We start from the raw sequence: 144,179 nt of genomic DNA, 5'->3' as shown, positions 1-144,179 counted from the left end.
ATTCTTCCAATATTTTCTGGAAGAGAGGTACTTTTCAATAATGCCATTCTGTAGACCAACATGTTAGAGAAAGTGCTTATGAGTATTCTTCTTTTCCTCAAATGAGTGTTTCTTAAGAATAAAAAGGCACAAAAGTGTGAGAGCAAGATAGATCTCAGATTTTAATGTAATTAATGGCTAATTTCAATAAAGTTTATATAGAAATAAAATAAGCTCAGATTTTTTATAAGTTGTCTCTACTACCTTTTATCCATTTATTAAATTCTGAAAAAAAAATTTACTTGGATCTGCAAGATTCTAATCTCTCTCCTTCAGTTTACCCATAGCAAGCTGGCTGCATGTCAGGAGTGAACTATCTCCACCTATATTGTCTGTGCAGTAAGCCGTGTCCGTCACTGTCTCCCTCTCTTAACTGTATGTTACCTATTTTCATCTTGAGCATCTTTAGTCTGGTCCCTGATCTGATGGTAGAATTGAACTCCATGTTCTCTCCCACCATTTATAACCCTAAACATTGATTTTCCTATGTTTCTATTTTTCATTTTATTTTTCCTCTTGACCCCTGAAATCTGATCATTATCTGAAATTCAGTCTATAGCTATTAGTCATCTCTCCACAGACTTTTTTTTAGAGCCCTCTTTCACTCTCAAGATTTCAATTCCTCAATTTTAGTCCCAGCTGCTAGCTGGGTATTACTATTATGTTATGGCCTCATCTGGAATACAACCCATCATCTTGCTCTCTAAGCTGACTCTTCTCATTCTTCATTATTTCATTACTGAGTTCTAACAGTTCTTTCACAGAGTATCCAAAATCCATCTGTCCGTTTCACTTTGCAGTTACCTTTCTTAGGCTATGGCCTTATGACATTGGTTTCTCCCTACCTGGTATCTCTCAGAAGAAGAGCTAAGATAGGCTTGCATATTGGTAGTTTACATGGGCAGTGATACCAAGAAGCAGGATTTAGAGGCTGATGGAGTGGGACAGTAAAGGAGGGAGAGCCTGTCCAAAGACTGCCTACTGAATTGGCCACCACTCTGGCCAACTGACGTCAGGTCTCACCAAGATCTTCTAACGAGCCTTATGAAATGCATCTCTGAAAAATCCACCTGGGAGACGAGAGGAGGAAATATCCACTCATAAGATCCTGTCCCCCACTGATTAAAGATGGCTGTACCGGCAATATGTCCTCTGCACTTCCTGATTGCACGTGCATGAGACTGCACTTCTACTGGCCTTTGAGGAGCTCTGGGCAGGAAGCAATAAATAAATGTTTTTAGCTTCCGTGAGTTTTGTCCAGTTGCACCTATAAGACGTGGCACAAAGGGGACTGAGTGGCTTATGAAAGGCGTATGATGTATCTTATTTAATTTGCTGTGTATGTCTCTTGTCTCTTCAACAAGACTCTGTCTCAATGGCATACATTCATTTATCAACAACTACTGCCACTCCATACAGGCTTTTCCCCCAGTATTGATGCCAAAGCACTGTCACACACACAGAACAGTGTTTTTAAAGTTTGTATTTTGAATTGTTTTTTAACAATGTTACTATGTTCCTATTATCTGGTTTTCTTAAGACCATTGCACATTTATGTAGGAAGTCTGGCTAGTTTAGCAACATAGCCACTGGCTAAAGAAGGTTATCTAAAATTGGAACAGTGGACTCATTAACCCTCACAGTCCAGCCAACTAACCTAGTAATTTAAGGTTAGTGTTTGTAACATCTTATTTTTACATCCTACAGCTTAGAGAGAGATTTTTTGCATTCTCTATTCATGTATTCCATCAAGATGGGTTGGAACACTTTAGCAGTGGTGTATAAGACCAAGCTATAATGATCTCAAACTATGCTTGTTCCTACACATCAATAGTGTTGATTCATAAAACGTTCCAGTGAGAAAACAAATTCACCTTCTTTATCCTCTGAGTACCATATAACGTCCACAGCACTTATCATTGTCTTTAGTTACTTGTCAGTGGTTTTCAAATGTTGAAGGTAAAAGTCAGTAGAATACCTCTCCTAGAGGAATTCTGGGGAGTTCTTTGGACCTGAAATAAAATCCTTAACGTTTTTAAGGGAGAAAAGCTCAAGAATTTGAAAAAATGCATACACTCACTTAACAATATTCATCGAGCACGCTATTGTAAAAAAGCACTACAGTAGTCCCCCCCTTATCCACCACTTTGCTTCTCACAGTTCCAGTTACCTGCAGGCAACTATCGCCTGAAAATACTAAATGGAAAATTCCAGAAATAAATAATGTATACATTTTAAATCATGCGCCATTCAAAGTGGCATGATGAAATCGCAAGCTATCCTTCTCCACTGCATCTGGGATGTGAATCATCACTTTGAGTAGCACATCCCACCCATTAGTCACTTAAAGACCTTCTGGGTAGCAGTCTCGCAGGGTTTGTGTTCTAGTAACTCTCATTTTACTTAATGATGGTCCCCAAAGAGCAAGATGAGGCTGACAATTCAGATATTCTCTCACTTTGCCTGATTTATAAATTAAAGTTTATCATAGGTATGTGTGTACAGAAAAGTAGCCTGGTATCATAGGTAGGGTGTGGCACTGTCCGTGGTGTCAGGCTTCCACAGGGGGTCTTGGGACATATCGGCCATGCCTTCTATGGATATGACAGAATATTGTGTAAGATCATGTTTATCACTTCAAAAACTAGTGTTTATTGCTCTACTTATAAAAAATTACATATACTCTCTGCAAAATAAACAAGTAAAAACACAGGAACAGTATAGCACCTATAATCATACCACTCGAAGATAAACACTGCTAACCTGTTACGGATATCTCTAGTGCTTCCATGTTTGAGTCCTGTTTAAAAATGCTTTCATGGGAACAAATTGAAGGTGAAAAGATGCAAATGCAAGAATCTCTTTTCAAGTAGACTCCATGTTTTCCAGTCACCAGGATTATGTCCTACTCTCCATGGTATCTACCCCAAGGGCTGACACATACTATGCGCTAATGAAATTGTTTAGGGGGCAGTTCCTGAGTCTCATTAAAAACTAAACCAAAACAAAACATATTATTAAGCTCATTTCCCCAGAGTGTCTGCTGTTAAGTGAGACACTTAGAAGGCTGAGTCACATTAACTCCTTCTGATCACGAAGGGATATTCATGAACTTTAAACAGAGTTTCTCTATATTCATCAAAAGATGGTAAGTTCTGGATTTTAATTAGGAATGGAATTTGGTGGCACAGGAAAGAAAAATCTGCTAGTTGTTGAAAATTGGGAGATTGGTATCAATCGAAGCACGTGTAAGGATGGTGTAATTGTCTCAACACTCCTTCATATCACCACAACAGGAGGAGTAACACAAAGATTAATTTATCATATCAGGGACTCATTTTCACATAAGATAAAAGGTGAATATACTGGTAAAATTATCATTTTAGTATTTATGCCAGAAGACTGAAAACAAAGCCTATTATTTTCCTTTTGTTTGGGAATTACATAGTACTTGACTTCAGAAAAATTTGCTTTCCAGCAGTTATTCGTAGGCTGGATATGAACAATTAGCTTTTTTTTATATGGAATATTTTCTCTTCTACACTAGTATTGAAAGGAAGATTCTGATACATCTATGGAGAAAAGAAATCATCTTTGCACCCTCAGGAGAAAAAATAAGTATTTCCAATCTCTTCCAAAAGATGAGGGACTTCCCTGGTGGTCCAGCTGCTGAGAATCTGCCTCGCAGCGCAGGGGATGCAGGTTTGATCCCCTGATTGGGGAACTAGGATCCCACAGGCCGCAGAGCAACTAAGGCTGTGCCGCAACTGCTGAGCCTGAGTGCTGTAATGAGGGATCCCTTGTGACTTAGCAAAGATCCTGTGTGCTGCAGCTAAGACCAGACACAGCCAAATAAATACATAAGTATTTTAAAAATACATATTTTTTAGATATTTTTTTTTAAAGTGAAGATGAGTCCATGTTTGTAAAACCAAATTCTTTTTGCCCTTAAGGAAATGAAACTAGCTTGTCTTCTGATAATAGTTTTTCTATAGTTTTGCTGAGGTTATTGATATTAACCTCATAGTTTTACAATGCAGTTAAGAGTTTATGAAAGGAGAGAGGATATCCTTTGAGTTGAGACTTTAAAAAAAAAAGTAATAGGTCTGACACAGGAGGCCAGGAGGGGATGGATAATGGTACCATTAGAATTAGTTCTGTGTGACTACCTGATGCTTGTGATAACAGAATTCAACCTTGGTCCTATGTCCCTGGCACTAGCTTGTTTAGCTGAAATTCTGCTTTGGTCCTGGTTCTCATTCTGCTCCAATACTCCCAAGAGAAATAAGAATCATATCCAGCCTGTGCCAGGCTCCTTTACTGAGGTTTGGTATCACCTCTTCCCTTAAAAACGGCAGGTCAAAAAGGAAGCCCATTGTTTAGGGACAAACCATGCAGATGGTATTTCTGGTTTGTCTCCCAAGGTCAGCTAGCTGCTTTACCTAGAATCCACATTAAACAGTTTTTACATCAAATCTTCTATACCAAGATGGTAGATTATCAGTCGCTGAGAAGTCAGGCCTCTTCCTAACTTCTCTGCCTTCTGAATAATCTGTTTTATCCCAGTCCTGAGAAGGCCAAATTGTTCAGTTAACAGGACAGGTTTTCAGACTACCCGTTGGTTAGCTGGAGAAAATAATATGATATGGGATGAAGGGTCAATAGCAAATATAAGAAACTAAAAGTAAACAATATCTTTAAGATCCCATCAAGAAGGAAAATTATATGCAAAATAGCTTCAATCACTAATTAGTAGTAGTTTTCAATTAGAGGCACTTCTAAGTTGACTTTTTCAAAATATCTTAAAATTAGGGAGTTAGAGTTACCAAGTTATTTGAATTGTATTGTAAATCACTGGGAAAATTCAGTCTAATTGACTGTAAAACTCCTCAATTATCTTGGTAATTTAGAAAAATTAGTGCTTCCAATCCTGATTTACCCAAATAAGTATACTTATTGACCTGAACTACTATCTTTTTATTGTAAGTAACATTCTGGTTTGAATTGGCAATCTTTTAAGTGACATTTTAAGGCTTAACCTCTTTATTAGGAGAAAGAAAAGAAAGAGAACTTTTTAAATCCCTTGCTTTGTAATAGTTGCTAATAAACCAGAAAAAAAATCCACAACCACAAAAACTGAGTCTAAAGTTGAGTTTATTCTGACATTTCATAGACAAAATTCTAATTTTCTAGTATGAAAAGATCTAATCAAATGCAAACATAGTTGATCTTAAAAGAAGTTAATGATTTATGTAATCAAAAATACTGAAATTATTTGTTTATAATCAAATTTCCCAGCACTGCCAAACTATCTTTTTTCTTATGAATTTTGTCAGGCTGTTCAGTCAACTAAATGGATATAGGGCTTTCCAGGTAGCACTAGTGGTAAAGAACCTGCCTGCCAATGCAGAAAATGTAAGAAACACAGGTTTGATGCCTGGGTCGGGCAGATCCCCTAGAGGAGGAAATGGCAACCCAATCCAGTATTCTTGCCTGGAGAATCCCACAGACAGAGGAGCCTGGCAGACTTCAGTTCAAAGGGTTGCAAAGAGTCAAACACAACTGGGTGACTGAGCACACAGGCACAGAATCCCTGAGGGGTTCTTAACTCTAGAATTCACTCCCCCTGGTGGTCTAACAAATTGTAAACTTACTAGCCTTCAGGGAATGGCATTAAATACTTTCTCCTTGACAACTATGAACACAAAACTAAATAATACTTTCATGTCAAATGACCAACTATAGTTAATTTAAAGGAATTTTCATAAATAAGGTACAATATTTATTTTTAGAAACTAGTAAATAATTCTAGTTAATATACTTATGAAGTGAAATGAAGTGAAAGTTGCTTACTTGTGTCCGACTCTTTGCGATCCCATATACTATACAGTCCATGGAATTCTCCAGGCCAGAATACTGGAGTGGGTAACCTATCCCTTCACCAGGGTATCTTCCTAACCAGGGATCAAACCCAGGTCTCCCACATTACAGGCGGATTCTTTACCAGCTAAGCCACGAGGGAATTATGTATATTCACAAGGGAATTGTGAGCCACAAGGGAATTGTGGTATACTTATATTAATTGTTTAATATCATAATAAATAAAACTTTTATTGACAAATAAAATAGCAACTATCAATTTACAGTAGTAATAAGCCTGTTTATACTCCATTGCATTTGTATAGAGAACACCTAACATAATTCTATTGTCATAATGCTTTCCCAAGCAAAGTGAACCAAATATTTATTTGGTGAATTTAGGTAGCAGAAGAGAACATTTGCAATTTATATGTTTCAAGCCAATTTGAGGAGAGATTACATACCTCCTTCAAGCAATACAACCTAATTTCCAAATCTTCTAACCTATCCTAAACTTAATGAGAATCTTTGTTCCATAGACTTTGTATGAAAGTTCAGAACATTATCAAATGGCAAAGAGATGATTCTACACTATGCATTCTAAATGCATTTTTCCAACTAACTCATGGGGTGCTATAAATGCTAAGCATTTATAAACAGTCGATGACATGAGAGGATTACAAAAACAAAGATAACATTTTTCTGTTTCTCCTCTGAGGGCCAAAAAGCCAAATGAAATGAGAAACATACAGGTCAAAAACAAAACCCTCAAAAACTCCACCTTGATCGACATCCCAGAACATCCATGGGAAACCAGGTAGAAGGTAGGAAAGATAGGGACAGATTTTAGCAGATGTTAATATTTTTGAGTTATCCAATTATTTAGGACAATTGCAATTAATTCCAAGGCAAGTTTAGTACTCAAGAAGAAATTGATTTGGAAAAGGTAGGTTGTGAGTTTAATTGAATATGAGCAAAAATGAATGAATCCATAATTAAACATCTATATAAGAAATGCTTATCTAGGAATTAAGCAAACTATCTGAGACCTATTAAATGGTTCTGTCTTCCCATAATTTCTCATCTGCTGCTGTTGTCAAGACAGAAAGACTAATTCTCAAATGTTGATAATAACAGCAAATATTTTGGGGTGCAAAGAACTTCAGCAAATTAACCTGTTATTCTCACAGTAACCTATTGAGACCTATTCAGACTCCTGGAGTTAGTAAGAAGATAATTTTAAACTAAAGACATTTGAGATTTAACAGATGCAGAAAGAAGCCTATTCAGAGCTTCTCTTATCAAAAAAAAGGCAGAAATTTCTGGAAGAGAGGTAGCCATAAATCCCCTGTCCATGGGGAGCTTTACTGCCCAGAAAAAAGATGGAGAAGACCACCTGCATCAACAAACTTTGTCACAAACTTCCTTACTTCCCCTTTGTCCCCCTAAAAGCCCATTTGTTCTTCCCATAAAGCCTCTTCTCCCCCTCCCCATCCTTATTAACGGTTGGGAAAATCTCATTTTTCTTTATGCTCCCATGTACATAGTTGATTAAAAGCTGTCTTTTCCCTTGGTAATCTGACTTTTGTCACTTTAATTCAAATGTCCCCAATTATCAAACCCAGGAGGGTAGAGGAAATGTTTCCCTCTGACAAATCCTGTAATGTAAGTAACTTCATCTTCATTGTAGACATCAGAAAACTTAAGGCTCAGGGAGATAAGGAAACTTGTTGAAGTCTGCTGAGCTAAAGGAATCAAGATTTTAAATACAAGATTATTGCTTCAGAGTACATATGCTAGTTATCATTTCATTTAATTATTCTTATTGGGTCCAAAGGCTCTACCAACCTAAACAAACTGTCAATAAAAACAATTCTTCCAAAACCCTACCATTGATGTCTTAATTCTGAGTGTTTCAGTATTTACCAGGAGGGACATTATTTGGATGACTGCAAATTTACTCAAATTATGTGGTAAAAATAAAGTACATAAAACAATTATCTTAATTTTACTTCCTTCACAAGTTTCTAAAATTGGTATGCTTAATTCACGGGAAGAAATTCTTTACATACAATTGGAAAACTGACTCAAGGTGAAAAAATCTAGCAAGAGCAAGACTCTATTGATCATACGTTACAAGGAGGAAATTGAACGGACAATACACAGGACCTAGAGCAGTCAGAAACCAATGTCTCTGAGGCCCTAGACATGCCCCAACTTTGCAAAGATGAGGAATCTGCCCTAGGGCAGCCATTACTAACAGCCATAAAGAAAGGCAGCTAGCCTGGTCACAGAGAATAAACAGTGGCTCAGAGAATGAAGATTAAAGGAGGTATAACCTGGGGATGTCCCTGGGTTGGGAAAATCCCCTGGAAAAGGAAATGGCAACCCACTCCAGTATATTCTTGCCTGGAAAAACCCACGGACAGAGAAACCTGGTGGGCTATAGTCCACGGAGTTGCAAATACTTAGTGACTTAGTGACTAAACAATAACAAACCTGGGGATGGGAGTCAAAAGGAAGTAGGAAGCCCTGCATCATAGAGCAAATCCCCATTCTATTTATTTTACATATGGCAATGTATATGTTTCAATGCTGTTATCTCAGAGGTGCAAAGGCAGAAAGAAAGTTCCTGCGATGGACACAGAAAAGCAAGTAGCCTGCAAAGCACTGAAGCCGATAGCACCACAGAGCTAATTATGTTACAACAAGCCAGAATAAATATTACTACCTTCCTCCAGCAAAAACTATTGGGATGAACATGGATAGAGTTCCAGGATATTTTTAAGAAAAATAATCAAGTAACAAAACACTATGTACAATCTGACACTGTTTCTGTTTTTAAAAATCCATAAAGCTTCCGAAGAAGACATATAGGTGGCCAATAGACACATGAAAAGATTCTCAACAACACTAGTTAGTAGAGAAATGCAAATCAAAACTGCAACTATACCACCTCACACCAATCAAAATGTCTTAAAATAGCAAATGTTGAAGATGTTGTGGAGAAAAGGGAACCCTCCTACACTGTTGGTTGGAATGTAAGTTGGTGCAGCCACTATGGAAAACAGTATGGGGTTCCTCAGAAAACTAAAAATAGAATTACCATATGATCCAGCAATCCCACTCCTGGGCATGTATCCAGGCAAAACTTTAACTTGAAAAGATACGTGCATTCCTATTTTCACAGCAGTGCTATTCACAATAGCCAAAACATGGAAAACTAAAAGCCCATCAACAGATGAATGGATAAAGAAAATGTGGCACATATATACAATGGAATATTATTCAGCCATAAAAGAGCAAAACAATGCATTTTCAGCAACATGGATGCAGTTAGAGATTATCATACTAAGTAAAGTAAGTCAGAAAGAGAAAGACAAATGACATTTGACATCACTTACATGTGGAATCTAAAATATGGCACAAATGAACCTGTCTACAAAACACACTCACAGACATAGAGATCAGACGTGTGGTTGCCAAGGGGGCTGGGAGGAGGGGGAAGGGTGGACTGGCAGTTTGGTGTTGGTAGATGCAAACTATTACATTTAGAATGGATAAACAACAAGGTCCTACTCTTTAACACAGGGAACTGTATCCAATCTCCTGGGATAAACCATAATGGAAAGGAATATAAAAAAGAATATATATATGTAAATATGTGGGTGTGGGTGTGTGTATAACCGAGTCAGTTTGCTGTATGACAGAGATTGGCAAAACATTTTAAATGAACTATACTTCAATTTTAAAAAATCTATAAAGCGGTATATATTTCCCAAGCATACATATGAATATCCATCTGTAAAGGCATAATAAAAAGACTGGAAAACTACTGTGGAAATAAACAAATGAGAGTAATCAAAGGATATTTATGCAGGGCTTGCTATATTGAGGGAGTCAGTCACCATCACTAATGCTTGGCAGAGGCTGAAAGACAGGCAGGGGAGTGGTAAAAAGAAGTGCTATAGTGGGAAACAGGAAGGCTTTGGGTATTCTGCGATTGGAAATTGTTGGCATGGAAAGCTAGAGACTGGCTAGCCAGAAGCAGGGGTATCTTAAGTGATTGCTTTAGGGAGCATGTTTTGCTCTCTCTGGTTGGTCCGGAGTTGGAAACTGGCAATCATTGACCTAACTTGCTGAGCTTGTGGTTTGACTTACCAGCCTGGGTACTACAGAGAGTGTGTGTCAGTGTTCTGTTGATATATGTGGTCTGGCTCTTGTTCATTCGTATATTCAGTCCCTCATTATGCACTAAACTGATATTTTTAGTTACCATTAGCAAGGTGGGAAAGGGGTATGGTCATAAAAGTCTAAATTCCTTATCTGTAATATTTTACTTTTTTTATTAAAAAAATTACTTATTTTTATCTGCATAATTTTTTTAAATCCTGAAGCAAAATGGCAGAAGGACAGTAGTTGTCATTTCTAATGTTTACAACAGCATCGAAAGATTGATGCTTTTGAACTGGGGTGCTAGAGAAAACTCTTGAGAGTCCCTTGGACAGCAAGGAGATCAACCCAGTCACTACTTAAGGAAATCAATCTTGAATATTCATTGGAAGGACTAGTGCTGAAGCTGAAGCTCCAATACTTTGGCCATCTGATGCAAAGAACTGACTCATTGGAAAAGACTGAAGCTGGGAAAGATTGAGGGCAAGAGGACGAAGGGGCAATAGAGGATGAGATGGTTGAATGGCATCACTGACTCAGTGGACATGAGTCTGAGCAAACTCCAGGAGACAGTGAAGGACAGAGAGTCCTGGCATGCTGCCATCCACGGGGTTGCACAGAGTCAGACACTGCTGAGTGGCTGAATCAACAACAGCAGTGCAAGATGGAGCCTATTGCTGTTGTACTGTTGAGAATACTAAGGCACTAGGAAGTTAACTTGCCCAAGATCATACAGTTGATAAATAGCAGAATTTAATTCCACATATATCTGATCCTAAAAGCTACTTTCCATTATGCCATTCTGCTGTTTATGAAAGTAGTTATTCTATCATTAAAAGAGAGAATGGTCATTTAAACCAGCTAGAAAGGGTAAGCATAAGACACGTTGGATTAACACAATATTAGCATCTATGAGTATATTAGACTCTGTCTACCAATATGATATTAGAACTAAGAAATTATTGCTATTCTTTTTAAATTGAATTTATAAGCCTATCATATAACAGTCCTGAATGAATTAATACAAGTCTGATCCTTTGTATTTCCAGAAAGTTAGCTTTGGCTTTTGAAAGAGATAGCATCTAAAAATGCAGTTATGGGAGAGGAGCCAAGATGGCGGAGGAATAGGACGGGGAGACCAGTTTCTCCCCTACAAATTCATCCAAAGAACAATTGAACGCTGAGCAAACTTCACAAAACAACTTCTGGTCGCTAGCTGAGGACATCAGGCTCCCAGGAAAGCAGCCCATTGTCTTTTAAAGGAGGTAGGACAAAATATAAGATAAAAAGAGAGACAAAAGAGCTAGGGACGGAGACCCCTCCCGGGAAGGGAGTCTTAATAGAGGAAGTTTCCAAACACCAGGAAACCCTCGCACTGGCGGGTCTGGGGGAAGTTTTCGAATCTCGGAGGGCAACCTAACTGGGAGGAAAAATAAATAAAACCCACAGATTACGTGCCTAAAAGCAACTCCCAGCAGAAAAGTACCCCAGATGCCCGCATCCGCCACCAGCAAGTGGGGGCCGGACAGAGAGGAGCGGGCGGCATTGCTTAGGGTAAGGACCGGGCCTGAGTGCCCTGAGGGCAATTGGAGGGAGCTTTTGTGAAATAGCAACTTAAACTGTGGGACAGCAAAGGAGAGAGAGAGTTAACCGGCCCAAACACACTGCCGGCCATTCGCAGAACAAAGGGTCTGAGCAAGTCCAGAGAAGAGCTAGCCAGCTGCGGACCGGCCCAGCCCTGCCAGAGGCAGGAGGCAGGGGGGAGAGGAAAGGGGCAAACTCAGCCCCAGAGGCAGCATCCCCTACCGCACTGCAAACAGGCCTCCAGTTTCTAACCAAAGACTTCCTGAGATTCTGGATGGTCGACATCTACCAGGAGGGTCGCGGCTAAACTCAAGGCGCACGCACCCGACCTGCGCGGGCGGAAACTGAGGCTGGGACCGCGGAGGAGAGAAGGCGCGCCGCACCCGGGGAGAGTGCGCCCATCAAGCTCCTGGCTGCCTGAGCTGCTCCGGCTGGGGAAGGTGCAAAACGCAGGCGCAACCGAGTACGTGCTTTTGTGGAATACCCGAAAACTGGAACCACACGCAACACAGGGCACGCTCCATATAGAACAGCCGGGAGCCTGAGCAGTGTAGACGGGGAAAGCAGCGCCCCTCCCTCCCAGCAGCGCACTGAACTAGTGAACCTGAACGGGAGACCACCTCCGCCCGCCTGTGTCAGAGTGGAAATTAGGCACTGAAGAGACCGGCAAACAGAAGCCAAATAAACAAAGGGAACCACTTCAGAAGGGACCAGTGCAACAGATTAAAATCCCTGTAGACAACACCTACTATGCCGGAAGGGGCCTATAGATATCAACAAGTGTAAGCTGGAACGAGGAGCTATCTGAAACTGAACCAAACCCACACTGACCACAACAGCTCCAGAGAAATTCCTAGATATATTTTTACTTTTTTTTTTTAATTAAAAAAAATGTTTTTTCTTTTCTTTTCTTTTTTATTTTTTTCTCTTTTCTTTTAAAATTCCCTATTACTCCCCCATTACTCCTTAACTTTCATTTTCATAGATTTTTACGATTTTTTTAATTAGGAAAAAATTTTTATTCTTGTTTTTTTCTTTTCCTTTTTTTCCCTTTCTCTTATTTTCTTTTAAAGTCCTCTATTACTCCTCTACTACTCCTTAATTTTAATTTTCATTTCACTATAACCTTGCAAAAACAAAAAAAAGAGAAGCCCTATTTTTAAACAGAACTTCATATATATTTCTAAAATTTTTTGTGTTTTTGTTTTTAATATTGTATTTTTTAGAGTCTAACCTCTACTCTAGATTTTTAATCTTTGTTTTTCAGTATGTGATATAAACTTTGGACATTTAAGAATCCAATATTCAGTTCCCATTTTTACTCAGGAGTGTGTTGATTATTCTCTCCCAATCTTGACTCTCCGTTTTCTACCTCAGAACACCTCTCTTTCCTCCTTTCCCCTTCCCTTCCCAGTCCAATTCTGTGGGTGTCTGGGCTACGGAGAACACTTTGGGAACAGACAACTGCGTAGATCTGTCTCTCTCCTCGAGTCCCCCTTTTTCTCCTCCTTCCCATCTCTATCTCCCTCCTCCCTCTCCTCTTTTTCATGTAACTCTGTGAACCTCTCTGGTTGTCCCTCACGGTGGAGAATCTTTTCACCATTAACCTAGAAGTTTTATTATCAGTGCTGTATAGTTGGAGAAGTCTTGAGACTACTGGAAGAATAAAACTGAAATCGAGAGGCAGGAGACTTAAGGCCAAAACCTGAGAACACCAGAAAACTCCTGACTACACGGAACATTAAGTAATAAGAGACCATCCAAAAGCCTCCATACCTACACTGAAACCAACCACCACCCAAGAGCCAATAAATTTCAGAGCAAGACATACCATGCAGATTCTCCAGCAACGCAGGAACGTAGCCCTGAGCGTCAACATACAGGCTGCCCAAAGTCACACCTAACACATAGACCCATCTCAAACTCATTACTGGACACTCCATTGCACTCCAGAGAGAAGAAATCCAGTTCCACGTACCAGAACACTGATGCAAGCTTCCCTAATCAGGAAACCTTGACAAGTCAACCGTCCAACCCCACCCACTGGGTGAAACCTCCACAATAAAAAGGAACCACAGACCTCCAGAATACAGAAAGCCCACTCCAGACACAGCAATATAAACAAGATGAAAAGGCAGAGAAATACCAACAGGTAAAGGAACATGAAAAATGCCCACCAAGTCAAACAAAAGAGGAGGAGATAGGGAATCTACCTGAAAAAGAATTTAGAATAATGATAATAAAAATGATCCAAAATCTTGAAAACAAAATGGAGTTACAGATAAATAGCCTGGAGACAAAGATTGAGAAGATGCAAGAAATGTTTAATAAGGACCTAGAAGAAATAGTCAATTAAAAATAAATAGTGCAATAAATGAGATCAAAAACACTCTGGAGGGAACCAAGAGTAGAATAATGGAGACAGAAGATAGGATAAGTGAGGTAGAAGATAAAATGGTGGAAATAAATGAAGCAGAGAGGAAAAAAGAAAAAAAGAATCAAAAGAAATGAGGACAACCTCAGGGACCTCTGGGACAATGTGAAATGCCCCAACATTTGAATCATAGGAGTCCCAGAAAAGAAGACAAAAAGAAAGGCCATGAGAAAATACTCGAGGAGACAATAGCTGAAAACTTCCCTAAAATGGGGAAGGAAATAGCCACCCAAGTCCAAGAAACCCAGAGAGTCCCAAACAGGATAAACCCAAGGCGAAACACCCCAAGACACATATTAATTAAATTAACAAAAATCAAACACAAAGAACAAATATTAAAAACAGCAAGGGAGAAACAACAAATAACACACAAAGGGATTCCCATAAGGATAACAGCTGATCTATCAATAGAAACCATCCAGGCCAGAAGGGAATGGCAGGACATACTTAAAGTAATGAAAGAGAATAACCTACAACCTAGATTACTGTACCCAGCAAGGATCTCATTCAGATATGAAGGAGAATTCAAAAGCTTTACAGACAAGCAAAAGCGGAGAGAATTCAGCACCACCAAACCAGCTCTTCAACAAATGCTAAAGGATCCTTTCTAGACAGGAAATACAGAAAGGCTGTATAAACGTGAACCCAAAACAACAAAGTAAATGGCAACGGGACCATACCTATCAATAATTACCTTAAATGTAAATAGGTTGAATGCCCCAACCAAAAGACAAAGACTGGCTGAATGGATACAAAAATAAGACCCCTATATATGCTGTCTACAAGAGACCCACCTCAAAACAAGGGACACATACAGACTAACAGTGAAGGGCTGGAAAAAAATATTTCATGCAAACGGAGACCAAAAGAAAGCAGGAGTCGCAATACTCATATCAGATAAAATAGACTTTCAAATAAAGGCTGTGAAAAGAGACAAAGAGGGACACTACATAATGATCAAAGGATCAATCCAAGAAGAAGATACAACAATTATATATGCACCCAACATAGGAGCACTACAATATGTAAGGCAAATGCTAACAAGTATGAAAGAGGAAATTAATAGTAACACAATAATAGTGGGAGACTTTAATACCCCACTCACAACTATGGATAGATCAACTAAACAGAAAATTAACAAGGAAACACAAACTTCAAATGACACAATGGACCAGCTAGACCTAATTGATATCTATAGGACATTTCACCCCAAAACAATCAACTTCACCTTTTTCTCAAGTGCACACGGAACCTTCTCCAGAATAGATCACATCCTGGGTCGTAAATCTAGCCTTGGTAAATTCAAAAAAATTAAAATCATTCCAGTCATCTTTTCTGACCACAGTGCAGTAAGATTAGATCTCAATTACAGGAAAAAAACTATTAAAAAGTCAAACATATGGAGGCTAAATAACACGCTTCTGAATAACCAACAAATCATAGAAGAAATCAAAAAAGAAATCAAAATATGCATAGAAATGAATGAAAATGAAAACACAACAACCCAAAACCTATGGGACACTGTAAAAGCAGTGCTAAGGGGAAGGTTCATAGCATTACAGGCTTACCTCAAGAAACAAGAAAAAAGTCAAATAAATAACCTAACTCTACACCTAAAGCAACTAGAGAAGGAAGAAATGAAGAACCCTAGGGTTAGTAGAAGGAAAGAAATCTTAAAAATTAGGGCAGAAATAAATGCAAAAGAAACTAAAGAGACCATAGCAAAAATCAACAAAGCTAAAAGCTGGCTTTTTGAAAAAATAAACAAAATTGACAAACCATTAGCAAGACTCATTAAGAAACAAAGAGAGAAGAACCAAATTAGCAAAATTAGAAACGAAAATGGAGAGATCACAACAGACAACACTGAAATACAAAGCATCATAGGAGACTACTACCAGCAGCTCTATGCCAACAAAATGGACAACTTGGAAGAAATGGATAAATTCTTAGAAAAGTATAATTTTCCAAAACTGAACCAGAAAGAAATAGAAGATCTTAACAGACACATTACAAGTAAGGGAATCGAAACTGTAATCAGAAATCTTCCAGCAAACAAAAGCCCAGGACCAGATGGCTTCACAGCTGAATTCTACCAAAAATTTAGAGAAGAGCTAACACCTATCTTAAACTCTTCCAGAAAATTGCAGAAGAAGGTAAACTTCCAAACTCATTCTATGAGGCCACCATCACCCTAATTCCAAAACCAGACAAAGATGCCACAAAAAAAGAAAACTACAGGTCAGTATAACTGATGAACATAGATGCAAAAATCCTTAACAAAATTCTAGCAAACAGAATCCAACAACTTATTAAAAAAATCATACACCATGACCAAGTGGGCTTTATCCCAGGAATGCAAGGATTCTTTAATATCTGAAAATCAATCAATGTAATACACCACATTAACAAATTGTAAGATAAAAACCATATGATTTTCTCAATAGATGCAGAGAAAGCCTTTGACAAAATTCAACACCCATTTATGATTAAAACTCTCCAGAAAGCAGGAATAGAAGGAACATACCTCAACATAATAAAAGCTATATATGACAAACCCACAGCAAGCATCACCCTCAATGGTGAAAAACTGAAAGCATTTCTCCTAAAATCAGGAACAAGACAAGGGTGCCCACTCTCACCACTACTATTCAACATAGTTTTGGAAGTTTTGGCCACAGCAATCAGAGCAGAAAAAGAAGTGAAAGGAATCCAGATAGGAAAAGAAGTGAAACTCTCGCTGTTTGCAGATGACATGATCCTCTACATAGAAAACCCTAAAGACTCTACCAGAAAATTACTGGAGCTAATCAACGAATATAGTAAAGTTGCAGGATATAAAATTAACACAGAGAGATCCCTTGCATTCCTATATACTAACAATGAGAAAACAGAAAGAGAAATTAAGGAAACAATACCATTCACCATTGCAACAAAAATAATAAAATACTTAGGAGTATATCTACCTAAAGAAACAAAAGACCTATACACAGAAAACTATAAAACACTGATGAAAGAAATCAAAGAGGACACAAACAGATGGAGAAACATACCGTGTTCATGGATTGGAAGAATCAATATTGTGAAAATGGCTATACTACCCAAAGCAATCTATAGATTCAATTCAATCCCTATTAAGCTACCAACGGTATTTTTCACAAAACTAGAACAAATAATTTCACAATTTGTATGGAAATACAAAAAACCTCGAATAGCCAAAGTAATCTTGAGAAAGTAGAATGAAACTGGAGGAATCAACCTGCCTGACTTCAGACTATACTACAAAGCCACAGTCATCAAGACAGTATAGTACTGGCACAAAGACAGAAATATAGATCAATGGAACAGAATAGAAAGCCCAGAGATAAATCCACGAACCTATGGACACCTTATCTTCAACAAAGGAGGCAAGGATATACAATGGAAAAAAGACAACCTCTTTAACAAGTGGTGCTGGGAAAACTGGTCAACCACCTGTAAAAGAATGAAACTAGAACACTTTCTAACACCATACACAAAAATAAACTCAAAATGGATTAAAGATCTAAATGTAAGACCAGAAACTATAAAACTCCTAGAGGAGAACATAGGCAAAACACTCTCTGACATAAATCACAGCAGGATCCTCTATGACCCACATCCCAGAATATTAGAAACAAAAGCACAAATAAACAAATGGGACCTAATGAAACTTAAAAGCTTTTGCACAACAAAGGAAACTATAAGCAAGGTGAAAAGACAGCCCTCAGATTGGGAGAAAATAATAACAAATGAAGCAACAGACAAAGGATTAATCTCAAAAATATACAAGCAACTCCTGAAGCTCAATTCCAGAAAAATAAATGACCCAATCAAAAAATGGGCCAAAGAACTAAACAGACATTTCTCCAAAGACATACAGATGGCTAACAAACACATGAAAAGATGCTCAACATCACTCATCATCAGAGAAATGCAAATCAAAACCACAATGAGATACCATTACACGCCAGTCAGGATGGCTGCTATCCTAAAGTCTACAAGCAATAAATGCTGGAGAGGGTGTGGAGAAAAGGGAACCCTCTTACACTGTTGGTGGGAATGCAAACTAGTACAGCTGCTATGGAGAACAGTGTGGAGATTTCTTAGAAAGCTGGAAATAGAACTGCCATATGACCCAGCAATCCCACTTCTGGGCATACACACCAAGGAAACCAGATCTGAAAGAGACACGTGCACCCCAATGTTGATCGCAGCACTGTTTATAATAGCCAGGACATGGAAGCAACCTAGATGCCCATCAGCAGATGAATGGATAAGGAAGCTGTGGTACATATACACCATGGAATATTACTCAGCCATAAAAAAGAATTCATTTGAATCAGTTCTAATGAGATGGATGAAACTGGAGCCCATTATACAGAGTGAAGTAGGCCAGAAAGATAAAGAACATTACAGCATACTAACACATATATATGGAATTTAGAAAGATGGTAACGATAACCCTATATGCAAAACAGAAAAAGAGACACAGATGTACAGAACAGACTTTTGGACTCTGGGAGAAGGCGAGGGTGGGATGTTTCAAGAGAACAGCATTGAAACATGTATATTATCTAGGGTGAAACAGATCACCAGTCCAGGTTGGATGCATGAGACAAGTGCTCGGGCCTGGTGCACTGGGAAGACGCAGAGGGATTGGGTGGAGAGGAAGGTGGGAGGGGGGATCGGGATGGGGAATACATGTAAATCCATGGCTGATTCATGTCAATGTATGACAAAAACCACTACAATATTGTAAAGTAATTAGCCTCCAACTAATAAAAGTAAATGAAAAAAAAAAAAGAGGAAAACAACATCCTGTTTTTCCATCATCTCTTTTGGTTACAATGGAACTCACTTAGCCAACAATAAAAAGTAAGTTGAATGAAAAAATAATAATAAAAAAATAAAATGCAGTTATAACTAGGGAAAATATAGGATGGGATAATATGGAGCCTTTTATATCTTCAGAGAATTGCATTCAGCGCAAACCTTGTCACCTCTATTGCTGATAAAATGGCATATGCCCATTTCTCCTCTAGGAGATGCTAATGATTCCACTTCCTATAGGTTTAAAGCAGAATGTGAACCAGTTGACTGTTTTTCAATGCTAATGTAGCTAACCTAACTTCATCGAATTGATTTAGAGCTATAATTATAAATGTGTTATATTTACCTCTGGCTGAAGGAGTGCCAAGGGCTTCCTCAGTGGTTCAGCAGGTAAAGAATCTGCGTGCAGTGCCAGAGACACAGGAGATGCAGGCTCATCCCTGGGTTGGGAAGATCCCCTGGAGGAGGAAACAGTAAGCCACTCCAGTGTTCTTGCCTGTGACTGAGCACATAAGGAGTGCAAACTAAACTGAACTCTTCTTTTTCTTTAAATCTTATTGGGATCACAGGTTATGATGACCTGTGAATATTTAAAGTAATTTTTATATCAAGTAACTATAGTACTCACATGAGACTACAGATGTGTAAGTATTTTTGCTATTTTTCTGCCTTGAATATTACCTCAATGATTTACACAATAATCTAGTAGTTTTACATTGAAAAGCACATTGCAAGCATCTGAAGAGCTTAAAAAACAATATCACTGCCTCGTTCCTCTACATCACCACCTCTTACCCAAGACATTCTGATTGAATTGGTAGCCTGGCTGGCTACAGTCCTTAGGATCGCAAAGAGTTGGGCATGACTGAGCAACCAACACTTCACTTCAGAGTACCTGCATAGCTGTTGTTTTTAAAACTCAACAAGCAATTCTAACCGGCAGCATGAGTTGAAAAGCACTGCTATAGACTGAGAAAATTAATAAATAGAAAACATAATTAAAATAGTCAGGAGGCCAGAAGAGGGAGCTCTCTGAGCCACCAGGGAAGTCTCCTAGGGAGCTAGCAGAGACCAACTCTTTCCGCCTGGCAGGAGCCCAGCCAATGAGAGAGTGTCACAACTCAGCCATTAAAAAGTCACTATACTTTCAACTCTCAGTTCCTCCAGCAAACCCTTTGTTCACAATAACCCTTCCAACTTTCTTTCTCCGCTTAAAAGAATTCCCCTCTCCTTGTACTTGTGGACTTGTTTAGAGCATACCAAGGTCATAGACCTCAAATTGAAATTCTTTTGCTGATCCCAAATAAAGCCATTCTTGCTGGAGAAGCAACTGGCAGTTTGTTTTAGGTCAGTAAGACCAAGACAGTTGTAATGCAAAGAATTTCATGATGCAGTTGTTCAGTGTGTTCGTCGGCATCCATCCCTTTCAGGAATGATAGTCTCCTCTGATATGAGGTCCTAGCAAGTTTGACTTTACCCCTACCCATCCACAGCAGTCCTAGTGATGTGCATACAACCCAGTTCAAAGTGATCCAGCCCATGGCGGAGACCTCCCTAAAAAGTTAATGTCAGTAGGTGAGAAATGTCAAAATTGGAAAGGGAGTATGTCAAGGCTGCACAATGTCACCCTGCTTCATTCAGTTCAGTTCAGTCACTCAGTTGTGTCTGATTCTTTGCAACCTCATGGACTGCAGCACACCAGATCTCCCTGTCCATCACCAACTCACGGAGTTTACCCAAACTCATGTCCATTGAGTTGGTGATGCCTTGCAACCACCGCATCCTCTGTCATCCCTTTCTCCTCCTGCCTTCAGTCTTTCCCAGCATCAGGGTCTTTTCCAATGAGTCAGTTCTTCCCATAAGGTGGCCAAAGTGTTGGAGCTTCCACTTTAGCGTCAGTCCTTCCAATGAATATTCAGGATTGATTTCCTTTAGTATTGACTAGTTCGATATCCTTGCAGTCCAAGGGACTCTCAAGAGTTTTCTCCAGTACCACAGTTCAAAAGCATCAATTCTTCAGTGCTTAGCTTTCTTTATAGTCCAACTCTCACATCCATACATGACTACTGGAAAAACTATAGCTTTGACTGGACAGACCTTTGTTGGCAAAGTAATGTCTCTGCTTTTTAATATGCAGTCTAGGTTTCTCATAGCTTTTCTCTCAAGTAGCAGACATCTAATTTCATGGCTGCAGTCACCATCTGTAGTGATTTTGGAGCCCCCCAAATTTTGGTTCCTTTCCCAATTTGGAACCAGCCTGTTGTTCCATGTTGAGTTCTAATTGTTGCCTCTTGACCTGTATACAGATTTCTCAGGAGGCAGGTCAGGTGGTCTGGTATTCCCATCTCTTGAAGAATTTTCCACAGTTGGTTGTGATCCACACAGTCAAAAGTTTTGGAGTAGTCAATAAAGCAGAAGGAGATTTTTTTCTGGAATTCTCTTGCTTTTTCTATGATCCAACAGATGTTGGTAATTTGATCTCTGGTTCCTCTGCCTTCTCTAAGTCACACTGCTTACTTAACTTGTATGCAGATTACATCATGCAAGAGCCTGGACTGGATGAATCACAAGCTGGAATCAAGATTGTAAAGAGAAATATCAAAAACCTCAGATATGCAGATGACACCACTCAAATGGCATAAAGTGAAGAACTAAAGTGCCTCTTGATGAAGGTGAAAAAGAAGAGTAAAAAAGCTGACTTATATGGCAGAAAGTGAAGAAGAAGCAAAGACTATCTTGATGAAGATGAAAGAGGAGTGAAAAACCTGGCTTAAAACTCAACATTCAAAAAACTAAGATTATGGCATCTGGTCTCATCAATTCATGGAAAACGGATGGGGAAAAAAATGGAAATAGTGGCCGATTTTATTTTCTTGGGCTCTAAAATCACTGTAGAGGGTGACTGCAGTCATGAAATTAAAACACTTGCTCCTTGGAAGAAAAGCTACAACAAACTGAGACAGAGCATTAAAAAGCAGAGACATCACTTTGCTTACAAACGTCCATATAGTCAAAGCTATGGTTTTTCCAGTAGTCATGTATGGATGTGAGAGCTGAACCACAGAAAAGGCTGAGCGCTGAAGAACTGATGCTTTTGAACTGTGGTGCTGGAGAAGACTCTTGAGATTCCTTGGACTGAAGGAGATCAAGCCAGTCAATCCTAAAGGAAATAAACCCTGAAACTGAAGCTCCAATACTTTGGCCACCTGATTCCAAGAGCCAACTGATTGGAAAAGACCCTGATGCTGGGAAAGATAGATGGCAGGAAGAGGAAGGGGTGACAGAGGACAAGATAGATGGTTGGATGCCATCACCAATTAAATGAACATGAGTTTGAGCAAACTCTGGGAGACAGTGAAGGACAGGGAAGCCGGGTGTTCTGCAGTCCATGGGGTCTCAGAGTCAAACACAACCTAGAGACTGAACAACAAAAACAATAATAATGGGAAAGGTGTTTTTCCTCTACTCACCTTAGGTTTAATGGCTGGAGTTTAACTGACAAAAGGGAGATTAACAAGAGAAAAACAAACAGAAGTTTATTAATACATGCATTGCACATACTTCCCAGAGTTCAGTGATTAAAAAAAAATGACCTCAGAGGGGTGTTTAAAAGTGGGGCGCTTATATCTCCTTTAAAAAAATCTTTTTTGTAGAGAAATGATAGGACAAAGAAAAGGGTTTTCAGCTTCTAAAGGGAGCAAGTGTTGGAAGGTAAGCATTAAATTAGGAGGAAAGTAATGCTGCCATGCCTTGACTAGATGGACCTTTGTTGGCAAAGTAATGTCTCTGCTTTTTAATACGCTATCTAGGTTGGTCATAACTTTCCTTCCAAGGAGTAAGCGTCTTTTAATTTCATAGCTGCAATCACCATCTGCAGTGATTTTGGAGCCCCAAAAAATAAAGTCAGCTACTGTTTCCACTGTTTCCCCATCTATTTGCCATGAAGTGATGGGACCAGAAGCCATGATCTTAGTTTTCTGAATGTTCAGCTTTAAGCCAACTTTTTCACTCTCCTCTTTCACTTTCATCAAGAGGCTTTTTAGTTTGTCTTCACTTTCTGCCATAAGGGTGGTGTCATCTGCATATCTGAGGTTATTGATATTTCTCCCAGCAATCTTGATTCCAGCTTGTGCTTCTTCCAGCTTAGCGTTTCTCATGATGTACCCTACATATAAGTTAAATAAGCAGGGTGACAATATACAGCCTTAACGTACTGCTTTTCCTATTTGGAACCAGTCTGTTGTTCCATGTCCAGTTCTAACTGTTGCTTCCTGACCTGCATATAGGTTTCTCAAGAGTGAGAGTTGGACAGTGAAGAAAGCTGAGCACCAAAGAAGATGCTTTTGAACTGTGGTGTTGGAGAAGACTCTTGAGAGTCCCTGGGACTGCAGGGAGATCCAACCAGTCCATCCTAAAGGAGATCAATCCTGGGCATTCATTGGAAGGACTGATGCTGAAGCTGAAATTCCAATACTTTGGCCACCTCATGCGAAGAGTTGACTCACTGGAAAAGACCCTGATGCTGGGAGGGATTGGGGGCGGGAGGAGAAGAGGACGACAGAGGATGAGATGGCTGAATAGCATCACCGACTCAACGGAGATGAGTTTGAGTGAACTCTGGGAGTTGGTGATGGACAGGGAGGCCTGGCATGCTGCGATTCATGGGGTCATAAAGAGTCGGACACAACTGAGCGACTGAACTGAACTAAACACTGCCAAGCAGGGCCCTGTGGGACTCCTGGGCACAGCAGCCTTTTTGTCCCCCATTTCTAAACCTCCATGACCCTCTCTCAGTTCCACAGGGCAGTACAGTTGCTAATCAAAGGAGAAACAGCAACAAAACCAAGATTAAAGAACCAGAGGGCTCATCAAAATTAGGAAACTAGACCACCTAAGACCCTGCACACATCCTAATCTTGTCAGTAACCCCACCCTTATGAAACTTTGCAGAAGAAAGAGTCATACTGCCATACTCCTGTTTATTATAACCTTTCTCTACTCACCAGTAAGGGGGGCAGAGCTCTTGAGGCCCTAGCCTACTGTATTTCCCCTTTGACTGGTAAAGTAATAAAGTCACTCTTTCCTTCCCCTCCATAATGGTCTCCATGTTTCTGTTCAACACTGGTGCAGAGAGAACCAAGATTTTGGCAACACTAATGGAAGATAAGGACCAGTTGGGAAGGAATGTTATGTAGGTTCCTCTGGTGCCATCCCAGTGCTGATTGGAGTCTAGAGTTATTTCCAATGACTAAGAATTGTTCTGCCCTTTGTGTTATAGACCAGGAGCCATGTGTCTGTTTTTTCTCAGTTACCTTCAGCTCAAAATAATCCACATGCCAGAGTGGCACATTTTAGGGTGGTACACTCTGAACCCTTTCAGAAATCTTCTTCTGCGACTATAGCTGTAAGGACAGCCTCAGGGATGACTCATACCATCTTTATTACTGCATGGAAGTAATCATTCACCAATAGAAGAGAAGTGACGCTAACACACCAAGAGAAAAAAATAGAGAGCTGGAGAAAGCACTTTGATTTTCTTTTAGTAAATATTTACTTACTATGCTATTGGCTGGTTGTGAAAATGAGCAAGGACCCCAAGGTCCTTGCTTCCCGTGTCCTCCGTCTGCCTTTTGTCTGTGGAAAAACTTTAACCAATCAGTAAGTTTAATCAGAGAAGTGAGAAAATGCCTGGGATGGGGAATACATGTAAATCCATGGCTAATTCATTTCAATGTATAACAAAAACTACTGTAATGATGTAAAGTAATTAGCCTCCAACTAATAAAAATTAAAAAAAAAAAAAAAAGAAAGAAAATGAAGAGAAAGAGGGAAACAGTTCAGGAGGATTAAATTATAATAGTTTGGTAATTAAGCATGGGCTTTCCGGGTAGCTCAGCTGGTAAAGAATCATCCTACAATGCAGGAGATCTCGGTTCCATTCCTGGGTTGAGAAGTTCTCCTGGAAAAGGAATAGGCCACTCACTCCAGTATTTTGGGGTTTCCCTTGATATCTCAGATGGTAAAGAATATGCCTGCAATGCAGGAGACCTGGGTTCGATCCCTGGATTGGGAAGATCCCCTGGAGGAGGGCATGGCAACTCACCCCAATATTTTTGCCTGGAGAATCTGCATGGACAGAGGAGCCTGGCCAGAGGGTATGGCCCACAGGGTCACAGAGTCAGACATAATTGAGCAACTAAGCATAGCACAGCACAGTCATTAAGCATAGTTAATGATCTTTAGTTCCTTCTCAAGGGCTTCAGATAATATTCTGAGCCATATCCTGTGAGCTGTTTTCTGGATACTAAAACCCCCACCAAGTAGAAGATATTAACTACATGATGACCACACTAGCCATGACATTAGCTGCCACAATTCCAGGAACTGGCCTCAAGGAAATAGGAAAAAACTGACTTTGAAACTAAAGATTAATTGTACTTAAAACAATCAACAAGACAGGGGTCAGACCACTGATGACTAATTTTAAGATGAGTGTCAGGGACTTCCCTGGTGGTCCAGTAGTTAAGACTCCATACTCCTAATGCCTAGCGCATGGGTTTGATCCCTGGTCAGGGAACTAAAATCCAGTATGCAGCATGACATGGCCAAAAGAAAAGATGACAATCAGAGTTGATCATGCTGTTTCTGCATATAGCCCCCTTCCTCTGTCTATAAAAGCTCTTGCCTGCTGCTTGTCAGTGGTGAGGAGTCAGCCTGTGGACAGGAGTCTGCCCTCCCTGCCAGTTGCTGGATTCCAAAATAAAGAAAACTTTCCTTTCCACCAACCTTGCCTCTTTATTGCCTTCTGAAAAGCAAGCAGCCAGACTCCACCTCTGATTACAGGGGTAGGTGACTGATAATATGCCCCTGGATCCATCATTAGAGTTTCTATTAAATGTTCTATAGAATTAGCTTAAGTTATTTCATGCCAGTTTGAGTTGACAGTCTATTGCTTGAAATCAAAATTGCTCCCCCCAATATATCATGCAGTTAACATTTTTGCAACATCAGAACCATATTTTGAAGTCATGGAATAGATGACTCCCCTCTTCTGACTTCCAATCATGGTTTTAAAATCTTTTTGTGTGTGAAACAGAACAACCTTATTGCTGATTGTAGAAAGTTTTAGTGCTCTGGACAGAGGATCTGATCAGTCATAATAACATTCCCTTGAGCCAAAGCCTAATCCAGAGCAATGCCCTGCTACTGCTGCCAAGTCACTTCAGTCGTGTCTGACTCTGTGCGACCCCATAGACGGCAGCCCACCAGGCTCCCCGGTCCCTGGGATTCTCCAGGCAAGAATACTGGAGTGGGTTGCCATTTCCTTATCCAATGCATGAAAGTGAAGTCGCTCAGTCGTGTCCGACTCTTAGTGACCCCATGGACTGCAACCTACCGGGCTCCTCCATCCATGGGGTTTTCTAGGCAAGAGTACTGGAGTGGGGTGCCATTGCCTTCTCCGGAGCAATGCCCTAACTCTCTTCAAATTCATAAAGGTTGAAAAAGGGGAGGAAGCTGCTGCAGGAAAAAAGTTTGAAGCTAGCAGAGGTTGGTTCATGGGGTTTAAACTTAGAAGCTGTCTCCATAACATCAAAGTGCAAGGTAAAGCAACAAGTGCAGGTGTATTAACAGAAGCTGCAGTAAGTTAACCAGAAGATCTAGCTAAGATAATGACACTTGGCTACACTACACAACAGATTTTCATTGCAGAAGATGCCATCTAGGACTCTTATAGCTAGAGAGGGGACGTCAATACCTGACTTCAAAGTTTCAGAGGATAGGCTGACTGCTGCCAGGGGCTAATATGTGACCTAAGTGGAAGCCAGGGCTCATTGACCATCCTGAAAACCCTAGGGCCTCTAAGAATAGGAAAATATCTGTAACACATAACAGACAAAAAGTTAATTTCTTTAACATAGTTAGTTTTACAAATCACTAATGAAATCAAGCATGATCATATGGGGACTGCCTGGACACAAAAGCCTTTCCTTGTTCCTCTTTTTCTCATTTGTAGGAAAAAAAGATCTGAACTGACTGTGGCTCAGATCATGAATTCCTTACTGCAAAATTCAGACTTAAAGAAAGTAGAGAAAACCACTAGGCTATTCAGACATGACCTAAATCAAATCCCTTATGATTATACATTGGAAATTACAAATAGATTCAAGGGATTAGATCTGATAGACAGAGATTTGTAACATTGTATAGGAGGTGGTGAGCAAAACCACCCCCAAGAAAAAGAAATGCACAAAGGCAAAATGGTTGTCTGAGAAGGCCTTACAAAAGCTGAGGAAAGAAGAGAAGTGAAAGGCAAAGGAGAAAAGGAAAGATATACTCATCTGAAAGCAAAGTTCCAAAGAATAGCAAGGAGAGAATAGAAAGCCTTCCTAAGGGAAAAATAAAAAGAAATAGAAAACAATAGAGTGGGAAAGACTAGAGATCTCTTCAAGAAAATTAGAGATACCAAGGGAACATTTACTACAAAGATGGGCACAGTAAAGGACAGAAATGGAGAAATGGTATGGATCTAACAGAAGCAGAAGATACTAAGAAGAGGTGGCAAGAGTACAGAGAAGAACTGTACAAAAAAGATCTTCACAACCCAGATAACCACCTAGAGCCAGACATCCTGGAGTCAGTATGTCAAGTGGGCCTTAGGAAGCATCACTATGAACAAACCTAGTTGAGGTGATGGAAATCCAGCTGAGTTACTCCAAATTCTAAGATGATGCTGTGAAAGTGCTGCACTCAATATCCCAGCAAATTTGGAAAACTCAGCAGTGGGCACAGGAGTGGAAAAGTTCAGTTTTCATTCCAATCCCAAAGAACACTCAAACTACCACACAATTGCACTCATTTCACATGCTAGCAAGGTCATGCTCAAAATCCTTCAAGCTAGGTTTCAATGGAAGCTTCAGAGGCAGCTGCACGGTACTGGAGTGGCAACCGCGTGGCGCTGGAGCCACTATGAGGAGATACTCCACGTCCAAGGTCAAAGGAGAAGCCCCAGCAAGATGATAGAAGGGGCGAATTCATGTTTAGAATCACACCCCATTCCCACCAGAGATGCTCAGAGGGCTCAATCAAATCTTGTGCACTCCAGGACCCAGAGACCCCACAGAGACTGAGACAGAATTGCGTTTGAGTGTCTCCTGTGGAGGTATGGGTCAGCAGTGGACTGCCGCAGGGCCAGGAGTTCTGGGTGCAGCAGACTTGAGTATGGCATAAGGCCTTTTTGAGGAGGTCGCCATTAACCCCGCCACAGAACTGCCAGAACTTACACAGGACTGGGAAATAGACTCTTGGAGGGCACAAGCAGAGGCTTGTGTGCACCAGGACCCAGGACAAAGGGGCAGTGACCCCACAAGAGACTGGCCCAGACTTGCCTGGGAGTGTCCAGGAGTCTCCAGTGGAGGTGTGGGTCGGCGGTGGCCTGCGGCAGGGCTGGGGGCACTGCATGTAGCAGTACATGCGTGGGACCTTTTGAAGGAGGCAGCCATTATCTTCACTACCTCCACCATAGTTATGACCTTCCCTGGTGGCTCAGATGGTAAAGCGTCTGTCTACCACGCAGGAGACCCGGATTTGATCCTTGGGTTGGAAAGATCCCCTGGAGAAGGAAATGGCAGCCCACTCCAGTCCTCTTGCCTGGAAAATCCCATGGATGGAGGAGCCTGGTGGGCTACAGTCCATGCGGCCGCAAAGAGTCGGACACGACTGAGCGACTCCACCACCACCAAATAACAGGGAGGGAACAAAACTTCACCCATCAACAGAATATTGGATTAAAGATTTACTGAGTATAGCCCGGCCCATCAGAACAAGACCGTTTCCCCCTCAGTCAGTTTCTCCCATCAGGAAGCTTTCATAAGCCTCTTATCCTTCTCCATCAGAGGGCAGACAGACTGAAAATCACAATCACAGAAAACTAACCAATCTGATCCCATGGACCACAGCCTTGTCTAACTCAATGAAACTATGAGCCATGCCATGTAGGGCCACCCAAGACAGACTGGTCATGGTGGAGAGTTCTGACAAAATGTGGTCCACTGGAGAAGGGAATGGCAAACTACTTCAGTATTCTTGTCTTGAGAACCCCATGAGCAGTATGTAAAGGCAAAAAGATATGGCACTGAAAGATGAACACCCCAGGTTGGTAGGTGCCCAATATGCTACTGGAGATCAGTGGAGAAATAACTCCAGAAAGAATGAAGAGACGGAGCCAAAGCAAAAACAACACCCAGTTGTGGGTGTGACTGGTAATAGAAGCAAAGTTGGATGCTGTAAAGAGCGATAATGCATAGGAACCTGGAATGTTAGGTCCATGAATCAAGGCAAATTGGAAATGGTCAAACAGGAGATGGCAAGAGTGAACATCGACATTTTAAGAATCAGTGAACTAAAATGGACTAGAATGGATGAATTTACCTCAGATGACTATTATATCTACTACTGTGGGCAGGAATCCCTTAGAAGAAATGGAGCAGCCATCATAGTCAGCAAAAGAGTCTGAAATGCAGTACTTGGATGCAATCTCAAAAACGACAGAATGATCTGTTCATTTCCAAGGCAAACCATTCAATATCACAGTAATCCAAGCCTATGCCCCCACCAGTAATGCTGAAGAAGCTAAAGTTGAACAGTTCTATGAAGACTTACAAGACCTTCTAGAACTAACACCCCAAAAAGATGTCCTTTTCATTATAGGGGACTGGAATGCAAAAGTAGGAAGTCAAGAAACACCTGGAATAACAGGAAAATTTGGCCTTGGAGTACAGAATGAAGCAGGGAAAAGGCTAATCGAGTTTTGCCAAGAGAATGCACTGGTCATAGCTCATCTCATGGACTGCAGCACACCGGGCTTCCCTGTCCATCACCAGTTCCCAGAGTTTACTCAAACTCACATTCATTGAGACGGTGATGCCATCCAACCATCTCATCCTCTGTCATCCCCTTCTACTCCCACCTTCAGTCTTCTCCAGCATCAGGGTCTTTTCTAATGAGTCAGTTTTACTCAAAAGGTGGCCAAAGTATTGGAGTTTCAGCTTCAGCATCAGTCCTTCCAACGACTATTCAGGACTGATTTCCTTAAGGATAGACTGGTTGGATCTCCTTGCTGTCTAAGGGACTCTCAAGAGTCTTCTCCAACACCACAGTTCAAAAGCATCAATTGTTTGGTGCTCAGCTTTCTTTATAGTCCAACTCTCACATCCATACATGACTACTAGAAAAGCCATAGCTTTAACTAGACGGATCTTTGTTGGTAAAGTAATGTCTCTGCTTTTTAACATGCTATCTCGGTTGGTCATAGCTTTTCTTCCAAGGGGCAAGCATCTTTTAATTTCATGGTTGTAGTCACCATCTGTCTGTAGTCACAGAGGTAGTCACATCTGTAGTCACAATCAGTCACAGTGATTTTGGAGCCCCCAAAAACAAAGTCTCTCATTGTTTCCATTGTTCCCCATCTATTTGCCATGAAGTGATGGGACCCAATGCCATGATCTTACTTTCCTGAATGTTGAGTTTTGAGCCAACTTTTTCACTCTCCTCTTTCACTTTCATCAAGAGACTCTTCTTTTTTGAAGTCCTTCGCTTTCTGCCGTAAGTGTGGTATTATCTGCATATCTGAGGTTATTGATATTTCTCCCAGCAATCTTGATTCCAGCGTGTGCTTCATCCAGTCCAGCATTTCTCATGATGTACCCTGCATATACAAACAAAGCTAGTGGAGGTGATGGAAATTCCAGTTGAGCTCTTTCAAATCCTAAAAGATGATGCTATGAAAGTGTTGCACTCGATATGCCAGCAAATTTGGAAAACTCAGCACTGGCCACAGGATTAGAAAAGGTCAGTTTTCATTCCAATCCCAAAGAAAGGCAATGCCAAAGAAAGCTCAAACTATGACACAATTGCACTTATCTCACATGCTAGGAAAGTAATGCTCAAAATTCTCCAAGCCAAGCTTCAACAGTACATGAACCGTGAACTTCCAGATGCTCAAGCTGGATTTAGAAAAGGTAGATGAACCAGAGATCAATTGCCAACATCCGCTGGATCATTGAAAAAGCGAGACAGTTCCAGAAAAACATCTACTTCTGCTTTATTGACTATGCTAAAGCCTTTGACTGTGTGAATCACAACAAACTGTGGAAAATTCTTAAAGAGATGGGAATACCAGATCACTTGACCTGCCTCCTGAGAAACCTTTTTGCAGGTCAAGAAGCAACAGTTAGAACTGGACATGGAACAACAGACTGGTTCCAAATCCGGAAAGGAGTACTTAACAAACCTTTCTCTTCTTCAAATGAAAACGTTCCCATTTTTTGGCCTCACAGTGCATTGGGCACAGGAACTTGTGCTCAGCAATACTAAGAGGAAAAAAAAAATGCAGGTATCTAATACAAAAACAGGCAAAGGATATTAACAGGTAGTTGAAAGAAAAACAAACAGGATCATGTGCTTAACCTCACTCATAATTAAGTAAATGCACACCAAAACAAATTATGCTTTTCAATGACCAGAAAAGCAAGCATAAATTATTCTGCTAATGCACAAGGCTGGCAAATAACAGGTGATGGAAATGTAAATTGATACAACATTTGGAGGGCAATTTTGCAACATCTATCAGAATTTAAAATGCTTGTACACTGTGAAGTGTAAGTCTACAGCTAAGATTTTATCCAGTGAGCGAATTCTCAAAAATTACAAGGCATATGTTTCCATATGTTTACTGATCCATCACTGGTAGTAATAAAAACCTGGGGACTTCCCTGGTGGTCCAGAGGTTAACACTCTGTGCTTTCAACTCAGGGGGCTCCAGTTCAATCACTGGTCAGGGAACTAAGATTCCTCAAGCCACACAGCATGGCCAAAAGAAAAAAAAAAAAAAAAAACCCTGCACATGACCTAAATACCCATCCATTAGTCTGCCTGGTTAAATACATTATTATATACCCAATCAGTTCAACATTATTTAGTACTGCAAATTAAGAATTATATAATACATGCTGTTAAAAGAATGGAATCATGCATGCTGTTAAATAAAGTGAACAAAAACAAAGAATACCATATGCATTATCATCCATATATAAGGAGAAATATATTCAAACATTTTCCCAGGAAGCATACAAAAGAAACTGTTAATTAGGCAGTCAGTTAAGGCAGAACTTTAGGGAAAGGAATTGGTAGAGACTTCTTCATTTTATGACTTTTGCTTAATTTAAACTTTTATTTTACCATATATATTAACCTATATTATATATTTATGCTATATTATATAGTATATTTGATATTTATTTATACATTATATTATATATTACATGAATTTATCATTGATAAATTATATATATTTTTATATTAATACTAGATAATTTATAATATAATAAATATTTTATATAACATATTATCCATATTGAGATACCTTTAAAAATCATGACTGAGAATAAGTGGTATTTTAAAATTTATTTTATAGTAAAATACAATACCATAATCAGCTTGTTTTCATCTGTCAAGAAACTTTTAGCAAACATATGAAGATATGATAAAGAATCTTAAAAATAATACCATTCTTTGTACAAGCACTTGGGAAACAGTCTACCATTTATGGTTTGTCACCATCTACTGAAGATGAAGGACACACCCTTTGAATGAGCAATAGTCTCCTAAATACAGACTCTACAGAAATATATACACATATTCAGCAAAACACATGTACTAAGATGTTCACAAGAAAAATGTTCCCAATAGCAAAACCAGAAACTGACCTAGAAACCACCAAAATATTCATTAACAGTGGAATGGCTACATCAGTTGTGATAAAGCCATTTAAGGCAAAGCTATAATGTTGTGAAAATACATGCACCACAACCCATCAGCAAGGATCAACTGTACAAACAAAGGATGAAAAAGGGTGAGATACAAAAGCAACATGCAGTGTGACTCCATTTATACTCTGCTTAGGGTGTGTACACAGACAGGAAAACCAAGGAAACCGTCTGGGAGTGGGACAAAAGGCTTGTAAGCTGGAAGGGGCACACTTGGGGGCTTCTGGAGACCTGACAGTGTTACGTGACCTAGACTGTGGTTTATACAGATATTTGCTTTGTCATTTTTATCAAAACTTACACATATGCTTAAGTGCTTCCCTGTATCTATGTTACATACCATAATACAAACTACAAAAATTAAACAAAGCACCTGATACCATTCTGCGTCAAAACCATAGTTTACACAAACCAATATTCTATCTATGATACCAAAGGGTATATTATGCTAGTTTCCAAGGAGTCATCTTTTGGGCTTGCAGGATGAGTTCTAAGATTTGGGCATTTGTAACCCCAAAATAAAGTACAGAGAAACAGGATATCAAACCGTGTCCAAACCGTCACAGTAAAAATCATCCCCAGTACTGAGTATATTTAGAATAGATGAGAAGATGGAACTTCAGACTATTCTTCATTGTTAGATCTTTAATAGTTATTCCTATCTATATGACCATTACTTTTCAATAATATAGTATTTCTTGAAGAATTTACTACATAAATCTCAAGTTCTCTTAAATAATACTATTAATATATTCTTCCTATTGTCATTGCTCATATCTACCTACCCTGCAAAAAAGGAATCTGACAGCTGAACAAAAGAAGTATATGAGGCATGTCAAGAGGCTTAAAGTCATCTAACTGAAAGAAAATCTCTTTTCTACTTCAGCTCCACATCCAAACACCTGTTGGTGGTGATGGTGAAGGAAGAGGAAGATAAACTTTGAATTGCTATGGTACACACACACACACACACACACAGTCTCACATACACCACCGTTTTCTATGGGGAACGCCCCCACACAAAATGTTAGCAGTATATTTCATTTTCACTTAATATTTGTTGGTACATTTTCAGTTCCATGTTCAACATACTTATTATTCTAATAGGATGTTTTACAAGCCTGCAAAATGCAGATTTCTACCCACTGGCAGGACTCATCATCACAGGGAATTCCAGCTCCATGGGTTTTTAGCTGACCACATCGATTGCCCAGTAAATAGTGACATTTTCTAACCTACTGTGGAGAGCCAAGTGTCTAAATTTTGGCCAATAAGATGCAAGCGTGTGTGTGTGTGTGTGTGTGTGTGTGTGTGTGTGTGTTTAAGGAAGTTGCTTGTTTTCCATTCTCTTGTTCTCTCTTCACACTGAATAGAGAAAAGCAAGAGAAGAAGCGTGTGTGTGTGTGTGTGTGTGTGTGTGTGTGTGTTTAAGGAAGTTGCTTGTTTTCCATTCTCTTGTTCTCTCTTCACACTGAATAGAGAAAAGCAAGAGAAGAAGTAACTGCCTCTGACCCAGGATGACAGTTCCTGATGAGAATGGCAGAGCTACCTGATCATCTTGAGACATTTCTGGAGTGTTGTCTGAGTAAAAGCTAAATGTTCCTCTTATTTCTGCACTGTAATTTGAGGATACTGTTAAAGTAGTTTTTAATATAAAAGCCAAAATAAATTATTTGTAGTGGTGCAGGGTAAAGCATCTGCCTACAGTGTAGGAGACACAGGTTCAATCCCTGGGTTGGGAAGATCCCCTGGAGGAGGGCATGGCATCCCACTCCCATATTCTTGCCAGGAGAATTCCATGGACAGAGGAGCCTGGTGGGCTACAGTCTATGGCGTTGCAAAAGTTGGACACACCTGAGCCTGCACAGGCTAAATGAATATGAATTTCACTTTAGACACATCTGGCAACATGCTAACTGGTAAGAATAACAAAAAATAGGCAATATAAACTAAATTACTACCTTATATCAAACAAAAGTAAATGTGATAGGAGAGCAAACACAAAACTTTAACCTGAAACATATATACATATTAATTTTATGTACATGGTCTGGTAATGGCAAGTTTCTCTCTAAGTGTTATAAAAAAGGTAAAAATCACAGAGGAAAAAATTGAGATACTTAACTCCAGCCAATTTTAAAAATAATTGCATGTCAACACTAGGTTGAACAAAACTACAATGCAACTGATAAACTGAAGAGAACCAAGTTAGTTTAAGGTATGTGTCTGTGATATCTAAAAACTCCTAAAATCGGTAAGTAAAAGACATTGAGAAAATGGCAAGGAACATTGTATTAATACTGATTCTTGTTTGCAAGCCATGGGAACCGACACTGGTTAACGTAAAAAAGTTAATTACTGGGAGGACATAGGGAAGCTAAAAGGAAAGAGAATTGGATGCAGAAAGGACGAGAGAAGCAGTCCCGAGGATCTACAATAGAGTCTTCTCTGAGTGCTACCACTGGAATAAAAGGACAGCTCCCTGGAGACGTTTTGAGATGGAAGATGATGGTTTCCTGGTGACTGCTTTCAGGAGATAACGCCTGGAAGGAAATGAGGTGAGATTGGGCAGAGGGAGAAGCCAACTCAAGCTGCGGATGCAGCTGAAGCCTCAGCCAACCCCACGGGGTGCCCCTGAGAGGAGCCCCAAGGAGAGGCAAGGGCCTTTGTTTGGCTTTTTCCTCCAGTCCAGCCTTGGGCTGTCCACAGGTAAGGCAGTTGTGTATAGTTAAGGAGGCAGTGACGTACGAGCAGCTACTAGACACAGCAGCGGACTTATTTTCTGACTTTGCACCACACCACACAAAATTCAAAACTCTTAGGAGAAACAGACTGGCACACTTGGTCATGTGCTCACAGTTTGACTGGCGCAGTCAAAGTCCTCTAATATTCTGTCCTTCTAAAACTGCACAGAGAGGCCATACACCACCCACCAAAAAAGCCATTTGTACGCTCTTACCAAAACAAGGCAGAGTGGAAGACAGACTCCCAGGATACAGCCACTGTCTGTTATAGATATCAATGGGCAATTCAGGAATAATGATATATAAATGACTGGTAGGTTTTAAAAAGTTCACCCTTACTAGCAACTGATGATCTGAAAATTAAACCTTGCAAATGACAGTGACAGGGCTTCCCAGGTGGCTTTATTCGGAAAGAACCTGCCGGCCAATGCAGAAGACATGAGAGATGCAGGTTCGATTCCTGGGTTGGGAAGATCCACTGGAGGAGGGCATGGCAACCTACTCCAGTATTCTCGCCTGGAGAATTCCACGGACAGAGGAGCCTGGCAGGCTACAGTCCATGGGGTCACAGAGTTGGACACAACTGAAGCAACTTAGCACAATGACAGTGACAAAGATTAAGAAGGATCTTTCTCAGAATTTCTAAGGGTGGTGGCAGACAGGCACTCAAATACAATGCTAACAGAAGAATAAAACTGTATACCCTTCCTGAAAATCAATTTTGCAATGTATGCCAAAAGTTTTTAAAAATGCATCTATTCTGCAATTGCACTTCTAGAAATTTAGCCTAAGGAAATAACCAATTATAAAAAAAGTTAAATGCACAAAGATCTTTAATGCAGCACTGCTTGCTATATTTATGATGGAAGTAAACTAAATATTTAGAATAGGTTATAGAGTCAGTAAATTATGGAAAATCCAAATGATGCAATATGATGAAGCCATTAGGAATCAACTGGTTGTGAGATAATTATATATACAGAGAGATGGTCATGTTACGATAAGTTTTAAAAATTACAAAACAAAATACATAATAAATCTTGTAATATCAAAAACCAAAAGGTAAATGCTATTTTAGTCTGATGGCATTACAGATACTATTTCCCAAATCTGTAACAGAAAAAGACACCTTACATGCCACTCAAAAATTATTTAAAAGCCTCTCAAAATCAAAACAAAAAGCAAAATTTAAAAACTGAAGTAGGACACACCCTCCAAAAAAGATACAATTGAAAAGTTTGGCCTTGGAACCATTTTTTAAATTTCAATAAAGCATTAAATGTTTCAAATATTTAATGTTTATATATATTAGGACTTACCATGTATCAGGCACTGTCCTATAAACCTTCTAGATAGTCATTCACATAATCCTCATAACTCTATGAGTTAGGTACCATTATTATCCATATTTTACAGATGAAGAAACTGAGGCACAGACATCCCACTAACTACAGGACTAGCAACTAGTGAAAAATCAAGGTAGTCTGCCTATGGAGACCATTATTGTAATCACCTGGCTATTTTGTAAAAGTATTTACTTGAGAAATATTAATATTTGATAACAATCTTGTACTCTTTTGCAAATGTTCACTGCCTGTAGCATTCAAGGTTAATCACTGCAGACAAACAGCTTTTCAACAGAAAATCTGAGTGAAGGTGATGTCCTTGATTAGTTTTATGACAAACATATGTGTAGGTGGACGTAAGGCAGGAGAAAAGACAGATTACGTTTATTTTAAATGAACTTATCAGGAATTTACTGTTTGGATAAGAAAAACATAAAAGATTTCAATTCAATAAAATCTTGGGCTACCTTTTTTGAAAGATATAATTTACAAATACTAATTTAAATGTTATTGAGATAAAAAGCACAGTCAGATTTTGATTGATGTTTAATTCTATCACTGCCTTTAAAATCTTAATATATATTTGGACTTCCCTGGTGGTCCAGTGGATCAGGGATCTGCATGCCAATGCAGGGGAAACAGGTTAGATTCCTGCTTTGAGAAGGTATCACATGCCTTGAGGCAACTAAGCTCGTGTGCCATAACTACTGAATGCACGTCCTGCAACTACTGAAGCCCACGTGTCCAAAGCCAATGCTCCGCAGCAAGACAAGCCACTGAAACGAGAGGCCAATCACCACAACGAGGAGAAGCCGCCTCTCGCTGCAGCTAGAGAAAGCCCGCGCACAGCAATGAAAACACAGCACAGCCAAAAATAAATAAATACAATTTTTAAAAAAATTCTATATTTTTAAAAAAGAATATCATTGGACTTACATAAGAAAATTGTAACACAGCATACACAAGCTTCTCTAGGAAGCCTTTTTCCATAATAATCACTTTATTTCTCAAGAAAAATACTATTGACCTAATCTGTATGTTGATTGCTAGCTAGTAAAAAAGGGAAATCATAACCAGGCAAAATGTGAACACAGCTAACTAAAACTCACTGAAAAAAAAAAAAAAGAAAAAAGGTAAATAAAACGGTGACTCTACATGGTTTTATACCTTACATTTTCTGTTGCTGTAAGATATGAAGAGTTGTAGGTCTAACATAATTTTTATCTCCTTCCAGGACATTTTAGCAGTTGTGAGATGAGAGGCTTGGAACAACATCCTAAGTCCCTTCTAGTCCTAAAATTCTAAGTACATTTAATATATAGTTCTAAAGACATTTATACATACCTTGGCCAGACTGACTTCCTGGTGAAAGGGGAAGATGAGCAAAATGCCTCGGTTATTCCTCCATCATGGTCTTTACGAGTTTGTTCTCAAAGTTAGTCTCTAAATTGACAACCAGTATATCTCATAAACGTTTGCGAACAGCAAACCGCAGAAGACCTCTCCTGACTATGTCTCTACATGTTTCACATGCATACTTTGATTCTATCTCCTGGAGGCCTTGCTCCCTCTCTCATCAACCCCTCGTCATGTTGGCTAACACGCCACTAAATTCAATGTATAATTCACCTTTAACCTTTCTCCACCTCATGGCCCACTTAACACAGCTGATCCTACTTTGAAAATCCGGTTTTCTTCTCATGTCTTAGGTCACTTCTCCTTTAAGTTAGTCATCAAATGTTGGAATCACACAAGTCTGGGCCTTGGGCCTTCTTTTAAACTTTATATCTATGCTGTTTTATGTGGAAGGCACTAGGCCATGCGACTATTTAATAAACTAAAGTTAATAAAACAAAAAATTCAATTCTTTAGTTGCCCGAGGCATTTCAAGGGCTCAAAAACCACAAGTGGCTCATTGTATTGGGAGACACTGAAATAGAGTATTTCTGATATTCTGTCACACAGTGTCGCTCTATACCATCTCCCTGAGTGCCTGTATTTATGCTCATGTTGTCAGTTATTATCATCTATTTGCAGAAAAATCTTCACACTTATACTCTTGTACAAACTTCTTTTTTGAGCAAAAGACCAACATGGCCAAACACTTCCTTAATTTTCCACTTGGATATCTCAAAGCCCAAAATGCCCCAGACCAGATTTCTCAAGTTCATCTCCAAACCTAGTTTTAGAATGTTCTTCCTACTGTCACTGCCATCTAATTCCAGGTGAACTAGTTTGAAAACTCAAGCTATCCTCTATTTTTCCTCATCCCTTCAATCCATTTCCAAGTCCTCTGCATTATCTCTTAAGTACCATATCTCTCAAAATTTCCCCCTTCCTCGTTTTTCTGCACCCCTCCATAGTCCTTACTCCTATAGCTTGACTAGTGGAGACACTTCCCTGAATTTAAATCTTGACTGAGTGACCTCAGGCAAATTTCTTAAACTCCTCCTTAACCAAGTTCTTCATCTATAAAAATAGGGATAATACTGATATTCTTCATAGTGTTGTTGTAAGGATTGAATAAGATTATTAATGTAGAGCTTAGCATAGTGTACAGGACATAAATTGTATCCTGTCTTTCCATACTTACTCTTGCTCCTCTCCAATCTTCTGCCCACAATGCAACTAGAGAGACTTTTAGTAAATGTAAACCTGATCATTTGCCCCCTCAATCTCCCTGGAAACCCAGTTGATAGGTTTTATAGGTCTTTTGGAATAGACCTCTTTTATCACACTTATCCCTTAATCCCTGTGCTTTGACCAAAGTGGTCATATTCATTCCAAGAAGGCTTTTGTTCATGATATTTCCCTTTTCTGAAACCCCCATGAAAGTGAAAATTTTATTCTAATCATCCTTCAGACCTCACTGAACAGTCACTCCTACCTAAGTTTGATCCCTCTCTTTTGCATTCTCATTATACCATATTTCTCTCTGTCCCAAAACTCTTCGGTTTGCAATCACACATTTATATGAGGGGCTACTATTTATTATTACTATACATTTCTTTGTTTCCTTCATCAGACATGTTATATTGAAATTCTGATATTCCTCCAACTCAAGTCTGCTACATTCACCATCTTCTTCATCTCAGAAAATCGCAACACCATTTTTCTAGTTGCTCAGGCCCAAAGTCTTGAACTCTCTTCAGTACTTCATATCCATCAGTATATTCTATTGCCTCCACACAGTCTGACCACTTTCCTCCCATTTCCACTGCTCCACACAGTGGCCAAAACCACAATATAACTTCCTGGATTGTAGCAATATGTCTTAACATTCACCTACTGCTCACTCAGTCACGTCCAGCTCTTTGCGACCCCTATGGACTGTATAACCTGCCAGACTCCTCTGTCCATGGGATTCTCCAAGCAAGAATATTGGAATGGGTTGCTATTTCCTCCTCCAGGGGGTCTCCCTGACCCAGGGATCGAACTCAACTCTCTCACATCTCCTGCATTGGCAGGTGGGTTTTCACCACTAGTGCCACCCACATGTGACCATATTGAAGATACTAGTTAAGGAGGCGATTAATGTTAAAGTGAGTCATGAGGGTGGGGCTCTGATCAGATAGAAATGGTGCCCTATAGAAGAAGCAAGACCAGAGTTCTCTTCCTCTTCCTATGCCTTCACTGAGGTCATAGTGAAAAGGCAGCCCAAACTAACATACCATTCCACTCAAAGTTAAAGTCAAAGAGGTGCTTTACAATCTGGTCTTCATGTCCCCAATCCCTAAATTCTGATTTAAATCTCCTTTGATTCTCCTTAACCCTTAAACGGCTTCAGCCACATCCACCTACATGCAATTCCATCAACATTTTGGGCATGCTCTCACCTTCCGACCTTTGCTTCTCCTCTGCCTGGAACACTCTTTTCTCAAATGTTTGCATCGTTCATTTCCACAGGCGAATGTCACCTTCTCACTGGTACCATCCTATGAAAAATTTGGTACCTCCATCTTACACATATCCTAACCTGCTACTTCAGTTCAGGTCACTTGCTCAGTCGTGCCTGACTCTTTGCAGCCCCATGGACTACAGCATGCCAGGCTTCCCTGTCCATCACCAACTCCCAGAGCTTGCTCAAACTCATGTCTGTTGAGTCAATGATGCCATCCAACCATTTCATCCTCTGTTGGGGGTCCCCTTCTCCTTCTGCCTTCAATCTTTCCCAGCATCAGGGTCTTTTCCAGTGAGTCACTTCTTCACATCAGAAGGCCAAACTATTGGAGTTTCTGCTTCAGCATCATAGTAGTATCATAGTAAGCACATAGTAGGTGCTTACTATTTGCTTAAATCAATGAATGCTGAATTCCCATAGCCGCCAAATTAGCTCTTTAGCTAAAAGATACCACAAACACCAGCTACTAAGGCAGCAATCCTGTTGTAGAAACTACTGCCACTTGATTGCTCTGGCCTCTTCTAACTTTCTGGGCTTCCCTTGTGGCTCAGCTGGTAAAGAGTCTGCCTGCAATGTGGGAGACCTGGGTTCGATCCCTGGGTTGTGAAGATCCTCTGGAGAAGGGAAAGGCTACCCACTCCAGGATTCTGGCCTGGAGAATTCCATGGACTGTACAGTCCATGGGGCTGCAAAGAGTTGGACACAACTGAGGGGTTTTCAGCTTCACTTTCACATAGATGGCACTAATGGTAAAGAACCTGCCTGCCAATCCAAGACATAAGAGGCACGGGTTCGAGCCCTGGGTCAGAAAGATCCCCTGGAGAAGACATGGCAATTCATTCCAGTATTCTTGCATGGAGAATCCCATGGACAGAAGAGCCTGATGTGTTACAGTCCATAGAGTTACAAAGAGTTGGACCTGCAGTTTTCTGCCAATATAACTAAAGCTCATGAAGGACTTAAACTGTGGCTACATGATCCAAGAGTGGCTCCTTCCTCTCTTTCATCTTTACAATAAAGATAATAAACTAAGATGAAAAATAAATGTCAAATAAAATCATGATAGGACAATTTTTTGAAAACTGCCTGGTTGCAGCCTTCGTCACAGTATTTCCAAATAGTTCACAAACTCTGTCTCTCTGATCATGCTTCCAGGATTCATCAAAGGATGCTTTTTATCTCCATAAATAAAATTTTAAATGACATAAACAATACAAAAAGACAAAAGAGGGAAGAATTCATTCATGGTTATCTGTTTTTATGTAGGGCTGTGGGTAGAATTCATGTTAAAAATGGATTCTCTCTACTGCTAAGAAAGTTACAAAGTTCCCCTACTTTTGACAGAAGAAAAAAATAGGCCTGGACAGGAGAGAGGTACCTTTCTATTTTACTTGAAATAGAATTCGTCATAACCCAAACCACGTCGAAACTTCCAGGCGAGTGCTCCCCTGTTTTTGCTCTCAATATGTGCATTTAAAAAAAACAAACAAACACAAACTTCAAATTAAAAATCGTCTTGAAACAGTAAGTTATCACAACTAGGCTATCAACTAACTATCACAACAATAAGTTATCACAACGGAGACGAGGCTCCTTAAACATCACAGCTTTTAAAATGAAGGTGTCATCATAAGAGTGAACACACCCACTGCATCACCACAGGAATTAGTAACCGATTATGCAAATTAACGCTGCCTGGGGGTAAACGCCTCAAAGACCGTACAGAGGAAATCCTTCCTCCCGCTAGGCTCAGGCCTCGAGTGAGTGAGGGGAGTAGCGGTGGGCCAGATCTCCACGCAGGCCTCGCCCCCGGCACATTTTGCCTAAAACTCCGGAAGCACCTGCGGGATGGACGAGAAAACCGGCCGCATCACCCGCAGGCGCGCTGGGCAGTCAGCGGCTCCAGCATCGCCTCGGGTACCAGGCGCCGCAGGGTAATCAGTCCAGTAGCCCTGCAGCATCTCGCGAGATCTCGCCTTCTGAGCCCCGTACTGCGAGCTCAGAACTTAAAAAAAAAAAAAGGCGAGCGGGCGACAGGCCCCGGAGCCGCCTCCTTGGTGGCAGCTGGCGCCTGAGCATCAGCGATCGGCGTGCGCCGAGGCAGGGCCCGCGCGCCCCTTCTCCAGCCGGCTCGGGCTGGGCGCCGTCCGCAGCTGGTCCGCCGTGGCCTGGGTGCCGGCCCACTGACGCGCGGCCCCAGGGGCGGGGAGAAAGGGAGGAGGCCGGGGGCCAGCTCCTCTCCGCCGCAGAGTGGGGCGGGGGAAGGAGGAGGAGGGCGACGGAAGAGGAGGTAGCCGCACAGAGATCTTCCCGGCGACGGCGGCGGGCGGCCGCTCCCCGATCGCGCTGCTCGTGCTGCCAGAGGCCCGCCTCGGACTGGCCGGACGCGATTCCTGCGTGGAGCCGCGCAGAAGCCGGGACCGGCCGGGAACCGAGCCTCTGCCGCGCGCCTCTACCAGTCCGCGGGTGGGCGGGCTGAGGGGCGGAGGAGCCGGGGGCCCCGCCTCCCGCGTGCTACCGCCGGAGCCGCCACCGCCGCGGCCCCGCCGAGGCTTTAAACAGCGGGGCCCGCCCCGCGCCCGCCACACTCGCGCGCAGACTCGGCCGCCGGAGGCGTTCGTGCCGGCTCGGGCTAGCGGCGGGGAGCGCGCGGCTGGGAGAGCGACTCCCCCACCTGGCGTTGCGGCCGCTACCACCGCCGGCCGCGGGCGCGGAGGGTGTGCAGCCCGCGAGGTCCGCCAGGCTCTCCGGGTCCGCCGGGGGTCGGGCGGCGATGGAACCGGGGCCCAAGGCGCCCTCCTCCGGCGCCCCGAGGCTGTCCGGGGCTGGGGAGACGCCTCCAGCCGCCCCGCTGGCCGCCGCCGGGATGGACCTGCCCGGCACAGCCGTGCCCTCAGTGCCGGAGGATGCTGCGGCTGGGAGCCGTGGCGGCGGTGGGGTCCGCGGGGAGGGCGGCGCGGCGGCCGGCGACGGGCTGGGTAGACCCCTGGGGCCCACCCCGAGCCAGAGCCGCTTCCAGGTGGATCTGGTTTCCGAGAATGCCGGGCGGGCGGCGGCGGCGGCGGCGGCTAGCGCTGGGGCGGGAGGCAAGGAGACCCCCGCGGACGGGAAAGCCAGCGTCGAAAGCGGGCAGGCTAAGGCCAGCGAGGAAGCCAAGGGCCGCTTCCGCGTGAACTTCGTGGACCCGGCTGCTTCTTCGTCGGCGGACGAGAGCGTGTCAGATGCGGCAGGGATCGGAGGCGACGGGCCCAACGTGAGCTTCCAGAACGGCGGGGACACGGTGCTGAGCGAGGGGAGCAGCCTGCACTCGGGCGGCGGCGGCGGCGGCAGTGGGCACCACCAGCATTACTACTATGACACCCATACCAACACCTACTACCTGCGCACCTTCGGCCACAACACTATGGACGCCGTGCCCAGGATCGACCACTATCGGCACACGGCAGCGCAGCTAGGCGAGAAGCTGCTCCGGCCCAGCCTGGCGGAGCTCCACGATGAGTTGGAGAAGGTGAGCTCTCCCGGCCCTCTCTCTGCAGCCCTCCCCTTCTCCCCAGCCGCTGGTTCGCGTTGACCGCGGGACACAGCCGCCGGCTCTCCACGGGTAAGGCGGCGGGAATGGACGTGCACGACTCGCTGGCATCTCTGGATTCAGCTGTCAAGGGAGGAATTGCAGAGGAATGTAACTTAATCTCTTGAAAGTTTGCAGCGGGTTAGGCTAGTTACGTGATACAGGAGAGGCTGCTTTTAACAACCTTCCCTATCCAGTTGTATATCTAGTTATGCTTTTTTTTCCCCTTACCCACGCTTTAACAATTACCATCCCTCTGAATGACAGTTGTGCTTTTAGGTCCGGAGAAGGGAATATGCTGGAGGTTTGGTTGAGGACATCTCTCTGCAGAGAGTGGAGAGAACCTGCCATCCGTGTCGTTTTTTAAAAGTTGTATTGTATGGCTTCTGTACACCCATTAGGGCTCCCAAGAGTAGGAACGTTAGTGTTTGAAGGGAAAGCCTTAGCAGCGTGTGTTTGTGGTCTATGAATTATTAAAGCTCAGTTCCTGCAATCTTGAATATGCAAAGATCATAGAAATCTTAAATCTTGAGACAAGCTGTTCCTGATAATGGCATAATTCCACCTTTTATAATGTAAACCTTTTGGAAGAGGGTCACATCAGAAGGGGGGTGGAGTGGGCAGAGTCTGAAAGAGGGAGAGGGAGAGAGAAACAGGAGAATTGTTTTTTTTTTTTTAGGAGAATTGTTTTTTTCTGTGCAGGGTGTCTATCTAAAAAAGACCTTTTGGGGTCTTGTGTAAGTAGTTACACTTTGTGAACAGAAAGCCATCCCTATAAACTATTGATTTCTGTAATTGTATTTTTTATGACCCCATAAAACTTTTTATTTCTTCAGGGTACAGAATCGTTCTTTTGAGATAACATTAATGCTTTTGAGACTTGATTTATAATTAACTTTTTTTATAACTTGGATTACTTGAAGTTTGCCTTTACAAGTGTATAATGACTACATTGATGAAATTTGTGAATGCTAAGAGTTAGTAGTACCACGTAGATTGATGTGATCATAAGTGTCGAAAAGTTGAAATAGAAATACAGAAAGTATGTAATTTCTTTTGGATATGATTATTTGATCTCATACAGTCATTTTATATAAGATTGCACCTGTCCCAGTGTTTGAAAATGTGGCCTAACATTCATTGAAATAATTACTGAGGTCCCAACCCTTACAGTGTATCCGATTGTTTAAAAGCCTGGCATCATTTAACTTTGGGTAATACTACTCCTTTCATTCCGTTATGGTATTTTGTCATTTCAGAAGAAAACATTTTTTCAAAAACACTTATTTTCATATTTCTGTTGTTTTCTCTCAAATCTATTCTTTTTTTTTCAAAATTCCTTATATAGTCCTTATAAAGTAGATTATGTAGCTGGTTTATGGAGCTGGTAATTTACCTTTTCTTAGAGCATTTTTGTTATTGAAAATACTATATAGACATTTTCAGGTTTATTTCATCAAAGCCCTAGTTGAGTAGTAAAACAGTCTATATTTATGCATAAGTCTTAAAGGCTTTTTTTTAATTGAAGGATCTTATTAATATACCTTGATCTTGTATGCTTCCTGGGAAAGTTTTTGTTATTTTAAATTAAATTCTCTAAATAGCAAAGCACTTGTAGTTTTCCCAAAGTTTCAGGGTTTTGTTTAGTGTTTTTGGTCAGCTCACAATGTATGAGAAAGAACACGTGCATTGTTTAGGTGTATAATAGTTGAAGAAGTCACCTAGCCTGTCAACCTCAGCTTCCTCATCTTTCAGAGTTATTTTGAAGATTAGAGAAAAAAATGTACACAAAGGCCCTTGCTCGGTACCAGCAAAATAATGACTAGTGCAGTTACTATTTCAGTCTTATATTGGCCCTTCGTAAAGTAAATAGTTAGGAACTTCCCTGGTGGTCCAGTGGTTAGGACTCTAGACTTCCAATGCAGGGGGCAGGACTTCAGTCCCTGGTCAGGGACCTAAGATCCCATGTGCTGTGTGCTGCAGCCAAAAAAGAATTTAAAAAAAGAATTTAAAGTACATAGTTAAACTTTAGGATTTCACTTTTAAGATTCTCTCAATCTCTACAATTTTCGATGAAAGTAGTAACTAAAATGTTATGTTTAGAGTTTCATTTGTGCCGCATGTGGTGTGATAAGTTCTTTGTAGTTTTTTAACTTTTACCATTCAGGTTCTTTATGGGCAGTGAAAAAGGTTTATTAGGTTAAGTAAGTACAGAACCTCATCTTGAAGATAATTTTGTTTAGAAATTAGCAAACGGATTAAAGAGATTGTCATGTTAAGGAGTCCCAATCTGGCCGTAGATAAACCGCTATTGAAGGAGGGCAGGGTGAGGCTGATAGTACAGGTTGGCAAGATTCCCAAATGTTGTTCTTCACTTTTTAGATTGACTTTTACTCATTAAAACCTTTTCTACTGCTTGTAGCCCTGGATGAAATCATAGTGCTCAGAATTCTATAGCATTTAATCCTAGCTCTTGATTAACTGTCATGGAGTCTGCTCAGATCACTGAGTTCTTCATTATCTACCATAGATCTAAGTCTGTGCTGGGAACTATGGAAGAATAAAAAAAAGTAAAAGAAAAGCACTCCAGGAACTTGTTGGGGGGAAAGGATTACACTGTCTTCCTATACTTGAGTTCCTTTCTTTGCCTAGAACTGTGACTTTTTAAAAGCATTTTGCCTAAAAATCCAGCTGAAGAGGAATAAATAATCAAGGTGCATCTTGAGTCCTCCATTTACCAAATATTTATTAGGGAGAAGAGTTTCTTAGGCGTAGGTCACATGACTGTGGCACTATGGAACGATGCAGTGATTAGCAAAATAGATACTGACTCTCATACTCTAGTAGGCACATATTAACCAAACAAATAATGTAATTAAATCCCACCCCCGTCGGGTGCTGTGAAAGAGGAGTATAGAATGTTGATGAAGATACAATAGGTCCTAATTTTAGTTAGGTTTGGGGAGGTCTTTTTCACAAAGTTTGACACTGAAGCTGAAACTTAAAGGCTAAGCTGATGGTAGAGCGGAACAACATGCTGGGTCAAAGGAACAAAATCTGTGAAGATAGCGAGAGTGGTGTGTTCAAAGAACTGTAAGGAGGCCAATATAAGATTTATTTATAAAGGTAGTGGAAAGTGATTCTGTGTGACGTAGCAACGTGAACTGTTCTAACATCTTTGGATTGCTGGATGAAGACGGGATTGGCAGGAGGGACAACAGAAGCAGCTTTTGCTGTGGTCTCACTATATATGATAAGGGTTGGGGGCAGAATGAGTGGGATGTACGTGGATTGGATATGGGCATGAAAGAGAAGCTGACTCCTAGGTTTTGGACCTGAGCAGCTGAATACATGGTACTTTGCTTAAGATGGTAAAGACTGGAGAAGGAACATTGATTTGGGGAGGAAAGAAAGAATGCTTTTTGAGTAGCTTGTAAGACATCTTAGTCCAAGAGTCATTTTGAGGAAGTAGGGGCAGAATATATATGTATATGAAATATGTGTGTGTGTGTGTGTGTATACATATGTATGTGTATATGCATTGATGGTCTAAAATCGTGTATGAAGTTACTTGGGGAAAGTGGGTAGATAAGAGAACAGAAACATGGTCTGAGCTTCGACTTGGGGAATGCCTAGAGGTCTACTGGAGATTGTGGAGACACTGGCAAAGGAAATAAAGAAGGAGCTCTTAGGCTGGTGAGAAATAGCCAGGAGAGCAGTGTCAGGGAAGCTGAGAGAAAATAATTTTAAAGAGGACAGAAAGTCTTCAAAGCTGATACCAGTAATTGATTTTTTTTTTAAAAGAATAAAACTGACTTAGTGATTCCTGCCCCTACAAGAAGAAATTAAAAAGTAGATGGTAAACAAATAAGTATTTGATAGACAGTTTCAACGTGTATGATAGAAAATATCAGATGTGGAAAAATGTCTCATGTTTCATTAAGCATGTTGGTTTTTTCATTTAATTCCTAAGAAATAAGTCTTAGACACATTTTACTCATATAAAGTGGGCTCATAGAACCTGAAGAAATTCCTTAATACCACTGTCATAGAAAGTGGTACAAATGAAATTCACACCCAGGTTTTCTTGACTGTTGCCAGGACATAGTAGCTCCTCTTTCTTTTTGTTTCCTCTTCCTCTGTATTCCCTGGGCCTGATCTGAGATGGCAGGGATGTTGAAGGGGACATGTTGGGGGTTGCCAGCATCGCTCTTCTATCTTGACCTGAGAGTGGAATGGTTACATAACTGAAAGAAGAGAGGGGGAATTATTGACTAATGTGACTGTCTCTTTCACTTGGACCTGAGCTGGTATCTCATTCATCTCTGGACAGAGAATAGGTAGTTAATAAAGATTTTTTTGTTGAGTGTATCAGGGTGATCAGTTCTTCCCACTTAACAAGGACTTTAAACAAGTGTAGCTACCACTCTTAAGTGGGGTATGTTGAGTCTTGGACAAAAAATTCCACACACTGCTAATCATATCAGTACAGAGCTTGAGTTTTGGAAGATCACCCCGGAAGAAGAAGAATGGGTCAAATCCCTGGGGATAAGGAGGAGAGTAAGTCCAGGAATGAGTAGAGGTGGGACCTTGATCAGAAATATTTGTGTGTGGCACAAACTTGGACTGTTTCATGATTTTGCCAGGGGCCCCACCTTGTAAGGGCTTCCCTTGTGGCTCAGCTGGTAAAGAATCCGCCTGCAAAGTGGGAAACCTGGGTTCGGTCTCTGGGTTGGGAAGATCCCCTGAAGAAGGGAAAGGCTACCCACTCCAGTATTCTGGCCTGGAGAATTCAACTGAGCAACTTTTAGTTAGTGACTTAGTGAAGTTGCTCAGTTGTGTCTGGCTCTTTGCAACCCCATGGACTATAGCCTACCAGGCTCCTCTGTCCATGGAATTTTCTAGGCAAGAGTACTGGAGTGGGTTGCCATTTCCTCCTCCAGGGGATCTTCCTGACCCAGGGATTGAACCCAGGTCTCCCACATTGCAGGCAGACGCTTTACCCTCTGAGCCACCAGGGACCAGAGCCCCCAGAGCTGAAGTCTGGTTTACCCATAAGCTTCTACACATTCTCCAAGTATACACCAACTGACTGGGAAGAAGGGAAGATAAATTTAGGGTTTAAAATGTGGCAAAAAATCTGTATACTGCTTTTGTAATCAATGTCTTCATGTGTCTGTGTTCACACTTACATTCCCGGTCTTGTTAGACCAGAGTTTAAAGGACCAGAAGAGAGTTTGTTGGTTCTTATGTGTTGAGTGTGTTCATTTTCACTAATTTTTTTTATTACATGTTTCATCTATGTTTGTAAAGTCTGTGGTACTAATTAGATTGGCTCCATGCTGAAGTGAAGTGAGTATGAATTTTTTAGTTATTCCAAGTCTTGATTGAGCACCAGTAATAGCCCTGTTCTGAGTGCTGGGGATACAGCAGTGAGCCCAAAAGAACTGTAGAGCTTTCATCTTAGTGGGAGGAGAAGTAAGCCAGTGAGTCCGATGTAACTGCTCTGAAGAAAGTGAAAGGTAGGTAGATGGTAATGGCTGGGTGGTGCTGTTTTAGGGGAGTTTGAGAAGCCCTTTCTGATTTATAAGCAGTCACTAGACAGGAGCTAAAGATCAGCCCACGCCAAGTACCTTGGGAGAAGAGTCGGCAAAGGACTACAAACACCAGGACCTTGAGATAGGCGTGTGCCTGGGGTGTGCTTGACATGACTGAGAAGTAAGGGGCCAGCATGACTGGGGTGACTAGCAGGGAAGTGATGGGGGGGGTTGGCACAGTAGTGAGGAGCAGCAGTGTGGAACCTGGTAGATCATGATGAAGACTTAGAGTTTTACCCTGAGTGATGTAGGAAGTCATGGAAAGCTTTGAGCACAGACTTGACACGATCTGACTTACATTTGTAAAACATCACTCTCATTGCTGTGTGGGGTGTATCCCATAAGCACAGAAGAGTGGAAGCTGGGAAACCAGTCAGCAGTGTTTCAGTTATGATGATGATGACTGTTACGAAGGTGAGAGTGTTTGATATGATGACAGGTGTTTAAAGGCTGATTATGTTTAAAAGGTGAAATCGTTGAGATTAGCAACTGTTTGAGGAGTTTTCGCTTGTTGAGGATTGAGTCAATGTTTATGAAGAGGTGAGAGACTGGGAGGAGCAAGTTTGGTAAGTGGACTCAAGAGTTGGGTTTCATCCTACAAGTTAGTTCTGTAATGGGGCAAACACATAAAATTGCAGCTACTAGTTTGTGAAGTAACAGAACCTAAGAAAATGGGTTTTAATTTCTAGCATAAAGATGTGTTTTTATGAGAACTGGTAGTTTTTAGAGTATAAGGGAGTGGGGAACTAGTGAGTTGATTCAGCAAAATGAAGGAGTGAGGGATGAACAAGGAAAACTACTTAACTACTGAAGTTAAAAACATATCAGTGGTTTCCCAATAAATATTAAACTTATCATCTGCCACTGGCTTTATTATTCTTCCATTTTTCACTAGAACCTGTAATAGTGCTTTCCTAAAACTATTCAGAAAGATCCGTATAGTCAAAGCTATGGTTTTTCTAGTAGTCATGTATGGATGTGAGAGATGGACCATAAAGAAGGGTAAGCCCGAAGAATTGATTTTTTTTGGTGTTGGAGAAGGCTCTTGAGAGTCCCCTGGACTGCAAGGAGATCAAACCAGTCAATCCCAAAGGAAATCAGTCTTGAATATTCATTGGAAGGACTGATGCTGAAGCTCCAGTACTTTGGCCACCTGATGCAAAGAGCTGACTCATTAGAAAAGACCCTGATTCTTGGAAAGATTGAGGAGAAGGGGATGACTGACAGAGGATGAAATGGTTGGATGGCGTCACTGACTCAATGGACATGAGTTTGAGCAAGTTCCAGGAGATGGTGAAGGATAGGGAAGCCTGGGGTGCTGCTCTCCATGGGGTGGCAAAGAGTCAGACACAACCGAGGGAATGAACAACAACAAAGCTATTCTGGTAAAGAACCTGCCTGCCAAGGTAAGAGACGTAAGAGACATGGCTTTGATCCCTGGGTCAGGGAGATCCCCAGGAGAAGGGCACGGACAGAGGAGCCTGGTAGGCTGTAGTCCATAGGGTCGCACAGTCGGACATGACTGAAGCAACTTAGCACAAAGCTGTTATGAAAACTTAAAGCCCATAGAGGGCTTGGGGACTTCCCATTAGAAGAAGAGGGAGGCCTGAAAAGCAAACGTAGCTTAGTGGAATCTCATCTCTGTGTAGAAGCTGGTTGTGGCTGGTGTAGTCATAGTACCTGTGGACTCAGAAATTTCTCTGCCTGAAATTTTCGCTATGCTGTTCCTGAACACTGACAAACTAGCTGTTTACCTAGAGTAAGCATACTAGAAACCTCTGGGTGGTTCTTTGTTGGGTCGGTGTGAATTGGTTCCTTCAGTGATGTAGTTTCTAACAGAGTTTAGTATGTGCGTCATTTCAGAGCTGTATTGCAGGTAGGTGGCTTGGAAGACAGGCTTGACTGTGCTCCATTAGAGCGAGACTTAAAGGAACTATGCAGATCCTGGCCATCTGCTGTGACATGACTTTTACCCCATCATTTCACCTAAATAGTTCTTGTTAAAAGTCACCGGTGACCTCCTTCATCCTTATCATTAATTGCAGCAAACCCTTTTGCTCAGTAGCATTCAGCCTTCCAGCAGCATTTCATATTCTTGTGAAGTCTTCTTGACACTTCCTTGGCTTCGATACCATCACTCTCTGAATTTTCCTTCTCCCTCTCTGGCTTTTTCAACGCAGAGTCTTCTGCCAGCCTCTAAACTGGCCATCCTCTAGGCTTGGTTCTGGCTTGCTTTCTTCCTTTGTCGTCTTCTCTCTGTATATCACCTTTCTGTATCACCTGTAGGCTAATTACTCCCCGGATTCTGTCTCTTACTAATAATACGCGCTTTCTGAGTCCTGGGCATCCAGTGCCTGCTAGACATTTTTGCTTCATGTCTAAAGACACCCCACACTCACAAACTTATTTCTCTCCCTCAGCCTGCCAAAACAAAACCACCCAGGCCCTCTTGCAGCGTGTCCTGTGTTTCTGAATGGTACTACTATTTCTCATATTGCACAACTGAGAAGACAGTCATCCCCGACACTTTTCCTTATCTCTCTATATCCAGGTCATCACCAGGTTCTTCGCATCATCTGTATTTTCTAAATATGATTTCCATCCTCGCTGCTGCCATCCTAGACAACTGCAGCATGTCCCTCTCCAGCAATCTTTTATGGCTTCCTCTTACTCACTGTGCCGTATCCTTATTGTGCCCAGAGTGGTCCTTTTAAAACAAAATTGAGCGTGTTATTCCTTGGCTTAAAACTAGCCCTTCATTGTCTAGCTCTGGGCTACATCCTCTTAAATGTTTCAGTTCTCAACAGCAGTATTTTCTTTGGCCATCGGGCCTTTATAGTATGTAATACGATCCAGGAAATCTTCCTCCTTTCTCCCCCACACCACACTGATAAAACTTTTCAGTCTTAAAGTTTCCCTTCAGTCCTTATTTCCTGGGAGAGGAAGCCTTTAACCTCCAGTCTAGGACAAATCTCTTTTCTCTTGGAGCACTTATTTCAATTAGAGGGAGTGTGTTTGTTAAGATGGTTATTTGAGTCAACTTGAGTTGACTTCAAGCTCCATGAGAAGCAGACTGTGTCTGTGGCTGTTTATCATTATGTCCCTATTACATAGCAGATCCTCAGTCACTACATGTTGAATAATAGAACTGTTCTTTATAAATTAATATTGCAGAAGAATCTTAAACTTTTATGTTCCTTATATCATCATCTAGAATTTCTAAAGGACATTTGACAGCCATCTGGCCCCAGTGTGCACACTTGGGAGTTTACCACATGAAAGAGCTGAGTGATCTACCTGTCCAAAATCATAGGACCCACAACTGGCAGAGACAAGGCTGGAACTTGCAACAGCCATCTTAACTCCCAGTTAATCCCAGTGTCCTGCAGTTTAATACTATACAAGTTCTTGTTATTTTGACTGTTTGTTTCTTTTTAAAATACCCATGGCAGTTGTTTTTTAGTTCATTGAATAAAGTAGAAAATGTTTGGACTCAGTTTCACAGTGTGGATAGATCTTTTCCCAACAGAAAATTCTTTTCAAAAAAGTTTAAGAAAGTTTGTTGTAAAAGGACTCAGTAAGTTGGTTTTTTGTGGGTTTTTTGTTTGTTTGTTTTTGTTTTTCTCCATTTCTTCTTTCTTATCTGTATCTCCCAAAAGTGGGATGTGGTTTTTATGATCTGGGGTTCCACTTTTCAATACTATAACCACTAGTCACATTTGGCTGTTAAACTAAGCTTAAACTAAAGTTAAAAATGCATTAACTTGAGCCATATTTTGAGTTCTCAATACCCACTTGTTGGCTGGTGGCTACCATACTGGACAGTGAAGATAGAGAGCGTTTGCCTCATCACAGAGAACCTATTAGCCTGTGCTTCCATTTAAATAGTCACCATTAGTTTAAAATTGTTAAACAGTCACTTTTTTTCTAATTTTGCATGAGATCCTTCGTTAAATAAAGTTGTCTAAACACATCAGGCCCTCAATATTTGTTGAGTCAGTGGACTTTATCTCTTTCTGCATCTTTAATATTGGAAAGTCTGTGAAGAATCTGTTAATATTGTATAAAGTGGTACATTTATTTCCAAAGCATTGTTAACTCACATTTCTGCTTTTAGTCTTCCAGTCTGTCTTTGGAGGAGGTGGGTTTTCAGAAGGTCTTGGAGTAGCAGTTGTATTTTGCAAGGTCGTGGTTTTTCCTAAGCACTTAACTAACAGTTGGTGAGGCTGCATCTCTTTGAAACTAGCTGTCTGTCTCCCTTTTCTTTTGTTTGGACCAATGATTCCCAAATTTTAAAAGACTTACCTGGAAAAAAATTACTCCTCCCTCCCAAAGAATATGTCTTAGACAGATTTTGGTTATCATTATGGCAGTAGTACATTGTTGTGGGGTTTTTTTTTATTGATAGCTGAGTGTCAGTTTTGAAACATCCTAATATAGGAATCTATCAAAGATATGGATTTAACCCTTAGATAGGTGTATTGTTGTTTTTCAGTTGCTCAGTTGTGTCCGACTCCTTGCGACCCCGTGGATTGCAGCACGCCAGGTTTCTCTGTCCTTCACCATCTCCCGGAGCTTGCTCAAACTCACGTCCATTGAGTTGGTGATGCCATCCAACCATTTCATCCTCTGTTGGCCCTTCTCCTCCTGCCCTCAATCTTTTCAAGCATCAGGGACTTTCCAGTGAGTCAGCCCTTCGCATCAGGTGGCCAAAGTACTGGAGCTTCGGCATCAGTCCTTCCAATGAATATTCAGTATTGATTTCCTTTAGGATTGACTGGTTTGATATCCTTGCAGTCCAAGGGACTCTCAAGAATCTTTTTCCAGCACCACAGTTCAAAAGCATCAGTTCTTCAGTGCTCAGCCTTCTTTATGGTCCAACTGTCACATCTGTACATGACTACTGGAAAAACCATAGCTTTGACCGTATGGACCTTTGCAGGCAAAGTGATGTCTCTGTTTTTTAGTACACTATCTAGGTTTGTCATAGCTTTTCTTTGAAGGAACAAGCATCTTTTAATTTCATGGCTGCAGTCACCATCTGCAGTGACTTTGGAGTCCAAGGAAATAAAGCTTGTCACTGTTTCCATTTTTTTCCCCATCTGTTTGCTATGAAGTGATGGGACCAGATGCCATGATCTTAGTTTTTAGAATGTTGAGTTTTAAGCCAGCTTTTTCACTCTCCCCTTTCACCTTCATCAAGATGCTCTTAGTTCCTCTTTCTGTCATCTGATCTTTACTTGTTTTCAATTTGTCCTAGTTTTTTCTATACATAGTTAGTTGACTGTCAGTCAGGGGTTTAAATCTTGCCCTTTCCACTTAATACTTGCATGATCTTTAGAAAGAGTACTTGCCACCTCAGGTCCTCAATTTTCTTCTATAGAAAATGGGAAAGATGTTAATTCAATAATGAGAAATAGCATATATTCATAAAGAAATATATGAACTACTGAGTGCATACTGTGTACCAAATGTAGGTTTTGTTATCGCACATTTCTCCATGTTTATTGCTTTTCTAATACTATATATTTAGGATGTCACTAAGTCACATGTTTATATCCTTGACAACTTCTGGTTCTTCTTCTTTTAAAAATAAAACAATTTGAAATGTAAATGATACAGTTATATCTTCCAGTATCACTTAATTAGTTTTCTGGTCCCCTGAATTAAAATGTTCTTTTAAGCTATAGTTTGTTGACATTAGCAGGTTGTGTGGAATTTGAAATGATGTATAAATTAAAGTATTCTTAATGCATTCTGTTGTAACTCAGTCTTGAACAAGACGGGCTAGGTAGAGGACTGAATTCTTTGACTGTAATCAGCAGTTCTGACTTGGTTCATTGTAAAGTCACATGGTCACAGCATCCACTTTTATCTGTGGCACTTGAGTTTTGAGCTCTGCATTAATGCTGCTGGATATTAATAGACCATTGTTAGCCAGAGCAAATTGGATTCCTGTAAAACAATACTTTGTTTTGAGAGCATAGTCTGTATGGGGGGCATTACACTGAATACACCAATCACCGACAGCACGGATAGGAAATGTTGGTAACTTTGGGATGATATAATTGGCTAGCGCTTGGTGAAAAAATGGTTAGAATAAGCCCAGCCACTTTGACATCTATATTTGCATATGTATGCATCCATTTGTAGATACTGATTTGGCTTTGCTTCATAATATTAACTTTAACACTTTAGCTTACTTTAGATTTAAGTAGATGCTATTGAAGTATATGAGAAATTTTTATCTAAAGTATCTTTATGAATGCCTTAGTTCAAAAGTTTATTTTTACATTTTAAATAGCATTTTTTCGGTGAATTTTAACTTTCTTGAAGTATAATTTTTAAAAAATCAATAATAAGCTGCTTGTAAAGAAAATAGTGAATTCTGTTATACTAACCGTACCCTGAAATGAAGATTTCCCACTCCTCTTTCTGTCATTAACAATGATTTAATTTGCTTAAATAAAGCCAGGCCCAGAAGTTTTGTTTCTGCTGTGCAATGTAATATTAACCCTCGCTAGCCCTGCTCTAAGTGCTTATCAGTTGCCACTAAAGCAGGCAACACAGGGAGGAAGCTCACATTTATTAAACACACTTTAAACACTAGAGACAGTACAAAGCATTTCTAGTAGAGTGATCACTTCAGAGCCAGGTTCTTCCCACTGTATCCTGTTGACGTGCTGATGGTGAGGGTATAATCCTTTAGCACGATTCAGCATGGAGATGCCATATTTGTATGTATAGGTCATGTTTTTGTTTATTCTTCCAAAGGTAATCTTAAACTGTCAATATTATACCAAGCAATACAGTAGAGTCTAGATTAATAATGTTTTGCAATATTTATGTATTTGTTCAACATCTAGTTATTTAAACTCACCCATGGGCAGTTGCAATAACAGATCACTTGTTTGTTGTCCATAATAATAGCCAAAATTTATCAACCACTTACTTTTAATGTCAGACAATGTACCAAGTAATTAATACATGTTCTTTTTTAACCTTTTAAAGGTCTTTTTAAAATTGTGAAATATAGCAAAGAAAAAAACAAAGCCTGTGTGTAGTTTAATCAAAGAATAGACCATTGCTAGCACCCCCAGAAGCCCTTTGTGTACCCCACTGTAATCTTCCTGTGCCAAAAGTAACCACAGTCCTAACTTTAATGGTGATTATGTCTTTGGGTCTGGGTCTTGGTCTTTTGTGGTTTTTTTAAATGTCTTTTGTCACCTTTATGTATTCTTGAAGACCATTAGTCTAGCTTTGCCTGCTTTAAAGCTTTATATGGAATCCTGTGGTTCTTTTTTATCTGTCATCTTTTGCTCACTGTGTGTATTTATAATTCATTCATTTGTACTCCTGATTATCCTCCATTATATGAAATGCTACTGTTCTGTAGTTGTGGATGTTTGAGGTTGTTTCTGGTCCTTGGCACTTGTTAACAATGCTGACATGAACATTTTAATATGTGTCCTGCTTCATTTAAGTGTTGTTTATCTATAGGGATATTTCTAGGAGTAGATTTGCTGGATCAAAAGGTATGCATTTTTTTCAGCTTACAAAGATAATGCCCAAACTGTTTTTCCAAAGTTGTGTACCAGTTTATATTCCCACTAGCAGTACGTGAGAGTTTTTTGTGTTCTATACAATCATGTTTTCTCACTTTATCTTCTCAAACATCGTGGGATAGGTGATACAATCTCCATTTTACAGATATGGAAACTGAGAGCCAGAACATTAACTTGTCAGAGTTTCACATAGCTAGTGAGTAGCAGAGCTAGGTTTTGCACCTGGATCTGATTCAGGAGCAGGAATATAAAATTTTACTTGTTACTATTTCAGGACATTATTTGGAAAACAGGGATTGCTCATAAAGGCCCATAAAGGCTCAATATTCATTCTCTGTGTCTTTGATTAAAAATGACAGGAAAGGCTCCATTTTAATTTATTTTGAAGGAGTGGAGGTAGATGCTTCAATAACAAGAGCTGAATAAATAAATTACCGAGTGTGATACATGCTATAAAGAAAATAAAAGGGGCACTGCTGAGAAGAAACTGTATGTTGGGTGATCTGGGAAGGAGGCTACATTTGAGCGAAGACCTAAAGGTTGAGAAGGAGCCAGCCATTTTCAAAGTGTGTTAAAGATAGAGGGAAGAGCAAGCAAAAAGTGCCCCAGAAGGAAATACTTTAAAACCAAAATTTCCACAATAAAGCAGTGTTATATCAAATTAAATATTTTAGTTAGAAGTCTTTCAGTAATTTCCTGACTTTAAAGGATAGGATTTTGAGGATGTACAAAAAACTTGAAGAAAAATTAGTAGAAATAGTAAAGTCTATAATCGTAAAAATACAGAAACTTTACTTCTAAAACAGACTAATATTTACTTTTTCTTCAATTATGTCAAATCTTGGTATGTGTGGACACAAACCACCAATGATAAACTTCAAGAATTCTGTGTGGATAATTTTATTTTTCAAGCCTTCCAGAAAGGGCATGGATGTGTAGGTGGATCCCAGGGGTCAAGAGGTTGCAATGATAAGTCATATATTGGAGGAAAGAACCTGGTATGACCTTAGTTCAGTTCAGTTGCTCAGTCATGTCCGACTCTTTGCGACCCCATGGACCTCAGCACGCCAGGCTTCCCTGTCCGTCAGCAACTCCCAGAGCCTCCTCAAACTCATGTCCATCATGTCAGTGATGCCATCCAACCATCTCATCCTCTGTCGGCCCCTTCTCCTCCCGGCTTCAGTCTTTCCCAGCATCAGGGTCTTTTCCAGTGAGTAGGTTCTTACATCACGTAGCCAAAGTATTGGAGTTTCAGCTTTAGTATCAATCCTTCCAATGAATATTCAGAACTGATTTCCTCTAGGACTGACAGGTTGGATCTCCTTGCAGTCCAAGGTACTCTAAAGAGTCTTCTCCAACACCACAGTTCCAAAGCATCAGTTCTTCGGCACTCAGATTTCTTTATAGTCCAGTTCTCACATCCGTACATGACTAGTGGAAAAACCATAGCCTTGACTAGATGGACCTTTGTGGACAGAGTAATGTCTCTGCTTTTTAGTATGCTGTCTAGGTTGGTCATAACTTTCCTTCCAAGGAGCAAGCGTCTTTTAATTTCATGGCTGCAGTCACCATCTGCAGTGATTTTGGAGCCCAGAAAAATAAAGTCAGCCACTGTTTCCACTGTTTCCCCATCTATTTGCCATGAAGTGATGGGACCAGATGCCATGATCTTAGTTTTCTGAATGTTCAGCTTTAAGCCAACTTTTTCACTCTCCTCTTTCACTTCATCAGGAGGCTCCTTAGTTCTTTGCTTTCTGCCGTAAGGGTGGTGTCATCTGCATATCTGAGGTTATTGATATTTCTCCCGGAAATCTTGATTCCAGTTTGTGCTTCATCAAGGCTGGCATTTTGCTTGATGTACTCTGCATATAAGTTAAATAAGCAGGGTGACAATATACAGCTTTGACGTGCTCCTTTCCCGATTTGGAACCAGTCTGTTGTTCCATGTCCAGTTCTAACTGTTGCTTCTTGACCTGCATACAGGTTTCTCAAGAGGCAGGTCAGGTGGTCTGGTATTCCCATCTCTTTCAGAATTTTCCACAGTTTGTTGTGATCTACACAGTCAAAGGCTTTGGCATAGTCAGTAAAGCAGAAATAGATGTTTTTCTGGAACTCTGTTGCTTTTTCAGTGATCCAATGGATGTTGGCAATTTGATCTCTGGTTCCTTTGCCTTTTCTAAGCAGCATTTTAAAAATTATTTTGTGATTTTATCTATTTATTTTTGGCTGCTTTGGGTCTTTAATGCTGTGTGCAGGGTTTTCTTTAGTTGCGGTGAGCAGGGGCTATTCTCTCTACTAGCGGTGCTTGAGCTGCTCATTGCAGTGGCTTCTGTAGTTGTGGAGAACGGGCTCTAGGCTAAGTGGGCTTCAGTAGTTGCGGCTCCCAAGCTCTAGAACACAGGCTTAACAGTTGTGGTGCACAGGCTTAGCTGTTCCAAGGCGAATAGGATCTTCCTGGGTCAGGGATTGAACCCATGTCTCCTGCATTGGCGGGTGGATTCTTTACCACTGAGCCACCAGGGAAGCCCTGACCTAGAGCATTTGATCAAAAGAGGTTGCTAACTTGAGCAGCTAATGTGGTTTGGAAAAAGATTATCCTCGGTAACATAGAAACCAAGTGATTGATTGGTCTGTCTTAACTACCCTACCACCATAGCATCCAGAAAAGCTTCCAAAGTTAAGTAACTCATGTAACTATCTTGGGCAATTTCATATTTAAACATTTTACATGAGTGGGTTCTGTCTGTATACTAGCAATTCTTTCTCATAGGTGGTCTCATGCAGCTGTCTGTAGCAGCCTCGTATACACTGTAGACCCTGGGGGAATTTCTGCAGAGCGCAAAGCAATTTTTAGAAAATCCCCTCCACTGTCAGGCAGGGCAGAACTACTTCTGTCATTTTTTAGGAAGATTATGTCAGAAACCCTTAGCTTCTCTAGATTGGGAAGCAGAGGAAGGCAGGAAGGATGAAGCAAGGTAAGAGTGAAAATAGCTGAGGAATTGGGAAGTATAAGCAGGACAGTTTCTTAAGTTGGGCAGTTTGTCTATTGTCCTTTTGCCCAAAATAGCCAGCTTAAAATAATTCACTTTGGCTTACTCACTGTAATGTGTGGAATTCTCTCGTTTAGAAGGTTCTCCGCATTGCCATCTTAACAGCTGCATGGTGTGGGTAAGTTAACCGGTCAAAAGACTGTTTCCACCTTTGTTAGGTGGAGATTGTATCTATCTCTCAAAGATGTGCCAGTTCAGGGGAAGAGGATGTGTAAACATCTAGGGAAGTGTCTGGCACCCAGTAGGCTTTCAGTAAATGCTGGCTGTTATAAAAGGAAGCCAGACAGATAACAGGAGTCCAAATATACAAAATCAAATTATTGCCTAACCTCCGAATCAATTCATATCCAGAGTCAAACTCTTTAAAAGTCATGGGGGGGACATCATCCTTTTCTCTCTGATATTTTCCATGTGTGTATATAGTTACAGGAAATAATAAGAGAATTGCTCAGAAACAGATGAAAATAAAGTGTATTTAACGATTCAGGCAGATTGTTGCACTGTTAAATAGGCTCTTCCTACTTGTTTTTCATTTAGTATAAATATTAATTTGGAAGAATTTGAAACTTCTGGAATGATTAATGTTTCAGTTCTACTTATATGTGATCACCCTTCATGCTGGACTTTTGACCTTTTTGGTGGTTGTAGTTAACAGAAATTTTTATCATTGTCTACCACAACCACATCAATGAATAGATAACTTGATAACCTGAATAAGGATAAGCATTTCTGTGTATTTAAAATTTTCTCTGTTCTCTGGTAGAGCATGGCTACCACCCTACACATAGAGTCTTCTAAATAGTGTTAGTCGCTCAGTCATGTCCGACTCTGTGACAGCCATGGACTAGCCCTCCAGGCTTCTCGGTCCATGGAATTCTCCAGATAAGAATAGTGGAGTGGGTTGCCATTTCCTTCAATCTTCTAAATAAGTAGTTGTTAAATGCATTTGAACTTTTATAGCTTTATATCTGCCCCTGACATTGTTTTCCTGTTCATGTTTTTTTTCCCCTGTGGCTTAAGATTATTTGGTAAGGTTGATTTACTGTCTAAAAAGTCATATCAGTTGTGTTTAGAATCCAAATATTATTTCATAGATCAAAATGGTGTAATGCAGTGTAGTTCCCTAGTCTTTATTTGGCATTGTAAATGATTCATTAGCCCATATTTTGTGGCAGCCAGAAAGTGATTAGCCAGTACATATAATTTTGTCATGTTGAAAAACTAAAGCAATCTAATATTGTTTCCTGTTGTTCTTTTTTTTGCAATTTTCATCTTCAATAATTTTGTCTATGTAAATGAATACCCTATCTTATACAACCCTCACATTAACTCTGTAAGTTGGTGTATTAGTTTAATAACTACTTTCTAGTTGCTGAGGTAACTCTAATAGAAAATTCTTTTCCTCTAAATAAGTGGACCTTTACACAGCAGCATGCATTCATGAGACCATAAAACATGATCGAGCTTTAATGCAACATATGTATCAGAGATACAGTGAGGGGACAAAAGGAGAAGGATCCCTAGTTGTAAGAGGAGTTAGGAATGCTCACTGGCATGGCCTTTGTCCTCCATGTAGCATGGAGGGTTGGAGCTTCCCAGCAGGTGCCATGAGAGCAGCGTTGTGGGGCGCTGAGAGCATGAGCAGCCCTGGGGAGACTGCTGCCTTTGCTCTGATGGGGTCAGCTGAATGTGTAATCTCGTCCTTGCTGAGAAGTGGCCAGGCATTGAAAAGCCAGGCCACCTAGGAATAAGTTTTCTGCTAATCCTTTTGAAATGTATTAACTGTGAGTCACACTCTCACATTTCTCACATGGCACTCCAAGTTAAGTTGCTGTACTAAAATCAAGTCATATCAGCTGACTTGATAGTCAGGCTCTAGAAGCCTCAACTGCTATATGAGGCTTTAACACATTGATCTTTATTTACAGTTTTGAGACTCCAAGGAGATGGTACCTGTAGGCAGGGATTTATTATCCCATTTTACAGATTAGGAAACAAACCGTCATAAAAGATGCTGTGACTTGAAGCTCTCACCGTTTCTTTGGTTGAGACTTACTGGTATAGTGGAAAATGGCCTGGATAAAAGATAGAAAGCCTGCCTTTCATTTTTAGTCTCTAGTATAAAAGTATAAATTCTGGGAGGGCTGAAAAGTTCCTAACATGGTTCTTAAATCAATCAATCAGTAAATATTTGTTTAATGAATGAATGGAAGGATGTGGTTGTAGTTTATGCCCAGAAACTGCTTTTTGCAACTGTAGAATCTTCAAATAGCAGAAGAATATCAGGAGTTATTTTAAGGGATTGGAACATTTCCCTTTTCAAAGGGTGTCCATATTTCAGCAGCCTTAAGTCTGTCTGGAAACAATATTTTAGTAGCCATAGACCTCAAGAGATAGTTTGGTTCTGCTTTGCTCAGTTAGTTCTTTAAAACATCAGTAAAGCAATAAAAACCCAAACATTTTCCCCTCCTCGTTAATTTTTTTAAAAAGTGTGTAGCTTATTGTCTTTTGACTTCTATGATCTAAAATTGCTGAGCTGAGATACTTTTTACCAAGCCTTTACCAGTTTAATTGTAAAAACAGAATGAATTTGTATAAAAATGAATAGATAGGCAATAGGCTTTGTCTGAAATGTGTTTTATTAGTATTTTTTAACTGTATTCAGAAGTTGCACTGTCTAGACAGTCTTGATTTTCCTTTGCACAATAATAAGCCCCTTTATTCAACTTTGGAGAAAACATGTGATCATAAATCATTCTGATCCCTGCACGATCATCTTTCGTGGGTATTCACATCCTTGTCTAGTGATGTCACAAACACCATCTATACTACTTTGTACACTTGAGATGAAAATTTTGTGCACTTAGTAACTGGGATGTCCAAAGAAAGAGAACGATTGTGACATTTTAATGTAATATCTACTTAAAGCATTTGTCAATGAAAAGTGCATTGGTGTGCCCATGGTGAGGATATACGCAGAAGATAATACTGCACTCTAGGTTACAGAGCCAGTGAGACGTTTTTAATTGTAATTAAAAAATCCATGGATAAGTATTTTTTCCTAAAGCTTTGTTTTTGTCCATTATTGTAAAAAGAAATCTGGCATCCTAGGTTGTTTCTAAAATACTCAGGAAAATTCTTATGTTAGGGAAGAAACAACAGGTCAATTTGGCAAGAAATTTTTCTTTTTTTTTTTTTTACTGAGAAATCATCATTAAACCAACCCCTTGTATTGAAGTAGTATTTTCTCTTAGGTCACACAGAATGTGAACTATGACTTCTGATTTGTAAAAGATAATTTAAACCAGTGAATTAAAAGACAAGTTAATTTTTGGATATTAGAAACTGAAGAACTGTAAATTCTTAAAGATTAAAGACATGCATTGCAGAATAAATCTAAATTAATTTATATTATAAACAATTTTAATTATTAAGAACTTACTCTCTTTCTGATCAAATACCTTTTTTGATATTTAAGTGTTCACTGAAACCTTTAAGAATTAAAAACTAATCCAAAAAAGAGAGACTACTTCCCTCTTCATTTAGAAAAAAGTTGTTGTTTGTGGTACATTGATGATTTCTTTTTTTCATATATGATAAGAGCTAGAGTAGTAAACCTAATGAACTGATCAAGTGACAACATCAGTATTTACATAGAGGGCTGAAATGCAGAGGGGAGATCTGATCTGAAATTGTATGGGAGTCATCACTTATTACTCGTTACATATAGATGGTGGTTAAAGCTATAGGTCTGGTAAGATGACCATAGGGAAGAAATAGGGTGAAAAAAAGAGATGGTCTAAGACCAAGTGTTGAAGTGACTTCTACCATTCAAATGCTGGGGGGAAGAGGCTGAGAGAGTATGGTATTTCAAAAAATGTTTGAAGAAAGAGGGGTTTGTCAACAGTATCATGAGCTACTTTAGCTACTTTAGCCAGAGACTAAAAAATGTACATTAGATTTGTTATATTTGGCAGCAGAGAAGTCTTTGAATGTCTTTAAACTATTTCAGTGTTGTAGCATGGTGAAGCCAGATCGGTGTGCATTGATAAATATACTGTATAGTATTTCAGCAAGTGTAGCTGGGCATTTGGAGGTGGGATGTGCAGTGAATAGCAAAAATAGAACCATGATTAGAGAAGAAAGAATGATCAAATTGAGGTAGAAATTTGAATATACACAGGAGAGTATCCACAGTGTAAAAATTCTTTTCTCTACTCCCTGCAAAGAAATTATGACCATGGAAACCAGAGTTTCCTTTCATTCTTATATTTTTTTGTATTCTCAGAAAAAATGGTCAGTTACTCAGGTTTTCTCTCCCCAAGTTTCTCTTTTCATTTTTTTCCCATAGCTTCTCCCGCTAGCTCTTTATCCCTGGCCCCTCTCCTGAGTTCCAGCCATGAATTTTTTAATAGCCTGATAGAACTCTTTGTTTCATGGCTCCTCAAATTCAGTATGTCCAACTGAATTAATTGTTTTCTTTTCAGACTGACATAATTTACCAGGATCTCTGTCTGTTTCATTGAGAAATCCTTCCAGTCACTGCGGGCCTACCTGTCTGGGTCTTGCATTGTTTCCCCTGCCTCCTCCTCTCTTCCTCACCCTGTTCTTGCTCCCAGTCTTAATCCCTGCTCTGTAGGTTCAGGTTCATAGCGCTACATTTTGAAAGGTTATTTCCCCAAATATATTTAAATTAATTTGGTCCATCTCATTCAGTATGGCATTATCCAAAAAATCATTTGTTATTTTTGACATTGTATTCATCATATGAAAAACAATAAAAACAAACAAATGAAAAAATAAACCATTGTTTCTCTAAAAATGGTAGATAGATAAAAGATTTTATGTACCTTCTGTCACTGTAATATATAGTCCATAATTGTACATGTGAAATTCTTCTGGTAATAAGATTTGTATATTATAGTGTGTGTGCGTGTGTAGATAAAATGCCATACTCAACAGTTTCCTTATTTCTGAAACTAATGTATTTATAGAAACAAAATGTGTATTCCACATTGGTTTCCTGTTCTTTTGGAAATTAATATAATTATAAACCCAATTAACTTAAACTTATTGATTTAAATATAAATGACATAATTGATTTTAATTTTTGAATTGTATTTTAAAGATTAATTACACTTTTTAAAGTAGAAGTATAATAACATGATAAGGAAGTTAAAAGTTTATTTGCATTCATCTTTGTTTTAAAATACATTATTCATGCAGAAAACCCTTACTTTGTGTTTTAAATATAGTTCATAGTATAGTGGAAAGTAATATAATTATTGCTAGATCTTCAACTTTGAGGTAGAATTCTAATAAATACCCACAGCAAAAATTTTGAGATGCCATCTTGCTTCTGAATTATTAAAGACACCCACATTAGTACTTAGCTTTGGAGAAAGTAGCCTATTAGGTACACACATCTTTAGTTTTCTTTTAATAGAAATGGGAATAGAAAGTCTCTCTTTATTATCATAGGTATTGAATTTTCTTGTAATACTTGCAGGTTATATAATAATTTAAAGTGTTATTTTATAACTGAAGAGCATTAAATATCCTAGAGTGAAATCTAAGGAACTTCTGGCTATTTTAAAGTTAATTGAGTTAAGACATTTTTGTTCTTGTTTTATTTGAATAATGGAACAGTTGAGTCATCAGTTCTCTTTTGGGGGCCAGGCTTGGGGAACTCATCAGTAATGTCCTCCTGTCTAGAACATAAGCAACAGTGGAGGTAACGCCAAAGTGGGTGCTGAGCTACCAGGTCCCTGGTTACATTTTCCCTGTTTGTACATGTTTCCAACGTGTTTAGCTGTTACTGGTTTATGTCAAATTCTAAGCGAGAAAGAGGGCTAAAAATAGGCAGATCCATTGACTGAAATGAGGAGTGACAGTCTGCAGTCTGATAGAGAAGAGGTGAGAAAGAGGACCAGATGTAGTCATTGCAACAAGCACTTCATGGCCTGGCAATTCTCCTATGTGTATACCCAGGATAAATGAAAACCACATGTAGCTCAGTAGTGAAGAATCTGCCTGTCAATATAACAGATGCAGGTTCAATCCCTGGGTCAGGAAGATCCCCTGGAGAAGGAAATGGCAACCCACTCCAGTACCTTTGCCTGGGAAATCCCATGCACAGAGAAGCCTGGCAGGCTCTAGTCCATGGGGTTGCAAAAGAGTCAGACACAACTTAGTGACTAAACAACAGCAGGTCTTGGTTGACAGCACTTTGGAAAACCATCAGCAACAATGCATTAGAATCTCCTTGGCTAACAGAAGTCAAAGTAAAAAAAGGAAGTTTGTTTTATTACATACGTTTTACTCTGTTGTAACACAAAACTTACTTCAGGTCATTTCTATGAGAAAAATTATATTCAGAATTCCGTAGAGGGTGTAACCACTGAAAATGATTTTTTTAAAGGAACTATGGACAGGGAAAGAGAATGTAAAGAACAGATACTAAGAATTATAGAATCAGAGGTGAACCTTAAAAGCCTTAGAGGGAAACACTTGTGAAATGCACTCTGTCAACCAGTTCATGTATGAATCTGAGAAAAGTTAGGAGAAAATGAAGAGCACTGAATGAAGTGCTGAGTAAAGACAAGTCAGGAGTGAACCTTGGGGTCAGCAGAGAAAACTGTTCATTGATGACAGGAGTTTGGCAGGGTGAACACTGAAATCTCAGATATGGGTTGGATGCACTCAGGCAAGATGAAGTTGTAACTAGAAAGACAAGGTCTGAACTGACCCACCTGGCTAGCCTACACTTAGCAAATAGTATTCTTTGTGTTCTCTGGATACCACCAAAATGTAATTAAAATTTAAAATTATTAAAATGGATTTGTTGTCACAATAAGATTTACAGATTTAAAACTCAGTGAGTAAGGTTTTCTTCCACTTTATTGATTTACATTTTTGATCCCTGGGTTGGGAAGATCCCCTGGAGAAGGGAAGGGCTACTCACTCCAGTATTCTGGCCTGGAGAATTCCATGGACTGTATAGTCCATGGGGTCGCAAGGAGTCGGACATGACTGAGTGACTTTCACCTTGAGGTAAAATACTTAGAAACTCTTGGTTCTTGGAATTCTGTACTGTGCCCTCCTTAAACATGGTGAAGTGCGTTCAGTGATGTTTGTTTTATCAAGTGGTTTTACATGTTAAATAATTCTTAAGCATAATTCACATTTCCTCTTATGACCAGGAACCTTTTGAGGATGGCTTTGCAAACGGAGAAGAAAGCACACCAACCAGAGAGGCTGTGGTCACGTACACTGCGGAGAGTAAAGGAGTCGTGAAGTTTGGCTGGATTAAGGGTGTACTAGTATGTACCTACAGACTTAATTTTAGAGTTACATATTTCTGTTTATTAGAAAATCTTCCTAGTATTATCATGAATTCTCAAATAATGCTTTCTCTTCCTAAAACTGTTTTATCTGGTTTTTATGGAGGACCAAATTAATAACTTATACCTCCTTTTCTTCTGGGTATTAAATTGGGTAAAGGAAATATGCTTATTCATTTAATTGAATTATACTTGGTTACCTCTGAATTATATTTTATAACTTCTTATGAATCTCACACATTGTCACTTCTCAGAAATCAAGTATGAAGCTAGTTCATTGATGGGAGCAGCAGAATTAAGGAAACCGGGCAGGCAGCATAGCTGAAATATGCCTGCTTCCTTTCCTGCTACCAGATTGTCTTTTGAAGAGAAATGTGTAGAAGTTAAGCTGCAGAATATAGGAAAAATATTTATGTTGAGATCACTTCAGTAGACAGGTTTAGGTGATTAAGGTTCAGATTTACTTTTTTTTTTTCCTGTGTTTAAATAGGCTCTAAGGATCTAACTAGAGTAGACAGTCTGATTGAGACTTTGGAAGCACTAAATTAGAGTTGTATTGACATTTAGGGGAATAGAAGGAAAATTCCAATTCTAATCATAGTTTTATTGTCTAATTGAGTGCATTTTATGCCCTGGGTTATATTGTTTGCCTAGTCTTAGATTTTAGCATTTCAGAAGACTATATACTATGTATGAACATAATAAATAAAAGTAAAAATAAGTTGGGGATACTGTCTTACAAAGAGTTTTGGTTTCTGAAACATGTGTGAATAGTTAGCATTTGAGTTGACAAATATTACAGAGTATTTAAGGCTACTTAGAGATTATGAAATGAGGATGTTATTAAAGAGTAAGTTAAAAATTAAACTTACTTGGATTGAAAAGGGGGGAACATACACTGCTCTTCTTTAGGACTGAAGTCTTAAAATACTCCTTGTATCTTTCTTGTTCATTTGCTTCTGCTGTTTCAGATAATTTGTGTGTGTGTAAAATATATATACACACACTCATATATTACATCATACTTATACTTTAAGTAGCTCACATTGAAGCTCTTACTAAAGCTCTTTTTAAAAATATCTGTTAAAGAAAAGGTTCGGATAAGAGATTTGAAATGACTTTCTGTAGTTTTAAAAAGTATGTTATCCAGCTGTTGGCTAGTTGAGCATTTACTGTGTATTGTATTTAATTACTTTTCCTCTGTGACTTGGTTTTTTCTCTTCTAGGTTCGTTGTATGTTAAACATTTGGGGAGTGATGCTCTTTATTAGATTGTCATGGATTGTGGGTCAAGCTGGAATAGGTGAGTGAAGTTACATACTGTTGAGTCATTTGAGAATGAGTAGGCAAAGTAACAGTGCATGTGTAGGCTCTAAACTTCATAAAATTCAAGCAGTTGGAGTCATTCTAAGCTACTTTCTCCTTTGTGTCAGACAGTTGTCTTAATGTCCCTTTTTCTAGTTCTAGATTTGATCTAAAATGGGTTAAAAATAAGATAATTTGTAAGTTATAATGTTAATTCAGTATACTTAGACTCATCAGTTCTAGATGTGGTGGGTTTAAATGAGACTAAAAGTATTCTCAAGTTTTCTTTTCTTTTTCCCTAAAGGTCTGTCAGTCATTGTAATAGCAATGGCCACTGTTGTGACAACTATCACAGGATTGTCTACATCAGCAATAGCTACTAATGGATTTGTACGAGGAGGTAAATTCAGTCTTTGCACATCATCATCATTGGGTTACTGACACTAAATAAACATTTTAAAATATTTCTATTTTTTTACCTTAAAAACAACATTTTGGGTTCTGTATAGGCAAGTAAGTTGCTGTTGAGCCCTTCTGAAGTAGATTTTGAATATAAAATTTTAAATTGATCCATACACAAACATGTATGCTTCAAATTGTTCAGGCGATCAGATGTCTGGTAGCAAGAGTGGAGCTTCTAGCTGGGTTTCTTCTCCGTCGAGGCTCCCTTTGTTACCTCATCCCAGGATTTCACCCTTGGATTAGTGTTGTGCAGCCTGCGTTCGGTCAGTATTATGCAGGCGTCACCTCGTTCCTCCCCACTGAAGGAAATGCCCGCAGAGTTCTTTCCTCATGGTCTGACCACTTGTGTGAGTTAAACCTGGGGCTCTGAATCCATACCCTCAACTCCAGCTCTCTTCTGTGGGTACCCTGAGGCCTGTTGTATTGGAGCCCACAAGATCTGCCTCGTGAGGTTTTACTCTTCCCAGGAAGAATACCCAGGACAGCAGGAGAATGGCTCTGGGACCCCTGAGAACAAGAAGAAAAGAAATCCATTTTCCAAAGCAGAATTCATCATTCAGCTGGAGGGGAAGCTGCTGAGAGAAAGAAGAGAAGAGGTGCCCCAGCTCCTATAAATTCATCATAGCAGATCAACTGAGAAAGGCATCTGCATGTTCCCCATCTGCCTCAACTATTTTGCAGATCTGTATTTAACGTTACATGCGTACAATTTCTGCTTTATCTGTATTAGTACTTGGAGAAAGAATCAGATTGAGCTTTTCATTTTTGCGCAGTCGTCTTCATATATCTTATGTACCAGAGGATTCAGATCACTGTGGCCCTAGGGGAAGCTGGTAGCTCCTGTCAGTACAGTTATGACTGTGTGTTGGCTGTCTTATGTGCTCATGAAGTTGGGGTCTAAGATGTGGGTATGCCCAAGAGCTAATCAGGCTATGCTGAGAGGTTCTTGTGCTTGTGTACTGGGTTCCCCATGCTTCACTTCGTTCTGCTACTATTAGGAGGTGGAAGTAGAAGGAGGAATTGATGCAGTGTTAGTTATTGAGAGGATCAGCAAATCATCATTGACTTTCTCCTTGTCTTCCGCCCTTCAAATCTAGGCTGTGAGACTCAAGGGGAGTGGGGCACAGACCCACTGTCAGCACAAACCCCAGACTGTTCTCTGTGTGAGTTCAGACTTCTGGGAAGTATAGATTTTCCTGCATTGTGACTAAAAAGCCACTTCATGCAGTACTACCAGTAGTTTTCATATATTTTTACAAATACTTCAGAGACTTGTATCTAATCTTCTGTCCTGGGACATGAACAACGTATGAGAATGTAGAGTGTGTGAACCTGTGTCCCAACAAAGTACCATGTTGCAGTTTTGTCTGAGTTCCCTCAAAACGTTAAGTCAGTTTACAGAGTAAACTAACTGTAGGGAAAAAAAAACAAAACATGGAATTATATAATTTGAAATTCTTCTATTACCACTTATTCTTAAATGACAAAGTAAATATGTTTGCTGAAATAATGAAACCTATGGGAAAAGAGAAGCCATTAATTTAAAGAAATGGCCAAATATTTTGAAGCTTTGCTAGAAGGCATTCATTTTTCATTTAGATCAGTCAGTGACGTTAGAAACCTAGCTGATCTTTTATAGAATATAAGTGAGCTGCATTATCTGCAGTGAAAGTTCCTGGAGATTCTTGCAATGAATGTAAACTCCTTCTCTCTCCTCTATATATGCTTCATAGACTTTGAGATCCCTAACAGAATTTATTTTGGTTTCTTGGTAAAACAGTATTTCCACATGGGAGTAAGTAGATATAGGTATAAAACTGGTGAGATTACATTTTATTCTGTATTCATGATTCTAAATTAAAAATACCAGTATGAGTCATACAGTTTATCCCAAAAGAATGTATTTCTTAGCTCTCTCCACAAAAACCACCTGTCACAGATGGTCAGCCCAGTACTAATGAGCACCCCTAGTGCCCACATTGTGTATTTTCATTCAAAGGAACCAGGGAACCTTGGAGAAATGATTGATTCCATGTCTGGGTAGGAAATGTACTAGAGAAGTCTAGACATCTTTTCTCATCAGTAAGTGAAGAAGATAACAAAGGCTATTGTTTCATGTTGAAGGGACTGAAGAGCCAACCTGAAAAAGCTAACACTTAACTTTGGATAGTTTGAACAGGAGTACTACTACTAGTTATAACTGATTTAAATGAAAGCATAATATATATGATAAAATCCCGAGATTCACAGACATCACACAAACACACAAAGTCTCATTTTTGTACCTTTGTAGAATGCTAGAGAACTAACTTATTTTGAAAATTGATAAAGAATCTAGTTTGAATTTCATTTCTGAATGAAAATTTCCTTACCTCAACTCAGTATAAGAAATTAATAAGGGATGTATCCTTTAGGTAATTATTCTACAAAATAAGTGAAGAAAAAGAAATTGGAATATGCCAACTCTGTAAACCCTTTGCTTAATAAGAGCGCCTGTGAAGGACTGAATGTGAATCACCTTGTGCCTGTAGCTCCAGGAAGCATAGAATAGGCAGGGAAAAGAGGAACTTACAAATGAGACTATAGGATGACAGCAGCAAATGCCAGACTGGGAATTTCTCTGGAACAAGGAATCCTTGTTCAATAAAATTTTGCAGGGAGCGAAAAGATAGAGAGGGGGTTATGGTTTAAAACAAACTTTCAGACTTGGTTCATGTATAGATGGAGTTATCTTTCAGTATTGTGGAGCCAGGGATGCCTACATTGAATGCCCTCTATCCCAATCACTGAGGACTTAATTTTTACTTCTTCCTTGAAAGGGCTGTGTAAGAGAAGATCAGGAGAGCTGGAACTATCTAGAAGGTCGAAGTGCAAAGACTTAGGTAGAGATACAATGGGAATAACAATATCTGCATTGGATGCCCTTTAGCCCAATCACTGAGGACTGAAAGTTGACTATTGAGGGAATTAACAAGAAAATATTTTACTCAAAATATTGCTGATTGTGGTTGCTCTGTTTAATAATTTAATTTTCAAGAGCCCTCTTTTAAACTTGAGCATGTAGTAATTAATATAAACTATTTTGAGGTAGTGTTTGACAGTTTAATTTGTTTTATCTTGATTCTTAACTTGTTTTAACTTGATTCTTAACAGTTTATTTTACCTTGATTCAGTTAATGGTGTTAAATGAATTATAATATTTTTCTATATTAATACTGAATAATATTTTATTCTCATTTTATAAAGTGTGTGCTTCCAGCTCCATGGAAGTGTGAAATGTGTTGTGTTCCTTATGCCATCAGTCAGTTCAGTTCAGTGGCTCAGTCGTGTCTGACTCTTTGCGACCCCATGATTCGCAGCACACCAGGCCTCCCTGTCCATCACCAACTCCCAGAGTTTACTCAAAATCATGTCCATCGAGTTGGTGATGCTATCCAGCCATCTCATCCGCTGTTGTCCCCTGCTCTTCTGCCCCCAATCCCTCCCAGCATCAGGGTCTTTTCCAATGAGTCAACTCTTCACATGAGGTGGCCAAAGTACTGGAGTCTCAGCTTCAGCATCAGTCCTTCCAATGAACACCCAGGACTGATCTCCTTTAGGATGGACTGGTGGGATCTCCTTGCAGTCCAAGGGACTCTCAAGAGTCTTCTCCAACACCCCAGTTCAAAAGCATCAATTCTTTGGTGCTCAGCTTTCTTTACAGTCCAACTCTCACATCCATACATGACCACTGGAAAAACCATAGCCTTGACTAGATAGACCTTTGTTGGCAAAGTAATGTCTCTGCTTCTTAATATGCTATCTAGGTTGATCATAACTTTCCTTCCAAGGAGTAAGCGTCTTTTAATTTCATGGCTGCAGTCACCATCTGCGGTGATTTTGGAGCCCCAAAAAATAAAGTCTGACACTGTTTCCACTGTTTCCCCATCTATTTGCCATGAAGTGATGGGACCAGATGCCATGATCTTAGTTTTCTGAATGTTGAGCTTTAAGCCAACTTTTTCACTCTCCTCTTTCACTTTCATCAAGAGGCTTTTTAGTTCCTCTTCACTTTCTGCCATAAGGGTGGCATATCTTCTGCCATAAGGGTGGCATATCTGAAGTTATAGGTATTTCTCCCGGCAATCTTGATTCCAGCATGTGCTTCTTCCAGCCCAGCGTTTCTCATGATGTACTCTGCATATAAGTTAAATAAGCAGGGTGACAATATACAGCTTTGACGTACTCCTTTTCCTATTTGGAACCAGTCTGTTGGTCCATGTCCAGTTCTAACTGTTGCTTCCTGATCTGCATATAGGTTTCTCAAGAGGCAGGTCAGGTGGTCTGGTATTCCCATCTCTTTCAGAATTTTCCAGAGTTTATTGTGATCCACACAGTCAAAGGCTTTGGCATAGTCAGTAAAGCAGAAATAGGTGTTTTTCTGGAACTCTCGTGCTTTTTCGGTGATCCAGCGGATGTTGGCAATTTGATCTCTGGTTCCTCTGCCTTTTCTAAAACCAGCTTGAACATCTGTAAGTTCATGGTTCACGTATTGTCAAAGCCTGGCTTGGAGAATTTTGAGCATTACTAGCATGTGAGATGAGTGCAATTGTGCAGTAGTTTGAGCATTCTTTGGCATTGCCTTTCTTTGGGATTGGAATGAAAACTGACCTTTTCCAGTCCTGTGGCCACTGCTTTATGCCATAGGAGAGATTTAATTACTCTAAGTAGCCTTTACATTGACTTTAACAGTATATTTTAGAGATTAAACAGGTAGAATCTAGAGAAGTATAGTTTTTTTAAAAATAGAAATTAACTGTCAACCTGTAAAGAAGTGTTATAAAGCAGAGACATTACTTTGTCAACAAAGGTCTGTCTAGTCAAGGCTATGGTTTTTCCAGTGGTCATGTATGGATGTGAGAGTTGGACTGTAAAGAAAGCTGAGCGCCAAAGAATTGATGCTTTTGAACTGTGGTGTTGGAGAAGACTCTTGAGAGTCCCTTGGACTGCAAGGAGATCCAACCAGTCCATCCTAAAGGAAATCAGTCTTGGGTATTCATTGGAAGGACTGATGCTGCAGCTGATACTCCAATATTTTGGTCACTTGATGCAAAGAGCCGACTCATTGGAAAAGACCCTGATGCTGGGAAAGATTGAGGGCAGGAGGAGAAGGGGATGACAGAGGATAAAATGGTTGGATGGCATCACCGACTCAATGGACATGGGTTTGGGTAAACTCCGGGTTTGGTGATGGACAGGGGGGCCTGGTGTGCTGTGGCTCTTGGGGTCACAAAGAGTCAGACACAACTGAGTGAGTGAGCTGAACTGAACTGTAAAGAAGTGTGCTGTTCTGTGCTTCATCACTCAGTCATGTTCAACTCTTTGTGACCCCATGGACTGCAGACAGCCAGGCTCCGCTTGTCCATGGGAATTCTCCAGGCAAGAACTGGAGTGGGTTGCCATGCCCTCCTCCAGGGAATTGTCTCAACCCAGGGATCGAACCCAAGTCTCCTGCATTGCAGGTGGATTCTTTACCAGCTGAGCTACAAGGGAAGCCCCGTAAAGAAGTGTAACGGTGTCCGATTATGAAGTCTAGCATAAAAATAATATTGAAACATTCAGGGGAAAAAAAGAGTTAGAACTTAGCAAATGCAAGGTTTTTAGTTTCAGTCTTGATTGGATTGTAGTAATAATGAGATGAGGGTACTATTTGAAGCTGTTAGCGGCAGGTTGGAGAACCATCTCCTTGGTCCTCTTATTTCCACGGAGTAGAACTAGCACCACCAACTAGCTGATGGAGTTCCCTCTTTCCTTCTCCTCTGGCATACTCCCTGCCCTAGCCATATACACTCGTGCAGCCCAGAACTCTTTCCCGCCCTGCAAATCCTGCTGGTGTTCTTGAAAGCTCCTATTTTACAGAGTTTACTTGGACCATGTGCAACAGGTTCTGCAATTCAGATGGTGCTGGCCAGCTTCCACTGTCACTCAGATCTTCATTTCCTAGATTTCACAGGCCAGAGTTTCTTCTGTCCACAGACAATTAATCTCTGAATATCAACTCATTTATGAAATAGAGGACCACCACAGGCAGCCTTTTATAATATGGAGATATAAGTTCTGGTTTTTGATTTATAGTATATTATGTGAACTGAGGTCTTCCCTGTTGGCTCAGAGGTTAAAGCATCTGCCCGTAAAGTGGGAGACCTGGGTTCGATCCCTGGGTCGGGAAGATTCCCTGGAGAAGGAAATGGCAACCAACTCCAGTATTCTTGCCTGGAGAATCCCATGGAGGGAGGAGCCTGGTAGGCTACAGTCCATGGGGTTGCAAAGAGTCGGACACGACTGAGTGACTGAGCTGAACTGAACTGAGCATAGAAGGGAACAGTTCATCAACCACTTTATGGTTTGGAGCATTAAAAACAGAGGTCAGTACACTTTCAAATAAAAGCCCAGACTACATCAAATTTCTGATAGGTAGTTCTGAGAATCTAAAATCAGTAGAAACCTACCTATGTGACTAAGATCAAATGTTTTTATTCCTTGTATTTCAGTTCATCAAACAGATAATTGTTGAGTATGGGCTTTAGATTTTTAACTGTGAACAGGCTCACATTATGTGAGACAGATTGTGTTTCCCCCTGCTACTGTCACTCCCCCCCACCCCCCTGTAGATAGCCACTTATTTAGCACCATTTGTCAACAATCTACTCCATACTGGATTAGTTTTGGTGCTGCTGTTGAAAACCAGATTTTCTGGGTATTGTCTTTATTGTATCCTGTCCCATTGATTTGTTTATTCTTACACCAGTTATTCCAAGACTACCCTGTTTTGATTGCTTACCTTTGTAAGTTCTAAGTCTTTAAACTTTGTTCTTGGAAAATTGTTTTGACTGCTCTAGGTTCTTTGTATTGCCATATAAAATTTTTGAATTGGCAGTATCAATTTCTCTAAACACAGAAAGCCTCTCTGGGACTTTGGGATTTCAGTCTTAAAATTTTTGGGGGGGAAGAATGGTCATGTTAACAATATTGAATCTTCCAGTCTGTAAACATGGTGTATCTTTCTATTTATTTAGATCCTTGTTTCTGTCAGCAGTGTTGTATATTTTTCAGTATAGAGATATTGCCTGTTTTGTTCAGTTTATCCCTCAGTTATGTTTTTCATCTGGTAAATGGTAATTGTAAATTTCATTTTCCAAATTTTTTAATGACTGTGTGTATAAATGCATAGACTTATGTGTCCTGGTTCTGTGACTTTGCTAAACATAAAGTCATGTTATCTGTGAACAGACCTGGTTTATACCCTTTCTTTTCAATCTTTAGTGTTTTCTTCTCTCCCTCTCTCTTTCCATCTCCTATTTAGTCTATCTGTTGAAATAGATAGGACCTTCAGTACCATGGTGAAGAAGCGGTGAGAATAAACATCCTTGTAGTGTTGCCAGTTTTAGGGGGACTGAGTTGAATATTTAAGATGCTAACTGTGGAGTTCTGGAAGATGTAATCTGTCAGATTGAGACAGTTCTATTTCTGAATTGCTGGTAGTATTTATTGTGAATGAATGTTGGAATTTTGTTACACTTTTTCTACATCTGTTGAAATGGTTGTGTGGTTTTTTCCTCTTATTCTGTTATTATCAAAATTATATGGTATTTTGAATCCCAGTAACCTAGCATTCATGGCATAAACCCCACAAAGATCAAAGATATATTTGGTCAAAAAATATTACGGTTTCTGCTACTTTTTACTTGCTAACATTTTGTTAACAACTTTTGAATCTATGAGCATGAGAAATATTTATGTAAAATTTTCTTTTTTTCTAATAATCTGCGTCAGGTTTTGGTATTAGGATTAAGCTCAACTCATAAGGGGTGTTGGCTAGTATTGGTTCTTCCTCAATTTTCTGAAAGAGTTTTTGTAAAATTGATCTTATTTCTTCCTCACTGGTGAAGCTACCTTGGCCTGTGGTTTTGTATGTGTGTGTATGTTACAAATTTAATTTCTTAGGAGTATTTCAATTTACTCTTCCTGTCATAGTTCTGGCAACTTTTTCAAAGAGTTTGTCCATTTTCACCTTAATTGATTTTTCTTTATTTTCTGCACCTGTGGTCTTAACTTTTTTTTCCCCTATATTAGGCTTTCCTTTTTTTCTGTTTTCTTAAGGTAGAAGCTTAGATCATTGATTTCATATGATTAACTTTTAATAGAAGTGTCATTTTTTTTAATATTAGCACTTAAAGCTGTAATTCCTGCTGTAAGTTTATCCCACTAATTTTGATAGGTTCTCTTTTCATTATTGTTCAGTTCAAAATACTTTTTAATTTCCCTTGTGATTTGTTCTTTTACTAGTGGGTTACTTAAAAATACATTGCATAATTTAAAACATATTTAGGGGAAGTCCATACATTTAATTCAGCACTATTGTCAGTAATGCTATCTCATTTCAGTTCTTTGAAATATATAGTGACTTGTTTTATGGCCAGTAATCATATAGCTGTTGATTAACCTAGTCAGAGTTTTGGTTATTGATTTGAAATCTACTGAGAGCTGCAGGGACATGTATCCCCAAATCAATATGTAGTAATAACGGAACCCAGTGTATATAGTATTGTCATTACTTAGCATCTCTGGTGTCTGCTCATTGGTGTCTTCTACACTCAGAAGACAGGGCATTTTATGGCCAAATTTTGAGAGTTCATGAGGATATCTTTCCCGTATTGACTTCCTGTGTTTGCTTGAACAACAGATTTTTTGTAAATAATTATTTTTTCTGTTGTTGCCTTTTAATTCATCATCTTTTTTTAATACTCTTCAGCTTATTCAATGATAATAAAAAGGCTTATTTAATTTCACATACTGTACTGAATAAACACTCAGAGAGACTTGAGTTTAAGTCCATTTCTTCCCTTACTATATGTGTGACTGTGGTCAAGTTACGTAACCTCTGTAAGCTTGAATTTTCACATATGTAAAATGGGAATGATAATCGTACAGTTGTCCCTTGAATACCACATAGGTTAGAGATGCTGATGACCCCTATGCAGTTGAAAATCCTTGTATAACTTTTGAATTCCCCAAAACTTAACTATAGATTACTGTTGACCAGAAGCCTTGTAGGTTGACATAAAGCATTGATTAACACATATTTTGTGTATATGTATTATATACTGTATTCTTACAGTAAAGTGAGCCAGAGAGAATAAAATGTTACAAAGAAAATTCTAGTGAGGAAAAAGTACATTTACAGTACTATACTATACTGATGCCGTAAGTTTTACATCATCTTTTTACAAGATGGATCATTTGTTAATACCTGTATTAATACTGTCTTATATGATACAAAACACTGCATATGTTACATGTATCACTAACACTAGAGATAACATGAAAAGTTCACTTTGCTGTACACCTCAAAGTAAGACATCATGCAGATAAACTGTATTCCAACAGGAGTTTTTTAAAAATATGAGAAATTAAAAAAACATTTAACAAATGAAAAGATAATGTGAGAAATGGAATTTATATTTATTTACAGGTATAGCAGTTCACACATTGAAAACAAAGAGGCAGCAATATGATTGCTTTATTGTAGCCTAGTATAATGATATGATTGTATCATGGTAGCCTAGCCTCTGCACTAATGAGTGAATCCTTGTACAATTTTTATGGCATACAGCATTATAGTCATATTCATAGTATAGTAGTATAAACACTGTTGCTTTTTTTAAAAAACACTTATCTGAGATGATGTGCAGTTTCCCTAATTACTGGAGAGGGAGGGACGGAGGGCAGAATGTTTTGTATGTTAATTCTCTGAGCAGAGGTAATGTATTAGAAAGAAAATTAACATACTAATTTTGTATTAGGTATCATTCACCTTGAACCTATGTAAAGATAGACTAGTATCCACATACATTTTATATATTCATGATATACCTAACTTGTTCTGAATTTTTTCTGTATTTCTATACCTTGTGATTCATCTGTGAGTTTTTTCAAATTATCACAAATCTCCAAAAAAAGAATTCAGCATATTTATTGAAAAAATTCCACAGATAAGTGGACCTTCACATTTCACACCTGTGTTGTTCAAGAGTCAATTGTACTTGCTAGAATTAAATAAAATGTGTAATTTTACTTAATTACAAAATAAAAATTTTATTTTTAAGTATCACTCTATGTTGATTAGTAAATAGACCAGTCTTTCAGAGCAGTAGATTTTTTATACTATTTTGTTGCTAAGGAAAAAAAGAGGGGGAGAAAGCTCTTAAAACTGGTTGCCTCAAGGGCACAGGAATAGAAATGAGAATAAATACGGCAGAGTACTATTTCTTTTCATCAGGAATTTATAGGAAGATGAGCAGATGCTTTTAAAATACTCTTCATGTGTAACTTATTTTCATAAAAAAAAGTGAAATCTTCTAAAAAGTAGTGAAACCAGGTCCTAGGTTTTAAGTTTAGGTATCCTAATTAGTGGAAGATTTTTAAATAGTTCTGAAATGTCAGAATTTGTTATTGTATTCGTTATTTCCCTTCCAGTTATCTTTACCAATGTTAAATACATCTTAAGATATATATTTTTTATTAGTAATAAAAGACTTGAAATTTCAGAAAATCAAAACTTTAAACAACTGAATTCTGTGCTTTTATAGGTTCTCTTGGTGTATTTCTCATTCTAAAGAATATTATCAACTATTGAAATACCTGAGCAGCTGACTGATTTCAGTTAACCTTTTATTGTGAGTTAATTGTCCTATCTATAAAGTCAGGGTAAATAATATTTAATTCATTATTGATATTGAGATTAAGTGACATGTTCATTAACTATAGGCTGTGATAATTATGATATTCTAGGGATATTCTGTGTGATTAATTATGTGATTTAATATCTTTAACTTTAGCTCTTTGACATAAAAATTGTCATTATATGTAAGTCCATTAGAATTTTTAGTGTTCAAAAGTATTTGGGGAAAATTTCTGTCGTTTCATCTTATTTTAAAAAATGAGACTAATACTAAATGATCAGGTTGCAATTCTTTTTAAAGATGATAAAAATTATTAATTGGTAAAGTGAATTACTGAGAAAGTTTTTTTTTTAATTGGCCGATAGTTATTTTACAGTGTTGTATCTGTGCCTGTTGTACTGTAATGAGGAAGTTTTGGTGGGTAGGTTTAAAGTATAGAATATTTTGAGAAACTTGATAAAATTAACCCCAAAACCTATTACAGGTATTTTCAAAATAAAGTTTGCATATTTAGTAATTTAGTAAATTGTAGAATCTGTTGTTGCATTTGTCTTCATTATATGGTCTTAAGACTTCCTTAAGGCAGAAAGTGAAGAGAAACTAAAGAGCCTCTTTATTGAAAGTGAGAGAGTGAAAAAGCTGGCCTAAAACCCAACATTCAGAAAACTAAGATCATGGCATCCGGTCCCATCACTTCATGGCAAATAGATGGGGAAACAATGACAGACTTTATTTTCTTGGGTTCCAAAATCACTGCAGATGGTGACTGCAGCTATGAAATTAAAAGACACTTGCTCCTTGGAAGAAAAGCTATGACAAAGCTAGACAGCATATTTAAGAGCAGAGACTTTACTTTGCCAACAAAGGTCCATCTAGTCAAAGCTATGGTTTTTCCAGTAGTCATGTATGGATGTGAGAGTTGGACCATAAAGAAGGCTAAGCACTGAAAAATTGATGCTTTTGAACTGTGGCATTGGAGAAGACTCTTGAGAGTCCCTTGGACAGCAAGGAGATCAAACCAGTCAATCCTAAAGGAAGTCAATCTTGAATATTCCTTGGAAGGACTATGCTGAAGCTCCAATACTTTGACCACCTGATGTGAAGAGCTGACTCATTAGAAAAGACCCTGATGCTGGGAAAGATTGAAGGCAGGAGGAGAAGGGACAACAGAGGATGAGATGGTTGGATGGCTTCACCAACTCAATGGACATGAGTTTGAGCAAGCTTCAGGAGATGGTAAAGGACAGGGAAGCCTGATGTGCTGCAGTCCATGGGGTTGCAAAGAGTCAGACACAACTGAGTAACTGATCGACAAAAAGAATAGAATGTTTCATCAGTGTCTAGAAAAATGTATATAACTTAATGTAACTTCAGTACTATTAAAGCTAAGTTTTGATTATGACCTAGAAACCAAAAATAAATTAGAAATTTAGGGGAGCTTTTAGAGACTTGAGATAAGTATTACACTGACTCAGAATAAAAATACTGATTTAAGTTAGGAAAATACTTGCTTCATGGTGATAGCTTGTTTAATGTCTTTGTCTACTCTGCCATTTAGGCAGGATTTATAATATAAATTAATATAAATCTATAAATGTATAATATAAATTATATTAAATATATAGATTTATTAATAAATTAATATAAATTAAGTTTTATTATAATAAAACTATGTCTCTTCAGGATGTCAGTATGTGCTGTTCATTAAATTTCTTGTGATACCCTCGTTTTTCTTTAGTATTCACATTCAGCAAATTACCACACTAAGTAACTGAAATCATGTCAATTATCATTTTAAATGTTATTTAAGATTAAAAATATTACTTAGAAAATCATTGGGAAATGATCTTGATGTCTCTGAATGTGAGGAGGAGGCTGTTACCATTTTCATCTAAATTTTAGAAAAGAAGTAGGGATTTAAATAGCAGGATGATTTTTATATTTAATGTGAGGAAAATTTTCTGGATGTTCAGAACCGTTATGAATGAAGTGGGTTGTAAAAAATTCTTTCTGGGTGTTTCTTCCTAAAAATATGCTCACCCACTTGCCTGTTACTTTAACTGCTGTGTTCACTGGTGGCATGTGTTTGTTAACTCTTGTGTAATTGAAAGGATTATTTGACATTTCAAATTCTAGCATTACTACTTGTGTTTTTTTCTTTTCTTTAGGAGGAGCGTATTATTTAATATCTAGAAGTCTAGGGCCAGAATTTGGTGGTGCAATTGGCCTGATCTTCGCTTTTGCCAATGCTGTCGCAGTTGCTATGTATGTGGTTGGATTTGCAGAAACTGTGGTGGAGTTGCTTAAGGTAATTCACCTTTTTCCAGTCATTTATTTCCTGGATCTTTATTGAGGATTTACATGCCATTCACTGTGTAAAATGCCAGGAAAGCAGCAAGGAACATAAAGCTCATCCTTTAAGAAGTTTAGTGTAAGAGATAGGCCAACAAATGTCAGAAAGGGTAACTGCAGGAGGTCTTGACAAACTGGGAGGATCACTTAAATTTACCATTTTTCAAAGGAAGGTAGTCAAGACAGTAGCACCCACATAGGAGAGGTGAGATACGGTATGAGGGAAATAGGAAAGAAAAGAAAACAGACCTAGAAGGGGTAGAGTATGGTGTGTTATTAAAAAAAAACAAAAAACTGGAAATATTTCACTATGACTGAAGCACAAAAGTGGCACAAGGTTTAAGATGAGAGGGAAAAAAGAAAGGGTCAAGTCAGGAAGGGTCTTGTTTGCTGTTAAACCTGGATTGTATCTTAACTGGAGTTGAGATCCATGATGATCAGATTTGGTGCCTCAAGAAATATGTGATTACAGTGCAGAGAATTGTGAGGGGTCACAATTGGACATGGATACCATTTAAAAGGTTGTAGCTATCCTGGGATGGTGAATATTAAATCAGTGATGAGTGCAGCTGGAGAGATGTATTTGAATGGTTTTTAATAAGTTGAGTAAGTGGACTTGATTGATGGGATGTGGGAAATTAGAGCACGAGAAAGGAGGACTGATTAAGATGGATGGTAATGCCATTTACCATGAGATAGAGAACACAGAACATTTCAGTTTGGGATGTCTATCTAATTTGGTATATGTAAGTCAAGCTGGCCAGGAAGTGGTTGATGATACTGCCCTGGAGTTGAGAAGAGAACTTAGTTGAAAAGAGTAATTAGTATGTGTGTAGTTAAAGCAGTAGAACTGAAATAGGATTCAATTTGATTAACTGAGAAGAATCTCGAATGACACCTGTAGTTGTTCATGTTAGGTTGTAACTTCTTATACTGTAGTAATGGTATATTAGGAAGTGTAACACCTGAAAAGGACTGAAACTTGCATTGGCATTGACCTTAGCTGCCTAGGCCAAAGGGACAGAGAAAAGGAAATAAGCAAACGGTATAATCATTAAGAATTCATAGTCTTTCACTGTTTAATGTAGTATATGTTTTTAATGTCATTATTTTAGCCACAAATAGTTTTGTTCTTAGAACGGAATAGTGTGACTTTGGACAGCTGCATGAAAGTGTGTTCTCTCTTTTCCTTATGCAATGGAAGAGACTGTTGAAAGCTGAATTCACTTACCACAATGAATACAAAATACGTTTCTTTGTAACTTTAAAAAAATCCTATTAGTACTACTTAGTCATATTATGATTTTTTCTTTGCTTGTTAGCAATTCATTTTTTAAAATTTGAATCTTTATAAATATATTTATATATATATAAATATGTTTATAACACTTTATAAATATAGTGTTATATAAATATAACACTTGATGTCTTCAGGTGTTTTGAGTGACATCTTAATAGTAAACAGTAATTCATTCTTTTTTGCTAGATCTTCCTATTCATTCCTTAAATAGGAATTTATTCAGCTTCTATCTGTGAAGAACTGTGATATCTCTAAAATGTTTCAAAAAGAATTGAAGAATTTAGCTGAAAGTAAATAATATTTTTCATTCTATTACTTTCTTTTTGTAGGAACATTCCATACTTATGATAGATGAAATCAATGATATCCGAATTATTGGAGCCATCACAGTGGTGATCCTTTTAGGCATCTCAGTAGCTGGAATGGAGTGGGAGGCAAAAGTAAGTAATGGTATCATTGGGACCTCTGTAAATGCTGAATGTACAAACTTTTAGAGCTTATGTTTTAGGTATGTTCTAAGGTATGGTAATACCTTTAGATTTTGAAGGTTCCTAAGTGGCCATTTTCAAAGACGTTTACATATATGGTCATTTCTATTTGGCAAGGTGGGGAGTATTTGGAAATAATACTCATTTATTTAGTATTTCAGTTAAAGAGGTAATCAAAGAGTATGTAAGAAAAAAATGAATTACGGGGTATGTCAGAGGGAGTTACTAAAGGCAATATCAGTACTATAGTTTTTTTCTATATTTTAACATTTGTGTTATTTGTTAGCACATCTAACACACACATCTTTAACTCATTTTGGAAATAGTTGGCATGACCCTACTTTTGCTCTCCGTTTTCCCTCAATGTATTGAACGTTCTGAGATTGTTCCTTTAACAAAAATTTATTAAGCACCTGCTTTGTGCTTGGCACTGTGTGAGACTCTGGGAAAACAAGACAAATCTTTTCCCTTATGGGAGTTATATTCCAATGGCGCTGAATTGGTATATAGACACAGTATGTTTGATTTTGATTTTTAATGTTTAAAATTTCAGGCTCAGATTGTTCTTTTGGTGATTCTACTACTTGCTATAGCTGATTTCGTCATAGGAACATTTATCCCATTGGAGAGCAAGAAGCCCAAAGGTTTCTTTGGTTATAAGTGTAAGTAAGAAAGAACGTGTTTTTGTTTTTTTTTTAAGGTGCACATTATAGCATTCTAGTGTTAAATAAATTTAGTACATTTTTCATATTTTGTAATGTAATTGAGTTTGGTGTAGTGACTAACACTAATTGACCGTCCATTTTAGTTTTGTTTCTTTATGTTTATTGTATAGTTGGAGTAAAAAAAAAAAAAAATCACTTTTATTTATATCTTTCATTTTTCATCATTAGCAAAACAAAAGGTGATAAAACATAGAGAAATCAGTGCTACTGAGGAAAAGTACTTTTGTTCTCATTTGGGGAATTTGTTACTGAAATTGTAACTTCTGTTCTAATGTTGCTTTTCCATTCTTTTAGTTGTGTTTGAACACAATAGTCTAAAAGTGCCTGAGACTGTGAAAGCAACTAGAAAGTTTCTTGATGTAATTCTACAGTTTACATTATTAATTGCGTGAGAATTTTCCAGTTTTCATCTTCCATAACCCTTTTCATTCTGCCTCTTAACTTTCACTACAGGTGTAATTTACGTGTCATTTATTATTTTATAAAGTGTCTTTCTGTATCTCCGCCCCGCTCCCTCCATGGAGCTGCTGTTCTGAACCTGTCTCTTCAAGGCAGAAGGAAAGCCAGAAAGAAGAGTTGCAATAGCATCAGAGTTACTTTTCCCTTAGGGTAAAGGGTCTGCCTGTGTTAAATCCACAAAAACTCCTTGTTTTTTTAGTCTCCTGACTCTCAGCAACATTCTATTTAGCTGTCCCATTCTCCTTTGGTGTCAGACACTGTATTGTAGTGAGTTCTTTCCTACCTAATTCTCTGGTCGCTATGTCTTTTACTCCTGTTACCCCTTCTCTTCTTTCATCCTCTAAATATCAGTTGTACAGTGTTGTCCTGGGCCTTCTAACTATATTCTTTCCATTGGCAATATCTATTCTCATGGCTCAAAATGCTTTCAAGAGACTGACATGTTTCTATTCCTGGGCCTCTCCTTTAAACTCAAGATATAAGTATATATTCAACTGTTTATTTGATGTCTCTCCTAACTAACCCTTCTTGAACTTTTCCATCCTGATACATGAAAGAAATCAGGATCTCAGTGTTTTCTCCTTGCTCTCTTTCCAATCCTTCTCTCATCACTATTATTCTCCCATCACTAGATTGGACCACTACAGTAACCTTCTAATTGGTTCCCCTGCTTCAATTGCTGATCCTTCAGTCCATTGTCTCTGCAGCACCACATAAGCGTTAATCATACCATGTCATTTGCATGATTCTGTGCCCACCTTGGCTTTTCATTATATTGAGGACAAAATCTAAACTCTTACAAAATTTTGCATGATCTCACCCCTCCTGATCCCTTCCATTTCATTTCCTCTCCCCTGTACGGTGAGAGCTTTGCCTTCTTTCATTTCTTCAGAAGAGCTAAACCTTCTTCCTGCCTTTGGGCCTTTCTATATGTTGTTGGTTATTCCTGCTGTACTCTTTCCCTGGAACATCACATGGCTGATTCCTGCTCTGTAAAGTCTTAACATAAGTGTTAACTCCTTAGTTGCATCATTTTAGCTTTGTGTAATAAACACATTGAATTGGATTATCTCTCTCTGATTATTTGTCACAACACCCTGTTTTCCATTGAGTACTTTTACTGCTGTTTGCAGTGCCCCCCCCCCTTTTTTTTTTTTTACTTATTTGATAGCTCCATATTGATACTACAAGGGCTTCCCTTGTAGCTCAGTCGGTAAAGAATCTGCCTGCTATGCACGAGACTAGGGTTCAGTTCCTGGGTCAGGAAGATCCCCTGGAGGAAATGGCAACCCACTCCAGTATTGTTGCCTGGAGTATCCCATGGACAGAGAAGCCTGGCAGGCTATGGGGTCACAAGAGTTGGACACAACTTAGCAACTAAACTACAACTACTACTACTATTGATACTTTAAGTTCCATGAAAGTAGCTTGTTGCTATTGGACTTCTCAGTACCTTGAGATACCAGATGGCTCCAATATTGGCACATGGTGTATACTCAGATACGGGATGGATGGATGAATGGATGGATAGATGACAATTTACTGGTTTTTTCAATTTGAGGGCCTATTAGAATAGATGGAAATACTAGGAACTAGTTGACGCTTTCATTATTATTGAAATGGAAAGGACCTTTAAGTAGTTTGTCTTAGCTAAAAATTATCTAAATACCTGATGGATAGCCTCAAAAGTCAAAACAGTTCACCCCTAGGAAATAGAGAAAACAGTACAGATAAGTTGGATGTAAGGGGGAAAAAATGGTTCCAGGTTAGTGTGATGTCCTTTTTTTCCTACCTGCTTTCTTGTTTCTTTGACATCTTGGCCTGTCTTAAGACTCAAGTTAGAGGTATTTCAAACATAATTAGTAAAGTATACAAAATAATAGTGCATGAACCAGATCAAACCACCATTTTGGATGTAAACTGTTTTCCTCATACAAGAAAAGAGGAACACAAGTGCTTGCATTTGAAAATGTTCAAGAATTTACCAGTTATTGGAACTGAAGAAAAGTCAGGGATCATAGCTCACCACTTACTCTTAACCTAAAATTTTATGGCCTAATCTGCTATCCATTAATTTCCAAAAATATTTTATTCTCTATAGCTGAAATATTTAATGAGAACTTTGGGCCAGATTTTCGAGACGAAGAGACCTTTTTTTCTGTATTTGCCATCTTTTTTCCTGCTGCAACTGGCATTCTGGCCGGAGCAAATATCTCAGGTGATCTTGCAGTAAGTATTATAAAGTACTTTACTGATTTCATATAAAAATGATATAATATATTTATTTTTAAAGGTAGACTTTAAAAAATGTTTTTGTCTTCTAGGATCCTCAGTCAGCCATACCCAAAGGAACACTCTTAGCCATTTTAATTACTACACTGGTTTACATAGGAATTGCAGTATCTGTAGGTAATAACCTTACATTTCTCTATGTGTTTCAGTCATTTAATGGTATATGTACTATAAATATTCATTTTCATGATGTTATATTTCTAACTTTTAAATTAAGAACTATTTCAATAAAAAGACATGGAGTTTTGTATTTTATTTCAAAAATACTTAAGCTAGTGGTAACTTAATACATGTTGTCTAAGCCACCAAATACTCTATTGTTTTTTGGGATTTTTATTTAATTATATAGTAAGTTAGAAAGTTATATAAAATCTCATCTGCAGATTCTTAAATTTCACTGAGACATATTTATAGAAAATTAATTCATGTGTAGAAGTAAATGAATTTTACTTTCTGATCTTCACAAATTTTAGCATATTTTTGTTTATGATGGTTATTTTTTTATGTTTTTATATAATCTTACTGTATTAAGATTGTTTCAAGGCCAATATGCAGAACCTGACATTTTTTACCATAAAAATTTGATTTCAATTAATAGGAGATACTACATTGAAGGAAAAGTATTACTAAATTAATGAAAATGATTTTAAACTATCTTAATAAATTGATGGAATCATAATATTATAGTACTTGAAGAAAGGACTTAAGAGGTCAGCCCGTCTCTAAATCTTTTATATGTGAGGAAGCCAATTTTGCTGCCAAAAATAAGATAATGGCACTGCCTTTAAGAATTGTTTTCATGACAAAGAGGGTTTTGGTGTTTTTATTTACAAGTAAGTAAGTAAGTAAATAATTTTGAAAGACAAATTTAAGATAGGTTCTTTAACTGAAACGTTCTAGTCTAGAAAACAGTAATGACCGATTTTACATATAATTTGCATACACTGACTGTAGATGCTGTCATGTCTTGAATTTATTGTACATTCATGCAATTAAATACCTTATCCAGAAATCATATTCCCAAAGTATAAGCACTGTGTTTAATGTCTAAATTCTAAAATTCAAGTTTTACAGTTAAAAATTTTAAGCATACTACAAGAATAAATCATAGTCTAGTACTAATCAAAAGAATCACAAACTCCAAATTCATCGACTATAGAATATACATTTTTCATCATATTTGATTATTCAGTCTGCTGCAAATCTCAGATACTATATGTTTTCTTTTTTTAATTTTTAATTTATTTTTTATTGCAGTCAAGTTGATTTACAATGTGGTGTTAATTCCTGCTTTACAGCAAAGTGACTCAGTTATATGTGGATATACATTATTTTTACTAATCTTTTCCATTATAGTTTATCCTAGGATATTGAATATAGTTCCCTGTGCTATACAGTAGGACTTTGTTTTTTATTCATTCTATGTGTAATAGCTTACATCTGCTTACCCCAGAGTCCCAGACCATCCCTCCCCAACTCCTCCCACCTTATATTTTTGTATTATCAAGGTGAACTTACTTATACAAAGGTTTAAATAGAATTATATAATTCATTCATGTTTAAATTACTTTTCCTCACAGAAGACTGATGTTACCTCAAGTCTGATCTTTGGCACATTTTAAATATAAAGTATTCAGAGTATATGAAACTGTTTCTGCCATTTGGAGCTCTTTCAACATAGTGTTTCTGTATTTGCTTTAGGACATTTTAGTCAAGTAGTACAGGAAATGATTTTGCTAATATATCATTTTCACAGTGATGTTTACAAGATTTTTAAGTGTATACATATACATACTTCATAAGGTTTCATTTCACTGACTCAATACTGGGGACCATGATGCTTTCCAGATTCTGTTCCAGGTAAAGCTTTCTTAACTGAAATACACTGTATTCTATTCATATTATAAGCAAGTACATACAGTCAGTACCGTCACTTTCTTTACGGGTATATATAATTTTGAAATGAAAGTAAACGTTAGCCTGATCATTTGTCCTCGCTGTCACTTGTGCTTCAGGATCTTGCGTGGTTCGGGATGCTACCGGGAACGTCAATGACACCATTGTAACGGGGCTGACAAACTGTACTTCTGCAGCCTGCAGATTAAACTTTGACTTTTCATCTTGTGAAACCAGCCCTTGTTCCTACGGCCTAATGAACAACTTCCAGGTGAGCATCAAATTTATGTTATGCAAACATTCTGTGTTCATCTAGAGGTCAAGCTGCTGTCAATTCTACCATTCCGAGTATAGCAAAAACTTAAAACTTTTTGCTATTGCTTTATACTCCTATATCAGTGAAGACGGTATGCAGCTAATAGTGCATGCTCAGTCGCTCAGTCATGTCGAACTCTATGCATCTCCAAGGATTTCAACCCACCACACTTGCCTGTCCATGGCATTTTCTAGGCAAGAATACTTGAGTGGGTTGCTATTTCCTCCTCCTGGAGACCTTCCCCACCCAGGGATTGAACCAGAGTCTGCTGCATTCATAGATGGATTCTTTACCACTGTGCCATCTGGGAAGCCCCATGTAAATAATTGGGCAAACAGAAAAATATAAAAGAATGAAATCTGAGCCTGTTCAGGGGCAAAAGGGCCCCAGAGGGTAACACTTCTACAATAGGGTGTAATAAATAGTAGTTATATACAGTATACTGTTTGAGAAAGTAAGAAAGCATCTCACACATGGTCATGTATACTGGGCCTATTTCTGGTTTCTCTGTTGTGTTACATTGATCTTTGTGTCTATCCCTCCAACAATGCCATACTTTCTTGAGTACTGTAATTAGATTATCAGTCTTAAAATCAGGTAGCTTGATTCCTCCTTTATTCTTTTTTCAAAATTATTTTAGCTATTTTAGTTCTTTTCCTTTTTCAGATAAATTTTAGAATAATCTATGTTTATCTACAAAAAAGTCTTGCTGGAATTTTGGTAGGAAGTGCATTAAACTTGTACATCAATTTGGGGAGAATTGATAGCTTTACATGAATACATATATTCTACCATTCTACCATCTAAATAGATGTTCTTTGACTTCCTTCATCATTATTATGTAGTTTTCAGAACATCAGTCCTGTATATTTTTTGTTAGATTTACACCTAAGTATTTTGTTTTTATTTTTGAGCAATTTAAATACATACTAACTGAAATGAATTCAGCTTTCTGATTTGAGATTTCTTCCTAATTCCTCTATATATAAATGCCCTTTTAAGTATTGATCAGTATCAGCAGTCTTATTTAATTAAATATGGCTAATATAGTGATGCTGTGTTAAACCACCATTGAACAGCAGAATTAAATTATTAATGAATGCTTAAAAGCTTGTGAACTAGTAAATGTATGAACTCTGTAAAGATTAGCAGTAGTAGCAGTAGTAGTAGTTTAGTCGCTAAGTCATGTCCGTCTCTTGCGACCCCATAGACTGTAGGCTGCCAGGCTTCTCTGTCCATGGGATTCTCCAGGCAAGGATGCTGGAGTGGGGTGCCATTTCCTTCTCCAGGGGATCTTCCTGACTCGGGAATTGAACCTGAGTCTCCTGCATCGCAGGCAGATTCTTTACTGACTGATCTACAAAGGAAGACCCAATAAAGATTAGTACTACTGCTCAAGTATTTGCCGAATACCATGGATTTACATGTATTCCCCATCCTGGTCCCCCCTCCCACCTCCCTCTCCACCCGATCCCTCTGGGTCTTCCCAGTGCACCAGGCCCGAGCACTTGTCTCATGCACCCAACCTGGGCTGGTGATCTGTTTCACCCTAGATAATATACATGTTTCAATGCTGTTCTCTTGAAACATCCCACCCTCGCCTTCTCCCAGAGTCCACAAGTCTGATCTATACATCTGAGTCTCTTTTTCTGTTTTGCATATAGGGTTATCGTTACCATCTTTCTAAATTCTGTATATATGTGTTAGTATACTGTAATGGTCTATATCTTTCTGGCTTACTTTGCTCTGTATAATGGGCTCCAGTTTCATCCATCTCATTAGAACTGATTCAAATGAATTCTTTTTAATGGCTGAGTAATATTCCATGGTGTATATGTACCACAGCTTCCTCATCCATTCGTCTGCTGATGGGCATCTGGGTTGCTTCCATGTCCTGGCTATTATAAACAGTGCTTCTACTTTTTATCTATTCTATTTTTGTAAAGTTTATGAGTTTTAGGTAAGATTTATAAGATGAAAAGGAACTACTAGAATTTGGAGGATATTTTGAGAGTTGCTTGATAATTCTCAGGATGCTAGAAAGAAAAAACTCATAGATTCAGGAGATTAACACAAGATATTTTGTGGTAAAGTTATAGAATAGATTTACAAATTCAAAGTGGAAAATAAAAATTCTGCTTCCTCGTGTTTTTCCAGTAATATTTAAACCTAATAAACAGAATAGTTGAGGATTTAATGTATTTCAGAACATTATGTACAAATATTATGTAGACATTTTATGTAGAATCTATGTAGTTTACATGAAAATTTTTAATGGCATTATGTATATTTTCTTTTGTATAATTTCAAACAATTGGCTGCACTTTCAGTGGTTAAAAATATTGAACTCAGTTATGTAATAGATGTTTGTTTTTTTCTAGTCACAAGACTAGGCAAAATCGTAGAATGAAAGAAAGTATTCATGTCCAGCTAATTATTCAGGCCAGTTCTGACATTGATATTGTGTATGAAAGGCACAAATGTTGGTCTCTGCCCAGTGACTGAAAATGCCAATCAGATTTCTGTGTTGTTGCCTTAAACTACTAAAGTATGTTGTCTTTATTAAGTCTAAGTATGGAAAGTATGGACTTAATCAAAGTACAGGAGTTTGGTATATGTAAATCTGCTTTTCTAATTTAAGTAAATTTTTTAAAAGTACTTTGTGAAGTGATAGAGAATGGAAAGAAAATTCTGTCAAATTATTAATTGCTTATCACTTGGAGAAATGAAGAATGGTGAATAGAACATTACTGAGGAGCATATAAATGGAGACTCCATCATGAAATCTATATAAAGGCACACTATATAATGCTATTTTGCATATAATTGATAAATATGTGCACATATAATTGAGTCACTATCGTAAATGTTTAATTTTATTTAGTTTTATGTTTCTTATTTCTATATTTTAATGTCCTCAGAAACCTTTGACTCACCATTGTTTAATAAGCAAAGTGTGATGATCATTCACTACTGGTAAAATTTATAATGGATAGAGCAAATTAACACTACCTAAATCCATTAAACAGTTCTTCAGAATCAACTTTATATTTTGACAGATTTTGAAGGTACACAAGGAACAGTGCTATGAAAACCTACCCTATCTACTTACCCTTCATTTGTATTCATTGGTTGTTTATATAGGTATAGTATTTTTCTCCTCAAACCAATGAAAATAAATTATAGACATCACAACATGACAGATTGAAGTATTTAGAACATTCTTTACAAATGTGGTTGAATTATCCTACCCAAGTAATCCCAGTGTTGATGAAATACTGTTGTCTAAATATATATTCCATATTCATAGTTCCTCACTTCTTCCAATAATGCCCCAGTTCATTTTTTCCTGATCCAGGATTCAGTCTGTTGTCGCACATGGCCTTTAGTTGTGTTATTTTAAAATGATTTAACCTAGAGGAATTCACAGCCTACTTGTTTTTAATCTTTCAAGATGTTGACGTTGAAGGGTTCAGGCAATTAACTTTGCATTATGCTCCTCATTTTGGGGTTTATTTTATTGCCTTCTCATCATCTAAGTTAGTGATCTATTTTTTTTTTTTAATTTAACTTCCTTATAGGGAAATATTTGAACATGTTCAAAGGGAGAGAAAGCAATCTAATGTACCTGACATACACATTTTCTAGCTTCATCAGTTATTAAAGCATGGCTAGTGGTGTTGTTTATGACCCCCAATTCACATATTACTTAGAGGCAACTCCTAGACTTAAATCTTTTTGACTGGATATTTCTACTTTTAGCTTAAAAAAATAAGGATTCTTTAAAAACAAACAAAAAACATAACCACAATACTAATCTACTATCTTAACGTCAAAAAAAAAAAAAAAAAAGAAACAACCTTCCTGACAGAAGTGTATCATACCAGTTTGGAGTATTATTGTGCACCTTAGTCTGATTAACTGTCTAGATCTACCTACCAGTTCACTAGAAATAGAGGTGAGAGAAACAAATTAAACAAGACAGTGGAGATTGTCAGCAAAATCCAGAGCATTGGGTTTCTCTGGGAGAAATAATATAATAAAATGTAAAGAAAGGATGAATCTGTGGATTGAAAAAGACAAGACAAAACCACTCAATATAAAGTGTAATCCTTTTGTGGATCCTGATTTGAGCGAACTATTTTAAAAAACAAGAAAAGAGAAAGAATTTGGGAACTGTGGATGCAATTGAGTATTTGATGCTGTTAAAGAATTAAGCAGTTTTTAAGATGTGACAGTACTGTAGTTACAGTTTTTAAAAGTTCTTACCCATTAGAGGTATGCACTGAAACATTTATGCATGAAATGCTATCTGGAACATTTATGTGTGAAATGATTTATAATAATGCAAAGATTGGCCTGTTGAAACTGATGCATATTTTGTAGTTTGGCATGCTCTTCTTGCTGCTGTTGTGTTCGTCTTTGATGTTGTACAAAATAAAAAAATTTTTTTTAACATTAATTAAGGGTTGGTGATACATCATTTTCAGAAGTTTGTAATGCATGTAAGTAACCATTATTACTGTGGACTATTGCTTTTGTTATCATATTCTCCCCAGTATTACTATCAGTGTTCTTTATAGGAATAGTAAAGATGTATAGTGTTGTGGATTTTTTTGAATTGTATATGACTTACTTTTCCATTGTTGTCACTTTTTAAGGTAATGAGCATGGTGTCAGGCTTTGCACCATTAATTTCTGCAGGTATCTTCTCAGCCACTCTTTCTTCTGCATTAGCATCTCTTGTGAGTGCACCCAAAATATTTCAGGTAAGTATTTTCACATTGCAAATTTTATTAAAGAGGTAGGCAAGGAAATGGGATTTTTAATATTTTTAAGTGATTTATTTACTAATGTCAGCCCTGTGTATTTATTTGATACATGCCAACACATATATCAAGAGTGGCATATTTAATTTTATGCACAGAAATGTTGATATGTATATGTATATAAACAGTTGTGCATTTATCCACTGACAGGGTATAATTTTTTAGTAGTATTTCTGGAAATGGTAATGAGTTTTTGCTTTTTTGACACTCTGTTAGCATAAATTTTCATGTCTTAGCAAGGATTAAAAGTACCACAAATCAAAAGAAGATACTTTATCTTGTTCCTATTAGCATAATGCCAAAATAAGTGTTTTATTTTTATGAATATTTGAATGTCTAGTATGTACCATACATTATGTTAGGTGCTCAGGATATAATGATAAATAAAACATTATCTCCCTTTAGTGAGCATCAAATAAACAACTGATACTGCATAGAAAGTACCTTTTATTACTAAAACAAATGAAGTATTGATTCTGCAGCTTTGTTCTTAATTTCTTGTCATAATTAATACAGAGAGGTATAGAGTATTTCCTAAAACTATTTTCAGTATTGTTTTAAGAAAAGTGATTAAGTTTTATAATTAGGATTTTTATTTGCTTTAGGTCTTAGATTTGGACTTGGTTTTCACATCTATCATACTTCTCAAGCTTCCACACTTCTATATATATGCCTGCTTCTTTGACTTTTTATTCATGTAAGACTATCATACTGCTGTGGGATAAAATAGATTAAAAGTACAGTGTATTCTAAATCTCCTGCCTTTCTGATACTGGAAATGTTTGAATCTTCTTTACAATTTGTTAATGACGCAGTATGAGAAGAAAAAAAAGAGGACCAAGAATTAGAAACTTGGATTCGTTTCCTGATTAACCTGTTGTAACTGTGAGCAGATCTGTATGTCTTATTTCAATGTATTCCATTTTAATGTTTACATTTCTTTATTAGGCTCTATGTAAGGACAACATCTACCCAGCTTTCCAGATGTTTGCTAAAGGTTATGGGAAAAATAATGAACCTCTTCGTGGCTACATCTTAACATTCTTAATTGCACTTGGATTCATATTAATTGGTTAGTCTGTACATGTGTGCTAATGTAGATTTTGGTGCATTATAGTATTAACTGTCAACATTGAGTCATTAAGTCATAAGATACTACTTTGCCTGCTATACTAAGTTTCTTTTTAATCAAAGGAAAAGAGTGTTTAGAAAATACCCTAGATAATAGCGTTTGTTAAATATTTGCTCAAGCTCATACCCTCACTAACTCCCTATCAGGCTAAAGGGAGCTCCTACGTTCTTATCCCTAAAACAAGTATGATAATAGCATAGGGTAAAGGATCCATGAAGGTAGAACCTCTGCTGATCATTTTGGCTCCTTTGCCTCTGATTGTAAGGAAGCTACTGGGTCTTAAAGAACTTTTGGACTTTTGATTATACCATGGAAACTAACTCTCATCTAATGCTTAAAAATGATCTGGTATAGCTACTTTTTGAGAACAGTTTGGCAATTTTTAGTAAAGTTTCCTATGATCCACCAGTTTTTAGAGCTTTGTACCCTGTAGAAACTTGCATATATAAGAATATTTTTAGTGTCATTAATTATAATAGTGAAAAATGGAAACAACTTGAGTGAAACAGCAGAATAATATTCAGCAGTAAAAATGTGAGTAAACTTGGTTTTCATATGTTAATATGGATGAATCTCAAAAATAATGAATGTAAAAAAAATCAAATTACCGAATGATAATGTAGTATGATGTAATTTATGTAATTTTCAAAACAGCCAAAACAGTGCTCCATAATCCTTGTGAACCATATATGTGTAGGAAAACAGTATAACGTCACTGGAAAGAATATTTCAACTTTGGGAGAGTGAGTCATAAAGGAGGTTTCTACTGTGTATGTAGGATATGATTTAAAGTATATGAAGTATGTATAGCAGAGTTCATTAAATTTGGGCTGTGGATTTAGGAGCACTATGCATTATCTAAAGGTTTGAAATGATTCATAGTTTTGAAAAGTTACAAAATGTTTAATATGTCTGTATAATGTGCTTCATGTTTCTTTTGCAGCTGAATTGAATGTTATTGCTCCAATTATCTCGAACTTCTTCCTTGCATCATATGCACTGATCAATTTTTCAGTATTTCATGCATCACTTGCAAAATCTCCAGGTGACTTTACATTTTCTTTAAAAGTTTCGTAAATGTGGCAGTGTTTGATTTTAGAGAAAATAAAATTTAAATACATTTCAAAAGATGGCATTTGTGGAATTAGTTCACTAATGCTTCATTCTGCCTTTATAGTTGAGTCAAATTGAGTCTTCAGAGATCTTTTTGCAGTTTATTGGTAAACAATGTTTGTTTCTTGCTTCAAATAATTTAAAATAGCATTAATCTCAAATTCTGGCTAACTGTGAAAGAATTATTTTGTTTTTTCCTGTATTTATCAGTTCTAAGAACATTGTTATGATATAGTACCCTATCCAGGAATACTTTTAACACAATGAGTTCTGTGGAATTCTAATATAAGGGGTCTTCATCAACTGAAAAATTACTTCATATACAGTTTTTATGGGTATTTTGTTATAAACCATGACAACAGTTGGACATCAGAGAAGGAAATGAAGTAACAAAACACTATTGCTTCTATGAGCCTAGAAGTTTCTCAGAACAAGAAAGATAAAACATGGGAACTTAGGACACAAACATCTTAGCTTCAGTTTTTAAGAATATAAAGTTTAGAGATGGATGTGGGTGTAGCTATAAAAGGGCAACACAAGAATTCTTGTGTTGAACTTTTCTTTATCTTGACTATTTTAATATCAATATTTTAGCTGTGATATTTTGGTATCATTTTGCAAGATATTATCACTGGGAGAAATTAGGTAAAGGGTCCCCAGAATCTCTACATTCTTTTTTAAAACTTTGTGTGAATCTGCATTTATCTCAAAATTTAAAGCTTAATTTTTAAAAAAGAATATAAATTTTATCAAAATGATATACTTTGCCAAATAGTAAGATATGTTTCTATAGTTTTTCTAGAAAGTAGATGAGGTTTTTTTTTTAACAATTCTGAAGAACAATTTATTTGAATTGTTTTCTATATTCATTAACATATGGATGTGTCTTGTGCTAAAAACCAGAAAGTAAAATCTCACTATTAAAGACTCAACTTGAAACCTAATTTTTTAATCTTCTCTGATCTTTAGCATTCACTGAGTTTAGGTTGATTTGTATTTTTTAGTAAGGACTTTTTGAATAGGGAACTAGTAAGATAGGATAATGTTGGTGTAAATAGATGTGCCCACTTCATGGCTATCAAGAATCATGACATAATGATCAGTAATGATCTATGACTTTACTGTTTAATTAGCTTTACATTTCACATTTAAAGACTTCTCAGTGTAGCAAGCACAGAGAAATTTATTTTGTGCATGCATATGTACCACTCGCTGAAGCAGATGAGGTAGCTGAGTGATTTTATTTATCTGTTTTATTTGTTTCTGTTAGGGTGGCGTCCTGCATTCAAATACTACAATATGTGGATATCACTTCTTGGAGCGATTCTCTGTTGCATAGTGATGTTTGTCATTAACTGGTGGGCTGCACTGCTAACATACGTGATAGTTCTTGGACTTTACATTTATGTTACCTACAAAAAACCAGGTCAGTAGTCTTCTCTCTTACTATTTAGTATTTCAAGCTAAAAAATGTTTAGACACTCTTCGTACCTTTTCATATCTAAACATCCATCTTTTGTATTTTGCAAAGGCCCTTTGCATAAAACCTAAAATGCTTTATTTCTAAATATATGTAGTTTTAATGAAAAAGTTACTTCAAGACTTCTTATTCTGTGGAATTTCATTCTTACCCATGAGTTAAATTTAATTAATCCTATTTGTAGAAAAATAACAAATTCATGTAATAAACATTGTTTTACTCAATATGTTTTAAAATTAATCTTTGAAAGGATTTTATGTAAACAGTAGTTTCTATTAGCTTGATAAGCATTATATGTATTGCCTACTGTGGTTTAGTACCTACTATAATTTGTACCACAGAATCACAAAGTATTGGAACACATAGCATAGTATCTTCCCACTAGCTTACTGTGTAGCAAGGAAAATTAGACAGATGTACTTAACTGGGAAATAAAGAGGGAAATAGTTAAAGATTATTTAGAATGTGTAACATTGATAACTGCTGGGTATATCTCCACATAAGCAGATGCTGGGATAGGTTAGAATTAGGCCAGTTATTTAGTGTGATAGCATGTAACAGGAAAATCTATTGAAAAAGACTTGAAAAGTTGTGGCCCAATAGAGTAGATTAGGAAGAGATGACAAGAGTAGTTGCAGTGTAGTTATTTTAAACAGTGAGGAAACATTTTGTAATCCCAAGTATGAGACAATGAGGTTTTGGATTAGAATGGTGGCTTTAGAAATGAAATGGACAAAGAAGATATTGTTTTAAATATCTTAGAAACAATTATTTCTCTAATATGCCTATTAAGTCTCTATAAAGTAATATGTCTAAAATCATCATTTGTGTTTAGACTGTTTATTCAATAAGAAGTAAAATTTGCCTTGATGTTCAAATAACTTAAACAGTGAAGTACTATAAATAGTACTTTATAACAATCCTGCCTCTTTCCTTCTTGACGTTTGGCTGTATAAACAATAATTTTTAAATGTTTTCTTTGTTTGCGAGACTCATTTTGAGTTGCATGCACAGCATGTTTGCAGCCCTTTCATCTCGTCTTTTCCAAGTTGTATATTTTCTTTAAATGTTAATAATAGCTCAGATTAGCATTGTCTTAATTTCATGCTGTAGACTTGAACTATTGAAATTCCTGAGTACAACAGTTTATTTTAGCAGCTGACTTTTTAAATGTGAAAGCATTGGTTATTGGTGACTTGTGATCACCGGTATTATCTTGCATGAACACTGTCCTCTCACAGATGTGAACTGGGGCTCCTCTACACAAGCTCTGACCTACCTGAATGCACTGCAGCATTCAATTCGTCTTTCTGGAGTGGAAGACCACGTGAAAAACTTCAGGTAAGTGATCAGGTAACACAGAAACATTTGTCTTTGATGGCAATCAGTTCTTCATTTATTGTTTAGTAATATTTTCATGTGGTGATAGTTCATGAAAAATTATCTAAAAGCATAGAATATTGTTGCTTGTTTGGTTTGATTTGAGCAGTTTTTTCAAAAACAAGGTTGAGGCTTCTCAAAATTTTACAAAGAGAAAAGTTATCATCTACCTTATAAAAATGTTACGAACGTTTTGGAGGTCTCTTTTTGAAGGCTTTTAAATAGGTATCATTAAACCCCCCCCCCCCCCCCCCGTGGCCATTCAAGTTTATAACTATTAAGGATGAAATTCATAAAAATACTTGTTTCATAATTTTACTAAGGTGGTAAATATTTTCATGTTAGTGGCTTTGTTCTCACTGTGGAACTAGCAATCAGTTTTTGTGATAAAGAATCAATGTCAGAGTAAAGAGCATTTCTTACTACTTCTTTCAATATATTACTTCTTTCAATATATTCTTTCAAAGATGGTAATGATAACCCTATATGCAAAACAGAAAAAGAGACACAGATGTACAGAACAGACTTTTGGACTCTGTGGGAGAAGGCGAGGGTGGGATGTTTAGAAAGAACAGCATGTATATTATCTATAGTGAAACAGCTCACCAGCCCAGGTGGGATGCATGAGACAAGTGCTCGGGCCTGGTGCACTGGGAAGACCCAGAGGAATCGGGTGGAGAGGGAGGTGGGAGGGGGGATCGGGATGGGGAATACATGTAACTCCATGGCTAATTCATGTCAATGTATGACAAAACCCACTGCAATGTTGTGAAGTAATTAGCCTCCAACTAATAAAAATAAATGAAAAAAAAAAAAAAAAAAAGCCCAGCCCACCTGGTAAAGTCATACAATTCTTTAAAGGCTTTTAATCCATCACTTCAATGCTTAATTCTCTTGAGAGGAAAAGAAGGATGCAAAAATTCAAAACAAAAGTGAAGCTTGCTGCAACATCTATGTATGTGCCAAGGTATCATTACAGAAATGATCTGAATATAACGAAATATAGAAGATCACAGTGAGAAATTACAAGAGACGAGAAAAAAACTGTGACAGAAATACTGATACTGTGACCAGCAACACTTGAGTGCATATCTTCAATAAATATTGTAAAAATCCAACAGGATACATAAATTTGGCTCTAAAAAAAAACAAAACAAACCCAATATATTCTTTCAATATATTAATTCAATATGTTTTCTAATAGTTGATGGGATTCAGTTATTAAAGCACTGTTGTAAATCCAAAAGTATTAATTTATTTATATAGATTCTTAAAAATTATAGATAATTGTTAAGTGTAGATAAAAGTAGGCTTGTTCTTTTTAAAAAATATGCCATTAGACAGTCATTCTCCTACTGTTCACGTAAGCCTGGTTCTGAACAGGCAATTCCAGTCATGAGTAATTGCATCTCATTGGCTTCTGCACAGTAATCACAGGAATAAGTTCCTGTTTTCAGTAAAACAAAAGACAAAATCTTTTTAAAAGAAAATTTCAAGAGTGGAAAAGTGCCAGAAAAGAAGTGCTCTACCAAATTTCTCCCAAGAAGAAAAATCTTTGTATTAATATATACTTTTTGTCACTCTTTGAATATCCACCCCCTCTCCCTTGCCCCCACCAATTTGTTTTCTCAAATGAAAGATTCCCATAGACCACAGATCTTCAGTTTTGGAGTAGAAAGAAACAGGGGAAAGAAATGAGAGCTCTGGGAGGAAAACTTTAATTTCAGCACATTTTTAATGTTTTGAGTAGTTAATGCAAAGTATGGCAGAAAATAGAAATCCTTCCTTTGCGTAAAAAGCTGTGTCCCAGAACTGAGAGTATGATCAAGAATCAGAATTAACTTGCCGTCAATTAAAAAACTGTTCTTTGACTTATTATAGAAATAGGAATTTTTTAAAAAAACTTAAAAAAAAAAGTTTACTCTAACAAGTGTTCTAAAATTCTTATCAGAATTATACATGAACATATTTAAAAGAGGAAAAGCTTACATTTGTTGTGAAAATTAGTTGTCCTACTTCTCAAATCCCTATTTCTTTTATGCCACTGGTAACCCATTTCAACTTTTAGCTGAATTGTGTAGTATTTACTTCATATTCCCCAAAAGCATGTTTGTCTTATTGTATTGTTTGATTTCTAATTTTAGGCATTATCTCTCGATTTCTTTCATCCATGCATGCCCATTACACACACACACACCCTTCTCTTTACCCTATGCTCCCAGTATATTTTTGTGTCATTATTTTGATTAGATTAGACTTGATGTCTATATTTGTATGACTTCTAAAGCATAATTCAGAGCTTAGCCTTGTAAATTATGATTGCTTTCTTTTCCTGCACAGGTTTTATGTTTTCTGTGTAGCCAATAAATTGTTTTTCCTGTTTCACTCTTTATGTATCACTGTCTCAGCCTTCACCAAATTTGCCAAAAGATTTTGTTTCCTTCACTTCATAGTTTCTGTTTCCTTGAAGTGTCTTTCTTATCATTTCCTGCCTCTTTAATTTGGGTTCTTAGACTTAACCTTGTCTAAAATGTCTGCAATCTTGGGCTGGGGAAGTTCTGCATTGGGGGCGGGTCTCTCACTCAAGCCCTTAACGGAGATTAATGGGACCATGATGGTTCTTTGAGAAATTTTAAGTCATCTTAGAAGTTTTCTTTTTTAATTTGATTAGATTTCTCAGAAAAGAATCTTTTAATCTTTGCTTACTGATAAAATTCTGGCTGCCACAGTTCTGAGAGCTAAGTGAGAAGGCAGCTTGGAGATTCCAGTTTCCAGCATATAGCGAATGTTCTCCTAATTTCCTGCTTAAAGTAGCTGCTTATGCCCTCAGCTACTGCTCCCAGACCACAGGCCTCTAACAAATAAGCCCTAGCCTAATAGGGTTGGAGAAAGGCAAGGACAGTTGCCCATTATAGTGATGGAAATGACTTGGGTTCATCTAGATGCTTCTTATACAAACTTTAAATCAGTTCTTATTTTTGTTTCTTTAACACGTTGCCCCTGCCACTTCCAGAGGCATCTACTGCCTGTCAGTCCTAGGCATTTTGATGATTCTTAGGTGTAAAATCAGGTGGCTTCACAGTTTTCTCTTATGCTCATTTATCACTTAGCCTTTTCCTGATTTGTCAAATCCTTTATTGTTCTTGCATGTGCTTTCTGGCTTTCAAAATTTCAGTGCAATTGTGTCCTATCCTTTTCTCCATATTTTGGTGACTTAAAAAAAATCCTATCATACTATGGAGATATTTAAAGAGGGAGTAAAGATGAAGGCAGATATTCACACTAGAATAGAATATTCTATTCTAGTAGAGAGAGTCTCTCTACTAGAAGTCATCCCTAATATACTTTGTTCTGTACCTTTTTTTGGTACAATATTATACCCAAATTATGTCTTTGTGGTATATTTACTAACATGTTTACTGTTTAGTAAAGATAGGGACTACAAGTTCATTTCCCACAGTACGAGGTTATATTAGTAATAGGTTAAACTACCTACCATAAGAAAAAGCTGAAAAAACAAAGTGGCTAAACAAGATGGAGATCAGTGTTCTGTGATAGTCCAAAGGTAGATGGACAGTTTATGGCTGCTACATAGATTGGCTGCACTTGGTCACTCAAGCCCCACATTTCTTCCTTTTACCTCATCAGCCTGCCATTCCCTAGGGTATGTTTTTATGTCCATATGGCCAAAGACATCACCAACTCCACAGTCTAGATCACAGAAAAGGGAAAGAAAGTATGGAGGGTGACCCAGGTTCCTTTTAAAGGATAGGATGAGGAATTAGGAACATCATATGGGCTGGAAATCAGTCATAGGGCCACTTTTAGGAAGGCCAAGAAAGGTGGTGTTTAGTTGGGGAGCCATGTAACCTGCTAATGCTCAGATGGAGAGACTGGACTACTAGCAGTCTCTGGGCCTTTAGAAGATGACTTCATGTTTGGTTGCCTCAAATCTGTTCCTCCAGACAGAACTGGCTTTTCAGATGGCTTGCTAAAATTCTGAATCAGTTCGTAGTCTTTATTCAGCTTTTCCTGCTTATTTTATGAGTATGGTTAGGAGCTACTAACTAATTTAATAGGTAAGTCTGAATTCTTAGTCTCTTTGCTCTTTGTTAAAGTTTTAACTATACACATTGTTTTAATAAGTTTTTGTGAATCTGTTTGAATTTATAAAATGGATATGTGAATATTTTTTCCTCAAACAAGATTGATTTTTTCTTTCTAGTCAATGAAAATCCAGTTAAAAATACATGAAAAATCATGGGACTGTCTTATTTTTGGAAAGGCAGTTGAATTAATTTTGGCTTTCCATATAGTGAATTAGAATTAAAACTTTTAGTTCAAATAGAAACCTTGTCTTCACCATAGGTGATTTTACTTTAGAACAACATTCATTAAAATTAAGCTAGATTCGGGAAGACTGATGTTACTAAGCAGAAGTGAGTATGATGTGATCAAGCTAAGAAGGAGAGGGACCTGTTCTTTACATGAAGACATGGCCATGTTCTCAGGAAGTTTTGTGAACTCTGTGAAAGAATTGTTATGTTTATTACCTTTAGAAGATGAAAAGCTGTTACATGTTTTTAATCGGACATAGTCATTTCTTTCTGTAGTATCTCCCAGAATCCTTTTGTATATTACCTATTAATTTAGGATATTTGGTATGATGTTTGCTCAAAGAAGGTTTTGTTCTGCATTTCTCATGTACCAAGGAACCCTGGTTACATCATCTTCTATGAGAATCCTGTAGCCTGTGTCTTGAGGACAGTTGTGTAAAGGAGAGTCTAGTATAACAATGTATTGTTATAGAAGCAACTTGAAATCATGTCCACGTTATCAAAACCTTAAATTTCTCTAATTACATTTCTCCTTTTAATCTTAAATTAGGCCTCAGTGTCTTGTTATGACAGGTGCGCCAAATTCACGCCCAGCTTTACTTCATCTTGTTCACGATTTCACAAAAAATGTTGGCTTGATGATCTGTGGTCATGTGCATATGGTAAGTCCTAGTTTTGTCTTCTGTATTAAAACATTTTTCACTCTTTGTATATCATTTGTAATTTGTGAATCTTTCTAGATTTGAAACAATTTGAGTAGCTCTTAGGAAGCAATATTGCTTTAGCTAAGAAAAACAGCCTACTAAGGAGTGAAAAAAACTAAGAAACCTGAATGGAATTCAGTATGTGTTTTTTTCTTACTGATAAATCTCATAAAGTCCTAAGAACGCTAGGAATATTTACTTGTCAGAATAAAGAAGAGGTGGTGGACAAATCATGGTACTGATAAATATTTAGTATCTGGTATGTAAAGAGTAGGGTGAAATCTGAATTCTTGCCCATTCATTTTAGTTTTATTCATGAGTAAGGAAATTACTAAAAACAGGGGTAAATGTTCATCTGAAAGTAGTTTTATTTTTGGCTTCTTAGCTAAGATCACTAGATGATGGATCTTTTCTGCATAAGAAACTGGAGTATTTATTTACCAGATTAACTTACATCCCAGGCTCTATTGCTCATTTTATTTTGGTATTAGAAATGCATGTTATATGCCCTATGTCCCAGCCCCTGCTAGAGTTAATCTTCATTTTGTTTAGTAGTAAAATGTGTGTGTAGGGTAGTGGAAGAACACACTGAGACACTGACTCCACTTGGGACCTGTGGAATTTCACAGTCTGTCTCCAAGTAGAGCGATTCAGATTGGAGTCTTGAGCATAAGAAATTGCACAGAGGCAGTTTTTCTACTAATAATGATAAATTGTACTATTCCTTGTCTTGTTTAGTTGCTAAGTCATGTCTGACTCTTTACGACCCCGTGGGCTGTAGCCCACCAGACTCCTCTGTCCATGGGATTTTCTAGGCAAGAATACTGGAGTGGGTTGCCAGTTCCTTCTCCAGTTCCTTGTCTTATTCATGTATAATCAAGGTGAACTTTTAATCTTATTTTTAGATTGTTTTTTCTTAATACATTTTAGGTAAAACCATATACATTTCATGTGTTGCTTACAAGGAATAAAATAGAATTGCAAGTTGAAAAAACTCATTTCCTTTCATATGTCATTGTTCAACAGAAGTACAAAGGAAAAAATGAATTTATATAGCTAACTTTGACTTTTAATGATATTTCTAGGTTTCTGAGAATTAACTTAGACATTTGAGACAAATGAAAAACAAGATGGGAAACTTTCCATAGAAAAACAGAAGGCTCTTATTTTTCTCTGTGTAATCTCTTCTCCATTTTCAGTAATTTATAATTTCTCTCATTTACTACTACCAATACTTATTTATTTTTCAAAGTCTGTGTTTCCTTCTCTTTTTCTTTCTGTGCCTTTGTTCCATCAACACTGTCTTTTCATAATCTTTATTGAATATAATTCACCCATTTGAGAGTAAAATGCTAGCATTATATTTTACTTCCCTTCCACCCCCACTGCCATGTTTAGATGCCTTGTTTAAGCCAAGATAACAGGAAGCTTTTTTATGAAAATGGAATGGATTACCTTTCAGTTAAAGACTTATTAATATTTTTACCTTAAAGGGCCCTCGAAGACAAGCTATGAAAGAGATGTCCATTGATCAAGCCAAATATCAGCGGTGGCTTATTAAAAACAAAATGAAGGCTTTTTATGCTCCAGTACATGCAGATGATTTGAGAGAGGGTGCACAATATTTGATGCAGGTAAATTTCTTACCTCTTTTAAATGATAATATTTTAATTCTGTATAAGTGTACAAAATTTTTTTTATTCCAGGTTTCATTATTCACATTAATAAAAATTGTAAACCTTCATCATATCTTTATTACTGTATACCACTACAGTTTGTGTAAGTTGAGAGTTAAAAGGCCTATAGAAATACTGTGCTGTTAGCTGATAACAAAGAACCTCTTTGTGAATTATCTTAGCCTATTTCTGCCCTTTTCCTAAGGTGTTTCCCATTCACTCCCTGCTGCAACTCACTGGGGTTTTTGGAGAGAGTATTAAATAATGACAGTCCTTATTTAATTTTTTAAGAAATTTTAATTCCTTATTTTATTTCTCACTATTATTTTACTAGTTCTAAACTTACACTTATCGTAGGTATTGTGTTTGGCATAGTAACCAGAATATAGGATTTGGAATCAATCCTAGGTTTAAATGCTAGCACTGCTACTTCCTTATTATAGATTTTGGACCAAACAAAAAAATTATTTAATTTCTCTGAAACTCAGTTTCCTCAACTCTTAAGGTTGTAGGAAGACAGTGTTGGCCAACTTATTTTTATAGGAACCTCTTTCTTCAAAAGAAAGCGTCAAGCAAAAGCCCATTGTTTTGTTTTGCTTTGTTTGAGCCACTTAGTTAAAATAGAGTGGGAGATTCAGAGTACTGTCACTGGCCTTTTTCTATTTTGTGTCTTTTAAAACTTGACAAGCACATGGTTAAGAATAGCCTAGGCAGTCCTCTGAAATAATAAGAGGTAGAAGTAGGATTGCTTTCACAGACATAAAGCTCTATCGAAATTGTGGTGTTGAAGTAGGGACAGACATTTCAACTGAGTAGAAACTGAGTCTTTGATAGGAAATTAAATACATGACAGAGATGACACTGAAAGGATGAACTGGGAAAACTGATTATGTGGAAAAAAAAAACCAGGTCTTTATAAAGATGAACAAAAAACATTTCCAGGTGAGTTGAAAGACCTAAACAAGAACAGAAAAATTTTTAAGCTTTTAAAAGAAAACAAAATAAATTTTTTATGTTGGACTAGGGAAGAAGTTTTTAAATGAGACACAAAAAGTTGAACTATGAAGAAGAAACCAATTATTTTTTTTTTTAGTTAACATATAAAACTGCTTCTTAAAGAAAACATGAAAATGAAAAACGAAGCCATAGACCTAAAGGAGAAAACATGTTATCAGCAAAAGAATATGGTCCACAATATATAAAGAAATACTATAAATCAATAAGTGATTTTTTAAAAAGGAGTAAAAGACATGAAAAGAAGAGGAAACCTAAATGACAGAAGTAAAAATTAAAACCATAGTACAGTCTTTAGTGCCTTTCTGGTGGTGGTAGATTTGAAGTGCTTTAAAGGACCAGACCCTGGGAAGACGAGACTGGACTGGTGCAAAGAATTTAAGAAGGCCTGCACAAGTTATTTAGAAGATAAAAGATAATCAGGAGCAAAATAAATTGGATCAGTTTGTCCTTGATTTTTCCCTATTTAAAGGGTGTTCACTTGAAACTGTATTTTACTCAGATGTCAAAGTAATGACACCATGGGAATAAAGGTTCAGCATCCTAGATGTTTTTTTGAGATCGCCATTAATAATCAACCTGCTGGAAGAGTTATCTTTGAATTATTTTCTGATGTGTGCCCCAAAACATGCGAGAACTTTCATTGTCTTTGTACAGGTGAAAAGAGGACTGGGAAATCAACTCAGAAGCCATTATATTATAAAAGTTGTCTCTTTCACCGAGTTGTCAAAGGTTCAAGGTGGTGACTTCAGTGAAGGAAATGGACAGGGAGGGGTATCCATTTAAGGAGGATTTTTTGAAGATGAGAATTTTGCTGTTAAACACAATAAAGAATTTCCCTTCAGTGTATCCATGGGAAGGATATAGATGCCTCACAGTTCTTCATAACAACAAAGTAAGCTCATTTAGATGGGTATCATGTTGTTTTTAGGCAAGTGATTTATGGTTAAAAAGTTGTGAGAGAGAGAAAACCAGAAAACAGATGCAGCTAGTAAACCATTTGCTGAGATGCAGATACTTAGTTGTGGGGAGCTAGTTTCCAAATCTAAAGAAAACAGAAAGACTACTGAAGAAATCTATCTGGGCCCAGCTGTATGTGGTCTTGCTCAATTCAGTTCAGTTGCTCAGTTGTGTCCAACTCTTTGCGACCCCATGGACTGCAGCACGCCAGGCCTCCCTGTCCATCACCAACTCCCACAGTTTACCCAAACTCATGTTCATTGAGTCGGTGATGCCATCCAACCATCTCATCCTCTGTCATCCCCTTCTCCTCCCGCCTTCAATCTTTCCCAGCATCAGGGTCTTTTCAAATAAAGTCAAATCTTCGCATCAGGTGGCTAAAGTATTGGAGTTTCAGCTTCAGCATCAGTCCTTCCAGTGAATATTCAGGACTGATCGCCTTTAGAATGGACTGGTTGGATCTCCTTGCAGTCCCAGGGACCCTCAAGAGTCTTCTCCAACACCACAGTTCAAAAGCATCAGTTCTTCAGCACTCAGCTTTCTTCACAGTCCAACTGTCACATCCATACATGACTACTGGAAAAACCATAGCCTTGACTAGATGGACCTTTGTTGACAAAGTAATGTCTCTGCTTTTTCATATGCTGTCTGGGTTGGTCATAACTTTTCTTCCAAGGAGTGAAGTGAAGTGAAGTCGTTCAGTCATGTCTGACTCTTTGTGACTCCATGGACTGTAGCCTACCAGGCTCCTCCCATGGGATTTTCCAGGCAAGAGTACTGGAGTGGGTTGACATTTCTTTTTTTTTTTTTTCCCATTTATTTTTATTAGTTGGAGGCTAATTACTTTACAACATTGCAGTGGTTTTTGTCATACATTGAAATGAATTAGCCATGGATTTACATGTATTCCCCATCCCGGTCCCCCCTCCCACCTCCCTCTCCACCCAATCCCTCTGGGTCTTCCCAGTGCACCAGGCCCGAGCACTTGCCATTTCTGGAGTAAGCGTCTTTTAATTTCATGGCTGCAGTCACCATCTGCAGTGATTTTGGAGCCCCAAAAAATAAAGTCTGACACTGTCTCATCTATTTGCCGTGAAGTGATGGGACCAGATGCCATAATCTTAGTTTTCTGAATGTTGAGCTTTAAACCAACTTTTTCACTCTCCTCTTTCACTTTCATCAAGAGGCTCTTTAGTAGTTCTTTGCTTTCTGCCATAAGAGTGGTGTCATCTGCATATCTGAGGTTATTGATATTTCTTCTGGCAATCTTAATTCCAGCTTGTGCTTCATGCAGCCCAGTGTTTCTCATGATGTACTCTGCATATAAGTTAAATAAGCAGGGTGACAATATACAGCCTTGATGTACTCCTTTCCAGATTTGGAACCAGTCTGTTGTTCCATGTCCAGTTCTAACTGTTGCTTCCTGACCTGCCTACAGATTTCTCAAGAGGCAGGTCAGGTGATCTGGTATTCCTAGCTCTTTAAGAATTTTCCACAGTTTGTTGTGATCCACACAGTCAAAGGCTTTGGCATAGTCAATAAAGCAGAAATAGATGTTTTTCTGGAACTCTCTTTTTCCGTGACCCAACAGATGTTGGCAATTTGATCTCTGGTTCCTCTGCCTCTTCCAAATCCAGCTTGAACATCTGGAAGTTTACAGTTCTCATACTGTTGAAGCCTGGCTTGGAGAATTTTGAGCATTACTTTACTAGTGTGTGAGATGAGTACAGTTGTGTGGTAGTTTGAGCATTCTTTGGCATTGCCTTTCTTTGGGAATGGAATGAAAACTGACCTTTTCCAGTCCTGTGGCCACTGCTGAGTCTTCCAAATTTGCTGGCATATTGAGTGCAGCACTTTCACAGCGTCATCTTTCAGGATTTAAAGTAGCTCAACTGGAATCCCATCCCCTCCACTAGCTTTGTTCATAGTGATGCTTCCTAAGGCCCATTTGACTTCACATTCCAGGATGTCTGGCTCTAGGTGAGTGATCATACCATTGTGATTATCTGGGTCAAGAATATCTTTTTTGTATAGTTCTTCTGTGTATTCTTGCCACCTCTTTTTAATCTCTGCTTCTGTTAGGTCCATACCACTTCTGCCCTTTATTGTGCCCATCTTTGCATGAAATGTTCTCTTGGTATCTCTAATTTTCTTGAAGAGATCTCTAGTCTTTCCCATTCTGTTGTTTTCCTCTATGTCTTTGCACTGATCACTGAGGAAGGCTTTCTTATCTCTCCTTGCTATTATTTGGAACTCTGCATTCAAATGGGTATATCTTTCCTTTTCTCCTTTGCTTTTCACTTTTCTTTTCACAGCTATTTGTAAGGCCTCTTCAGACAGCCATTTTGCTTTTTTGCATTTCTTTTTCTTGGGGATGGTCTTGATTCCTGTCTCCTATACAATGTCATGAACCTCCATCCATAGTTCATCAGGCACTCTTTGTCTATCAGATCTAATCCTTTGAATCTGTTTCTCACTTCCACTGTATAATCGTAAGGGATTTGATTTGGGTCATACCTGAATGGTCTAGTGGTTTTCCCTGCTTTCTTCAATTTAAGTCTGAATTTGGCAATAAGGAGTTCATGATCTGAGCCACAGTCAGCTCCCAGTCTTGTTTTTTTTTTTTTTTTTTTTTTTGCTGACTGTATAGAACTTCTCCATCTTTGGCTGCAAAGAATATAATCAGTCTGATTTTGGTATTGACCATCTGATGAGGTCCATGTGTAGAGTCTTCTCTTGTGTTGTTGGAAGAGAGTGATCTTGCTAAGAAAGACAAAAAGAAAAGGCATAAATCATCCTTTTCCTCTTCTTCATCCAGCAATTCAGATAGATTGAAGCAATTCTCAGTCCTCTTCTGATTCTGAAAGTGCTTCTGAAGAGAAATAAAAAAAAGAAAGAAAGAAGAAACATAGGAAAATTCTCATAAACACAAGAAAGAGAAGAAGCAAAAGAAAAGAAAAGTGCATCTAGTGAAAGTGAGGCTGAAAATCTTGAATCACAACCCCAGTCTACTGTCTACCCGGAAGAAATCCCTTCAGTACCTGAAAACAGATTCCTAATGAGAAGAAAATTCTCCTAAAGCTGATGAAAAAGAAAGAACAGGAAGAAAGGGAGAGAATGTAATCTACCTAACTCCCAGCCTGCTTCATACCAGAGGGGACTTTTAGTTACTAAGTCTGGCAGGTAAATTAAAGGTCTAAGAGAACCAAGGCATTATTGAACTCCTTCTAGATCCAGATCAAGGGATTGTTTCAGGTGTAGCAAGACTTTTCCACATTGGAGGCAGGAGATGCAGAGAGCTCAGAGAATGAGAGTATCAAGTGGTGAAAGGTGGATTAAAGGGGATAAGAGTGAGTTATATGAAATAAAACAAAATCAAAGAAGCCCAGTTAGAGTAAAAGAGAAAGAAAATAACTGATCATAGGCCATGTGTCTGTGAGTCCAAACAGGAAAAGTAAAAAGGAAAAGAAAGTTAAAGACCAGATATCTTAACATCAAAGAGAGAGAAATCAGAAGAAATTCAGAAGATGATAAACATAAAAGAAGGTAAAGAAAAGTGCCATATCGAGAAGTAGGAGTAAGAGCAAAGAGAAATCCAAGAGTAAGGAAAGAGACACAAAGCATAACAGACATGAAGAGGATGAAGTCAAGGAAAAGGGATCATGAGAATATAAAGAAAAAGAAGACCCTGATTCTAAAGGAAAAGATCAGGAAAGAAGTAAAGAGAAGTCTAAACAGGATTCAGAAGCAATGAGCATGATCATCATAAAAATAAGGACAAGGACAGACGTGCACAGTCTAGGAATAGAGAATGTAATATAACTAAAGGCAAAAACAGTACAACTGTAGAACCAAGGAATGAAGCAGAAGTAGGGACAGGAGCAGAAGCCATGGTCAAGATCGCAGCAGAAGCAAGGAGTATCATAGATACAGAGAACAGGATTAAGAGAAGATGAAGGTCATGGAGTTGAGAGAAAAGAGCAACACCTTGGAAGATCAAGAAGTAAAGATAGGAGGAGAAGGAGGAGAGATACAGGGAGCTCCAAGAGAGAAGAAAGTCAAAGCAGAAACAAAGAAAATTACAGAAACCAAGAAAGTAGAAGTAGCTCAAATACTAATAGGGAAAAAAAGCTGATAGAGATCAAAGTTGATTCTCAAAAGTGAAACAAAGTAATCAGGACAATAAACTAAAGTTCTTCACTTTGAAAAATAAGGAGGATGAGAAGACCAGATCCTCAGTGGAAAAAGAAAACCAAAAATCAAAGGGTCAAGAAAATGACCACACACATGATAAAAAAAATTGATCATGAATCAAGCCCTGGAACAGAGAAGACAAAAGTGTATGAGTGAGTTATGTAAACTTCTTATTTCCATTCTGTCTAAGATTTTAAGTTTTAGAGACTTTCTGATGAATCTCCTTTATGTTGTTTTCTTCTTTTCATTGTTTTGGAGCTATGCTTGTCTTTTTTTTTCCCAGTGTGGACTTTACTGAATTGATCTTTTGATAATCTGCAACCTGGATAATTTGTACTGCTAAAGTTTTAATAAACTTAAATGGGAAAAACAAAAAACCATAGTACAGCTTTATTCCATACCTGTCATATTGACCAAAATCACGTCTGCCAGTCCCAAGTGTTCAACATGGTGTAGAGCATTTGGAAATCTTTACACCGCTTTGGTAAATGTGGACTGGAAAACCAATTGGGAAAGCAGCCTGGGAATATTCTGCATCTTTGAAAGTGTGGATATCCCAAGACATCCCACTCTCAAGTGTATACCACAGAAAAACTTTTACATCTGTGGAGAATGCCATATGTTATAAAGGCCATATAAGTTTCATGGCACTCTCATTTGTTACAGTGAAAAGGAAATTAAAGTAACTCAACAACCATCAGTCATATTATTAAAACTGTGGCATAATTATGCAGCAGAATTCCATACAGTGGTGAAAAGGTACTATACATATAAGCAAGGGTTAACCTCAGGCAGAAATGTTAAGGAAATCTGCAAGTTAAAATAAGAACATAAATAATGTGAAGATATTATAAATGTTTAAAAATATGTAACTTAAAAATTCAAACATATATGCCTAGATTATGGAATATACAGTAAAAATATAAGGAGATCTTGAAAAGTATTCATAGTGTGCTTATATGTATTCGTCAAGCTTATTAAAGTGAGTGGTGATTATTACTTTATTCACTTTTTGTATATGAAATATGTAAATATTTCGAATGGAATGCTACCCCTGGTCATAAGGCTGTTTCTAGTGCTTAAATCTTGCTTACTTTTGTATAAATTATAGGAACACTTTGATAATTACATTATATATTTAATAAGTGTTGAAAAGGAAATGAAGGAAAATACTTAGAGCAATGTTTCTCAGCTTTAGCCTGCATCAGAATCACCTGTTGGACTTCCTAAAACAGCCCGCTGGGCCCTGTCTTTACAGTGATTCCGTAGGGCTAGGGTGAGGCCCAAGAATTTACATTTCTAACAGCTTTTCAGGTGATGCTGCTGCTGTTCCAGTCCAGGTACTACACTTTGAGAACCATACCCTTAGGGGTTTTTGTAGTATATATGACAGTTTTGTAAATTTGCCAAGAGTGAGGAACTATCCTGCTTAGCATTCTCTTCCACCTAACGTGCTCATCCCCAAGGGTCATGACAGTTTCACCAGTGTGGGCAAAGGAGCGTCAGTATCATTCTGAGACTGCCTTATAAACCTGACAAATGCTGTTCCCCTTACAAAGATGCCCAGGAGATGGTTTATTGCAGTGGCAGGGTGTCCGAGGAGCTGTTTTAAAGTACCCTTACAAACTGCCTCTTTAGAACTAGTCACTGGAATATGAGTATGAGTTGCCACTGAGAGTATTTCTCTTTCCTTTGTGCCTTCTCAAAACCCATTACATAAAGTGGCAAATGCCTCCATGTCTGTTGGAGGTTTATAATCTTTGTCAAAGTAGTTTGTGCATTGATTTCTCTATACAGTAACTTTTTTATAGTTCTAGAGATGCTCTTTTATATGGGTTTGTTTTATTATACATTCTCATTTTTTTTCATTTCTTTGTCACTTCGTTTATCAGGTTACTAATTATAATCATAAGCATTTACTTAAAGACTCACTATTTTAAGAGGTAGTCTTGTCAATAGCTTGCTTATGGAGCCCTTTGGCAGTAAGACATTAACACTGCTAACTTCTTTATCCCCCCCCCCCCCCCGCCCTTTTCTAAGGCAGGAGCCACTTGATTGTTAACTGAGTTTTAAAGTAATTTTAAATTAGTAGAAAATTATTGTTTTTAATGAAAATTCATATTACATCATGATACCCTTTAAATCACATGGATCTCATTCAGTCTTAGTATAGCTATAATTACCTTTTTTCCTGGGCAAAACTAGCCTAGAATTATCCTATAATATATACTGAGTGTTTCTGAAACCTTTTCTCTTCTTCATCAGCTACATTTTGAGGTAAAAAGCAATTTTTTAAAAAATTTTCTAAAATAAGTAGGTCACAATAACTTAATATTGCCAATAAAAATATTTAAAACTATATATAATTTTATATACCCATATATATATACATTATGCCCATGTCCTGTAGCTCCTTTCCATATATATATATAAATGCCATAATATTAAATTAATTAAATAATAATTTCAAACCATCAGTATTAACTCAACCTTTTAAAAACAAACCATCCAAAACATGAAGCCAAAACTATAATTTTTATCAGTGATTCTTAAAGTAATACAAATCTCATGGCAGTATTTAACTGGATAACCATGATATTTGGAAATGTTTTCATTTAATAGCTAAAGACATACTGTTGGGAAAACAGCTGTTCTTCCTGCCACACTAAAAACAGTTACAATGATACAAAGAAAAATATTATAAAAAATTTAATGCATTTCTTGTCAGCAAATTCTGGTGGAAGATGCTAACAGTTCAAAGAAATGACAGAGGGAGAGTGTCTTGATTGAAACTAAAGATATTTGTAATAAGCTTCAGATGATTGCATTTTGCTAAATCAGTTTCAATTATGGAAGTTCACAAAGAACTTATTTTCTCTGAGCCAAAAGAAATATGTTCTAAAAGACATATTTCATTAATGTTATTTCTTTATAATACAGGATGTTTTATGGAAACATAAAGTATTACTCCTAACTAAATAGCTACTTTGATTATAATTTACAAAGGATGTAGGATGACTGATAGATGTGAAATTTCTTTACTCAGTCATTCAAGAGAAAGTTATTACAATAATGAAGTTGAAAGCATAAGTGCACAGAATACCTCAGGATGTTACTCTTAATGTTATACAAATAAAACCCTTTAATAAGATTGTGCAAAAGTTTGTAATGAGAAAAGGAATAACTCTGACAGTATTTTGTATCATCAAGAAGCTACCAGTCATCTTGTATCTTAGTCCTTTTAAAAATCAAAAAACTATAAAATTTGAAGATACTTTTTGGTTTTCTTTTACCAGAAAAGCAAAACAAAATTATGCTGTGTAGTTAGTGGCCGCCTTGCTACCTAACACTTAGTTTTAAAAAACAAAAATAAGTATTTTTTATCTGTCTCCTAAAGGTAAATGGTTGTTTATAATTCTGAGTTTAAAAAAATCTTATTTTTTGATACTTGTACATGAATAGAACATTTTTGAAATTATTGTGAACTTTACATGGGTAGGCTTATTGCTTTTGCTCCCAAGTTATCCAGTCTTTAGGACAGTGGCACATGGTCAGCTCTTGATAAGTGCTTGAATTAATCTGTAACCAAAAATGATTTAGGTATATCACCTATAAAAACTTAAGTGTGACCCCACAGCACATAAAAACTTAATTCAAAATGGATCTAAGATCCACAGATAAGGGTAAAACCATAAAGCTCTCTAAAGAAAACATAGAGGTAAATCTTCATGATCTTGAATTTGACAACGTATGCTTAGATATGGCACCAAACGCACAGGCAGCAAAACCAAACAGTAGACAAGTTTGACCTCATCACAACTAAAAACTTCTGTGCATCCAAGGACATTATCAAGAAAGTAGAAAGAAAACCTACAGGATGGAAGAAAACCTTTTCACATCATGTATGTGATAAGTCCTAATATCTAAAATGTATATAAAATTCCAAAGAAACAAAAGAGACAACTCGATTTTAAAAGGGGCAAAGAACTTGAATAAACATTTCTCCAAAGAAGATATAAAGATAACTAATGAGCACATTAAAAAACGCTCAGTATCATTTCTCATTCAGTTCAGTCTCTCAGTCGTGTCTGACTCTTTGCAACCCCATGGACTGCAGCACGCCAGGCCTCCCTGTCCATCACCAACTCCCACAGTTTGCCCAAACTCATGTTCATTGAGTCGGTGATGCCATCCAACCATCTCATCCTCTGTCATCCCCTTCTCCTCCCACTTCAATCTTTCCCAGCATCAGGGTCTTTTCAAATGAGTCAGTTCTTCGCATCAGGTGGCCAAAGTATTGGAGTTTCAGCATCAGTCCTTCCAATGAACACACTGGATTCCAGTGAATCTAGGTTGGTCATAACTTTTCTTCCAAGAAATACGCGTCTTTTAATTTCATGGCAGCAATCACCATCTGCAGTGATTTTGAAGCCCAAGAAAATAAAGTCTGCCACTGTTTCTGTTGTTTCCCCATCTGTTTGCCATGAAGTGATGGGACTGGATGCCATGATCTTAAGTTTTCTGAATGCTGAGCTTTAAGCCAACTTTTTCACTCTCCTCTTTCACTTTCATCAAGAGGCTCTTTAGTTCTTCTTCACTTGGGCGATGCAAAATCAAAGCTACAGTGTGAGATACCATTTTATACTACTAGCTTGTATGTAATTAAGTAAACACACAAGAAATAACAAGTGTTGCTGAGGATGTAAAGAAACTGGAGCTTTTGCATTGCTGGTGAGAGTGTGAAATGATGCAGCTGCTATGGGAAACAGTTTGGTGGTTACTCAAAAGGTTAAACAAGGAATTACTGTATAGCCAACAATTTTACTCCTAGTCATATACCCAAAGAAATTAAAAGTGGAGAGTCAAAGAGATGTTTTTAGGCCAGTGTTTGTTTCAGCATTACAGTAGCCAAAAGGTAGAAACAACCTAATTATGTATCAACAGATGAATGGGTAAACAAAATATTGTAAATACATAGAATGGAATATTATTCAGCCATAAAAAGGAGAGTTAGTTCTAATAGATGCTGTAACATGGATGAACCTAGAAGACAGTATGCTAAATGAAATAAGCCAGGGCCTGGAGGGAGAAAAGAATGGGTAGTTATTACGTAGAGAATTTCTGTTTAGGGTGATGAGAAAGTTTTTTGGAAATAAATAGTGGAGTTGGTTGTACAACATCGTGAATGTGATTAATGCCATTGAATTGTGCATTTTATAATGGCCAAAATGACAAACTATTTTATTTATCTTTTATGTGTATCCAACCTTGGGAATAGGATTTTCAGTGTGTTTTAAAATATAATAAAAAAGAAATTAATTGGATTTGGGGGCATATTTGTTAAGCACATTGAATTGCAACTCTGCACGAAGTTGTGAGAATAGTTGATGGAATTCTAAACTGTAGCCAACAATGCATGTCTTCAATTTGGACTTCTGATCAGGTTTTAATGGCTGTTATCAGTATATATATAATTGACAGTATCACTGTATTGTTATGATTTTTATGAAGGGTTAAGTATATTCCATCATCTTTCTCTTACTAAAATCAAAAATTTTAATAAGTCATAAAAGTACAAAAATTTAGAACTTTTCAGCTGTTTAATTTTATCTTCTATTTTTATGTCTAACCATAAGTAATATGATTTATATAGTATATGTAATTTTTTATAAGTATGTATGTATTGCTCAAGAATTTTTACTGATAAGAGTACACAATTTTAAAATGTTTGGAATCTGTCCATTAGGATATTGTCATTTAAAAACCATTTTGTGAATAGCATATCTTTAAAGTTGTATTTTTTCTGTGTTTTAGGCAGCTGGTCTTGGGCGTATGAAGCCAAACACACTTGTCCTTGGATTTAAGAAAGATTGGTTGCAAGCAGACATGAGGGATGTAGATATGTATATAAACTTATTTCAGTAAGTATCCTTCTAATTCAGTAATTTAGTTGATTGAGAAAGTACTGATTTTGAAAGCTTGCACTGGTTTTTGAAGTTTGTTCTTACATAGTCTCTTTTAGTAAAAGGATAAGAATGAAAATAATCACTTGGAAATTATTTCCACTTCCTTTTTAAAATGCACTTAATATGTTTGCTATTCTACACCTTTGAGTTTACTGTTCACTTTTCAGTGGTATTGCCAATGAAGTTTATAAGATAGCTTAGTTTTGATTTACATCAATTTACAGGTTGTCTAATGAGTTCTTATCCTTTTGTTACTTTGTCTTTCTGATACTACTCTAGCCATGTTGTTATTAATTTTTGCATATGTATCTGTTTACTGTTTACTATATTACAAATATGTTTTGAAACTGAATAATAAAAAGAATAAATTTTTTTATTTTGTCAGATTTTTTTTCCATTTATTTTTATTAGTTGGAGGCTAATTACAATATTGTAGTGGTTTTTGTCATACATTGACATGAATCAGCCATGGATTTACATGTATTCTCCATCCCGATCCCCCCTCTCACCTCCCTCTCCACCCAATTCCTGTGGGTCTTCCCAGTGCACCAGCCCTGAGCACTTGTCTCATGCATCCCACCTGGGCTGGTGATCTGTTTCACCTTTGATTAGATACATGTTTCGATGCTGTTCTCTCGAAACATCCCACCCTCGCCTTCTCCCACAGAGTCCAGAAGTCTGTTCTGTACATCTGTGTCTCTTTTCCTGTTTTGCATATAGGGTTATCATTACCATCTTTCTAAATTCCATATATATGCATTAGTATACTGTATTGGTCTTTATCTTTCTGGCTTACTTCACTGAGTATAATGGGCTCCAGTTTCATCCATCTCATTAGAACTGATTCAAATGAATTCTTTTTAATGACTGAGTAATATTCCATGGTGTATATGTACCACAGCTTCCTTATCCATTTGTCTGCTGATGGGCATCTAGGTTGCTTCCATGTCCTGGCTATTATAAACAGTGCTACGATGAACATTGGGGTGCACGTGTCTCTTAAAAGTGCTTTCTTTTTCTATAATAGTATTCCTAGTATTTATTTAGCAAATGTTTGTCTTGTTCACATGAACATAAGGATTCCCTCTCCTTACATCATAGTTGGTTGAAGAGTAGCTGCTTCTTGTCATAGCTGCTGATGAAATAGAACAGTTCACTGTTTCTTCATAAAAATTTTCATTTTAAAGAAAAATTTATATCTGGCAAAATAACTCTTAAGACCAGATTCACATCCTATTTCCCTGTGAATTTTTGTCTGTTTATCTTTAACTAACCGGAGCTGTTTCCTTTCTCAGAGCTCCTATTGTGTCTGTTGATAGAACCATATAATTATTTGCCTGTGTCACATATGCTATTTTTGTTTTTGTAGCTGCTTTGAAACATTTTTGTGGAAGTACCCAGATCTTATACTTTATTTTTATAAATCTCTTTGTACTGATTATTAAAACATGCTGTAGATAAGATTTCCCAAGTAACTGTTAAGTGGTTTTAGTAAAATTCAAGCTCTGCTGGTTTGTCAGAGGTTGTGACTGCTCTTTGGGTTTGTTACTTGTTTATAAACAGCATTTCATTCTCCCTTCCTTATCCTGTGGTCTGTACTTTGTGTACATGGGGATCAGGGAAAGAAGGACAGTATGAAAGAAATAATCCATCTCATGTGGATTGAGCCAGGTAGTATGCTTTTTTTCTTTGAAGACGTAAGACCAGTGAGATGGAGTAGTTATCCTAGAAGACAGAAAAAGGGACATTTTTGCAAATAATCATTCATTATTTCCTGTGTTTGTAATAATGGGAGCACTGAATGTAGGGAGTCTTATCTGACACTGATCTTACAGGAACTGAAGTGAATTTTTGCTCTGAAAGTCAGATATTATATGTCAGGCAGCAGTTTAAAAATAGGTCAAATAGAACTGCCATATGACCCAGCAATCCCACTTCTGGGCATACACACCAAGGAAACCAGATCTGAAAGAGACACGTGCACCCCAATGTTCATCGCAGCACTGTTTATAATAGCCAGGACATGGAAGCAACCCAGATGCCCATCAGCAAACGAATGGATGAGGAAGCTGTGGTACATATACACCATGGAATACTACTCAGCCATTAAAAAGAATTCATTTGAATCAGTTCTAATGAGATGGATGAAACTGGAGCCCATTATACAGAGCGAAGTAAGCCAGAAAGATAAAGACCATTACAATATACTAACACATATATATGGACTTTAGAAAGATGGTAACGATAACCCTATATGCAAAACAGAAAAAGAGACTCAGATGTATGGAACAGACTTGTGGACTCTGGGAGAAGGAGAGGGTGGGATGTTTCAGGAGAACAGCATTGAAACATGTATATTATCTAGGGTGAAATGGATAACCAGCTCAGGTTGGGTACATGAGACAAGTGCTCGGGCCTGGTGCACTGGGAAGACCCAGAGGGATCGGGTGGAGAGGGAGGTGGGAGGGGGGACTGGGATGGGGAATACATGTAAATCCAGGGCTAATTCATATCAATGTATAACAAAAACTACTGTAATAATGTAAAGTAATTAGCCTCCAACTAATAAAAATTAAAAAAAAAAAAAATAGGTCAAATATTGCCCTCTGGTTTCTGGAACTATAGAAGTTGATGGCTGTTTGAAAGCAGTGATACTGCTTACTCTTTTATCTTGAGACACTTATGTTCTGACTGTGATTTGAAATACCTGGAACAGTTGAGGTATACTTTATTTATTTTTACTATGTATGTATTAACAGTATGGAGGGTGTGAAACTGCAAATCAATTTCTAGAGCTTAAAGAAATTATATAGATTATAGAAATTTCTATATGTTATAGCAAAAACATTCAGCTATTTTAATCTGAAGTAAACTTAGAGCTATATTCCTTGAATTTTCTTAAAGGAAATTGATTTTGGTTCAATTACTTTATTAACTATTTTAAAAAATACTTGCAGTTCTAATAATTAATTAAATCTTTGACAGTAGAGCTGAGAATGTCTATTAATTTTTTCTCCAGTGAATCTCTTTTGACCTTGTTTAAAATTGAACCAAGGAGAAATGAGGTCAAAATTGTCTCCCTGTGATTTAAAACAACAATGACAAGAGACCTTTTACAATGACATATTTATCAATAGGAGCAAAAATTTGATCATTTTATTAGTTTTCTTTTTGTTATGTCTAGCTATATAGGTTACCATATCATTTTTATATGCATATTATAAATATTGGCTACTTGTGTAATTAAAGATAATAACTAGAGAAAAGCCAGTTGCCATTGGACTTCCCTCATAGTTCAGTTGGTAAAGAACCCACCTGCAATACAGAGACCCCGGTTCAATTCCTGGGTCGGGAAGATGCCCTGGAGAATGAATAGGCTACCCACTCCAGTATTATTGGGCTTCCCTTGTGGCTCAGCTGGTAAAGAATCCCCCTGCAATGTGGGAGACCTGGGTTCTATCCCTGCGTTGGGAAGATCCCCTGGAGAAGGGAAAGGCTGCCCACTCCAGTATTCTGGCCTGGAGAATTCCATGGACTATATAGTCCATGGGTTCACAAAGAGTCGGACACAACTGAATGAATTTCACTTTCACTCCAGGGAACAATCAGTTTTGCAATTAGAAATTTTTTCAGTAGCTTTAACAGCTTAGGTCTACATGATTTATGATGTTAACAAAGTTTTCAGAATTTAAGTCTGGTTTTAGAGTTGTCTTCTTGAGGTTTTAATGTATTTTACCTATATATAAGATGCTCCTGTTTTTGTTTTTAAAAAATTAAAAGGGCATATCAATACATGTCTGCAAATGCATATATAATCTTAGGACCACTTTTAAACCAGTTTTGTAAAAAATTTTAAATTACTTGAAAAATACCCTTCTCCTTTCGTAAGTGATAAGGGATCCCTTCATACTATATAACCTGGTCTTATTCGCAGAACCTGTCTTCTTTGCCTTCACATATTTCTCTTGGCTTTAAATGTATAAACCTAAATTATATATGATGGGATTACTGAAAGTTTTTTTTTCCCCATAATTTTAGTTTGTTTCTGATAGATTAAACTATAGTTACTGCTTTAGACCACTACTGTAGGTAAAATGTCAATACTATAAAGAGCTATACTTAAGTAGATTTTAGAGGTATTACACAAAAAGGGGATGGGAAATGGTATAGGTTTTGAAAGTAACATATGATATCACCATAATTTTCAAAGCATATTTGAAAAGTCAGATATTTAAACCTGAAAGTAATTTTAGAGATTGTCAACTATTGCCTTCATTTTATAGAGAAGCAGACTGAAATTTTTGTGATTTAAAAAATTGCTATTTTTTTCATGTTACAGTGATGCTTTTGATATACAATATGGAGTAGTAGTTATCCGCCTACAAGAAGGTCTGGATATATCTCATCTTCAAGGACAAGGTAAATCTTATTTGAGATAAGATATATGTATATCTTAATGTATACTTAAGATATATTCTTAAGTATATCTTAAGAATAGAAATTACTTTGTTAGAAAAACATCCTTCAGTACTTTTAATATTTACCATCTAATCTGTGTCGTATACTTATTGTATGTCATTTAAAGATCTGTTTGGCACCACCAGAGTTTGTATTTTCTCTTTGTACCAATCTGGATAAAAGCTAGTAATTATTAATAGAATACAATTCAAATTATAAGTTTAAGAGAAACAAATGTTAGCTATGGTTGTAGTTCGGCCAGATTTATAAAAATACATGATAAATAAAATAATCAGAGGAAAACATTTTAGACATTTTCATGTTTATGAAAAGTATACTTTGTATACAGAGGCATATTATTAGTGAAAGACTCTTCCTTCAGAGAAGACCCTATAAATATTTTTTAAACTTTCTCATTTTGAAATAATTGTAGATTCACAAAAATATGTGCACCCTTCATCCACTTTCCCCTAATAGTAACATCTTATACTCCATTTTATCTCCAGTTCAACATCAAAACCAGGATATTGACATTGGGACAATTTGCATACCTTACTCAGATTTCACCACTTTTATATACACGTTTGTGCACACAAGCACATGTGTGGTTCTGGTTTCACTTGTCACGTTTGTTTCATGTAAGATACAGAGCTGTTCCATCACCACAAAGATCTCTCTTGTACAACTGCTTTACACCTTCTATCATATTCTTTCCCTAGTCTTTAACCCCTGACACCCTAATCTCTCAAGCTATATAATTTTTCAAGCATTAAAAATTATTTTCATTAAACTTAAAACCTGTTAAAGTATACTTAGCATTTTTACCAACTTTATAAAAATTATGGAAAATTCTATACCCTCTAATGCTTTCCTGGGTAGTTTAAAAAATACTATAAGCTTAAGAAAATTTGCATACCTAATATTTACCCTTATCAATTAATTAACGAGCTCATCAAAATTAGCTAAGCCTAAATAGCTGAGAGCCATGTAATGAACTTTTGTCTTCTGTTTATGTATTTAAACTGTTTTAATCCTCCCACTCCCCCCACCATTTTAAGGGTATTGTGCAGTTCTGAAAGGAATGCTTTGAGGTCTTTATCCATGTAACACAAAAGTATGGCCTGCTGAAAATGCATTTTCTTACTCTGGAGAAGGCCTTGCAAAATACTATTTTCATTCTCTCTTGCTCTCACAGTAATTTTGATTTAGGATACCTGTTAACTCTGCATAATTATTACTAGTGTTCCCTTTCACTCTCAAAAATATCAGTTTGGCTAATAAATTATATATTCAAGTGTTAATAATCATTATGAGGATTGTTTTGAAACCCTTGTTATTCATCATTAAGATTTGGAAGCAGGTATTTGCTTTAGCACAGGGCTTAAGAGCACAAGCTGTGGAGTCACATATGCTTTAATAATTTCCAGCCTCTTCTCTTAGTAGTTTTGTAGCCAGTCCAAATTTGCTGACTTCTGAGCCTCAGTTTTCTCATCTTTATTGATAGGATTATTGTGAAGATTAAATAGGAGATACTGACTGATACCCTCTTAGCACAGTGCCGGCACCTAGGCTTATATACTTCCTGTTTTTATTTCTCTTAATGCATACATATCAGTGATGAGGACTATGGATAGAGGATCAATTTCATATCATGTTTGTCTTTATGATAAATATTTTATCATGGAAGCTAAATGTTTGCTAACCCCTTCCTGAAAAGCAGAAAATGAAAAAAGAACTTTAAAAATAAAGAGATAGCATGTTTACCATGAGCTAAGGAAAAAACTCTATTCCTTAGTTGTAGTTCTACAGTCATGGGTATAATTTTTGACTGTTGTCTATCATCTTATATGTATATCAACATTTCTCACATTCTACATTTTTTTACATGTGTAAATGACTTTGAAATTAGAGTTGATTCACATTTTATACATCATTCTTTTGTCTACCATATTATGTTCTGTAAAACTCACTCATTACTGATTTCTCATCACCTAATTAAAATGTCTGACAGTTGTGGCTGAATATAATTTAGTTGAATGGTCATTTCAAAATGGATTATCACATTCATTTATACAAGAAATAATTTATTATGAACTCATCATTATCTCATAATAAACTTTGCCTAACAGTGTCAATAAATTGATGTTACATTGTGATGCCCTCTTTGATTGAAAGATTTAGAAAACATTTTGAATACTTTTATGTCTACAGAAGAATTACTGTCATCACAAGAGAAATCTCCTGGAGTAAAAGATGTGGTACTAAGTGTGGAGTATAGTAAAAAATCAGATTTAGATACTTCTAAACCATCCAGTGAGAAATCCATTACACATAAAGGTAATTTTTATTAAACAAGAAATTTTATTAATGGTTTAATTTGAAGAAATGGTTTTTATTATATGGAATGTCTCACAAAGTAACAATTTTTCAAATATGTACTTTTCATTTCTACTTGCTCAGGTGAAAGTTACGCCTTTCAAAAATGGCTCCAAATAATTTATTATTTTTAAGGCATTGAGTAGCTCATAGAATAGAAACCATGCAAGTTAATTAAGTACTAATATGCTCTTAAATGTTTTTGTTTATACTTAATTTTACTTTGAAGCATAGGTTAAAGCTGAGTTTGGAAAGAAACTTGGTAGTTTTGGAGTAATGTGTATACAGTATATGATAACACTGAAAGGAATGAGGCTTATAAGATTAGTTTATCTGATTTTTTTGGTTAATCAAGATATTTTAATACCAGAGGTTTTGTTTATGTACTGAGATACCCAGAATATTTATACATCTATTGTACCTAGTATTGTTCAGGTAAAACAGTGTAATAAAAAATCAGTTTAATCTCCTCCCAAGAAACAAGCTATTTATGTTTAGTTGCTGAACTCTGAGTCATAACTATAGACATAAATACCCCTGGTGGCTAAGCCAGTGTTTAAGCCACCAAAAAAACCTTCCAAATCTCCTGAGACTTCAGGATAATTTCATCCATAAATCTCTGTCATGTCTATGAGAATGAAAAAGGAATGACTTCCAAATCTAACTCTCCCACCCTCACTCTCCTACCTCTGTTCAGTCTAGTATCTCCATCTGTCCTACTCCCAGCTGACATGCAACAAGAAAAATCTGCACTGTAAATCATCAAACCATATCATACTTTTGATTCCTATAAAATAATTACCATTCTTTTTCTGAAATTGATTACCATGGAAATTTGATAACCTGACTCTGAAATCTCTTCTAGATCATTTAGAAGCATTAATGCTGCTTTTTCTTTCCTCCTTATTTGTTTGCTTAGAGTAGTGATAGTTGATAGTTCAGTTGTGACCCATTTTCCGTATCAGTTCTTTGCTGGCTTTTTTTTTTTTTTCCTGTTTCACCTCAAAATTCTATAAACTGATTCTGCTAACTCTTAAACGTTCCTGCATTTATTTTTAGTTTATGGTATACATTCTTTCATTTTCTCTTACTTTTTTGTTGTTGTTCCCCTTTTCTCTTGCCTCAAAACAGATCTTTTCTTTATGGGAATCTGTTAGGAATTCATAGGTAAAGCTATGACAGGAGAAGTAATATTTATCAGTCATCTACTGTTCTTTCACACTGTAGTAGATGTTATCCTTACATTAGCTCACTAATGTGTGTCATAATCTTATGAAGTCATTATTTTTATAGAGTAGGGAACTAGGTCGGCTCATCTTTTTCTTTTAAAAATGTAAATGCCTTTAAAATTAGTTTAAATCACTTTTAAGTGTCAGGGTTTTCTTCACATTTCTGAGCTTCTTGAATACAGAATGTCCATAGTTATTTTTTTGTTACTGTTAAAGATAGATAATATCAAACATATGCTTTATAAGAACAGTATATTTAATACTATAAAATTAGATGTAATAATTGAAATGTTTCTTATTCCGTAACAGGCATTAAAATTAGCATTCAAAAATAGCATACATTTTATTTTGTTAGCCTTCTATTTAGCTAATTATTTTCAGAATTATATAGAAGATGTAGAAAAGTTTATATAGAAAGCCTGCAGAATTATAAACATTCTGTTATTGTTATTATATTTTGTATGTCTATCTTATTGAGGCCTGCAGTATTCAGAGGGACAAAAAGAGTACCCTTTGAATACAGGTTTTATGATAGGCACTGAGCTCAGTGCATTAATGCTTGCAATATAACAACCTTAAGAGGTAGGTATTGTTCAACCTTTTAACAAATGAGGAAAGTGAGGCGTTAAGTAATTACTTCAAGGTCACACCACTAGAAAAAGGTTTAGAGGTAATCTTGGAATACTGGGAGTCTGACTCAAGAACCCGTCACTGTAGTGTACTCTTCTTTCCTGTCCAAGTTGGGAATTTTATGTGCCTTAAACAAATAGTACAGCTTATATTAAGAAAAAAGTTTAGGTTAAGAAAAATATTAATCCCAGGAAGTATTTATAGATATATAAATATAAATGGACTGGTATATGCTACATATATGCATATACACACACACATATATATGTATATACAAATTTATGTATTTGAAAAATCACTCCTGTATAACCTGGCATTTTATATAAACCAAAAGACTCTTGTCTTTGATCAAATTCCTTAATATTTCAAGTGGTAATTAATTTTTACAAAAACCAAATATCTGTGCTTCTAAAATTACTTGTCAGCCATTTGCAAATGATGCAGTGGCATGTTTGACTGCAACATCAATTTTTTAATATCATGTTTCTACTCTATAAGCCATAGCAACTGATTTCAAGTTTCCCAGTTTAAAAGTTTAAAAAAATTCTAAAGTTTTTGCCAGTTTTACAGGAATAAAATTTAGGGGCGGGTGTTACTCAGTAGCCCTATTGGAAAATCTAACATATGTTTGCTTTTTCAATCCTGAACACTCAGTGTAGAAAATATCTTCAGTCTTAATTATTTTTCACACTGTTTCTTCATACTGTGTTTGCTTATAAATGTGTTCTAGTTACATTTTTCATTATTTAATTAATAAAAAGGCAATTAACTTATATTTTGTGTTTCTTAAACATAATCTAGATGAGGAAGAGGATGGCAAGACTCCAACTCAACCACTGTTGAAAAAAGGCAGGCATTTTTCATCATTTTATTTTAATCTCTTTTCTCATACTGTTAATTCTTTAACTCCAATTTTATTATTTTCTTTCTTTACCTTGGTTTTTATTTTCATGGTGAGGTGATGTTACAGTTATTTATTAAATGCAGATTAGAAAAATAATGACTGGTCCAAATAAAGCATTAAATCATCCCAGGAAAAGGTGATATATCAAAAACAAATTCTTTTTAATCATAGTAGCATTTCAGGAATATTCAAATCCTGAAAGTCAGTATTTTAATTTTATAATTTAAACTGCATGGTTTAGATGATAAGTAGAGACACTGAAATAGGTTTATTTACAGTGTCACTTGCATTCTTTACCATCAGTTGTACCCAGCCAAGTCCTTAATTTTGATACTAATATATTTCTCATTTCAAAAATTACAATATTTCTCACAGTCCTGCTGCGTTTGGGAGATACAGTCATGTCAACGTACATGAATTTTATGAGAAGGAGATAGAGGTGAGAGTTATGGAGCAGTGTGGTTTGGTAGCCATATTATTTCATCATGCAAAGTCATTCGTCATGTTTGCATACATCATGGCAGCATGAAATGTGAATGATAAGACATTCTTCAGAAGTGATCAGATTTCTTTATGTGGATTTATGCTTTTAAAATTTAGTATAGGGATTTCATTATAGTCATTTGCTTGCTCACAGTTAGTGCTGATTTTTTTCTTCCTTTTTAATTCCTAGGGTTATAAATGAGAATTCCCTTGACAAGTTGTTCTTTAGACCTGCAGCAAATGGGTGCTCTTCCTGGGAGTTCCCACATTCTTTTTGTGGTTCACAGAAAGATGTGGTGCTTATATGGCTTTAGAATTGGGCCTCACATATTGAGGGGACAAGACTTAGGTAAAGATGAGGGAGTTTGTCCTTCTTCAGTGAAACAGTGAGAGGTTTTACTGTGATAACTGCATGATTGTATTGATATGTCTCCCACTTCTTTCTGTCTTTTATATTACAGATAAAAACATTTATTTTAAATATTTTTGAGCTTTAAATTGAGAAACCAAATTACAAAAGAAATATGTTCATGGAACAGGCATAAACTTACTTTGCCCAGTCAGCCTAAAACAGCTTTTCAAAAGTCAAAATCTCACAGTTATAATTTTATTTACTGGTTTTTGTGATTCTCTTTCATTCAGAATGCTTCAAAATATTAGAAATTAGGCAAGGTAATTTGGATGAATATAGATGTATTTATCTATAGCCATTTAAAAGTATGTTTAAATTACAAGCAACTAATTGTGTTGTGAAGAATGCCATGTATATAATTGTCTACATTATAAACATCTGAATATACAAAAGTTAGGGAACTATAGGAATTTAGCAAGATATACTTTAACATTTACCTCTCTTATATCTTATTTTTCTGCTTAATCCTTCAGAATCCAAAGGCCCTGCTGTGCCTTTAAATGTAGCTGACCAAAAGCTTCTTGAAGCTAGTACACAATTTCAGAAAAAACAGGGAAAGAATACTATTGACGTTTGGTGGCTTTTTGATGATGGAGGTAAGGTTGCTAACCTATTTTTTTTTTAACAAGTTTAAATTTTTTGAGGTTGTGGGGTTGGTATTAGGAAACAGCATGTACTCTTTACTCACTGACCCATTCCCATTAGGCCAACATTCCCCAAAGCATTAGGATTAGTTCCAGAATCAGGCGTCACAGTTAGTTGTCATATCTCTTCAGTATCCTTTGGTTTGAAAGTTGCTCAGCCCTTCCTTGAGCTTCATGACTTTAAAATTTTTAAAAAAATATTAGACCATTTTGAAGAATGTCACTCGATTTGAAGTGCTGTTTAATGATTCATAATAATTAGTTTCAAGTTATGTATTTTGGGTAGAAATATCACAAGAGTGATGCTATGCCTTCTGTCTGCATCTCACCAGGTGGCTAATGATGTTGATTTGTCTCATCACTGGTGAAAGTAGCTTTGACCTTTGAGTAAGGTGGCTTTCACTATGTTTATATACTGAAAAGCTATTATTGCCGCCTTTTATAATTACAGGTATTTGGGGCATGGGCAATTTCTTTGAAACCATGTAAATATTCTATTGTTGCTGTGATTTTTGCCACCATCTTGAGCATCCATTGATATTTCCACCTGAATTTATTCTTGCTGTTGTTGTTGTGTGTATGTGGTTTCCAAATGATGATTTTTCCAATCCCGTCACTTCTTCCTTATTTATTAGTTTTATCTGGTGTTTAACTGTAAAGAAGAGCTTTCTCTTCACTTTTATCTGTGTGGACGTAACAGTCTCCCAATTTTATTCAGTGGGTTAGCATTTTTCATTTTTATAATTTATTTTGATGTCCCAGATTTGAGCAGCAGTATCCTCTTTAGGCTAATTTCTGTGTCCATTTGTCATGTCCCGATCATTCTTTATTTTATGATAAAATATGATGTTCCAGGCTCAATTTTGTACTTTACCTGCACCAGCACTTGAATGACCCTTTATCCAAAGAGCCTTGATTCCTTTCAGTGAAGAATGGTATTTAGAAACATAGGTCAGAACATTAGACATGCCCGTTTCTACTACAGTGTCACTGCTCCATGCCCTCTCAGTGAACAGATGTAGGAAACACACACAACACTTACTTGTACATACATGTGTAGATTGAAACCACTTCCGTTGCCAGCACTGCAGGGTTTGCTCCAGCTTCTCCCTTTGAGAAACATGTTGAGAAACATGACTCCCATTAGCTTCAGTGAATATTCTTTTTCTCAGTCCTGATATAACAAATCTCCCTACCCTGCAAGGCCAGTACCTCATTTTTTGCTTTCATGACATGGGCCCTGTCTTCACTGGACTTCCCTCCTTATTCAGGTCTGCCAAGTGGATTTTTGACTGAATCATTACAGGCAGGACAGAAGGAAAATGTTTGTTGTATACTGAGGTGTGGTAAAGGAGTTTTTAGCAGCTAACTTGAATTAAAACTTTTTAATTGAGAAATCAATGTTAAATATAAATGATCTGTTCTATTTTTATGACTCAGGTTTGACTTTACTGATTCCTTATCTTCTGACTACCAAGAAAAAGTGGAAAGACTGTAAGATCAGAGTATTCATTGGTGGAAAGATAAATAGAATAGACCATGACCGAAGAGCGTAAGTCTGTTTCAAACTGACGAGCTTCTATCTAGTAGTTTTCATTATTTCAATATCGGTTTGGTAGGGTAACAATTAGACAGTACAGAAAATGTCAGTAATGTTGCTCTGTTCTGTAGTGAAGTTGAAGAGTCTAAAGTAAAACTTCATTCTTTTTAATTTAGCCTTAATGTTCAAGTTTAGATTCTTGGTTTTACTCACATGTAATATTTTTAATGTGTTGACATTTTAGAACATCTTTAAATACTTGTAGCATAGAAGCATTAATCAGCCTTTTATGAAAAAAAATTAGGGTAAAAAGTGCACAAAAGTTACATATTCATATATGTATTATACTTTTCAGACTTCTAGACAACAGAAATGCATGATGGCATTGTCTATTCTCTCATTTCTGTTTGTCCTGTCACACAATTCTAGTACTGGTTTCAGTGCTTCTCTAAGTACCCTCTGTCTCATTTCTGACCATTTCATAATATATTGTACATACTGCTCCCAGTTTCACATTTGGAAAGAAAAGCTTTGATCATGTGATGCCTCTGCCCCAAGGATTTTTAACTTCTTCTCTGTTACATACCATAGAAAGCCTGTGTGACAGTCAGGGCCCTTTATAGTCTGTCTTGTTTCCTTTCTGTCTTTATCTCCTGTTCCCCCAAATATGCCTTATACTTCAGTCTAATTTCTGCACCCACCCCAAACATACATATGATTTCAGACTTCTACATCTTTGCCTTCTCTCATCTCTATACTACAAACAGTTCTTCACTAGCCTCCCTTCTCTATTAAAATAACTCCATTCTTTAAAAGCTAGTACTTCACTCTGTATAATGGGCTCCAGTTTCATCCACCTCATTAGAACTGATTCAAATGAATTCTTTTTAATGGCTGAGTGATATTCCATGGTGTATATGTACCACAGCTTCCTCATCCATTCGTCTGCTGATGGGCATCTAGGTTGCTTCCATGTCCTGGCTATTATAAACAGTGCTGCGATGAACATTGGGGTGCACATGTCTCTTTCAGATCTGGTTTCCTCAGTGTGTATGCCCAGAAGTGGGATTGCTGGGTCATATGCCAGTTCTATTTCCAGTTTTTTAAGAAATCTTCACACTGTTCTCCATAGTGGCTGTACTAGTTTGCATTCCCACCAACAGTGTAAGAGGGTTCCCTTTTCTCCACACCCTCTCCAGCATTTATTGCTTGTAGACTTTTGGATAGCAGCCATCCTGACTGGCGTGTAATGGTACCTCATTGTGGTTTTGATTTGCATTTCTCTGATAATGAATGATGTTGAGCATCTTTTCATGTGTTTGTTAGCCAGAAAGATAAAGAACATTACAGTATACTAACACATATATATGGAATTTAGAAAGATGGTAATGATAACCCTATATGCAAAACAGAAAAAGAGACACAGATGTACAGAACAGACTTTTGGACTCTGTGGGAGAAGGCGAGGGTGGGATGTTTAGAAAGAACAGCATGTATATTATCTATAGTGAAACAGATCACTAGCCCGGGTGGGATGCATGAGACAAGTGCTCGGACCTGGTGCACTGGGAAGACCCAGAGGGATCCGGTGGAGAGGGAGGTGGGAGGGGGGGTCGGGATGGGGAATACATGTAACTCCATGGCTGATTCATGTCAATGTATGACAAAACCCACTGCAATGTTGTGAAGTAATTAGCCTCCAACTAATAAAAATAAATGTAAAATAAATAAATAAATAAGGCACAAGAAAAAAAAACTATAAAATAAAAGCTAGTACTTATTGTCACCTTCCTCATAAGCCTTCCCTGTTTCTTTCTAGTTGTTACAAATAACTGTTTACCAGTTTTTATTGAAATCCATGTACTTACTAATACAAATTAATTAAAATTTAAAAACTAGGTGCCGTTCAAATTTAATTATTGTCTTCCTCTGTCCATTGGATACTAAGGAAAAATTCAGAGAATGTAAAAGAATACAACACAAGTTTCTACTCAGAGAATTTAGACGTCTACTTTGTGAATGAGTAGTATAAATTAAGTCAGATTGATTTTGCTCAGCGCCTGATATACTTCTCCTGTAAATCATTCTTTTCCTATAAATCACATGGAGTCAGCCCTAAATAGAATAAAACTATTTCTGTACGCAGCCGTCACGTGTCTCAATGCTGTTCACTTTTGTTCTAGGATGGCAACTTTGCTCAGCAAGTTCCGGATAGACTTCTCTGATATCATGGTCTTAGGAGATATCAATACGAAACCAAAGAAAGAAAAGTAAGTTATTAGTTATTATTAAAAGTATATTTTAAATTATTATTAAAAGCAAGTTATTAGTTATATTAAAATATACATCATTTTGTATAAATTTCTGATTCTTTTATGGATGACCTACTCAGACACTGTAATAGATCATTTAACTTAATTACCTGGGAGTTTTGCCTGCTTTTAGTTTCATGTGAAGTCAGCATTTTTTCAAGCTAGCAGATAACTGACTGACATTGCAGATATTGAAGTAAGTCCAAAGTGTTTTTGATAATTAGAGAAAAATTCAATTACTGATTTACAAGTAATTTCTGAAAATCGTTAGTGCCACAGAAATTCTAAGTGGTTCTTTAAATTTCCATTGTTCATTATGACCACTCAATCCCTATTCCACATGTGTGTTACTTTCCACTATTTTATTACCAAGATGAGAAAAAAAATTTAAGAATCTGCCTATAGTTACTGCATTCAGAATTTATAAGAGTTAAGCAAAAGTAGATTTCATGGAGTATCCTACTGAAAATGGTATATGGAAGTTGTTTTAATTATATGTATTTATACTACTGTACATAATTTCAGTTACTCTCAGTTTTATGTTGAGTATATGATGAAGTCGGAAAAAAGAATTCATTTTAAGTAGAAAACAGTGAGGTATACTTTGTAAGGTTGTAGTCATGGAGACTGTTTTTTCTCTTATAGAATTATATATACTAGGAGCTTTGTATGAGACTGATATTGAAAAATACAATTTTCACATTCATAGGGGGTTAGAATGCTATTCATGTTCTTTTACCATCTTTTGTCCTATTAAGTATCTTTGGATCTAGAGCTTAATTCTGCATCTTCTTAAATGTTTAATATCTGCCTTTTCCTCCCTTCAAAATGTCCTAGTACCTTTTCTTACACTGCTTTTATTCAGTGATACTGGAACTGGGAAAGTGATTGAGTGTTTTGAGTAAGGGAGTAACACAATTTGACTTATCTTTCCTGGGTATCATTTTGGCTGTGATGAAATTTATTTAGGTTGAGGAAGTGGGCATAGGAACAAGGACTGATACAAGGAAATCTGCATTAGCAGTTAAAATTGCAGTTCTCTTATTATGACTATGGTTCTAAATTTCTAATCAGTTAGAGAAACTAGTGATTGCTATTTTCAAAATAAATTGCAAGAGTTAGGATAAGGAAGGGAGCACAACAACTGGAAAACACTAACTTCTGAAGTTTATAATTACATTAACTTTTCAAGTTATAATTTAATGTTTAAGATCTTACTGTTAAGTAATTCAACATAGGTTAACTGTCTGTATTCTTTTTTTTTTTTTAAGTATTGTAGCTTTTGATGAAATGATTGAGCCATACAGACTTCATGAAGATGATAAAGAACAAGATATTGCAGATAAAATGAAAGAAGAGGAACCATGGCGAATAACAGATAATGAGCTTGAACTTTATAAGACCAAGGTATTCTCTCTCTCCTGCTTCCTTTACATTAATATTCCTTGTGGATTTTTTAGAAAATACTTAAGAAATAAATATCTAGAACTACAGTTGGTTATGAAAAGAACTAGTTGTGTAAACGAAATCTACTTTAAGTTGTACTTATATTTGGATAGTGCAAAGCACTGAATTTTCTTTTTTTTTTAAGTTTGGGAATGGATATTTTTATTATACCAAAATTGATTTTGTTTTTTTTTTTATTTTAGTTTTATGTACCAGGGAAAATTCTACTTTTCGAAAGGACTAAGAATGACTGTTATGTTTCATTTCAGACATACCGGCAGATCAGGTTAAATGAATTATTAAAGGAACATTCAAACACAGCTAATATCATTGTCATGTAAGTAATACCTATACCAAGATTTTCTTGGGTGTCCATTTTATGATAATTAGGATTCATTTCTTCTACCAAAAATATATCTGTAACCATAATAAATTAGTGGTTATGAGAGAAAAACAAACTTTTTTAATATACTTTGCTTTAAGCATATGAAGAAATCATTTAAGATAGGAAAGATAAACAAAAATATTAACCTTAAGTTTGTATAAATCTAAATAATTCCTTATCATAATAGCTTATTCTGGGATTTTTTTTCCTTTATGCTTTTTCCCACTTTTAAAAAATTGCTTAGCTTTGGAAATACCACAGCATAACCATCAACATTTGTCGGGTAACAAGGCTGCAAGTTAAAATTTGGTTGCTAGACAGTTCTTCATAGAAATAACTCCATCAAGTTAGGTCGAGGATTAAATTTAAAACATGGTTCCTATCTGAATTCCCACTCCCAAATTCCCACATACAAAATGTCATATAGACACAATGTCTTTGCACTGAATATAGATACTTATGCTCGCTCTGGCTTTTCCTTCACTAAACCAGGTTACCTAGATCTTTATTGAACCCAAATTTTCTAAGTCCTGAAGCCTGGTCCTTATATAGGTAAACAACGCTCAGATCTCTGGAAGCATATCAAATTATGAAACTAAGTAATACCAAAAGATTGCTATTTTGACTAACAACAAATATTTAATACACCAGGAAATTTCAAGTTTTGTTGATGGTTACGAAGTATCTGTAATGGAAGTCACTAAAACATAGGAATCTAGAGAAAAACACTCTATGGAGCAACTGGACACACTTTCACTTCCTACAAATGAAAATGAAACCTCAGAGATAGGTACAAGAAATTGAACATTAACATGTAGAATTAATTATGTTTGAATTTCATTCATCCGTATGTAGTTACCACTATTAAAATTCAGATAGAAATATCCCTTTCTCCTAAAACAATTTTAAGGAGAGATTTGAGGTTTAATTTTAGATACTAACTCAGCAGTGGCCACCAGACTGGAAAAGGTCAGTTTTCATTCCAGTCCCAAAGAAAGGCAGTGCCAAAGAATGTTCAAACTACCACACAATTGCACTCATTTCACATACTAGCAAAGTAATGCTCAAAATTCTCCAAGCTGGGCTTCAACAGTATGTGAACCAAGAACTTCCAGGTGTTCAGGCTGGGTTTAGAAAAGGCAGAGGAACCAGAGATCAAATTGCCAACATCCACTGGATCATAAAAAAGGCAAGAGAATTCCAGAGAAACATCTGCTTTACGGACTATGCTAAAGCATTTGACTGTGTGGATCACAACAAACTGAGGAAAGTTCTTCAAGAGATGGGAATACCAGACCACCTTACCTACCTCCTAAGAAACCTGTATGCAGGTTGAGTATCAACAGTTAGAACCAGACATGGAACAATGGACTGGTTCCAAATTGGGAAAGGAGTGCATCAAGGCTGTATATGGTCACCCTGCTTTTTTAACTTATATGCAGAGTACATCATGTGAAATGCCAGGCTGGATGAAGCACAAGCTGGAATCAAGATTGCTGGGAGAAATATCAGTAACTTCAGATATCCAGATGACACCACCCTTATGGCAGAAAGCGAAGAAGAACTAAAGAGCCTCCTGAAGGTGAAAGAGGAGAGTGGAAAAGCTGGCTTAAAATGCAACATTTGGAAAACTAAGATCATGCCATCCAGTCTCATCACTTCATGACGAATAGATGGGGAAACAGTGGTAACCCTGACAGATTTCATTTTCTTGGGCTCCAAAATTACTGTAGATGGTGATTGCACCTATGAAGTTAAAAGACCCTTGCTCTTTGGAAGAAAAGCTATGACTAACCTACACAACATATTAAAAAGCAGAGATATTACTTTGCCAACAAAGGTCCATATAGTCAAGGCTATGGTTTTTCCAGTGGTCATGTAGGGATGTGAGAGTTGGACTGTAAAGAAAGCTGAGCACCAAAGAATTGATGCTTTTGAACTGTGGTGTTGGAGAAGACTCTTGAGAGTCCTTTGGACTGCAAGGAGATCAAATCAGTCAATCCTAAAGGAAATCAATCCGAAATATTCATTGGAAGGCCTGATGGTGAAGCTAAAACCCCAATACTTTCGCCACCTGATGCAAAGAACTGACTCGTTAGAAAAGACCCTAGTACTGGGAAAGACTGAAGGCGGGAGGAGAAGGGGATGACAAAGGATGAGATGATTGGATGGCATCCCCGACTCAACGGATACTGGTTTGAGCAAGCTGTGGGAGTTGGTGAAGGACAGGGAAGCAGTACATGGGGTCACAAAGAGTCAGACACGATTGAGCAACTGAACAACAAAAATTTGCTATTCTTAAGATATTTTGTAAGAAATACTTTGTTCAAACTTGAAAAAAAATGGGAATATATGGTATAGTAGTTGTTACAGCATATACTGTAACTATAGTAATTTTTAGTTACTATTACTGTGACTTAGTTTTTATTATTTTATTCTTAGCTTAAATACATTGTTTAATTTCCTGTTTTTTTGATAACCAGGAGTCTCCCAGTTGCACGAAAAGGTGCTGTGTCTAGTGCTCTCTACATGGCATGGTTAGAAGCTCTATCCAAGGACCTGCCACCAATTCTCCTAGTCCGTGGGAATCATCAGAGTGTCCTTACCTTCTATTCTTAAGTGTTTTATCTACACGGTGGACAGCCCTCCAGACGGTACTTCAGTGCCTAGTAAAGTAACTATCACTGAAATCTTCAACATCACAATGGTGAACTGTGACTTTTTTTCACTATTTCATTAATTTGAAAGCACACAGGGAAGTTGCTCCATTGATCAGTGTATGGAGACTTCAGTTTTAGTCAATTCTGTATTTCAGTCTTAGTGATTGATGATTCCTTGTTGGACTGAAGCTTGTGAGAGTAAAGTTTTTCCTTTGCTACTTGAATAGCAATAAAGGGGTGTTATTTTTTGATTGATGAAAGGAGTACAAAAAGCCTTTAGCCTTGAGGTGCCTTCTGAAATTAACCAAATTTCATCCATATATCCTCTTTTATAAATTTATAGAATGTCAAACTTTGCCTTCAGCTATTTTTATTTCTAATCTTTCCCACCTTAAAATGGACACCACTTTTCTTTTTCCATTGGCCAATTAGTGTTGAGTACTGTATGTTTTCTATTACTTTTGTAAATGTGTTTGTTAGATATTAAAGGCGAGAATTAGGGCAAGTTAATGAAAGTCAAGGAAAAAAATGAGAACCAAAAAGTGACCCCAAGGTTAGGTTTGCATTAGGATGTATAATTGTAGATCTAGAAAAAAAGGCCCAATAAACCTTTTTTTTAAACCTCTAATTGGCTGTTATTTATATCTTTTTTGATTATTATTTCTTGAAACCTTAGGGGAGGTTGAAGATTTATTGAGTACTTCTATATACCATCCTTAAAAATCACGTATTGTCATTCTTTAAACAAAATCTTTAAGATCATTTATATTTATTAGAAGAAAGATCTGTCCTAATTTAGTTTTCCTCAAATCTGAGGGACTTTTACAAAATGCTAAAAGATTTTTCTGGTTAAAATTAGACAAAGCATTGTCATTTAATAGAATATTTCAATAAATATATGGAATATCACTATATCATCCTTTTTATAAATCATTAAAATATTTAATGTTTCATCAAATGGTTAAATGGACCACTGGTTTCTTAGTGAAATGTTTTTAGGCTTAATTCATTCAACTGTCAAGTACATAGTCTTAATTAATATACTCAGGTTTGAACAGATTATTCTGGACATTTAAATTTAATCCATTCTTAATACTTTAAAACTTTTGTGTTAAGAAAAACTGCCAGTTTGTGCTTTTGAAAAGTCTGTTTTGACATCATAGTCTACTAGTACAATTTTGACAGTGCATATGTACTGTTACTAAAAGCTTTATATGCAATTATTAATGTGAAGTTTTTTTGTTTTTTATTCAAGGAAGGATTTCCTAGAAACATTTCAAGGGATTATATGTCTACATATCTGTGTATGTGTGTGTGTATATGTATATGCATACACATATGCATATGTGTATTTATAATGACATGATGGTTTTTTGCATTTTAAAGTGATTAAGATTTATCATATTAAATTTTTTGTTTCAGTTATGAGTTCAGAGATTGAAAGACAGGTTTCATGGAGAACAAATGTGATTACTGGAAGGGCATGTAACTTCACACAGTTATCATTCCGTTAGGAAATGGAGAATGTTTCATCTAAAGTACTGTTCAATGTGTTCACTGGTGTAAGTTTCACTGGTGAAGAATTTATGTAGGTGTTCATGAATCTTGATAAAAATCTATAAAATTACTACTGTTGTTCAGTAGTACAATATCTTTGCTGCATGAGTATAAACTAAGTTAATATCATAACAGATCTGATAGTAATTTTAAATTCAGAATGTTAAGAGAATGAGGTAATTGTTTTCCTAAAAACTTTTTCCTATGTTATAACTCACGCCATTTTACCATTTTTTGGAGGTTTTGTAGTGTTTAAGAGGAAAGACAATGGAAATGTCATATTCAGTAAACAATATCATGTCTCAACTTTTTAAATGGATAATAGGGCATAACTGAGTGCTGCTATCTTGAAATGTGCACAGGTACACTTACTTTTTCTTTTTTTTAAGTTTTTCCCATTCAGGAAAACCTCGTTGTGATCTGTACTGCAGGAACCAAATGTCATGCATCATACATATGTGTATAAAGTACATAAAATATATCTAAATATACATAATGGGGGAGGGTAATATTGTCTGTGAAATAATGTAAGAAGCTTTTCACTTAAAAATAAATGCATTACTTTTACTTAACACTAGATACCAGGTCAAATTTTTCAAGGTTGTTTTTGTGCTCTGATAAATTTCAACAATTAATTCTTAGAAATGTTAGCTAGTGTTGAAGCTATTCTACTCTATTTTATTTATGCTGAATTTGATTATTTTAATGCCAAAAATTTTAAGTTCTAATCATTGGTGATAACTTGGAAATAAACAGTTATGCAATGGCATATGACCGCTCATTATTTCTCTAGGTAAAAATTCAGTGGGTTTAGAGAATGGTGGTGTTAAGCTGATTATTAACAGTTAATTAAATCACATATTTATTTGTCACATTATTTCATTTGTATTTTAGGTTTCCTTTTACATTCTTTTTTTATGCTTTTCTGACATTACGTATTTTTAAAGACTATGGAAAAATAATTTAAAGATTTGAGCTCTGGTGGATGTTTACTAAGTTTGAAAATGTAATATTTTGATAATACTGTACTATAACTGTCACACAAATGCTTTTCTAATGTTTTAACGTTGAGTATTGCAGTCGCTGCTTTGTACAGAGGTTACTGCAATAAAGGAAGTGGATTCATTAAAACAATTTAATGTCCATTCATTTTACCCATTTTATAAATCTGTGTAAACTTTGTGATTTTTACCTCATTTATACAACTTATTTCATGGATGTCCTGAGTTTTTTAAAATGGCTTTTATGCTACTATTCATGGTTTGGAAAAGTTGTTTGAAGTTGTTCACTATCCTTAAACCTTTGGAGTAATCACTAATTTTCTTGACAGATTGAGCTTATTCAGACACAACTCATTTTGATATTTTGTAAATCATTTAACTTTTCTAATTCTGCTTTATTTGACTTTTGGTTAAATCATGTGTTTATGAGTGAAGAAAGTAGAATATTAAAATGGATTCACAGTCTCTTGAGTATAACCTGATTCATTTCTTGCTAAGATTTTTGGCAAGGCTAATTTACAGTTTTACAAAGCATTTTCACTTTACTATTTGAACATTACAGTAGGTGTATTATATGTGCAGGACAGCAGTTTCTCTCTCTGCTACTCTTGAGAAAGTAGCTTGGAGAATTGTAGCGAGTTTCCCAAGATCATGTGATAAATCACCAAAGGATGCTGGTCTAGGGCACAGATCTTTCATCTTCATGCATATCACCATTTTTCAGTCACTGCTGCCTGATCAATAACTTAATTACTGGTTTAGAATGGTCATTTCCAAACTACTCATACTTACCTGCCCAGGAAGTTTGTGCTCAGGTAATACAAATTACAGTTACAAGTGTATATGGCCACAGCTACCTAATAGATCTGAAACAAATTAAGTGTCCATTATATGATCTTTGCTTTTTGCTTATTCCTCAATAAGCTGCTATTCAGGTTTACTCACTTCTTTGTGGAATAGGAGGGAGGGTTATGAGAGAAAACTGAAAGGCAGCTATGATTGTGGCATTTACTATCAGAGCATCCAGTGGTTTTCAAAAAAGGAATGTAATTAAGTCTTTGAGTCAGCAGAATATTTTGTTTTTATTTGGGGAATAAAAGATAAATGCTTTGATATGCTTCTGTCTTTGTTTATGTATCAACAGGATGTTTATAGGATTAGAGGAAACAGATGATAACTATTTGGGTAAACAAGTAGTTAAAACATCAAAATAATGGTTAAAACAGCAAAAGTCTTAGGATATACTTATCAGAAAGTACTGTTTAGCTAGTTCAGAAAGTAGGTACATAAAAGGTGTTGGTGGATTAACCAATCAGACATACTTTTGCTTCCCTGGTGGCTCAGAGGTTAAAGCATCTGCCCTCAATGCGGGAGACCCGGGTTCGATCCCTGGGTCGGGAAGATCCCCTGGAGAAGGAAATGGCAACCCACTCCAGTACTCTTGCCTGGAGAATCCCATGGACAGAGGAGCCTGGTGGGCTACAGTCCATGGGGTCGCAAAGAGTCAGACACGACTGAGTGACTTCACTTTCACTGAAATACCTAAAGAGCTCAGTCTCATTGCTCTTTAGAGAACTGGAAGCAGTGGTTATAGACCTATTTTTACCTGTGGCATAGGAGTTTCAGGTAGGCCGTTAAATGGACTTCAGCCCATTTTTTTTCCTGTTGAAACTACCACTGAATTTTGTGTTGGACAAGGTTACTACTATTTCAGAGGAAAATGTGAATGTGTCTGAATTTGTCTCCTCCTGCAGCCTTACTTGTGGCTGTTGTCCTCAGATCAGGAGCTCATTCCCACAAATAATAGTTTACACATATTCTCTGTTCCTCTTTTCTATCATATGAATGCCAGTTAGCAAGATATTCCATCCAAAACTACAAATGAAAAAGAAATTTACTTTTCTGATCCACATGAAATGCAAAAACAGACACCTCAGACTCAGTACTTGTCAGAATTTCATTAGAATACTGCTAAATAAGCTTTGAAGATAAAGAACTGTGGAGAGTTTATTCTAGAAATGTTAATTGGGTTTCTAGATAATTTCATATCCAGTTTATATCTAAGAACAGACAAACTAAGGCAGCGTGTTTTGACTTATATATAGTACACATAAGGCATATAACAACTACTGCTATAAGGTATGTTTGCTCTTTTACATTCTAAATAAAATTAAGTCCCAAGTAAAGCCATTTTTAAAGGAGGTGATCACAGTTTGAAAAGGAGCAAGTTTTAGGAGTTTGTCTGTATGACCAATATAACACAGGTTACTTTTATTTCAAGCGCACATTTTTGCTTAAGCCATGAAAACTCCTTTGAGTTTCCTAGGAGTGTTACTAGTTAAGATGTTTAAAAGATGGCAAGGACTATTTGGGAACTGGGGTGGAGAGTGGTAGGATGGAAAGTTACACTCCAAGAAAGGTTCATGGATTGAGAAAGACTGCTTTTATGGCTGAAAGTCTTGCATTCACTCTTCCTTCTGGGAACAGTGAATTGTGAAGAATGGAAATTAGGTTTTTGTGGGGTTTTTTTCCTGAATTTTAAAGTCTGTTGATTTTAATAAGCATCTCCTATTAGTTACATGGTACTAATCTCAGAAGTATGACCTGTTGCTTTCAGGTTGTCTTTTTCTATGACTGTTCCATCAATAAAGATAATCCTTTGTTTACTGTATACGCACCTGTGAATTTAACACTGTTGATGTAAACTTCACACTTGATGTTTTTCAGAGATTTGACAGTAGGGAATAACAGGGGTATTATGTACTGAAACAGGTGTATTATGTATTAAGAACAGTGGTTCTCAAGCTTCAGTGTGTATTGGAATCACCTTGAGGGTTTGTTAAAATATAATTGTTCCTACCAGTCTCTGTTCTGAGTGAAATTCCTCATCTTCACAAACACAGCTTTTCAGTATAACCCTCCCTTCTTTATGGTTCCCTTTATCCTTTACCCATGCCTATTGAGTTTCTTACAGAGTACACTTATTTCCATCTCCTCTTAGCTGTGAATTCAGATGATGACCATTTTCCCACATTGCTGAGTGTTTTCTATTTGTATTATATCACCTTTAGTGGTTGGAATAGAACCCAAAGCATACTAACAGAAAAAGCAGTCCAGGAAGACAACTGAAATCAGGGACTCAAGTTTGTGTAAGCAGGGACTCAG

The 144,179-nt window shown here is 37.3% G+C and overlaps 1 protein-coding gene and 1 pseudogene across 2 annotated transcripts; both read left to right on the top strand.

The window, feature by feature from the left end:
* Positions 1-43,439: 43,439 nt before the first annotated feature.
* Positions 43,440-141,147, top strand: SLC12A2 (solute carrier family 12 member 2). Of its 2 annotated transcripts, XM_020893501.2 has the most exons (27): positions 43,440-44,262; positions 67,737-67,856; positions 69,104-69,179; positions 69,486-69,581; positions 82,533-82,672; positions 84,346-84,456; positions 85,058-85,166; positions 87,790-87,917; positions 88,013-88,097; positions 89,996-90,147; positions 94,854-94,961; positions 95,970-96,093; positions 97,097-97,198; positions 98,537-98,692; positions 99,988-100,087; positions 105,014-105,125; positions 106,661-106,801; positions 118,826-118,932; positions 123,317-123,396; positions 125,647-125,772; positions 128,472-128,519; positions 129,943-130,065; positions 131,554-131,665; positions 133,837-133,923; positions 135,237-135,372; positions 135,681-135,748; positions 138,280-141,147. In XM_020893501.2, the coding sequence occupies exons 1-27, from the start codon at positions 43,528-43,530 to the stop codon at positions 138,413-138,415; spliced, it is 3,618 nt and encodes a 1,205-aa protein (XP_020749160.2). In that variant the 5' UTR covers positions 43,440-43,527; the 3' UTR covers positions 138,416-141,147. The 2 variants fall into 2 exon arrangements, with proteins under 2 accessions (XP_020749160.2, XP_020749161.2); XM_020893502.2 differs by lacking the exon at positions 128,472-128,519.
* LOC110137230 (peptidyl-prolyl cis-trans isomerase G-like) lies at positions 106,810-113,388 on the top strand (annotated as a pseudogene).
* Positions 141,148-144,179: the final 3,032 nt, after the last annotated feature.

Source organism: Odocoileus virginianus, chromosome 3, assembly GCF_023699985.2.
Source record: "Odocoileus virginianus isolate 20LAN1187 ecotype Illinois chromosome 3, Ovbor_1.2, whole genome shotgun sequence".
Lineage (NCBI taxonomy): Eukaryota > Metazoa > Chordata > Mammalia > Artiodactyla > Cervidae > Odocoileus > Odocoileus virginianus.
The sequence above is the reverse complement of the archived record's forward strand: the minus strand, read 5'-3'. Positions and strand labels throughout refer to the sequence as shown.

Excerpts from the sequence above, each read along its gene's own strand:
- SLC12A2 (XM_020893501.2), top strand. The coding sequence starts at position 43,528 with ATGGAACCGGGGCCCAAGGCGCCCTCCTCCGGCGCCCCGAGGCTGTCC. Across the intron at positions 88,098-89,995 it reads AGGAATTGCAGTATCTGTAG|GATCTTGCGTGGTTCGGGAT; the intron begins GTAATAACCTTA and ends CTTGTGCTTCAG. Across the intron at positions 125,773-128,471 it reads GAAATCCATTACACATAAAG|ATGAGGAAGAGGATGGCAAG; the intron begins GTAATTTTTATT and ends AACATAATCTAG.